The sequence below is a fragment of the Lates calcarifer genome, linkage group LG14 (genome assembly GCF_001640805.2).
Source record: "Lates calcarifer isolate ASB-BC8 linkage group LG14, TLL_Latcal_v3, whole genome shotgun sequence".
Lineage (NCBI taxonomy): Eukaryota > Metazoa > Chordata > Actinopteri > Centropomidae > Lates > Lates calcarifer.
The window spans coordinates 12,148,764-12,253,589 of NC_066846.1; the positions used below are offsets into that span (position 1 = coordinate 12,148,764).

At 42.0% G+C, this 104,826-nt stretch overlaps 3 protein-coding genes and 2 non-coding genes across 7 annotated transcripts; 3 read left to right on the top strand and 2 right to left on the bottom strand.

Annotated features, from left to right (window-relative positions):
* Positions 1 to 457: 457 nt before the first annotated feature.
* On the bottom strand, positions 458 to 29,339 carry clcn5b (chloride channel, voltage-sensitive 5b). 3 transcript variants are annotated; one of them, XM_018703814.2, is made up of 17 exons: positions 29,026 to 29,339; positions 28,273 to 28,422; positions 15,787 to 15,962; positions 15,298 to 15,397; positions 14,477 to 14,664; positions 13,867 to 13,989; positions 12,597 to 12,803; positions 11,771 to 11,851; positions 10,858 to 11,092; positions 10,592 to 10,767; positions 10,168 to 10,308; positions 9,545 to 9,731; positions 7,048 to 7,190; positions 6,799 to 6,948; positions 6,610 to 6,715; positions 6,301 to 6,517; positions 458 to 1,615 (listed from the first exon to the last, which is right to left on the bottom strand). In XM_018703814.2, exons 2-17 carry the CDS (start codon positions 28,409 to 28,411, stop codon positions 1,525 to 1,527), a joined length of 2,460 nt encoding a protein of 819 aa, XP_018559330.1. In that variant the 5' UTR covers positions 28,412 to 28,422; positions 29,026 to 29,339; the 3' UTR covers positions 458 to 1,524. The 3 variants fall into 3 exon arrangements, with proteins under 3 accessions (XP_018559330.1, XP_018559329.1, XP_018559331.1); XM_018703813.2 differs by lacking the exon at positions 29,026 to 29,339 and adding an exon at positions 28,521 to 28,975; XM_018703815.2 differs by lacking the exons at positions 28,273 to 28,422; positions 29,026 to 29,339 and adding an exon at positions 19,940 to 20,089.
* Positions 29,340 to 30,267: 928 nt separating this feature from the next.
* On the top strand, positions 30,268 to 30,349 carry trnas-gcu (transfer RNA serine (anticodon GCU)). Its single transcript has one exon. It is a non-coding gene; the product is annotated as a tRNA-Ser (tRNA).
* Positions 30,350 to 32,010: 1,661 nt separating this feature from the next.
* trnas-gcu (transfer RNA serine (anticodon GCU)) lies at positions 32,011 to 32,092 on the top strand. Its single transcript has one exon. It is a non-coding gene; the product is annotated as a tRNA-Ser (tRNA).
* A 743-nt stretch (positions 32,093 to 32,835) lies between these two features.
* shroom4 (shroom family member 4) lies at positions 32,836 to 96,834 on the bottom strand. Its single transcript, XM_018703792.2, is given in 13 exon segments — positions 32,836 to 35,747; positions 35,749 to 35,857; positions 36,161 to 36,303; positions 36,777 to 36,947; positions 37,576 to 37,677; positions 37,771 to 37,900; positions 38,777 to 39,442; positions 39,579 to 40,355; positions 41,634 to 41,695; positions 44,574 to 47,523; positions 53,443 to 53,664; positions 73,432 to 73,583; positions 96,203 to 96,834. Coding segments are annotated over 13 exon segments (5,670 nt in total). The 5' UTR covers positions 96,326 to 96,834; the 3' UTR covers positions 32,836 to 35,684.
* A 4,089-nt stretch (positions 96,835 to 100,923) lies between these two features.
* On the top strand, positions 100,924 to 104,365 carry bmp15 (bone morphogenetic protein 15). Its single transcript, XM_018703791.2, has 2 exons — positions 100,924 to 101,601; positions 102,318 to 104,365. Exons 1-2 carry the CDS (start codon positions 101,301 to 101,303, stop codon positions 103,313 to 103,315), a joined length of 1,299 nt encoding a protein of 432 aa, XP_018559307.1. The 5' UTR covers positions 100,924 to 101,300; the 3' UTR covers positions 103,316 to 104,365.
* The last annotated feature ends 461 nt before the right edge of the window (positions 104,366 to 104,826 follow it).

Here is a 104,826-nt window from a genome sequence, read left to right on the forward strand (position 1 = left end):
CTAATGTATTGACTACTTTCTTGATTCATTGTTTGTCATTTTGTCGGTCAGATATTAGTGGGACTCATTATGGCAAAGTGCTATAACAAGACGAGGCTAGCTGGTTAGCATGCTAACTTCAGTAGAAGAAAAGAAGTAGAAAAGAACTAGAAGCAAAACAAGAGTTAATAGTACTGTTGCTTTGCACAGGTGGAGACAGCTCTTGACAAGTGAAGGAATGAAGTTTGATGTTGAACGAACATTTCTTCTCGACTGTTTGGTAAACAGCTGTTAATGCTAACGTTAGCTATGTAGCGATAGCAAACATTTACATATAGCACCTTTAAGGATGTGTGAGAGGAAAAAAAGGAGATCAACTATTAATAAAACGAGGTATTGGAGCCAATAACCCAGCACCATAGATAAGTTCACATGATGTGTATTCAAGAAAAAGAAAAACAAAGACAAAATGCCGATGTAAGACAGTGAAATAATTTAGTTGGACAAACAATTTTACATTTACATAAATTAATTTATGTGTCATGATTCTCTCTTTTTTGTGTTTTGTAGCCCTTCCATGGAAGCCTAGAAGTACTTCGACTCTTCCATAAGGCATGACATGGTTTTTGCAGCATTGTCTATGTATGTATGTGTAAATTTTATGAGTATGATTGTCATGTTGCCAGTCTGAGAGTCTGTATGGCAAAACAACACTGCATAGTTCCCAGGCTGGAGTCTCACGCCGTATCACAAATCTCAAGCGTCTATGTGACCAAAAAGAAGACGTTTGTGGTGGGTTCCCAGGCTGTCATGGAGTCTTTATGGAGTGTGCGTATTAGATCCTCTTCTCACACTCCTGTATCCTTCACCCCGGGGCTACAGGAAACCTCGCAGAGGGAGGGAGGGAGGGAAGGAGGAGGGGAGGTGTCCGAGCATCCATCAGCTCCAGCTCAGAGTGCTCTGTCTGGGCTCGCTCTGACGGCCAGAGGGCAGGTACGAAGCTTCCCAAACATCTCTTTATCTTCCCCCGATGTCTTTATTCCCTCCTCCTCCTCTGCCTCGTCTCCACTTGAGACAGAGGATTATCTGTTCTCACCTCCCGCTAAATGTTTTTTTTTCTCTCTCAGGTGTAGCAGAGAAACATGATGGCCAATGGAGGAGAGGGGAGTCCATCTCTTTTTTGAAAAGAGAAGAATAGAAAAAGCCAAAAGGAGTGGATGTGAAATATTCCATTGACTTATTTCTCTTGTGAATCTGTCCTACATCCTTCTGGGTCAAACATGAAATTGGGGCCAGATGAATCATTGTTTCGGAGCGTCTTACAGAAAGCCAAAAACACCTCTGACTTACTAAAAGACAAAAAAAAAAAAAAAAAAAAAAATCGTATTCTCTCGTCATCTGTGCAAATGGAGCTGGACTTACTTGGCTTTCTCTAAACAGAGGTAAAGGTGCATTTTGTTCGACTGTACAAGCTGGTGTCTTCTTGTCTTATCCCCTGGTCTTCAGAGGAATGGATGGAAGCATGAGGAGGACGGATGAGGAGGTTCAGTTGAAGAGGATGGAGTCGGGGTCTCTGTTGGCGATCTGCGCCATGTGTTTCAGTATGTCCTTTTTAGTGATGATTCCCAGCAGCCTCCTAACGACACAGGGGGAGAAAAGAGAGCAAAAGTCAGGGAAAAGCAGATTACTTCATATCATACTTTGTTTGCTTCGTCATGGAAAGTGACAGAAAGCAGAAACACACACACACACGCATCAGGAGCTGAGGTCTGGACTCGTATCTTGACAATTTGGCTCTGCTCAGTTTTATTGCAGTCCCAGAAGGGGAACTGGCTCGCAGTGGGGGATCGGGGTTAACACAAAAACAAGGAGTTTGGAGAGCGAAGGAGGCAAGCCACAAAGGCCGTGATCCCGCCAGAGACGATTACAGCTGACATTTCAGCACTAAATACGTTCAGGTTCACAGACAGGATGGTTAGGAACAAGAGCAAAAACTACATGAGCTTAAATGAAGTCCAACGTATTCCCTTTTCACACGTGTAGAGAAACGGGAGGAGAGAGTGAGAGTTTGTGATGTGCAGTGATTAATTTCGCAACACTCCCCGGAACATTTTATTCCAATTCAAAACAGCGACATGGTTGGCAGCTTCTGGCTCAACGTGGTCAGACGTTGGAACACATTCCAAGAAATTCAGGGAGTAAATGTGGGGACATAAAAACAAAAGGGTTCTTATTTCGACACAGAGGATTCAGGCTGGGGGAACAGTTGCCTTAAACATTAAACACTGTGCTCTTAACATGACATTCATACATTATCCCGCTGTTCTCACGTGTGGCTACAGCGGCTGTAATTCAGAAAAAGTAGCATAGTCAGAAGTTACAGGCTATAAAAGAAGAATTTACCTGGACGGTAACAAATGATAGGTCTCCTGGGTAAAACTGTAGTTTTGTTACAGCTGCGAGATGAGAACTACAGAGACCATCATCCTTTGCACTCCGCTCGCTCCCTCTTCAAATCTACAGTGCAGATGGCGGACGCCGGTGTGGGAGGCGAGGGAGAACAGAGCAGGGGAGAGAGAGAGAGGAAGCCTTGTGGATTCCTCCAGCGTCTTTTAAATCTGACGTGAGGAAGGGTTTCAGTTTCCTCGTGTGTGTTCATTTGCCTTTTTTTTAAAGTAATATCATATTAAATATCTTATCGTGGGACAGTGCCCCCACCACACCACAAAAACTGCTCAGAAATGTCGTGAGGAACACGACAAAGAGCCAAAGCTGTTGACCAGTCTGATCCAGCATCTGTGGGACGATCCAGAACAACCCTGATGGGTTGACATACATGATATTAGCAGGTGGCTTTAATGTTGTGGCTGCTGTAAATAGTTCTAATACAGCCCCTGACAAATACAGCATTTACTTCTGTTTGAGTAAAGTTTACTAAAAACTAGTTTCCAGCTGATTTCGGAGAGGATTTACGGCCTCATACCGAGCCAATTCGCTTAAGGCTGTGGGTAAGTCAGAAACTACTGAAAGATGAACTGGCTCATTGTTGTCTTTTCACGGACTTGTTGACAAATAACAAAATGCAGAATGTCAACAGCCTGGTCCTTTAACAAAGACAAAAATGATAATAATTTTGCCCAGAGGACCTCCTGGAATCATTTGTTGGTGAAACAGAGAAAACTAATTATTCGTGCACGCGAGCCTGAAAATGTGGATTTGACAAGTGTGAACGGGATCGAAAAAGTCAGAGAAAACAAAAGGAAAAACAAACTTTCAAGGCTGGGAGGATGTTTTTATGATCTCTGTCATAACTCCTATGAATAAAACGCTCTTGTAACAAGTAAAACGAACTGTAACTTTAGCTCTCAGGATAAATGAGATACTAACTAAACTAAAGAGTGTCTGGGAAAATACCATTGTTGCCAGTCAGAGCGATGAAATTAACAGCATCTATCTTACAAGACGACCGCAGAGATCATACACTGCACTTCACATGGCCTCAAGGTCTTTTTTTTCCCCCTTAGTCTGTCAGGCTATCTTCATTCCCAGACAGCGAGTGATTCACTGGGTTTAAAGCTTCACGTGAAAACACAAATCCTGCCTGATCAAGCAGAACAGACAACAAACTGTATTTAGCCATATTTAATCCCTTCTTCCTTCCCATCCTTCCCTTCGCTGCACCCTTTCATGCGCCTCCTCTTGCTCCTATTTACCCTCTGTCCCATTACAAATACGTGTGAATGGCGATGCCTCTAAGAAAATGTCCCATTTTCCTGTCACATGTGGATCCACTCTGAGTAAATCGCAGCCATCTCTTGTGCGGCACATCTGAGGCAAACATGTGCAGAAGTCACTGTACCTGTCAACAGCCTGTCAGAGGCTGTGTGCGCTGTTTGAGGTGCCCATAGGCAAGGCAGCAAGCCGCCTGTAAATTGCTCATTTCTAATAAGATGTTCTGGTGGAGGGCCGCCGCTAAGTTCCCGAAAAGTAAACATGAAAGAGCTGAACTGAAGGGAAACGTCTGACAGAGGCTGATTTTCATTTGTTCTTCTCTCAGATTTGGTTTGAATTACTGCAGATACGCCAAGTCCACTTCACCTCAAGGCTGCGCACACACACACACACACACACACTTAAAGCCACACTACACATCAGTGCAGCAGCAGTTTGAAATGTGATCAGTTTGCAGGTTATGGGAGCATTAATCAGCCTGTGAAAACAGTCGTATAACGTCTTCTGTGGCTCTGGACTGAGTCTGAATAAATAACGCTGATGATGTCATAGTGATGTCATCAGGGAGTTACCTTGGCGTGGACCTTGAGGACGATAAATTTTTACTAGAAAGCTAGAGTTACAAACCAGTGGCTGGAGTTCAAAAGATTTGAGGAAGGGGAGGGGGGTGTGAAATGAAAGACACTATCAAGTTGCATTATGGGAATTGTAGGCTCCATCATTTTTGAAGCTTGATCCATTTACAGACTGAAAGTCAGTATATTTCTTTATAGTAGTGTAATACTGAACTGAACGAATTCCCCCTCAACCAACCTCATGTTTTTAAAAACTTCAGGAACTTGATTTTTCATTTCTTCATCACAAGGTGAAGAACACACATCTTAGCTAATACTGTATGTAGGTAAAAACAAGGAATAAAAAACACATTTGATGAAAAGCATGAATAAAAAATACCTCTCTTCCATTTTGACCAAACCAAGGGATTTAAACATTAACTAAATAAAGGTGAATTTCAGATTTCTGAATTAGTGAGGAGGAGTTGGTCTTCTCTGTTGTGGCTCTCTTTTCTGATTTTAGCTGTTAAAATGTTTTGATTTCTGTTTTTTCTTTATCCTGGCTGCAAAGTTCAAGACTTGAGACAAAAAGTGATTAGATCAAGACCAAAACCTCAAGGCCACAGCCTGAGTGTAGAGCAGCGTTCCTGCTGAAATATGAACAGAGTATGTACGAGGGAGAGAAAGTGACAGAGAGAAACCACAAGTTGTATCGTTGCGTGTGTGTGTGTGTAAACTCCTCTAACCCTGTGTTTGACAGTGTTGGTAACACACACTATTTCTGTACACTCGTGAAAATATACATAATTCCACTTCCAAATCCCTAAAAGACCTCAATCTAAACAACTGAACGCTGCGTGTGTGGTGTGTGTGTGTGTGTGTGTGTGTGTGTGTGTGTGAGTGCATATCAGACAGCAGGGGGAAAACTAAGTGGAAAAAATGAATTGAAACACGGATTAAGTTTACTCTCACTGGGAGTATCTTCTGTTCTGGTCGGTCTGAATTTAATTCAGCACACCAACGTCGTCCTTTTCTCATCACAGACACACATATAACAGCCTGACAGACGACTGGATCGTGTGTGAGATGTCGGCCTTGGTGGAGCTGGAGGTGGTTTTGTGGACGGAGCAGATTTCAAACAGAGGGGAAGAGGAAAGTTTTGGTGAATATAATTGAGAGGTTTCACCGTGTTTTGCTTTAGTCTCTCTGTCTCTGTTTTCATTCACTGTATTAACCTTTGTGGAGGCTGAAAGTTTATCAGAGGGAAATTTGATTATGCTCCAGGACGTCCTGTCAAACACACCTCTCGCCCCCGTTTTACTTATTCTCTAACTTCCTTTCTCCTTTAACAAATGCTCACAGGGGCTGAGAAATAATCATCACACACTCATCCTCTGCGCAGTTTCCTAAGCAGTCCATTAATCACATCCTGATCACAGGGATCACTTTGAAGCAGCAGAGTGGACTCTGAAGAATTCTGAGAAATACAAAAATAGCAGGAAACTGGTCTGATGCTCTTCCTCCTGTGTTTCCTAGTCTCTGAATCTGTAACGCCTCCATCACGACGTCAACATAGATGTTTTCCATTAAAACGACCGATATATGGAAACCCAAAAGCCATTATGTCAACAGAGAGATGAACCGAGTCTGAAAGGGGCTCTAAAAACAGTCCTCAGTGAAGCTAATGGGGTATGAGATATGGGAAACACACCTTGAGAATTTTCTGTACCATCTCCCTCCCTGCATTAAGGTCTGCATCTTCCTCCCTGACTCCTCTGCCTCCTTGCTTTTCTTTTGATGCATGACCTGACAGGGGAATGACCCAAGGCTCTCGCTCCTACACATCTATCTGTTACTCCTTTCCTGAAGCTATCTCGCTTTAATGTCTGCAGGAGTGGGAGTGTGGTCGGTTTATGTATCCGTCCATCTTTCCTACCGTCTATCGGCACCATCTGCCTTCTTTCAGGGGAATTTTTGAGGCACAAATGGCCAAAAATGAACATATGCTCTTCAGTGTATGTATGTTTGTTCTCACCCGTTATGTGTAACTAGACACTGGCGTAGCCCCAGTTTCCTGAAAATATCCACAGTGATATCCATGGGTGTGTGGTCTGTGACTGTGAAGGGGCTCAGGTCCATGATTCCTCTGAGGCGGAGTGGAGGTGGGGCATCGGCGGCCACGGAAGGAGCGTGCTCTGTGAAGACCACCTGGGAGGCGCTGACGACGCCCTCCTGACGCTTCCGGGCGTTGTCTGCGAGGAGAGGAGAGGTGGTTGACGTTTAGTCATTAGATTAGCAGTGTTTCCAGAATTGTAGCTATGTAGCATGAAAGCACAGTTCTGACCTATTGATATGAGCAGGTCTCGTCTGAGTACGAATCCCACGAGCCTCTGGGACTCCTGGGAGACGACCACAGGGAAGCCACTGTAGTGTGTGCTCTCCACCAAGGCCTGGGGACAAATAAACGTCTGTTATGTGTGCAAGTCCTCAGTGTGTTAGGATCTACCGTATGTGTGTGTGCATGTGTCCGTACCTCCACCTGCCCCACAGTCATGCCCTCCTGTGTGAGCACGGCCAGCGCTGGGTCCGACCTCTTGGGCCTCATCACGTCCACGGTCAGGCTGCTGTGCTCAAACTCCTCTTTGGGCTCCAGGAACGGGTACCCATTCAGCCGGATGTGAGCCTGCAGAGGACAGAAGGAGTAAATCTCAAACTTAAAACCTGGTAATCTAACAAAAAATAAAGCGTATGTGCGGAGGAACCCACGTCGCCTCCACCTCACCTCATAGATTCCCTCCCTCCCGAAAGCATCTGCCACCCATTTGCTGGTCATGGTGGCGGCCATGAGGGGGACGATGTACTCCAGCCCGCCAGTCAGCTCGAACATGATGACAACCAGCGACACCGTCATACGAGTCACTCCACCTGGAGGCGGAGACAGACGGAGGTCAGAGGTTAGAATATCCAAACACATCTGCAGGTGACTCAGGCATGACTCAAGACTGATTTATAAATAGAGTTTGAACTGATGAGTCAACTAAATGCTTCTAGGCACATTTGTTTATCTGAGGTTTGAGCTCTTAATTCTCCTTCATCTTTGTATGGAAACACTCGTTTAGGTGACTCTGAATCCACTCCTGATCATCTCTCTTCGCTGTTGCCAGAAACCCAGTCCACACTGTAAACCTGATGCCACAGTTCTCGTCTGTGACCTCCTTCCTCCAAACAAATGGTTTAAGAAAAGTGGACGTGCCAGAGATTCATTGTGAGCGTTATATATCCATTTTTGAGGAGGAGAAACACAAACTCTCTGTTGTTCATTTCTCTGAATTTCAAAAATGCAAAAATGGAGATGATTATTCTTTCACGGAAATTGTTCCCTGATGTTCGTTGTTGAAAAGCAAATAACAAGTACACATTTTATTCACATGTTTTTCACCACAAGAATTAAGATTATTCAGTAGATATTGTCAAACTGTGTCCAACAGTGCTATGTCTTATTTTAGAATTAATCTTTGTCATGCAAAAGAGGAAGCTCAATGTTCAATCAGCCTATTAAAGTGTTTGATTTAGCCATCGCCAAGTGTGTGTCCTAAAGTAAAAGTGAGATGAGTTAAACAGCTCTCATCACATGGTTGTGCAGTTCAACTCTTTGAGTGATTACACAGAAAGTTTGAAGTTAATAACTTCTGTGGTTTTTTCTGTTTCGAGTAGCTGAAAATCACAAGTCAGCTCTGTCTGAGAGAGATGGTTCACAGCAGCGAGGACATCATCGCTGTCAAAATGGTGTCCACTGAGCTCCTGTGTCTCGGGGAAGAGGCAATAGTCTGTTTAAGTCATCTCCTTCGACCTTAGGACACAGACTTAATGACTTATAATGACGACTACCTGCTTCAGAGGCTGGTAAACAAACAAGTTACAACATTCAACTGTGTCACAGCTGCAACAAAGTCCTGCATCTAAATCCTAAACCTTGAATATAACGTTTCTCTGGTCCCTCATCAGGCTAAAAATAATACTACCAGTCAACAACCAGGAACTGATTAAGTTAATCTCTGACTGGAATTCACTTTGGTGAGTTCACATAAAACCCAAACTTCAGGACATCACATGCAGGAACTACACGGAGTCGTAAAACATAATGACTACAGCCGATAATAAAACCTTTATGCATAGAAGAATTATACAATTAGGAGTAGGAAACGTTACCATGGAGATGCTGTCAGCACTACAAACCATACTATTACAGAGTCTTGTGGAGCACATAATTTAGTTAAGGACACAAGTGGCCTTTGGGTACGTGCTGTTGGACTTTGACGGCGTTTCTCAAAGAACCACTGTAATAAAGAGAAGAAGATCTTTGGCTTTGCTCAATCAGTCATTTGTGGAAGTGACTCCTGACAAGTTGCGATGAAATGTTATTCACAGAGGCTTCATAAAGCACAGCGTGTAGTTAAACTGGTACAAAGTCAGACAAATATATCACATGACCAAAAAATCCCACATCTACGAGTCGGATGAATCTGTCTCGTTACCCTGAATGCTCTGAGAAGTTTAAACCCTCTCCTCCTCATGGTAAGAATTTAGTGCCCATCTGTTTTTATACAAACATTTCCTGAGTGAGAGGCAGCACACCAGCTATCTGTTTTCTGTGCTGTGTTTACTCAGGCTCTCACAAAGGAATAAGGAGGTAAAAGGAGGTAAAACTAAACGCTTAATTCCTGCCAACTTTTGGGAATTTACTGCTCATAACAAGGATCGGTAACAGTTAACTCGGTTATGATTGGTGTGTTGTAATATTTAATTTAGCGCAGCCTTTCCAGTTGTATTTTATAGAGACAAAGTGATGCAGACCCTTTCTTTTGCTGATGTTGTTTTGTGTGTTTGTCTAATAAATTATTTTAAAATGCCAGCGCAGTGAGGATATGTCAAATCACACTTGAGTGACTATATCTTGCAACAGGAGAGAATAAAAAGGAAAAGAAAACCTGATTATATACTTAAAACTTGTTGATTTGCTTTGGAAACAGAACACAACATAATTCAAAGATAAAACTACTATAAGGTCTCCCTTTATCCATCTGCTCCCTTGGCATCCAAACACATTCCTCAGACTGAACACGTAATTTCAATCCCAGCTATGTACACACTCAGTGTACCACCACAGAGAGGCATGCACCAAACATCCTGCTTCCTTTCATCTATTCCAGCCTGCTTCTGATTATCTGCTCTCCTCACCCCAGCACTCGTCTTTCAAACAAATCAAGCCCCAACCTTACCTAAACACGCGGCGGCTCCGACCATGGCGTAGAGCCCCGGCGTGATGCAGTCTGCTCCCGGCGAGCACCACCCTTTAAAGATGAACGAGTCGTGGTTGTAGTAGGCCAGCTGCTCCATGCCGACACCCAGCAGTCTGCCAGCGATGGCTCCGACCGCCATGCTGGGGATGAAGAGACCGGAGGGAACCTGGAGGAGAAAGAACGTTTTCTGTCGATTTAATAACAGCTTCATCTGGAGAATAATCAGCATGTAAAGCCCACAGCCATCTTAACATGATCCTCCAGTGAGCCACAGGACAGTGAGTCATGTCGCTGAGACTCACAGGTTCGAGTACGCTACATCTGAACTACAAAACGGGCGAGATCAGTGAATGAAAGTAGGACACTGGTTCAAAATCTGGTTCCAGACATTATTTGAGACAGCTGCTCGTGAGGTTGTTTCACACGCTACGTTACACGGGGTCCACAGAGAGAATGGTGCGTTTGTAAGAAAATCTGCATCATCCAGAAGAGTTCAAAGGAGGGCGATGACACTTTAACAAGCGACTGATGTGAGTGTGCAGAGAGCGGCGTTCGTAACAAGTATGTGTAAAAGTGCAGAAGTGTTTGAGTGTGTGACCAACCTTCATGCCGAAGGTGATCACGGTGATCATCATCTTGAAGACTAAGGCGAGGGCCAGCTGCCACAGAGCGGTGTACAGGCCTGCTCCTGCTGGCCGGTCTGCTAGGCTGTTACCTACACCTGTTTCTGATGTATTTGCTGGCTGGACGTGTGCAGCATGAGAGAAAGACAAACAGAGAGATGATAGGATCAGACAAAGAGGAAACAGAAGGAACAGAGGAGGACAGGCACAGGAAGAAAGGCAGAGAGACAATAAACGAAACAGGCAGAAAATACATTGGAAGTTATTTTATATTAGGTGGAGTAAAGCTTGACATCTGCCTAATTTATGGGAATAAAAAACATTCTGTCTCTTTACACACAAACAAATCAGGCTGCTCCCTTACACCACACACAAACACAGTGGAGTGGAGTCGGCCGCTGACCTGTTTGTAACCGCAGAGTTGAGAGGAGTCGAGCAGGGAGCAGTCGTTAAACAGCTCGGAGATGAGCTCGGCTCCACTCATCCTGGTGTAACTGTTGGGGTAGGCGAGCAGGGCGGTCAGCGCGGCGACCACCAGCACCTCGATGACGGGGTAGTGACCGAGACGAGTGGTTTTACCTAAAGAGAGAGAGAGTCAGATTTATGGGTGAACTGGGAAAAAAGGAGCAGGAGATCTGACTGAGTCTTCACCATCACTTCACCACTCACGTCTCCTGCACCAGGCGATGTTGGCCCTGATGAACAGCGCCCCCCAGAGGCCTCCGAAAATCCCCAGCAGGACAAAAGGGGCCAGCTCCACAAGGTGCCACGGGGCGTGGAACTCCACGTAGAACAGCACCAGGCGGCTGTTTCCAAACGGGTTGATGGAGCGCAGGGTGAAGGCTGCGACCAAGGCGGCGAAGAACGAACGCCACAGGGTCTTCAGAGGGAAGTAATAACTCACCTGGAGGAGAGAGAGGACGAAGAGACGGAGAGGAGTACATCAAATCATATTTACCACATGATAACATCTGAGAGGGAGGCCAGAGCTCAGAACAAGTGCAATAAAAGCTGGTTGGACAATTAAATGTGCACAACTCTAGATATGATTAGGAGCACTCTGAGGGTTTTGGCCTCCTCAGTGGTTAAAACCACCAGCATCCTCATCCAAAATCTCCCAAAGACGGATTATGCTGCCAAGACACATTTGTTCCCCGAGCTATCGATGAAAACACTTGGTCACGGTTTATTATGTCCGAGTTTTTGCCAGCACTGTGCTCGCAGTCATGTGTTCATGAAAAATTAAACAAGAACTGGGAAGCAATTAAAAATCAGTTGAGATTAGTTTTGTTATCTGGTTGTCATAAAATAACTGGCACTGACAGCGCTGCTCTGACGCAAGAAAATCTGATTCTGTTTGATCCCGCTGGTTTGCGTGCCTCACTGTAATGAAATCAATTTTGCCTAAAGTGTGTGTTATATAATTGCGGTGGTGGTTTTAGGTCTCATGTGGCAGCAGACATCATCTGATGTTGTCTGAGATTTTAATACGAGGCTAAGTAGATGCAGACAGGGGATTACCAGACAGTGACTGAGAACTGGTTGATCAGCAGGAAAGTAATCAATAAATGACTGTACTCACTTCTTCCAGGCTGAACAAGACTCCTCCTATGGGAGCACCGAAAGCCACAGACACGCCGACTGCTGCTGCTGCTGATAGTACCTACAAGCAACAAAAATTAAGTTCATTCGATTTTAATCAACTGAGGATTTATGTAACCGCGCTGTTCATTAGAAAGAGCCATAACCTGTTTTCATTTTGTCTTGTTGAGTTATCAGTGTGGGAGTCACTGAGGCCCTGCGTTCTCTTTAGCGCTGACGAACGTTTCTTCTCTCAGACAGTAGATTTACAGCTGGATAGCAGCTGAGTCAGAACAGGCTGGTCTGATCAAAACAAGGCCAAATTTGACCACAGTGCATTAAAGCAATTAGGGCTACAACTGACTCATTATTTTCATTATAGATTGCTATGCTGATTATGTTTTCAATCAGCTGAGTGATCATTTAGTCTATGAAATGAAAACTGCCCATCCCAAGTTCTCACAAGCAAAGTTTAGGTCCAATCAACAACAATAAACCCAAAGATTCTTCAAGATGGAGCTGACTTTGTTCTTCATCTACTGTTGAATTCTCGACACGTCTGCCGTACGCCTGCAGGAGCGGCTGCATATCCTCTCCTTGTTGAATAATCTGAAAACAACTCCAGGATTTTTAATGACATCGAGCTTATCACAACATTTTCCTTTCAGGCAAACGACCAAAACTGCAAGTTGATCTACTGGCTGGAAATCTTTTAGCTTTCCGCCTTCATTTAGTCAGCGTCTGTTCTGCCAAGATGCCCAAAACTACGAAACCAAATCCACATCATATTTATCACCTCACCCAAAACTGCCTGGGAGCCTACCTACCTCTCGCCGCTTGGCTTCGTTCTTGCGGTATTTGGTGAACAGATGACACAGTATGTTAGCGCAGCAGCAGGCCACGTGCACCAGCGGACCCTCCTTTCCTAAACTGAGCCCAGAGGAGACGGCTAAAACCAGGGTGATGGTCTTGATGATGAGGGTCCACTTCCCCAGGTAGCCACGGATGATGAACCCGCTCAGGATGGTTTTAATCTTAAAGAGACGAAGAAGAAGCAGCAGCGGAGAAAGCGTTTGTATGTGCTCGGATTAGTTTGTGTGGAGAGAGGATCAGGATATGTTTGCACTTCTGTTTAGGCAAGGAAGGGATCGGTTTAGATATGCGTGTGTGAGCGTATAACCAAGAGAAAGAGAGCATAAACACTGAGGGAAGCGAAGGAGAGAGAATAAAGTTTGTGTTCTGAATAGTTTTCCGTTAAATAAGCGCATTAATCTTGTGTGCATGAGCCCTGCTGACCACTGTGTGACCTTACAGTGATGAGACTGTTAGAAGAAACAGGGCTCAAGTTCCACGAAAAACTGAGAAAGGTCTTCATTTGAGGGAGGAGGAGGAGAGCGTTTGTGTTTGCAGGGAAGGGTTTGTGTTTGTGTGTTCTGATCTGTATATACATATGAAATGGGTGAATCAGTTTGTGCTCAGTTAGGTTTTCCACTTGTATTTCCAGAGGGTAAGCAAACCTTCCAGCTTTTAACTTCCTCAGACACAGAGTCAAAGAAACGGAGCAGAGGGAAAAGTAAACAGTGACAGGAGGACAGGCAGGGAGCTGGATGCTGAGAAATCAACATAAATAGATGCTGTAAGGAAAAACTAAGGGACAGTAGGGACGGGGGGGGGGTGAGGGGCAGACAAGTAGTGGGACTGAAAATGTTTTTTAACAGAAAACAGAGCTTAAGAAAAAATGTAGACATTAAAGGCTATTGTCAGATTGATACAACTGAGTTGGAGCAGCATTATAAACACTCCACTTAGTAAAAGCAAACATCCACACACAGTTTACTCCTGCAGCTATGTCTGTGGCTTTTATTCAAAGAAAAAAAAATGTGAAAAAAATAAAACCTGAATTGGATAATCACATGCAATTTCATGCTGCTAAAAACCCTGGTCATCATCCTGTCCATGAACAAACACGCAATACTAAAGCAAACAATGTCATAAGTGAGGAATTAAATGTAGAATGAAGAAAAGCTGGAGAGAGAAATAACAGGAGGAGACATTCAGCAGGTCCGTGGGCTTTTTAACAGCACGTTATCTTTTTACCTCTGGTATTCCTGAGCCACATGCGTATGGAGCGAAGGCCCTGACCAGTGTGACGGCCAGGAAAGAGAAGAGCAGAGCCCAGAAGATGTACATCAGGTAGTTCACTATGTAAGCGAATGCACCCTGCGGGACACACACACAGGAACACACACACACACACAGTAAATATGCATGATTTCTAAACAGGCAAAAATGTTCTATATAATTCATATAGAAAACATCAGCTTTGTATCACTTCATTCACATCCTCACTGCTGTTATTTCCATGTCATGACAATTTACAACCAGTAGATGGAACCAAAGCACCTTTACAGCGACTATTAGTGGCATGAGAACTGAACGTATGTATAACCAGGGCTGCAAAATCTTAGAAGATGGAAACTTTCTATGTGAATTAATCATGTTAACAGTGATAAACTGGAACATCTGCAGTTTAACCTATGACAGGAACTTAAATGTAGTTGGAAAAAACATCTTGCAGAATAATTTTGGTTAAAACAACCAGTTTTCATACGTCAGTCACATGTTTGGAGCTGAGAAGTTTGCATTTTTCACTCTGGATTCACCTGCTTTTCCTGTTCTCTGACAAACATTCATAATATTCTCCTACCTCTGATGTTCCTGTTATGAGCTCGGCCCAGCTCTGCCACTGCGGACACCGGTCCCGGTCCTGGAACGTCGCCTCGTTGGACTTCCAGCAGCAGTGCTCGTGGTTGAACCAGAAGCCGATGAGACACACGCCGCCCTTCATGTCCGTCAGCCAGTGGGCTGCGATGTCGATGCCACCGGCCAGAGCACCTGGAGGACGGAGAGAGAGAGAGAGAGAGAGAGTCCAGGTCAGTTCTGTCTCTGTGGCTGAAGGTGTGATGATGTTTACTGAGCAAACATCCACATCAAATGTCATGTGCATCGTTATTTTGTGTCCCCAGTGTCTCAACTTTTTGGCTCCAGTGAGAGAAGAACAAAAAAGAAATCCAGTTTTCTTTATAAATATGTCACCCTGCCTATTTTCAGTGCTGGTGCTATTCTGTGACTCTACACCTGCCGACTGCCCCACATGGGAATTAACATTCAGCTGATTCAGGCTGCACAGAAACAAGATACAGAGGTATAAACAGCTGTGTTTAAGAAGCCATGTATATTAACTATACTGATTACTATCTTAGCATTACAGTGCAGTGTGTTTGAAGCACGAGGAGTCTGAATGTTACATGACAGATTAATTAGATGATTCTGATGTTGCAGAGTGCCACCCAGATACAGAGGAGATGAGGGCAATGTGGTTTGTGGTCTCTGAATCATCTAAAAACAACATACCTGTTTTTGCAGAAACGATGCCCCAGTTTCTCAGGCTGTACTGTCGCATGTGCATCAAATAAAATGAGTATTTGCCCAGAACATAAAGAAATAGAGAGGGTGTGTGAACGTTACCTGACATGAGTCCCACCAGCAGCATGAGCAGCCATCCAGAGAAGGCATCGCTGACGCTGTGCAGCAGAGCCACAGTCGACTGTCTGCTCTTATTGGTGATCTGGAGATGAAGAGATGATTTTAGGAGGTGATCATCACCCTTCATTATGTTCTGATTCATATCCTGCATTATATTACATCACCTGTGATACTTCAGGTTACGTTGCTGCCTCTGTGCTGGAAAACAATTTACTCTAAGTACTCTGATCTTTGCTTTGCTTCCTCGTGCTGCTGCGACACTTTATTTCCCACAACAGGATCAGTGAAGTGTCTCGTCTGACAGGGTGTGAAAGTGGACCACAAAGTCCAAAAACATCTAGTATCACCAGCTACTTCAGCTGCTTTGTGTACATTCACAGTTTCATACAATTAGCAGTTTCCTTCACCTTAATTAAAAACATATAATAAGTTTTCCTGCCTCTAAAAAACACACAACACCTTTAATCATACCTCTCTGTGTCTGTCGCGGTCCTTGCTCTTCTCTCGGACCCAGTCGATGGTGTTGAAGTCCTCGTAGGTGCCCACTCCGGGCAGCGGGTCCTCCAGCGGGTCCACAAGCTTACTGGGACCGTTACCGTTCATACCGGCTGCTCTGCTGCTGCTGCTGCTGTACTCCTCATAACCTCCTGGGAGAGAGGGAGGGACGAAGATGGAGTACGAGGGGAAGAGAGAGAGAGAGAGAGAGAGATTTTAGATGCACAATAACATCGTCACACACAAACACCAGCCTCGTTTGCCACCACACTGTTCTTCACTTGTCATTTAGCCATTGTTTTCTATTGTTTTCTCCCATTCCATTTAAATTTCATTATTCAAATCATTTGTTGTTTTTTTTTGTTTACTTATTTGTGTGGTCAGAGGGGGTCGGAGCTCTTTCACACAGAGAGGTATAAGAACAACACATATACTCTATCAAAGGCGTAATGTAATTCAGTGTAATGGCAGTTTGTATTTACATTTACTCATTTGGAAGATGTTTTTATCCAGAGCAACGTAGAAGTGAGACACAACACTAAAGCTTCAGAGCAGCAGGAGAACTTCAAGTAGGAACTAAATCTGTAAATACGACAAAGTTAAAGGAGATAAACTGAAGGAGTGCAGACGAAGTGTTAGTTCAGCGTGTTGGGGTGTTCGAGGTGTTGGGAGAGGAGGTGAGTCCTCAAGAGAGTCTTAAAGACAGAGAGAGACGCTCCTGCTCTAATTAGGGAGCTTGTTCCACCATCAGGGAACCACAAACCAGAACAGTCTGGACTGAGACTGAGATCCTCAGGAGGAAAGCAGTGGCAGAGAAGGAGCATAAGCCTGTATGAGTATGAACTCAAGTACATGGGTGCAGACTAGGGATGGACTTAAAAATCCCGGAGACCCAGACGTCTGTCTGCAGGCGAGCATTAGGTACTTGAATTTGCTTCGGTTGGCCATGGCTAACCAGTGGAGGTCTTGTTCCCTTTTAGGCTGATCAAAGACCAGTTGTGCTGCTGCATTTGGGACCATCTTAAAGGGTTTCGCTGGCTTTGCAGTAATCAAATCGAGAGATAACCACGGCCTGTACCAAGAGTCTGTACTGAGTCAGGTGCAGCCTGATTTATGTTGCAAGTTCAAACCGGCACGACCAGGTTCACAGATTGGATTTAGATCCTTCTTGTATACGTGGAAGCTTTCACACTAAAGGAAAGGTCACAGAAAACAATCGATAAATAACCTGGAGTTCACAGTTCAATGCATCTGAATTAAAAATAGATGTTCCCCTAAACGTTCCCCTGTGCCTTTCATCTTTTATTTGAGTTTGAGAGTGACAGAGAGAGCAGGTGCTGGCCTCAAAAAATGTGTATGTCAGCAGCAGAAATCTGGATGCCCTCTTCTCTCAGATACCCCATCTTAAAAACTGACTGACACACACACACACACACACACACACACACACACCAGCCTTGAGAAACTGCTAGCAGTAGCAGTCCCACTATTATTGCTGACCGTTGTTTTAGAACAGTGCACAAGCAGAAAACGAGCATTGTGACCTGCTGTAATATTGATAACACTCTTCTTCACAATAGTGTATTGATGAGCACTGGAGGCAAAGACACACAAAGAGCCGTGAGATCGACTGCAGCTGCATTCCCCACAACAAAAGGAGGCTCGAGTACGTGGCAGAGTCTGAGAGCTGCAGTCAGCAACAATTACCAGACGGCCAGCGACCAATCAAAACCAGCTCTCAACAGAAACAGGAAACGACAGCCGACAACAGAGTGGAGACTTTGAGAGGAGTCATTATGGGATTAAAACAATCGTCAGAACAGAAATAAAAATGTGCTTTCATTCGAGTATTAATGGGAGGCATAATATAAATGTAAATAAAGGTGGAGATGGTGCTTCCTGTCTGCGTGGACGAACAGAAGTTTACTGAGATTATTCTGAGGAAAGGGCAGATACTGATCTCAGAGCAGTTGTGGAGTAAATATAATTTGCTACAGGAGGCGATAAAGCAGTCACACATGACCAATAAATAACAGAAGCTGCTCTGAATCAGGATTCCTTCACATTTTCTATATTCAAAATGAAATCTAGATCATCTTCACAACAAACATCAGCCATGTTGTGAATGACGCTGAAGGAGGAGAGAGCTGCGGTGCATTACAGCAAAAGAAGCATTTACATGCGACCTGAGCCGACCAGTTGGACTGGTTTTAAACATGAATCAGCTCCAATAACGTCCTGGGTGAACGGATAAAAAGCTCCGTCTCTCTCGGTCACTGAGACACTGGCAAACAAGAAAACCTCATGTCACATTAAAGCAGCCTTTTTCTATTAACTAACTAACTTGAATAAAAGTTTGCTTGTGTTAAATGTACAGCATCTTTACAAGAAATTCACCAAAAATGCTTCAGCACTGGGAAGAAATGTGCATTTAATACTTAATAGTGCTTAAATATGATGTATGACGTCGACTTTTATAAGCGGCATGCTCTATGTGTGATCACAGACGAGCTCAAACAAACGTTTTTCACACCTCTGAGTAATTTCTAGAAATTAGAAGCAGACAGACAAAGTACACCAAAAACCAAAACCAAATGCACCACTTCCTCACTCCTGAGTTAAACTACTGTGTGTATTGATACATATAATCGTGTCCAGAGTTCCTCAGAGCAGCTGGAGGTTAAGGTGCCTCGCTCACTGCCGGCATCTCCTGTGACTCAAGGTGACAAAACATGTTTTCATCATCTCTTTCCCGGGTCATTCGGTCCTGAAGTTACAAAACTCTGTCTCTAGTTACATAACGCACATCGCTGCCTACAAGTTTATAAAGCAGGAGTCAGCTGATGGTAATGACACCCATCATGTAACACGACCCAGATCTTAACAAGGAGAGGAGGGAGGACGGGAGTGACAACAATCATCACACTTTGTTCGCACTTTAAAACACAAAGCACAACAGTTTGTTAGTGAGTGTAAAGAATGAATGGATGGAAAATGTTTAGCTTGTTAGCCACATCCTGCACATCAGCCGTTAAAGTCCCTGATTAATCCACCTCCACATAAACTATAGTATCTGCAAATCTCACATTTAAATGAATATGTTGACATATTACCCAGGCCTATTCAAAATGATCCACAGTGTAAGCCATATTATAATTCACAGAGTAAATAACTTAAAGCAGTTTAAACAGGAGGAATCAAACATATCTGGAGGCCCATTTCCACCAATGAGAGTCATTAAATTGAGAAACTTCCTCTGAATAGTTTCTCATTATAATGACTTACAGGATTTTTCTTTCATCACATTGGTGGAAATGAGCTTCCACAGAAATAAAGCTTTTAACTCAATCAGTGTCTCTGATCATTGATGTCTCCTAATGGAGACATTTAACAGCTCAGCGTAAACTCCATCTTGTAGCTTTGACTTTAAGTTTATGGTCTGTCAGAGAAATCTTTGTGTGTCCCTTTGCTTTACAATGGTTTTCACCCTATTAAAAACACAACAAAGACTGAGTTTTTTAGACTTTACAGGGTCACATTTGATGCAAGGACACACAAACTAGAACATATACAACAGATGTGAATATTCACTGGATAAACTGGAATAAAAAGCAAAGACAGTCTGAGTTTGAGCTCTGCTGTGACGTCACGACTGTTTAAAAAGACGACAGCGTCTGTGAGCCCTGACGTGCATGAAAAAGGAAATACACCAACACACACACACAGATAACAGTGTTTGGACTTCAGCGTGTATCTGTTGCTGTTGACCTCTGTGTCAAATACAGCAACTAAATCAGCTGTGAGAACACACACACACACACACACACACAGGCATACACAAGCAAGCAGCAACACTGACCGCATGACTCAGAGCTTGATGTGTCGTAAATGGTCTTAATGATTAAACTACACTGGTGTTAAAAGTTAAAGGGCATCAGCGAAAGCACAACAAAGCCACAGTCTGGTATGAAATTAAACACATTCAAACAAATGGAAAAAAGCAAGAAAAGGAGACGCAGGAAACGAGTGCAGGCAGCTGAAGTGAAATACAATCAGCTCAGGTGTGACCAGAGTACAGACTTTATCAGGCGGCGAAAAAGAAAAACCTGAGCTACAAACTCATCCTCACCATTTTCAACCAGCTCCTCCTCATCCAGCTGCTTAGTCCAGATCTCCCAGCCCATATCTCACTGCTGGACCCAAAACCCCTCAAACTCAGTATGCACAATCAGTGATCCAACTCAAACTGGGACTCTCTTCCCTCCTCTGGACTCCTCTAGGAAGTGGACTCTGACAGAGTGCTCCCTCATTGGCCACAGAGCTGTGAGGATGAGTAATGATTGGCTAATCTGTCTGGGAAGTAGGCGATGATTTGCTGAGCTGGTGGGACCTGTTTCTAACAGGCTGAGAGGGGTTGTGGGCTCTCTCTGATTGGCTGAGATGGGTCACTGCGTATTAAATGAGGTCACATGTTTTTAAGGTCTTTGACCTTTTGAATCCTGAGAGTTTGTCAGGAAGAGACTGTATGATACACGTAACAGGATCAGGACGTTCAACCCCTTTTCTTTCTATTCAGTCGATTCTGGGAATGAATGAAACACGTTTAAATATCAAATACTGAAAAGCTCATGTTCTGATAAGATTAGTATAAGTTCCACTATAAACTCAGGCGAATGGTGAAGTGAACATTTTAGGAATGAACCTAAAAGCTGCCCCTGCTGTGACCTCAGGAGAACTGTTACCTTACCTCCTCTAACACAAAAAGGTCTGAGTTAAAACTCCATGAGATATACAGCACTGTATATTTAAAGTAGATAGGGACAGACCACAGTCAAATTCTTTTCACAGCGTTGACCACGTACATTGAGAAACTGGAGCTTTCTGTCTCATGGATTCAGTTTCCTGGAAAAAACTGTCAAAAGCCAAAGCTACAGTTGTAATGCTTTACAGCAAGAAATGGTATTTGTGCAAAGACCAAATGATGTGATTTGACTTGTATGTAAAGATACAACTCTGCTTAATCCTTGAGACGTGTAAATTAATAAAAGAAGATCTTTCAGCTGACGGTACAAAGTACAAGAGGAGTTTCTAGCACCAGCAAGGAGCACAGAGAAAGTAAACAGTCATCAAGAGCCAAACTCCAGCAACACTTGTAGTACTGAGAATTATTTTATTGTGAGTTGTACCAGTCTGTGGTCTTGGCTGACCCTTAGGAAAGCCACATTAACAGCCAAACGAACAGGAAATAGAAGTGGTGCTACACAGAGTTTCCTTCAAAATTTCAGTAAAGCATGGGGGAAAAAATGTGTTATTTCCTTTTTTATTCCATCCACTTTTTATACTTTTGCAGGGAGTTGAGACAGCTACACTTGCATGCTAGTCGGAAATTGAGAGTCTAAAAAGACAAGGAAGTGTTAACTACTGAGTCACAGTGCTGCCACTTCAAAACCCACATAAAGAAAGTGTTAGCTGAAGATGTAGCAAGATAAAAACAGCGAACTGGTGGTCCTGTGAAACAACAATTACAACCAAACACACAAGAATCTACAACTTCAACTGCCAAAGGAAAAACATTCCCAGCTACATTTCACTGTGCGCTGTGGAAAACCGAGCGTTAGCACCTCTTATAAAATGGGTCAGGAACAGAGTCCCCGGAGCAGCACTGCTCGTTTCCAAGCAGGGGGATGTCATGCTGAGCTCAGCACTCGCTCTGCGTCTGTGTGTTGAAGTGTTTGTCCTGAGGAGCAGCACAGACTATAAACTTACATTTCCACAGGACACAAACACACACACCCATCCTTCATTCCTTACAGAAAAATTCAACACACTCTCCTCGTCATATGACCGCGTCGCTGTCTGCCAAAACTTACACAGTATGTTATCTGTTGCAGAATGATTTGCACACACATGCATTAAAAACAGTCAGACAGTCACAGACCGTCTCCAGCGAGCGTTTGAACTCTGAACTCCTGAAGTCTGGTTGCCATGGGGACTGGCATCTCATGTGACCCCGCGGCTACAAACAAGCATCTCTGGAACATGTTAATGTGGTGGACTGTGGTTACTCTGCCAAGCCGAAGGTTTTAAATCACATTTACTGGGTCAGAGGAAATTGAATAAAAAGACGGAATGTGGACGCAGCTGATTCAATTAATTTCCACGTCCACAAGATAAAAGTTTTCCACGTGCTGGAGAGGAACTATAAAATATGATGTGATGCAACTGTGCTGCTGGAAAACTAAAAGAGAAGAAACCTGGCTCAGAAGCTGGAGGAAAGGAAGCACTTCTGAGGAATTCTCTCACTGATGTTTTGTTGGACTGAACCGACAGAAGAGCCTGAACTAATGTGAAAAACTTCAATGGAGAAAAAAAAAAGAAAGTCGAGATTTAAATTTATAGTGATTCAACACTGGTGTCTGCTGTGTTTTGTACAGCCAGGAACTGAAAGTCTTCTTTTTTAAATCAGTACAAAACAGCTTTTAAAAACTGTTTCAGGAACATACTGTTACCATGACACTGGGTAACCTGAACCTTTTAGAGTACCAGCTGAAATGTGAGTCCAGCTTTAGTATCTTTTATCAGATATTTCCTTATCTACAAGGTTTCTAATTCAATTTGCTTTTAGGCAATGATCCTTATTAAAGGAGTAAGTAGTTTGCCAGGTATCAAAGACATTAGCTTTGGTAGAGTTGACAGATCTCTAGTACTGTTTGACTACTGATACTAATCATCTTCAACCTATGGCTGAATGGTTGATTAATCTATTAGAAAAGGACAAGTCAAGAAAACATCCTCTGGTTCCAGCTTCTCCAAAATGGATTTGCTACTTTTTTAAAATTTGGTTTCAGGACGGGAACTGTGGTCAGCATTTTTCATACTTTTCAAATATTTTACACACCAAATCAGAACTGTATCTGCTTCAGAATTTTGTAGGATGAACCAGATTCCACTGTTCAACACAAACTATTTTGTCCTTTTTTCCTCTCCATACAAACATAAAGTTGGAGTCTTTGTCACAGCTCGGTTATGAAATCCTACCACACTGTGGAGTGTCTTTCCTGCCGGGCTGCTGACAGCGTTAACTTGACGTAGACTCCGCTTTAGCTTTGTGTTTTCCTGCGACAGGCAGGCAGAGCTGAGAGCATCAGAGCCACCAGCAGAAACGAGCACAACATCTCCTGAGGGGATTTTTAGCTTCACAAGTGATGTATGATGTTTTACCTCAAACAAAACCATAAGCATAATGTAGGATTAAAGCAATCATGAGAGCTCCAGGCTCTTTTCAGCGGTGAGGACTGTGACTGGGCGTTTCAGTCGCACCCTTTAAAGGTTACGGGAGCAGTTTTTAAAGCTGTCACTCTGCATTAATGCTCTTTAAGAACATTAACCCCTAACTGAACCAGTGGAGCATCTTGGGGTTTTACCAGTAAGTCTGCGGTTGTGCTGGCAGCTCCCAAAGGTATGAATGTGAAGTACAAGGAAGATGAGACTATGTGAGTTCAGCAAATCCCTTCTTCCTCGCATGGATGACAGAGGAATTTTTACAACTACAGAGCCAAAGCTGTGACCGATTGACAGCTGTTATGAAATTCACGGCTTTAAAAAATGTCCCTGGATGACCTTTACTCGACCCACTTTTCTGGAGAAAGCAGTGCTGCGGGGCTGTGTTGAAATAACCCATAAGAAAAGAGCTGGCAAACATTTCATTTTACAGCTTGCTGGTCGTCTTTTAGAAACTGTTGTTCCTAGCATCAAAAACGGCTGCCTGTCACCTCCCCTTTGACCTGTGAAGCAAACACTGTGACACACTGTACCCAAGGCTGTGACTCATTCCCTGCCAATCATTATATCCTGTTGTCACCACCAGTTTAGCCTCACTAAAAAACTCTCCTGCAACAACAGCAGCACTGACAGGATGTAATGTCAGTATACCAAGCAATAAATATAGAACTGACAACAGCAATCATCTCTGTTTATACAACACCTGTGATAAACCAAAGGAACATATTTAAACACAGTAAAGACGCAGCAGTAAACTGGGCAATGTAATCAAATTAAAATATAAAAGTGCCACAGAGAACCACTAAAAACCAAATGAGCTTTAACATGGAAGCCACTGTTCAGATTTGAGTTAACACTGTAGTGAGAGAGAGCTATCTTTGCTTCATTTTGCTTTTCGCTTCGTCACCTTCGTAGGGAATTCCCTCTCCCAGAATTTCTTCCACTTGATGTGGTTTTTGGGTTTGAGGTTTCCGCCCTCCTCGAGGCTCAGCGAGGTCCAGTTGCATCTATAAACAACTTCTTCCCCTCTCGATAAAGATTCTGTGAGGGTTTTTAAAAAGTGGAATCTTCAGCCGTCTCTCCCTCTGTTTGCCCCTGTCAATAAAACGTAGCTCGAAAGACAAGGTGGTCAAGTGGTGTCAGCAGTTACCACTTGTAAATGTTGGCTGCTGGGATGTTTTCAGAAACTTAGGGTGCAGTATGAGGTTAAATATTTTGCATTTTAACACCAATAAATTACAGCGCCACTTATGGTGCATCAGTTAGCAGCTGTAAATACAAAATACAAGTTTGTTCCTGTGTCTGCACGCGGTCTTAAGTCCAAGTAGGATGTGTTTCTTCTGTTATCGATGCTGTTATCACCTTGTTTCTGTGTTTTTGATCTTCAGGGAGCAAAGTCAGACGGCAGGGACGAGCAGCAACATGCTCACGTTCTTTAGAGAGCAGAAGGGTTCATGGGGAAAGGTGGTCTTTCTTTTGATAATATGAGGAACGAGAAAGAAAAAATATAGAATTTCTGTTCTTCTGATCACTAAACATTAGCTGGAGTGATTGAAAAACATGTCATACTCTGCATCAGGGATCCCTGTTGTGGAGCCCAAGCCAGTATATGGACTCTGCTCTCTAAACAGTGGGAGCTAATGAGTCCCTGAGCAACAGGTCACGCAAGGCAAAACGATTACAGCTGCACTAAGAATGGCTTTTAAGAAGACCTGTTTGGTAACGAGTTCACACTAATGTGCACACTAATGAGTGGTGAGGGAACGTAACAGCACTCAACTCGAGGGGGAAAAGAAAAGGAGGAAGTGAGAGCTGAAATACTAAAAACGCAGGAAATAAAGAGACGATATTAATCTAAACTGTCACAAAAGGCTTTCTACTGGTAAAGACAAAATCTGGGTTGTCTGCGTGAACCGGCGTCTGCCATCAGAGATAAAACCGCTGCAGAGTATTTCCTGCTGTCACTCCCAAACTTTAATGATCAACTCTGCACCATGGAGGGTGAAATTAAGCAGCTCTCCGCTCATTCCTCGCATCCCAAAACCTCCTGATTTCCCCAGAGCCTGACACACATATAATCAGACCGAGGCCGCGGAGTGAAAAAGCACTAGGGTCTGACGGAAACCTTACAACTCGGGTTCTGCTGATTCTCCACTTTCTGCTTGAATTGCAGCAGACTCTCTGGCTTATGATTTTCTTTCACAACCCACTGTGTAATTTTAAAAATACATGGCTGACGGTTTGAAAACAAGGCTGCGTTTCTTCACTCCTAAAAAAGCTGACACAGTGAAAACCTCATGATTCAGCCCACCAACACCAACACCATCAACACCACCAACACCACCAACACCACCAACACCAACAGCAGCAGCAGCAGCAGCAGCAGCTACATCCACTGAGAGAACATCTCATCTCCAGACTTCCTTCCTGTCGGCACAGTCTCAGCTTCACCTCATGTGGAGGAGGAGGTGGTGTAGGTGAAGTCACGGTGACATCAGTAGTAACCAGGCAGCTGATATCAGCCGGCTGACAATCCCTCTCTCTGGGAAATATGAGTCGCTGATTGGTTGTTTTGGTGCAGAGCTGGGTGGGACTTTGAGCCACATCAGCGACATCAGCAGAACCTGGGCGCTACATTTTCCTTTGCACTTCTGAATGTTTGTCAAATTATTGTTAATGTGCTGGAGAAAATCAGGAACAGTCTTGAAGTTCCATTAGCAAGGAGGAAGTACTTCTCTGTTTATTAAAAACTCTATTTTTATGCTGCTTTATTATTGCATTTAGCTCTAGTTTTAGTTCTTTCTTTCTGTGGCATAAAAAACTCTGTGGCATAACAAAATCTGAAGGTCAGTCTTCTCTATCTGCTCCTCTGTGATTCAAGCGTATCATCTCCTCGCAAACTGACGGTTGTATTTGACTCAAACCTGTCATTTAACAAGGATCCAAGGTGCTACAATCATGCTTCAGCTGAGAGGAGTTAAAATTACTGCCTGAGTCAAACTGTCGTCCTCCAGCTCGTCGAAAACGCTACCACTGCTCTGAGGCCTTTAACAAACTCATCTGCACTGGCTCCCTGTGAGTTCACTGCTCATATGTTTCATGGTCAGGTCTGTAGTTACGATGCTGATATGAGCCTGAGATCCTTGGGCAGGGGTGACGGGGCCTTTTTGGTCTGGGTGTCTCAGATTAGCAAACTCATCTAAATCACTCACAGACAACCTCTTCTTACATTCCTACCACATCTGTTCTCCTGTTTTAGTCTCATATCTCTGTGCTCCTAATTGTTTTACTGTTGTTTCACTGTTTAACATGTTGTAACTGTTTGAGTAAGTGCTCTGCAAATAGAGTTATTATTGGCTAACTGCTGCAAGAACACGCTCTTCTCCCATCCTGTTTCTAAGGAATCAGAGGGGAACTAAAGTAAGATGTCAACTCCTCCACAGAACAAACTGACAATACTACATCTGCAGGTATGAGGAGGTTAATGGGGTTGTTAATCAATATCAGTGACTCAGCAGCAGCTTCGCCAAGAGCTGCAGGCTTTGAAATAAAAGGCTGAAAACATCTTTTCTCAGGCCAAAAATGCAAATTAGCAGACAGTGTTTATCCTTCAAGTTTACACGGTGATGGATCTCTATCTTCACGAGATGCTTCTGTCGGATTTCTGCTCTAATGAGACAACTTCAGGCGATATCCAACCCCTCTCTTACTGCTGTGTCACTGACATTAGTGGTGACATCATTAGTAACCGGGGAGATGAGTGGAAGTGACCCGGCGACGACCACAAACACTGCAGATGCTGTAACTCACTGAAACAGGCTGTTTTTACGTTCTGATGTGACTTCAAACTGAAATACAGTAAATCAGGCTCTTACAGTTTGTTTCTGTGTTTGAGAGAGAGAGCATGAAGCAGCTGATTACTCAGATGTATGGCCATGACTTACTAAAAGCATGTGACTCATACTCACACTCAAACAGTGCTCTGCAACAACAGATACATCTTATCAGCAGACGACTGTGCCTCAGTGCTAACAAACACTGAGCTCCTCTCTTCCTGTCACACCTCAGTTTTTAGCATTAATGCTTTAAGAACACATAATTAGAGATGATAATAACACGAGGCTGACGACCCTGCAGCTATGCTACAACTGTGCCACGGCTCCATATCTGAAATGATCAATTTAGCCACACTAGCATTTACAGAACAGCTTTATTTTGCTGTTGTTGTTAGAAAACAGTAAACAGCAACTTTGTAGAACTGTGGTTACTCATTAACAAAAAGCTTAACAGAGGAAGGAAGGTTGAGTTCAGACAGAGCACGTTCAGGTTCAGAGCTAAGTTTATTGCTACCTTGATTTTAATTGACAGATTTTTTTATTACCAAAGATAAGAATTATAATGGGTAATTAAAGACAGATAATAAAGTGAGATATGATGTGGTCTAATGTTTATGATTACACCTGATCAAACTGCTGTGACTGTGTATCGACCCTTCCTTCCTTCACAGGACTCTAGTTCAAGTTATTGTTTACACATTCTTAAGAGGATATACTGCACAGACAAACCTGCCACCGCAGATCAACCGTTACACTACTAGAAGCTGGATTTTACTTCCTCTGAGAGGACATTTAATGAGATTTTCAGACAGAGGATAGCTGGGAACTGACAGGAAATGAGGGGATAGAAAGATAAGGTCTCACCAGGGGTGTTCTGATTAAACACTCAGAACAGTCACAACAGATTTGATCTGCTTTACATCTACTTAAAGTGATCTTTTATTTTTTAATTCTGGCATTTGAATGAACTGGAGCGGCGAGCGTAACTTTTTTTTTGCAAAAAGGTCAAATATTTAGAGTTTCTAGCTTCTCAAATGTGAGGATTTGTCTTTTGTCAACATGATAGTTAACTGAATATATTGGGATTTGAAGTGCCTGCTCAGCTTTTATTCTGGCATTTTAAAGACAAACTATTCAGCAGATTAACAATAATGTAAATAATTGTTAGCTGCAGCCTTCAAAATGAACACTTCAACATTTCTACAAGGTCTTAAATCACGTTTTATAGCGTTTTTGAGTTTTTCTGCATCTGCTCAGGCCAGCAGCTTCATGCCTCTGAATGAAGTAGAGATCATTATCCAGCTGTAAACAGAGCTCTGCTGTAAACGCTGTCTGTTAAAGTTACCTGTGCTGAGAGGAGGGACGTCGTCCGTGGAGGAGAAGTCCAGTGTGGCTCCCGCAATGTCCACCATCTCATCATCATCATCGTCACTGGGGTGATGAAGGCCGTCGAAGCTCCCGGTGCAGTATCCGGGGTTTTCCATTCCTCCAAATCCTGTTTACAGCACAACGAGAGGAGAGACGGCATCCGTTTATAAAAACCCGGTCACAACCCCTAAAGCTGCAGGAACCATTATCAGCTTTAGCGTTTACCTCTGTCACTGTGCCTCCGAAACCAGCTCACCCTGAACTGAAACATTGTCACCGACCAGTCTTCGCCTTATTTACCCTGCATTTAATAAAAAACTAAATCTAGGACGTGTTTAGCTTGAACAGCGGCAGGCTTGGACACCCCACATACAGCTGCTGGTCCTATCGCCCCGGTTCATCATGGACAGTAAAAATGACAACACATCTCCAGTTACAGGGTAGTTTTCGCAACCGTTTCCGCTCCTTCTTTTGCAGTTGTACTCTTCCTAAAACGCTGCGGTCGGAGCCGAAAAACAAAGCAGAACAAACGCGACGGCCGACGGAGCGGCAGCAGATAATTAGCCTAGCGTCAGCGTTTAGCCGTTAACCGACCGTTGAAGACCAAGACCTGTCAAACAAACGGGCAAAATACAACCAGAAAGCTAACTTATTTAACAGTTACCGCGCTCAAACCCGCTTCCAATTCATACACAAAGCTGGCAAGCGCTAACTTGAGGCCTTACTTTACCTGGCTGTGGGGAAGAAAGTAGCCGTGCAGCTCCGGGAAGAAGAAGTCTTGTGACTCGGATTTGCCCCGCCGCCGTCTCCTACCGTGGGCTGCTTATGTCAACAGTAGCCAAGGTAAACTTAACGGCTGCTCCGAGTGGGGGGAAAAAAAATCCTGCGTCACTCTCCGTCTCGATAAACGACGGCTTCAAAACACTTAAGAAAGCAGCAATGTGCAATTATCTTATCTTGGAGGTGCCAAATTGGAGCAAATTACAGTAAAAACTGCCCACAGTTATGCGTTGAATTTGCCACTTAAAGAGGTGGACGCCAAGCTAGCGTCAAGCTAAAATTAGCAACAACTTCCGGTTGCGACTTTAATAAAGCTACTGTACAAAATCACTGCCCTGACACATTTTACAATTTTAAAGTCAGTGTTTAATCACATCCTCATTCCAATCAAGTCACATTTGTATTTTATTACATAGTATACAGTTTATCGTTCCTCTTTTTTATTACGTATCAAATTGCGTTGTTTTAATTTGAAGGCCAAAGCGCGTAACTTCCGGTTTAACTGCTTTGTCTCCGCTGTCTTGACAGGAGCATCTGCGAGCCAGGAAAATAAATCGATTCAAGAGCTATCGCTTCTCCAACTGGGTCAGTGGAGCAGTTCGATTAATCGGTTATCAACATTTGTCTCTGTCCATAAACTACTATAATAACTTTTATTATGAAGATTATTTGATGTTAATACAACTGTTTTTTACTATATTATCATTCGTTTATACAGCAGTCTCCACAGGAGGAGCTGTAGTTGTAAACAAACATTAACAAAGACGTACAACTACATTAAAGTTTATATGTTTTATATACAGCTTATAAATGCTAAACAGAAGGACTTAAATGTGTTACCCATTTAATAATAAAGCAAATAAGGTAGAATATAAGCCCGATAGGATTTACTTTATCTGGAAGCCATGTGTTTTGATGGAATTCATGTCTTACAAATTCAAAATTATAGCAAAATCTCATCATTTAGAGTTTATAAGACAGACTTTTGACATATATCTCATCATTTTTTACTTAGAGTCTTATAATTTAGATTTTTTAGGTGTAAGTCAAATCAGAAAATACACATTTTGGCTCATTATCTTACAATTTAAACATGAAATACACAAATTTGTATCTTTCATAATTTAAAGACTTTTTTTAATGACTTCTCTTAATTTTGCTCTCAGGCTTTATAAATCTTTACTTAATATATGACGAGGTGGCCGAGTGGTTAAGGCGATGGACTGCTAATCCATTGTGCTCTGCACGCGTGGGTTCGAATCCCATCCTCGTCGAAAACTCTGCTTTAATACTATGAATATTATTTTAAAAAAGACTGATCAAACTGTATGAAACCTGCTCTGAAATAACTTCTGATTCTGACTCTATCCTTAAACCTGTGGTTCACATAAGGAAAAATTTGAATTAGTAGGGTTAAAAAAGTGCATCCTGATTTAAATAGCTCCATGTGCTTTTTCAGAGATTTCCTCTGTTATGTACAAACATTTGGAAACAAGATGAAGCTTTTTTATATCAAGAAAGAAGCTTTTAAAAAGATGCATCCTGAGGTTTAAATAATGAAAGAACTTTATGAATTTTATGTTTTCTTCTGTATTCAGAGCATCTGAAGAGCTGGACGGTGTTTTGATTACAGGTTTTAAAGGACATAAGGAAGCTTTATTGTGAATTGTTGCTACTCTCCTGTAGCAGCAAAACTTAAAAATACAAACCAACACAAGATAAAAACAACATGCAAACAAAGTATTAACAGCCTATAAAACAATCAATAACCAGGAGGTAGAATAGTGACGAAATTGTGACGATATTTTTTAGGTGTTTCTACTGAGAAGTTTTATTTACTTACATTTAAGTATCATGTTTATTTTTTGAATATCAACAGCGGAAAAGTTAAAATCTCTTTAATGCTGCAGGAACAGCTAAATGTCGCCACCTGGTGGTCACCTGTGGGAATGACTGAGGGCTGTAATCACCGTGGTTACAGTTGATCAGTGTGTACAGACAGAGCTCTGATTGATTACACTCTCTTACTTCATCATTTCTGCCTTGATATCTTGTTTCTTTCTGTTCACCTCCCTCTCATTCATCTTTTCCTCCTCCTCCACCTCCACCTCTCCGCTCTCTGCAGCCCAACATAAACACTCCTCCACCCTGCCTCCCATGGCGAACGGCTCTGTTTCTCTTCACTTCCTGTCTTTCCCTGATATAAACTCATTCATTCAAGTTCTTTTTTGGTGTTGAAGTGATATTAAAACTTTCTTTTGACTCATTTATTCTGTTATTTTCATGCTTCTTTTTTTTTTATTTCTCTTCCTGTGGGTCACTCTGTCCTCTGCTCACGCCCCCATGTTTTATCCTCCATCTTTCTTTCTTACTTTCCCATCACTCCTCTGTTCTTCAATCTGGGTCAGGGCAGAAGAATGCACTCCCTCACTTCCCCCTCCCAAAAAAATGCAGATTCTTCACTTTTACGACAGCTGTTTTCTTTATTATTTCCACAGACCAGCACCGACTCCACCTCCCCACCATACACCACCACCTAAATCACTGTTCTCTCCATCCAGTTTTACAGTTTTATTAATGGCTCCGGCTCTAGTCTCCATTAAAAGTACCACTCTGTTGACAGATTCACATATGTTATCATCTGAAATAACATCATACAGCCGCCTGTGGAGGAGTATTAAGTTATTTTGGACCTGGATCAGGCTTATCATGTTTTATATCATGAATATTTGGAGTTCCTCGGTTCTTCCCAGTCATGAATTAATCACATTTAGCTGGTGTCAGATGAGAAAATAGAATAAAACAGAAGAAAAAGGGAGTAAAACTGAAGAGCCAAGTCATAATAATCACAGTTTGACTTATAATTTAAAAAGAAAAAAGCTGTTTGACACAGACCTACGTGTCTGAAAGCTTTATGATAACTGCTGCAAAACAAGACGAGGTGGCCGAGTGGTTAAGGCGATGGACTGCTAATCCATTGTGCTCTGCACGCGTGGGTTCGAATCCCATCCTCGTCGGAAACTCTGCTTTAATATATTTATATACCTAAATAAAGTTGACTCCATCCTGCATGCTTGAAAGTGTGAGAAGCCACTGAGCAGTTTAGCTTCTTCTGTTGTTACTGTCGCCACTTTTTACATATGAAATGTCAGGTTTCTGTTTATCATCTGCAGGTACAGAACTTGTTTAGAGGGAACTGCATGAAGCCCGAGCTGCACTGGTAAAGTCAAGGAGGAAAATTGAGAAAATTGGGATTTAGATGCACACTTAATAAAGTTATTTTAATTTTCTTTTAACAGAAACAATGAGCATGTGTGGAGGGTTCACAAACTGTCAAGCAGCACTGTATATAAAGAGTCTCTTCTCGTCAGACTCCTGTTTATTTAACGTACGTCTCAGCTTCTTTTTTACTCGCGCTGGTGCCGACTTTTACGCAAACACTTCAAACGTTCTGCACCGCTGCTGTTTTATTTAGTTGATTTCTTAATCTCTGGTTTGAGGTTTTAAACGTCGCCCCCACACCACAGGAACAACATGTTTTAATGCTCCCTGCCTTTACAGAACCATTTTATTATTAATGACATGAACATTAACTTCCCTTAAACTAACTTCTGCAGAGCTGCTGAAAGACTCTCAGCACTCCTCTCATCATCTGTCAACCTCCATTTACCCCCTCTGCCATATTTACTCAACTGCCCCACCACATCCAAACAACAGCCCCCCGGACACCGAAGATAAATCACACCAGAGGACAAAAAGCTAGTTTAAAATACTATTATTATTATTTATGGTACTTTTTCCTCACGAGTGTTTTTGCAGTTACAAAACAAAACGCATTTTGAAAAAAAAAAAGTTTGTAATAAACCAAAATTACACAGGAAAACATCAACAACAGAGACAAACTCTCTTCCTGGTCCAACAAACAACTTCTTCTCTCTCGTCAAGTCAATAAAAGTTTCCAGTTGGTTTAGAAAATGGCCGTTATAATACAAGAATACACGTAATATGTACAGAACAAAACAAAAATTAACAAGTATACATGGATGTCTGGGTTGTTTGGTTTTAGAACAGCAGGAAATGAACAAAAACTGAGTGTAAAACCAACTTTTAATAAACAGAAGTTAAACCAGTGATGAAAAGGGAAGTGATAACGATAAGTGTCTGTGTTTTTACTTAACTTCAGTCTGTTCAACTTTCAACAGCCAAAATATACACATTTCCTCCTCCATCTTGTTGAGCTGCTGTGTTTTTTTGTGGTTAAAAAAAAAGAAGACGACCTGTCCGGGGTTTAGGATGTCGGTTAAAGCTCGGGAGACTTTGGCAAGATCACAAATCACGAGACATGGAGGAGCAGGAGGCAGATAGGAGTTATCTGACGGTGAATAATTAACCTGAATCTGCCTTTGAGTTTAAACTCTGTGTTTCAGGAAAGTCAACGATTCACAAGTCGGGGAAAAACAGATTGAGTTCTTTTTCGTTTCTGTCATTTTGAACTACAACAAAAACTATTTTGCTCAAGTTTTAAATTTAGAGTTTGTCACTTTGAAGTCAGCAGAAATTTAGCTTAGCTTAGCATAAAGACTGGAGACAGAGGGAAACTGCTAGCCTGGTTCTGTAGGGATTAAACAAGCGAGACAGAGATGCAACAATTATTAACCTAACCTTACTTAATTGCCAACTTTTTAAAAAATAATTGATTATTTTCAAGCAAAAATTTTACAGTTCTGTGTCCTCAACTGTGAGAATTTTCAACTTTTCTTTGTCTTACATTTTGGTAATTTGAATATTTCTCACCTTTAAACTGTTGGTCAAACAAAACAAGACCTTTTTAAGAAGATTTAACGATGTCACCTTGTGCTTTTTCACTGTTTTCTGATATTTTATAGACCAAACGACACATAGATTATACTGGGAAAATAATCAGGAGATTAACTGATACTGAAAATAATCATTACTCACAGCCCTGACAAGAAATATCACATTATCAGTGAGCTTTAGAGGAAGATAGGCAGATTTTGTTACTTTAAACAGAACCAGGCTAGCTGTTTCCCCCTGCTTCCAGTCTTTATGCTAAGCTAAGCTAACTAGCTGCTGGATTGTAGCTTCTTATCTAACTCTCAGGAAGAAAGCAAATGAGAATATTTTCCAATATTTTCTTTAACACCAGTCTCTAGTAATTAGTTAACTGGATTTGGGGCAAAAAAAATGGCAGCTAAAAAACGAACAAGCTCAACAACAAAAACCAGCTTCTCCTCAGGATTCATCCTAAATATACAGTAAACTTTCCTCGGTCTTTACGTTCATCTTTTACAACCAATTCCAGTCATTAAAAAAAAAAATCACTATATACACATCGTATACATTATAAACACAAGTGTCTTCTGTACATAACAATCATGACGTGACAAAATAATGAGTCGGCAGAGTGTCAAACTCCACACAGTAAAACATGTTACAGCCGTAGACGTTACAGTAATGAGGAGTACAAGGTGATATGATGATACTATGCTGGATAATACAGTATATGTGTTTGTGAACGCAGGTTTAGCTAACTTCCCAGTGGCAGTTAATAAGGCTGCAAACGTCACAACATTGACTTTAGTGTTGTTAACGGAAACACAGTTTCTTAGTGTGAAGCACCAACAAAAATTCTCCTTCGATTCTCTGAACCGGGAGATTTAAATACAAAAGAAAAAATAAAAATAATAATAAGCAGCGTCTCAGTGACACATTCATCAAGCGAAAATGTCTTTGGCAACGTCGTGCGATAACGTTTAGACTAAAGTCGGGTTTACAGTACGTGTTTCAGGCACAAAACGTGAAGCAAAGGGTGAAGTGTAGTGTCTTGTTATTTTGGTGGAAATTTGGGGGGAATCGTCTTCGTCAGCTGTTTTACTCACAAACAAGGATCTGAGAAATCCGATCGTCACCTTTTCCATCTGTCAACGTGCTCTCAGCTCCAAAATCACAGCTCTGGAGAGAAGTTGTTGATTTGTTTCTGTCGTATTCGAAGATTTGTCTGATTTCTGAAGCCTCGAGTTAATGAAGACAACATGTTTTGCTGAGAGTGAACTGCACACGCTTCTGTGGATCCAACTTTCTTCTTCTTCTTAGTGTTCTGTCCAGTCTTTCCTCTTTCTGAATTCTTGAATTTACGCCTCTTTAGGTGTCTTTTGAATCTCGGTTTGGTGCTGAAACTTCTGCATCTATCTCTGCTAATCCTCAAAGGAACAGTTTGCTACAGCTACAGCTAGGAGACGGTTAGCTTAGCTTAGCTTAGCCTAGCATAAAGACCCCAGGATGTCACTGCACCTGGACGATGAATATCCCGGCACATAAATGAGAAATAACATGTTGAACATTTTTGGACTGAGCCAGGCTAGCTGTTTCAATGCTTTCCGCTAAACTAAGCTAAGCTAAGCTAAGCTAATCAGCTGCTAGCTCTCAGTGAGAATGCAAATGTCAAACTGTTCCTTTAAGAAACTCACATCAAACTTTTTATTCTCGTTTTAATTTCAAACTGGACTCAGTTCAGTTTGGTTTCAAGGGACTACAGCCCCTCTCCTTCCTCTTCTTCTTCATTTCTTCATATATATGTTCTTCTTCTTTTCAGTAATGTCCATATCCCATCGACATTCCCATGCCCATTCCCATGCCCATTCCCAGTCCCAGCCAGCCCCAGACTCTCCCTCAGCCCCCTCAGCTGCTCCTCTCCCAGCCGGATCTTGTCCTCCAGCTGCCTCTGCTCCACCAGCAGAGCAGCCTTCATCTTCACAAAGTGACTACGCAGGAAAAAAAAACACAGATAAACATTAGAAAACGTGCATCTCATGGAAATGTGCACAGTATGGACGTGATCCAACAAGTTTACAGTGTCAGACGGGGATTAATCAGTTTGAATTTATGGTGATTTAAGTTAAATTTAATGTTTTATTGATATTATAGATATATAAATGTGTGCCCAGTCACTTTTTCCCTTTAATGTAATCACAAATTTTACATATCAGCCCCAAAAATGAGGATAAAATGCTGCTGTAGACAAACGTCCAACTGCAACGGACGATGAAGAAGTGTTTGTGTTGTACCTGTAGTCTCTGTGCTGTTCGGGGGACAGGCAGCGGGCCAGCACCCGGCTGACGGCCTGCTCTCTGCGGTCGACGTGGTCCTTCAGGTCCTGGGCCTCGGACAGCTGCCTCATGAGCTGACGCTTCTTCTCCAGCAGGGGGAGCTAGAGGGCAGAGAGAAAGGGAGGTGACACATGAGTTAATGTGTTATTTATTCTTTTATCCTTCTCAAAATAACTTCTCTCTTGACTCTCCCTCCACTTATTTATCCTTTTCTACCATTCCTAGCGAGTTAAGATGGCGTCGCCTGAATGAAGCAACTTTGATGCTCGGTTAGCAACATAAATATTTCAGTCTGAGCTGATTTGGCAGCTGCAGTCTGCCATACAGAGGTCATTTCAGAGCATAAATACATTAAAAAGCTGTTGCTACAAAATACAAACCAGAAATATTGAAAGAAATCTAAAGGTTTATCATTTTAAATACGTTTTTCCCCCAAAATAGACCAAAACAAACACTCCTCCTCTACAGTGTGATGCAAAAGAGTATACTACACTTGACTAATCACTCCTAAACCTCACACTCCCTCTATCCTCCTCCTCCTCCTCCTCCTCCTCCTCCTCCTCCTCCTCCTCACCCTCTCGTGGTGCTCCGTCTCGGGGTCCAGTGTATCCAGCGTGGTCTCCACCCTCAGCAGCCTCCCGGACAGAGACAGCAGGAGGCTGACCACCTTGTCCAGGTCGCCGATGAACATGCGGAACTTGTCCACCTCGTTGGGCTTACACACCGACACCACCATGTTCTCCACCTGAGGACGGGAGGTGAACGTTGATTTGACAGTTTGATTTGGTGCATTAGTAAAACTATGAGGCAGTAACACACACGACTTCACCTTGACGGCTCTGTCTCTGAAATAATCACTTTATCAATCAATTAAAGGATAAAGAGAAGATTAATTATGATGTGTGCTTAACTGCTGAAGTAGTTTTTAGACCAAAATGCTGAAAATCACTGCTACCAGCTTCTAAAATGTGAATATTAAATATTTTTAGAAATTGGGACGCCTCATTTGTCACTATTTTTTGACATTTTAGAGCTTAAATCAAGAAAATAATCAATTTCTGCTGCTTAAAATGTGAATATTTGCTGCTTTTCTTACATTTATATCACTGGAAAAACATCACATTTTCTACAGTTTTCTGATATTTTATAGATTAAACGATGAATTTTAAAAATAGTTAAGGTGTTTACCTATAATAAAAACACTTATAAACTATATAAATATAGTTATAATAGTTGCAGCCCTAAAACACACTGTATTTGAGCAGGTTTCACTTTCATCATCATCATTTTCGGAGGTCGCTGTAAAATGGCACAAGTGAAACCCAGTGAGTGACAAACAGATGAATGAATAAGTGGACGAGGCGTCTCCCCACCTCCTCTCCCAGCTGTGCGTTGGCTCGGATGTCGTCCTGCAGCCCCCTCTGAGCTTCTCTCAGCACTCCCAGCTTCTTGCGGAGGCTCTCCATCAGCTGTTTCTGTGCGACAAGAAGGGAGGATTGTTTAAACTCCAGGAAATGAAAATAACAGACGAACACCACTAGCAGCGAGACAGTAGCCGCCGGCGTTACCTTGTACGTCAGCTCGTCGTCCTCGTATCTGTCTCTGTTATCGGTGAAGTCCTTCATCTGCGACAGGAGCTGAGCCTTGGCCGCCGACGTGCTGTAATAGGACGAACAGCTGGAGCTCGCACCGGACCGCCTGACGGAGGGGGAGAGGAGGAGAGTTTATTTTATTTACGCAGAGATAAACACAGAGGCAAAGCGGTAAAACAGACACACGGTCGTAAAATACAGTGATCACAAAAGTACATAAATAAAGAGATGCGATCAATTATCGGGGGCGAGCGAGAGGAGAAGAAAAACAAGGGGGCATATGGAAAACATCTCGACCCCAAACAGGCAAATAAATAAGCAGGAGATAGCAGAGGAGATGATCAACAGAAAAACAAAAACAACAGTAAAATAACAAAGAATATAAAGTGGGTTATATTTCTTCTTTCTTAGTATAAACTGCAACTGAACTATACAATTACAACCGAATGGAGTGAGTAGCAGAGTATTTATGGTATTTTAGTGGATGGAGTTTGTATTGTGGGTTGTTTGTGGCCTTGTTAGGTTGAAAGTGTTTGGTTCGTTCAGTTTAACCTGCAGGAGGATTTCTGAAGCTGCTGTAACTAAATAAATTCATAAGTTCACAACGTCTCTACGTCTTTACAGAAATCTTTATTTATTGATTTCGTATGGTGTTGATTTGATTTAGCAAAACAAGATAAATCAGTTTAGTGTTTGACACTCTGGGTCTTTTCTCTTTTGTCCTTTGTGGCTACAACTACATGTCTGACACCTGTTTCTAGAAAAAACAAAACACACATTTGTGAGCTCAGCTGAAGGAGAGAAACGAGAGCTGGCTGCAGTGAGGTGCTCTGGAAAGGTTGTGGGAAAGAGGGACTGAGCTTAGTGACAGGAACAGTTAGGTCTTGTACAAATCAAATGGTGTGTGTAATTAATACACAACACACACACACACACAGTCACATTCCTGCACTCAGATTTAAGCCTCCTTCTCTCTTGTTACCTATCCAAGCTGTCGGTGTTGTGCTCCGTGGTCTGGTAGGCTCCTCTCCAGCTCTCCGTGCCCGACTCTCCTTCGCTGCCGTGTGGGAACAGCTCCTCCAGGCTCAGCCTCTCTCTGCTGCTCTCGCCGGTCTCCAGCTCCTCCTCCAGGGATCCGCTCTCCGCCCTCATCCTGCCCGGCGGCGACGCCTCGGAGTCCGGCAGCGTGTCGATGTCCGTCTCCAGGACCGTCACGGGCAGCGCGAAGCACGGGAGCTCGCTGGTGATCGGCTCGACCTCCGCCGGGAGCTCCTCCTCCTGGAAGTCGTCGATGTCGGTCTCCATGGGGACGTCCAGGTCGGCCTCCAGGCTGTGCGCCGGACTCGGGCTGAGGGTGGTCTCAGATTCAGTTCCCGGTTCTGGGATCTTCTGCTGCTCTTCAATCTGGTAGCCTCTGTTCATGCGCAGCTGCTGCTCGTAGTCTATAGCGAAGTAGGACTCGGGAGGTAAAACCCCACCAACGCCTCCGTTCTCCACATCAGGAGGAGGAAGCGCTGTTTCGCTGTGAACTCTGGGAGATGAGGACCTGTCCCACTCGGCTCCAGGTCTCACGTTGTGCTGCTGTTTGTGAGGTTTCACAGTGACTCTGTCCTGGTCTGGACCGTGGCTGACGTACATCTCAGACAAACTGCAGAGGCACAGACGATCAAAATGATCAGATTTTAAATAAGAAAACATTTAAGTACAGAAGTTACTGATGTAACCGGTGAAGTTATTAGTTACTGACGGACCAAAATAATTTAATGATTTCCCTCTCGTCTCACCTGCTCATGTTAGTGTCTGTTGGAGGTGGAGGTGGAGGTAGAGAGGAAACAACCTCCACCCTCTCCTGCTGTCCTCCGTACGAGCTCCTCAGGCTCCCCTCCCTCTCTCTCTGGGGCGGGGCCACTGGTCTGAAGGCCCGTCTGGAGAACATAGGACTGGGCGGAGCGACAGCAAAGGGCCGCTCCTGAAACTGAGCCGGGCTCTGATTGGACGGTGGGTGGGGGAAGGCGTGGTCCTGGGTTTGGGTTTGGTTGCAGCTGCAGCGAGGGCAGCCCTCCGTCACCTCCTGCCTCTCTGGAGGAAGACTGTAGGACCTCTGCCTGGACGTTTCTGTGTCGCTGAAGGAGGGAGCGGAGGAATAAGGAGCAGTGGATGAAGAAGAGGAGGAGAACAGGGTGTGGTGAGACGCACGCCTGCGGTGGAACTGCTCCCACTTTGGGGGCGGCGGCCTCGGGGGAGGCGGCGTCTTCCTCCTGTTTTGCCTGGCACTGCTCGCTGCTTCCCCCCGCCTCACGCCGCCCGCTCCTTCCTCCACCTCGCTCAGGGTCTGACTGGTCGCCACAGAGATCGACGGCGACCAGCGGTGGCTGCTGTCGAAGCGGAGGTCGTTTTCGGACATGGCTCGTCCTCGCAGCCCGAGAGGAGCAGGCGGGGGGGCGTATGCGTATCCGTTGCGGTCGCTGCTGCTGTCGAGTTGTCTGGGGCCCCATCGACTCTGGTGGTACTGGTTGAGGCTCTCTGGAGGTCTGGACTCCCGTCTCCAGCTCGGGTAGTCCCTGTAATGAAGAGAAAGTGGGGTGAAAGAAGAAAAATATTATATTGTTATTGAACAAATAGTAAAGGAGCATGACAGTGCCTGAAAACAGCATCACAGTGAGGTTGCCAGGTTTGGTATATTGTGCCTGTTCAGAGACCAAAACTGCCATTTGTGACTGACTCAGGCTGAATCTGGCAACCCAAGCCTAAAATGTAGCTGTTAGATTTCTGTTTGTGTACTGGGCTGAGAATAACTCTTATTTTTATTACTGAGTAATCGTTTTGATCGTAAAATGCCAAAAATTATAGGAGAAAAAGTTTCCACAAAACCTGTTCTTCAAATGTGAAAAAAATACTCAGATTAGAAAAGCTAATATTTGGGCTTTTTTGCTTGATAAATAACATAAACGAGTAATTGATTGTTTATTATTTATTATGTATTGACTAATCAATTGTCAGCTCTAAAAGAGATGGTGTGTAACTTAGACATTCAGTGTCTGATGTATTTTTGAGTCAGGTTGACTGATTCCTTTTAACACTCATCAGTAAAATCTGTATTACTGCACCTTTAAGTATAAATTACCAAGACTATAACAATGAAAAATACTAAGTTTTTAAAGCCACAGCTGCTGTGAGTGTTATATTGCTGCTATGCCCACTTAAAACCAATGAGAAGAGCTCAGAAAAAGAACACAAATACCCACAATTCTCATGGAAAGTAAACAAAACTATTTTAAATTTGGAGGATCACGGAAAAACACTAGGTTTTCAAGGCCTAGATGGTAAAAATGGAAGGTGAATTTCTTTTAGAAAGAGAGAGAAAGTGGTTAAATTGCATCCCAGAATCACTCAACTGTTTCTGTCTCAGGTTAAATATGAGTATGGAGGCCCCTTTACGAACCATGCATGTCCTGAACGTCCACCCTCCACCCTCCTCCCTCCTCCGCCCTCGTACATGCCAACATACAGGAATCACCATCCAACCACATATCATTATGGTCACATTTTAAGCATGGATGATTGCTCTGCACACTTAGAGCTCATTACAGTCAAATCACAGCCAGGCATGACTGAGTGGGATTTCCGCCCGCCCGGTGCACAATGGGCCGACCCCACCTAACGTCTCCGGAGACTCACTCAGAGACAATCAGACAGAGATGGAGCGAGCGTGCCTTGTCAGAAAGGCATGGAGTCGCAGATATGGAGGATAGTCAAAGTCAGAAAAAGAAATATTACCTGTTTATATGAACTCATGTGTCAGTGTTTGTGCTCTATGGTTGTTAAGGGAAGTGGCTCACCTCTCAGTCAGGCTGTACTTCCTGTTGAGCTTGGTCGTTTCCTGTTGCCGGGTGGGATACGTCTGTGGAAGAGATTTAAAGCCGGGTTAATAACGGCAAAGGAATGAAGGAAGGCTTCAATCTGGTGCAAAGTGTTGGTCAGCACACGATCCCTCTGAAGGGAAGTGGCTGTGTTTGAAGCAGAGGTGATAAGGCTGATGGGGTGGGGGTAATTTCTGCTGAATTTTTATTTCAAAAACTTTCCTTTATCTTAATTTTACACACATTATTTTAAACTTTGTTCTCTCTAAAACTGCTTTATGTACAGTGTGTCGCTCTGCGGCTGCGACTAAGGATTATTTCTTCTAGTTTAAGTTCTTTTAAACCGATTTAGTTTTATTTTAAACATCTCAAACCTCAAAGAAAACACTAAAACCAGCAGCAATGATTCCAGAGCAGCATATATACTGCAGCATATACTTTTTTATAAAAGTATTAAAGAGATTTACTCATTATAGCTGCAGTACAGGATGTGTCTGTACACTGCGTTGGCTTATTACCCCCACTGGAGGAATGCTGAATGAACTCATTGCCCCCTCATCACTGCTGCAGTAGAAACACACACTCTCAAACCTGAACCTTGAGTTGGTATTTTCATTGGAAAAGTGGGATGAATTTAACATATTTGGCCATCAACTATTGTAAACTGTGCATAACTGGTAACAACTGATAACCCTGTGATAATAAACTATTACTCATAAGTACCTGGACGGTCCCTGTTGGGCTTTAAAGGAGCATTAAGTGATTTATTTCTTCTTCTTCTTTCTTCTACTAGAGCAAATGTTGGACTACTTTTTGGCCGAGAGCAGTGGTTTTCTTTACTCTGAAGTTGTCAATGTGCCCAACCAACGCTGTAGATTTTCTATTTTTCGCTGTTTTATGTCATTGGAACATAAATATTTTTGAGATTTGGAGTGTTGATCGCACAAAACAAGACATTTGAAGACGTCACTTTTCTCTCTGGTAGACTGTGATGGACATTCTCTGATGGTTTATATGCTTCTGTTGCTTTTTTTTTTGAGTAAAAAGGATGAAGCTATACCAGTTAGTTGTTGAATGGCTGTTCTCTCTTGAAAAACAGCTGAAAATGTGACCTAAATCATGAACAGACAACAGAAAAGTGAGGTCTAAATGTCTCCCTTTTACAATTCTTATCCATGCAGTTATACATTACATTTTTCAGGATTAAATGCTCCCATAAAACATACAGAGTAGAGTCTGGTTCAGCATTTCTTGTCCAAAAAAACGACCAAAATCTTAGAATAACTCTTTAACCAACAAGTTTTCCAGCTGACAAAACATTCACCATGAATTCAGTGTAATTGTGAATGTGTTTCATTTTAATATAATGAGCATTGTGCACGAAAATGTTTCTGCACTGACCTTTTTAAAATTAATGTCTTTTGGGAGAAGAGCAAATTGTATCAAAGTGTAGATTTAATGTTCATGTAATGAGGTGGGATGTAAAAAATAATCTAATGTGGGGGTTTAATTTTGCCAAAAACAATTCAACTGAACTATTTCCAAACATTTCTGCCGCTGGGTTTCTCAGCTGAGTGAATAAAAATAATAATAATAACAGCAGCCAGTTACATTTCTGTATTTTTAAAGTCTGTTTCCTTCTTTTTTCCAAAACACGCACATCTAAATGAATGAACCTGAATTCCCCATTTTGTTCAAAATGGGATCATGTGTGTGTGTCTGTGTTTACACTTTGAAATGTGTGTGTTTTCATGCATGTGTGTAGACGTCTTATCACAGCCTTGTAGTTCGTCCAGCACATCTGTTATTGTTAAAAATGTTGGACGTTGTCGGCGGCAGATATGAAACAAAGAATTCCACGCATGGGGTTATCGCTGTGGCATCTAACTAATAACCTTTGATTTGAAACGAAGCCCAATGTGGAGGAAGCTGGGGTTCAAGGTTACCCCCCCGACCCCCCGAGGATTCAGCTGAGCGAGAACCACACGAAAACAACAACACAGTGTCGGCTTGAACCAAGTATCTGCTGAACTGAAGATGCGTTTAGTCCAAAACAAATGTCATCTTGGCTTTGCTCAGCATTAAATGATAAGGTTGCTAATAGGCTGAAGTTCACGGGAGATTCACAAGTTCAGACGAGGGGCTGCACCCCCTGCCAAGTAACTCGAATCAATTTGTGGTAAAGATGTAACCCAACGCTGCTATTATCGCTTACACAAGTGTCCGCCGCTGTTGCCCAATCTCCCTCAGTTCCGTGAACTGTTTCAATGATCCGCTGGATTTTCAATGAGAATTTCAGACTCTGACCGCACGCAGGACGCGAGGTTCAACTTCAAACCAACCGTTCAACCGCAGAGTACTTGGACAGAGTGGCCACTTAGCTCCAACGTCCAAGTGCGGCCACTCGATCCCCCTTTTCTGGTGCTGGTTTAAAGCACCAAGATAGTTTTCAGTCTCCAGTGGTCGTTTCAGCTCGGTCCAAAACCACAGTCTGATTTTACTGAGCTGCAAAGTTTATCTTTCACTCTGAAAGGCGTTACTTAGTTTCCGTGCTGCTGGGACAGGGGCTGTTATTTAGCTTAGCATCACTGCTGCTGGACATCGGCTCTGAGGCCAACAGGCTTGTAAACATGCTTGTTAATGGATCCAGTTAAAACCCAAGACATGTTGATGTGGACAGATGCCTTGAAAAAAATCATGTCACTTTTTTAAGGTCTTCTGAATTTTACTTGAATACAGAAAGGAAGTTATCAGTAATGTTGATTACTGAGGCTCTACCGGAGAGCTAACCTGGCTAACCCCTGACTCCTTTATGAACATTGTAAATACAGTGTGTTTTTCACCATTAATGAAAAAGATGTATGCATGTGTTTGTGGATATGTTTTGATGTGGTGATGCATTTAGAGCAGCACTCTTACCTCTGTAGGTGTGTAGCTTCTTGCTGTGTATCCCTGGTACAGAGGTTGCTGGTTTTCCAGGTGCTGGGACATGACTGGATAAAAAGCTGAGCGTGGGACTTGATTCTGGGAGAACGCCTGAGGCTTGGCCTGGAAGCTGTGGAAGTTGTCCTTGTGCTGGAAGTCCTGATGATTTTCTTTGATGCCGGAATTGCCATAAAACTCCTGATGTGATGTGAGATGGGCAGCTTCTTCCCTTTCCTTTAGTCTTTCTCTCTCAAGCTCTTTCTCTCTTTCTTTTTTCAGTCGTTCCTTCTCTCTGGCCCTCTCCATCTCTTTTTCTCTCTCCAGCTCGAGCTCCCTCTCTCTTTCCCTTTCCCACTGTCGCACCCTCTCCTCTCGTTCCCTCTCTCGCTGAATCTCCCTCAGCCTCGCCCTCTCCATCTCTAATTCCCGCTCTTGTCTTTCCTTCTCCAGCTGCCGCTCCCTTTCTCTCAACCTCTCTTCCCGTTCTCGTTCCCTTGCCCTCTCCTCCCTCTCCCTCGCTTGTTCCCTCTCCTTCTCTTTCTGCCTCTCCCTGCTGGTACTCACAGACTGCCTTCTGGCCTCCATAGTGTCTGAGAGCAGGGAACTTTCCTGCTGAAGTCCCCCCTGATAGGAGTATCTCCTTTGGGTGGGCTGCAGACTGGGCTCCCCTCCCTGGTGCTCAGGATAGTTGGGGGGTTTCTTCTGCCTGCGACTCGACAAACTCGAAACATTTGATCCAGACAAGCCTTTGCTTGTCTCCTCGAAAAACTTCATTCTATCCGCAAACGGAAGGATATCAGACTCCTCCATCCGAGAACATGACGAGGAGCGACCATAGGAGGAGGTGGAGGAGGTGAAAGCGCAAACCCCATGCTGTGACCCTGTTACCCCTAATACCCTCTCACCCAAGACTCTACACCGTCGGTCTGGTTCTGGTTCTGGTTGGAGTTTGTGTTCGGGTGTCCAACGCCAGCGGCGGGCTTTGCCGGCAGGGGCTGGCTCTTCCACGACTCGGATGCCGACACCAAAACTGGGCACCCCTGGATCCAGAATCTGGACAGACCTGGACATGTTGTTGCTTTGAGTGTAGGTTGTTGACTGAGGCTGAGTTTGCAAGACATCAATGATTGATTCACTTGAGGATTTCTCGACTGGTGAGACTGCGACATCTTGGGGACCTACAGGTGGGGCAAATGCAACTTTGGTGCTTCTTTCCTGGGCAGGCACATCTGGGTCTGCCTCCTCTTCATGGAGGTCTGAACCCTCCTCCTCCTGGACAGTCTCCCCACTACAGAGCAACCCCCCTGGGCCACGGCTCCTCTGAAGCTGGGCCTTTTTCCTCTGGATCTCATTCCGGAGGTTGGTAGCAAATCGCTCGCTGCGGCGACGGTTCCGTCGATGGTTCCTCGACGAGTTTGATTTCTTCGTAGCTGCCTCTCCTTCTACATCCACCTCTTTTTTCCCTCCACTTCTTCCTTTGTCCACTGCTCTCTGCTCCTCCAGTAAGGTATCCATACTGGCAGCAGCACTAATGGGCTCAAAATCAGTCTCCAGTAACTGGTCGGAGCTCAACCTTCCCTGGGTTGACAATCCACTGGGGTCCCCTGGTACGCTCACAGAGCGGCCCCAAGGGTGATGATGCTGAACTGGGGAAAGGGACCCGCCATTTACACCCATCTCCTCCAGCCTCTCACTTGAATGGCCATCATCACCATCCCCATCCAAGAACACAGATCCTGGGGTTGAACATCGGCTGCCTCCCCACTTGTTGGATGGGGCATGGAGATGGTTCTGAGAGGCTTCTTGGTCTTCCTTCGAGGGCTGGAGTGAGGAATGGGACCACTGGCTGCTACAAGAGGACAAGGAGGGATCAGAAGGGTTTGATGGATTGTACGGCTCTAGTGAAGAGCTATCACTGTCGAACTGCAGTAGCTGAAGTTGTGTAGCGAGGAGCTTCTCGGGAGCACTGTGCCGGTGCAGATTGGTAGAGGAGTGCTTGGTCTGCGAGTGTGTGATATGAGACTGCCCTTGAACCTCCATAGAGGATTCTGAAGCTAAGGTGCCAGAAGGAGAGGAGGTGATTGGGACTAGGGAGGGTGTCACTTGGTCAGAAAGGTGATCTGAGTTGGTCTCTAGATTGAAGTCTTTATGAGCACTCGTGTCACATCTGATATGTCTAATGTCTTTAGTTTGTCTTTGGATATAATGCGAGTCTGTGGTATCCTCGTTGAAATTCACAGTTTTGTCACTTTCCTCTGGTGCAGAGAAGCCATTGTGAATTCCTGATTCAACGTTCAAAGAGGACTTGTTTTCATCATAGTACGAAGGAACACTGGAAATTTCAATAGGTGCAGAAGCACAACGTTTGTTGGCGACATTAGGGCGACTCCGTGTTGCCCTAAAACTGTCCTTCCTGGTTGGAGGCTGAGGAGGGTTCATCTTTCTCTCTGAACCTCCTTCTCCATTTCTTATAATCTCAAAGTCTCCTCCCCTCCGTTCCTCCTCATAACAGCAGGACGAAGGCCTCTCTTTCACCTCGACAGGCCTCGGTCTCGGCCTGGTCAGCGACCTGGATTTGAGTGCAATCAGCTGTGCCTCATCCGGGGCCTCGCCGGATGAACTCCCCAGGGTCGAGGTATTGCCGCCAGGGTAGCCTCGACAAGCCGGCCCCAGGCTCTGGAGGAGATTATCCATGGAGCAGGCTTCACCGGGCCTCAGCGGCACGGTCGCGTAGTCAGATGTGTTCGAGCTGGCGGAGAAGGAGCTGTAGGCAGAGTCTCTCTTGTTGTTGAAGAGGGTGGGGTCCACGGGTGAGTTATGGGAGTCGGAGTATGGCTGTGTGGTGGGCGTCGGCGTGTCCAAGCTCTCCATGGAGCCCAGGGAACTGCTTCGGTCGGTGGAGGAGTAAGGTCTGGACAGCTGACCCCACTGCATGGACAAGTCACTGCAGAGAGATGGAGACACACAAGATCAACTTAAGTGTTTCAAAAACAAGCATCAGCTGTCCCTCTGGGATGTTTAGCAGTTCTTCAGACAAACTGACGTCACCTCATTCCCTGGGAATTTAGAATGGGCATTAGTCATTATAAATGGGAAACATCTTATTGTCTATTAAATACTGAAAAATCAAAGCTATCCTAACAAGAAAGTATGCTGTTTTATCAAAGTCAGAGTAACTTTAAATGCCTTTAAGAGAAATTCATGTGGTTTCTCTCTAAGGAGTATTATCTTACTCCTTGATTGACAAAATGGTTAACGCATTTATAAACTACACACAATAAGTCATCTTTAATTTCCAAGTGGCAGGCTGCGATTTTCCCCCGAGACACATAAGGCGAATCCTTCTGGAATATGACGTTTGAACTGCACCGCTGGGGAATCTGTTTTCTATCAATCCTGAGCCGAAGATCCACGGCAGCCCCATGTGTTTTTAAAGACCCTCGGAGGAAGCCTCTTTAGGCGGAGAGGGATTTCCTCCTCATCAACTCCCACTGCCCGGAGTCAGAATCTGTAAGTCATCCCATGATTCCTCTCATCCTCTATTTTTTTTCTCCTTCCCTCTTTCATTCCTTTCTTCCTCTTGTGGATTCTTCCTGTCCCAGCTCCTTTACATCAAATGTAGATCTATTAAAAAAATGCAACCTACACATTTAAAGTGACTGACAGCCGAATTCTTCCTCGTTTACCTGGAAAGGTCAGTTGAGCTTTGTATTGATTACATGACAGGATGTTTACAGAAGAGCCGACTCATGTTTTTACTCACAACTAACAAGAAATAGAAAAATACAGCAATTCCTAAGTAAATTTAAGTCTGTTTAATCTATATAGCCAATACTCATAAATCACAAATTTACTTTAGAGGGCTTTACGATCTACACAACATACTGTATGTCAACCTTTGACCCCGATGCAGATAAGGAAAAACTCCCCAAAAAAACGTTTTAACAGGGAAAACAGGAGGGTTGTCTCTTCTAGGACGGACAGACGTAATAAATGTCGCATATATCAAATGTTGTGGTTGCTCAACAGGCTGAACCGCACGCCAACGCTAACCACAATGTCCTACTTTTGAATCAGACCTGTGACCTCTGCTGAACATCATCATCCGTCTTGTCTTCCTCTTTCTGTTCCCTTCTATTTCCACCTTTCTAATAATAAAATACCAGAAAGAAGAAGGATTTTAAAAAAGAATTTCCCAACAATCCTAACTTCTTTGAGAAAACCATGTAACAAAATGACAAGGAGTTCTTTTCAGCTAAACAGATAAACACATTTTACACATATTGGCTATCAATGTTAGCTCCAGGGGGGTAGAGGCACCCAGTGTTCTAGTCCCTGGTTTGAATCCAGCTCGTAAAGGGCTCAACAAAAATCTGCAGACATTTTTATTGCGGTTTTTCTTTTTTCTTGCAAAGAAGAGAGTGGTCACTCACCCTTTGTGTTTCTTTGCTGTCTTATTCAAACAATAGGGAAAGTTGCCAAGGAGACAGAAGGAGGGTGGTTACAGACGAGAAGGGCTTTGATCCCAAAACCAGTATGGGGAAACAACTGGCAGACCAGATCTCCAGGCTATTTCTGTGGTATTTATGGTTTACAATCCATGCAAAAATCTGAAAACTGATGGGTTTTCTTCTCTTTGTCAAGTATTCTGCCACTGCAAACTCCTATCAAAACATGATGGAGTGCTCATGAAGGCAAATGTTTTGGTGGTCTGCTGAATTTGTGTCTGTCATTTGTCTTTTCATACCCTTATTATTAGTCTATAAAAATAAAATCCATTAAATTCTTAAAGGAGCATGCCATGGTTTTGCAATTTTTGCAATGCTCCTGTTTTAGAAATGTATCTGCTTAACAGCCATTGGTTTATATTAGTTTCTATACAATAAGAGAATCTATTAGCTGACTTTTGTCATAATTGTAAAGAGGTAACGAAGAGCAGACTTTTCTAAATTTAAATCAACCTGCACTTTAACTGCACAATCAAACAACTTTAATGCAGAAATAAATACACAATAGATGTTCATTTTTTAGGTTAGATTACCAACCAACTGTCCCCAGATGACCCAGGAACACTGCATGTCTGGTGGTTTATCTAATGTGATTAATTAGAACTTGTTAGGGAAACTGCACCTACAAAGTAAATTATAAATTACAGTGGGTCCTTCATTATTAGCTAATCTTGTCGTCCTATATTGTAGAGGAGCCCTGTGTCAAAATATAGTTTTAAAACCTTTACATTGTCCATGACATGGTGAATATTCCTAAATACTGTGGGCTTTGTTTACTGAATTGACCAAAAACTACTTGTTGCACAGAAGACCCAGAGCCAGATACTCCTGTTCTAAGTCCTGGTACAAATGAAAATTTTTCCTGGTCCTACCTCATAGTAAATTGAATATTTGTGGGTTTTGGATTGTTCTTTGGACAAAACAAGACATTTAATGACCTCACCTGGTGTTGTCAACCATTTAAACCAGCATTTTTCACTGTTTTCTGATGTTTTACGGACTAAAATCAAGAAAATAATATGAAAATTATTAGTTGCAGCCCTACCCTGGATCATATGGAAACAGAAAACTGTAGCAGTTTCAAGAGCCAAGTGGTTTTCATACTGTGCGGAAATGACTGGAGATCAGCAAATGGTAGGAAAAACCCCATTCAAATATCACTGTAACTGTACAGCAGGTCTTGAAAAACAGACACCACTCTTCTAAAAACAAAGGAGGATTATAATCTGACTAGTGGGAAGAAGAGAAAAAAAAATGTTTCATTATCTGCATGGGAAAATTGTCTTTGAAGGAAGTGAGCCATGAATGAGAAAGCAGAGGCTGCTGTACAGATTTGACCTGGGTGACGGAGACAGGAAATGAGATGGGAGCTGGACAGGAAATGACAGTCACTCCTGACCAATCAAACGGCAATGTGGAACATGTGAGTGTGAGGGTTGACGAGGATAAACCAGCACGCACCGCACACGTACACAAACACACACACAACGGGGGCATGTGATTGGATTAATCCTCAGTGTGTAAATTAATACAGACACACATGCACAACGTTCCTGGTGTTTACACAAAAACACACACTTGCTTGGTGTTGAAATTAACACACACGCAGATGCAGACTGTACAAAATGTCCCTCACACAAACACAGTTTATTGAATGTCTTCCTCTCTTTGTCCACAAGTTCTGGGAGTCACATGCCATTGTCCAGAGTTATGCCGGGAGCTGCCTCCTCGTCAGTTGATGTGTGTGTTTGTGTGTGTGTGATGAGATCAGTCAGGAGAAACTGTGGGAATAAGAGACCTGCACACACACACACTGCTATCTAATCCATGTGGGACTATTAAATCTAATAGTGGTACATTATATCACTGATTCTTATCAAAAAGAGAACAGTACCATGAGGCTGACAAACAAAGGGGATGGCAGCTATTTTTATTGTGAGTCAATATACAGACTCTGGAAACTTCCTCTTTTCTTTTAAAGGATTACAGTTTAGCTTTGTGAGATCATACTGTGTAATACAAAGACTACTGTACCTACAATACTTCTCTGACTGCACAATCCAGGCTTTGTCCCCAGTCGTGTTACAGTTAATATAAAAACGGAATTAAAATAGATTAGGTTATCAATTGATCGGCCACAAGCATAATGAAAATGTAATTTCTCAGGTAAAAATGCCAAATACTACCAAGATCCAGCTTCTTGATTGTGATAATTTTGTGTTTTTCTTGGCCTCACTTCATTGTTAAATGAATATTTTTGGGTTTTGGTCTGTTGGTTGGAAAAAGGAAATAATCTAAAGACGTCATCTTGGGCTTTAGGAAATTGTGGTGCACATTTTTTTCTATGTTCCCACGTTCTATAGACCAAACGGTTAGATAGCTCTAAACATATCGCAGTCCATTAGTATATGATTCAACAGAGCACCATATGGTTTCTTTTGAGACAACGGTGACCAAGAAGTTGAATAAATATGCACAGTGCAGTACATTCATTGGTTTTGTGCTCTAGCCTCATTTAGTCTGGTATGACCAGTAGCTCGTGGTGGGGAATATTAGAAAACTTAATAAAGATATTGCTAGTTTATTAGCATTTTTCAGCCAGTTTACAGACTCTTTCTCTTTTCTCCTCTTGTGCTACTGATCCATTGTGTTGCAGAACTTATTATTAGTCTCACTTAAAACAAAAAGGGCAGAAACTTCCCTGAATCATTTGTCGAAGTCACTTCATTCAAAGGTTGAGCAGTAAAATGTCAACTGGTCTAGTGGACTACTTAAACCAAATCTGGTGTTCTGGGGCCTACATATGTAGGCTATAGCTCTGTCAAACTGATGTGTACTTCTCTTAAAATGTAACTACACATTGGGATACCACATGGGAATCACTAATCAACTATTTAGACCTTTTAGATGCAGCGGTTTTAAGGCTTTAATGGATCCACAAACACCCTGATCTGAGCCTGAAAGGCCAATAAACTGATCACAGGAAATCAATAATTAGCTCAGACAGCTACATTACACTTCTCCGGTGATGGCAGTGATCACCACTCCTGTCAGTTTGGTTGTTTAAACCTCAGAGAAGGTCGAATCAAACAGACTAACTTCAAAAACATCCACCTGGCCCCCAAAGACAGGCAGACACACAAACAGCAGGTCATCAGGGTGATCTGATTGGTTATCACTTCGGAATGTTGAAATAGAATCCAAGAATAGACCAATGGGCTTCCTGCGTGGGCAGTGTGTACATTAGAACACGATGATGTCACCTGTTTCCTGGCAAAATCCCCAGCCAACATCCTATGGAGTCATAGGATCACAGACTGTGATTCTAACTAGGGTATGACACAGTTACTGTCTGGTTAAAGCTGCACATTGGGCACATTTTACTTTTTTTTTTTTTTTTTTAACAAAACCAATCAGCTGAAATTAAGAGGCATTTCCACAAATTTATTTTAAGCTGTGGTTTACAATTACTGTAAAGCAGAGGAAGAGACAATTCAGCCATCTTTACTCCTGACCGGACACCATGGAGTAAACCATAATATCTCTCATCTTGTCTGTCTGAAGCTGAAAAACGTCCCTACATTAAATAAACAACTCAAATACTATCTACTATATATATAATAACACCTTATTGAACATAATCTGAAACATATTGATGCTGAAAAATTATTATTAATTGTCCAAACTGGGTTAAACACCACAACCTAATAGTACTTTACTAAAACACGTTGATAAGTGGAGAATACAGAACGGTCAAGACTATGTCATTAATTAACCTTCCTGAATGTTTATGCCTTTTGTCATCAACCGAAAAGATAAAGAACCCTCTAGTCTCAGCTTCTCAGACATAAGAATTTCCACTATTTTTCTTTACTGTAAATTAAATTCCTTTGGTTTTAGACAACTGGCCAGACACAGCAAGTTATTTGCAACGTTATAAATCATGCTGGCCTCCAGGAATTTGTTCATTCATTAAAAAATAGATGATTTATTGATCATTAGATGAAGCCCTGAGTCTGTTTGTGTGTCCATGCCTATTCATAAACATTTCTTTCAAAATAAAGAAGAATAAATAAGCCTCCCAACACACAAACAAACCATGATATGAGTTAGGAAGCCACAGAAATGTTGTGTGAGCGACTAGCCTCAACAGACCTCATGTACTGCTATTATTATTATGCTTTTTCTCTTGGATTATATGCTTGCATGCCTTCCATCCTGATGGCAAATGTTCTATGATCCATTAAAGATCTCTAAAGCATCTCTTTGGTTTGAAAGTGGCATTATTAGAAGTTATTAATTAAGTCATTATTATAATAACAGCCATGAAGAAATAGAAAGTCACGTTGTCTCACCTGTTGTCAGTTGTGTGCCAGGGTAGTGTGTAGGGGCCGGGGTGGAGCTGCATGGCAGACGGAGGCGGAGGAGGGGGGAGAGGAGGGGAGTCAGCGGAGGGGAGGCAGGGTGGAGGTGGAGGAGGAGGGGGTGGAGAGGGAGACGAAGGAAGGGGAGGGAGGGACGGCTCCGATAGCTTTGCCAGGTGCCAGGAGTGAGGCCTGATGAGAGGAACGTTTCGCCTGTGGGAGAGGAAGGGGGAGAAACTCAGGTGAGGAACAGTGACGGCAGAGAACCAACATGGTGGAGCCTGACCTGATATATTCAGCAAATTACAGCCATGAAAATGCAACTGATAAGTTTTCACATACACTCCTTATAATGGATCACATATTTGGGTTGTGTAAACGTCTGCTGGGGATTGTTTATGCTAACAATTCCTCCTAAAATGCACTTCAAGGGGCATCCTAGTGGAACATACACAGTATTATCTTCCTCTGTTTTAAATGAGTATGCACTTCTGGCATATAGACGGAAATCTTTTCTTATCCAAAATGGTTGGACATTACATATCCACTCTTAAAAATTCACAGTCAACTCTTTGATCACCACAAACAATTCATTTTTGAGAGTATCCACACTACCTGGTTTGACCTTTTCTTTAATGTTTGTTATTCCAGGGTCATAAAGAGGGATATATTCACAAAATGGCCACACAGATGAAGCTGATGTGGTGCTGTATCTCCTGTATGGAGCCAAATATGCAACAAAGACAAATGAGGGTTGTTATATAGGTTTTGATATGTTTAGTTTTTCCATTTAGAGTCCTTTTAACCTCTATTCAAAGGAAGCATCTAGTTCTTCTCTGTCTAAATATGATGATTTACCCAGGCAAGATGGTTAAAAGCAGACGTCCTTATTTGCAACCGCAGTTGTAAGTGTCTTGGAACATCAGGGCTAACATAAAACTTAGACCCTCTGCGGCGGTACCTTGCCAACCTAAATTCTGTGGAAACAGCTTCCTTAAAAGTTGTTTGGACTTCCATTGGGCTGCCATTAAAAACCCATCTAACATGTACAGTTAAGATCCCCAGTCTCATCTGAAGCCAGACATTCCAGTGTATCCCAAGATATTCACTAATTCCCTTATACAGACTTCCGACATCATATGCTAGCCAGATTCAACTCAACCCCCCGCAGACTGTGTGTGTGCGAGACAGAAAGAGAAACAAAAAGAGTGTCTAAGAGAAGGAAAAACAGCTTGAAACAAGGATAGAAAAGAAAGAAAGAACAGCCAGATGTACATTAAATATTCTTAGAATCTGAATATATTTCTATGTGGGTAATCGTATCTTTTATACACTCTGCTGGATGGAAATAACGTTGCACAGAGCATGAAAACTATCAGAGCTGTTGACTTGAGGTTTGAACTTGAAGACAGGTCACAAACATGAGACTTGTTATGAGACTTGCCAAGACCAGTACCTAACTAGTCAACTAACTAGAAGTTATTTCGAATTATTTGAGACTTGGTTTGACACAAACTTGCTTGGACTTTAACCTGACTTTGAATTGTCTGACTTCAGACTTGACTTGGATTTGTCTAGCATGACTCGAGGCTTGGACTTGGGACCCAAAACTTCTGAAAACAACAGGATAACAGCTGGTATGGCAGAACTGCAGCGAAAAGGTCCAAGGTTTCATTCCAAACAGCACCTCAAAGTGAGCACCATTAAGATTCTCAAACTGAAAGTACAAAAATGTAAAATGAGACTGTTCCGGGTTTTTCAGACAAAAACATTTGGAGGTACAATTTTGGGAAAAGAATGTGGATTCTGGCACCAAGGGGGAAAGGAAAGGACCATTTCTGAGTATTATTGTTTATGATAAAGCAGGAGCAGGAGAACCATTTCCAAAATAAACACTCTTGCTTCCTGGTTATGGCTCCTTAAGAGGGATTTCTATCTGAGCCCGCTGATTGTTCGACTCCGCTGACAATGTCCTTAAATTATCCCCTGAGAAAGTTTATGTAGAGCCTGTGTATGTGCGTCTATGGCCTGTATGTGTGCACGAATATGTGTGGGAACTATCCAAACTCAACCAGACAAAATACCATTATCGAACCTATCGCAAACATTAGCCAACCCCCCTGACTAGCACCCTCCTCTATTTCTCCAAGTTTAGCACTGAGAGATTGATGTCCGTGAAAGTCAAAACAAACAATGTGACGCCAAAGTTACTGTAGATCGAGATGGATTGTAAGATAAAGCAAGAAAAAAACTCATGACAAATGTGTCGTCTTGCAACCTAAGAATGTAATATAGAAAGCTACTGAAGTGTTTTGTAGTAATGCTGGGGAGGAGAGAAAAGTTCTTCCAAACCACATAACCAAACGCTGTTTTTCCAAAATTCTCAGAGCAGCGCCTGAGGAGGGGTCAGCGATCGTGTATCCCACAAGTCTGGGGATTTACAGTAAGAAGAAGTGTATCTTCTATGTGGGAACAAAACTGTGAAAATGGGAGGTTGGTTTGTCGTTGGTTGGTTGAAAATCTGACATATAAAAGCAAATAACTGCTCCCATGTTATTCTGGTCTTTGGATTCATTAACACCAGACGAAAGAAGCTTCTATTTATTTACCTGTAAAGTACACTTATATATGACATCAAACCTAAAGAAGAAAAACCTTTTGTTTCAACAATTCTTCAGTGAATACAGTACTGAATACAGTACTACTGAACTGCTGTTGAGTTTAAGTTCAAGTTTGTCAATCCAACCATAAAAAAATGAGTTTATATGATATTCTTTCAGGAATAAAGTGTAAAAACTAACAGAGCATCACACAAATCTAGAGTCAATATAAATGAAAAAAGCCCTTCACAAGTTCCCAGAAGTTTTAAGGTGACAACCAACCAACAGTCCAAAACCCAAAGATATTAAATTTTCATGTCCTTTACAAAGCAAATAAGACATATTTGTTATATTACACACTGTAATATAACAAATATGTAAGACGATACAGAAAATAGCGTAGCTCGGTTTGTCTTTTGACCTATAAATGACTAAAACAAATGCTTCCTCAAATGTTTTAGGCATTTTTTCATTTATAATAAATCAAGGATGTTGTCTAAAGAGGTCAAGATGTAACAGAGACTGTTGCTTCATTGGATTCAATCCCAAGTGTAGTGAAGCATCCAGCAGCTCTGTATCTTGTAGGTGAATTTAGTAAAACACAAACTCATGAAAGAAGTAAATGAATGGAAAATATTTCTTGAGGGGCCCTATAGCCTTTTCAAAGATGGTTTCAGAGACATCCACAGAGGCTCCATAAAGTCTGTCCTTTTCATTTACAGGACACGGGAAACAAACACTAAAACTCTCCTTTTGGCCACACTGACTGGAGTTAACACCTACCAAGGCCACTATGAACTGCACTTGTTTATAAAAACATAATCCACATGAGTCCTCCTTTCCTGTTTCTGACACTGTAACCTAGTTGGCTACCTGTTCTGTCAAAGCTGCCAACAACACGGGAGAAGAATCACATGAAACACATTTTTTTTTTTAATCGCTGGCGTACAAGAGATAACAACATGTCCCCTTGACGTGGAAACCGAGATAACGAGTTAATCGACCGCTGCCGTGGTGTTGCTGCGACCGCAACAAACCAGGAAATTCAATCAGGTTTGCAAGACATGGCAAGCGTCTATTTATAAATGGAAGAATCCTCAGTGTGTTGCACAGGTTTTAACTGAAGTTTTAGCCAAAAGAAGATGTGTAATGGTGGTAAATGCACCAAAAAAGGAGGGGTAGGAATGAGAGGATACCAGAAATGAATGATGAGAAAAAAGAAGAAGAGCTAGTTTTGACTTGACAGCAGTCAAAGGCCGAGAAATTATGAATTCTCCGTCTCGCAGCTCTGAATGCGCCTCTATGAACAGGATCTGCCTGGAATGTCCCAGTTAATGGTCAGAAACTGCAACAGCTGACTGATACCGCAAAGGTCAACGCGCATAATCTGAGTCACACACACAGTCTCAATACAGTACAGAACGAATGCCAGACGGCCGGCCAGACAAATAGATTTAGACTCTGCACAGCTTCGCAGATAAGGACAGAAAACTGTTGTAAGAGAACACAACATAGAGAGGAGAGGAAGGAAGGGAGAGGTGATTAAAAGATTCAAAATAAGACGACAAGAAGGTTAAATTGATTTGTGGAGTGTGCTCAATAACCCCCCTCTGGGAACCAACATGGATATAAACTTCACATTTTCCTTCGTAAAAGTTCAATAAATTGAGTATTTTAAGGAATCATTTAGAGGAGAAGGTGAGTTTTGTGTTCACAAGCCTGAAGGGGAAAACAAACAAACCTACCAGACTCCACAGGCTGAAGCATCCACAGTCAAACTGATCCCAAACCAGCTCCCAGCATCCCTGATACCCACAGTTGAAGTACGCTCTGACAACACCACAAACGTCTCTAAAAAAGTTTCCTAAAAGAATCACAACCGCGTAAAAACCTCTTCTATTTTGTCCTCAAGCCGGTTGAGGTCCGGTCGCGTCCATAAAGGTGCAAGATTTGGCAGAAAGAAAGCGGAGCTGGACTCCGAGAGCTGATGTCCATCTGAAGTAGCTGGCAGGTTCTGACCGAGAGGGAAAACAACCAAGCGATGATCCTCACATCCCCTCTCTCCCTCCTTTTCCTCTCCTCCTCCTCCTCCCTCGCTCCTCTCGCTGGAAGACAAAACATGGCTATTTCTCTCCCTCCTGCACTCTGCATTTCTCCCTCTCCCACCCCTCTCTCTCTCTCTCTCTCTCTCTCTCTCTCCTCATCTCATTCCTTCCCTGCCTCTCTCGCCCCCTCCCAGGCAGGATGTGTGAGTCAGTGAGAGAGGAAGTATTGTGGAGGGCAGATAAAGTGGTGGACGGCTGCTAAAATAATACCCAGAGTTCCACACTGTTATTGTTTGACGGTGGGGGGAAAAATGCAGAGGTACTTCCTCCTTGTACTTGTGCGCTAACACACACTCATGTGTTTGCAGAGTATGAAGAAAAAAAAAGAAATACAAAGAGCAAAGAAAGCAGAGACTGTTGGACAGACAAGGGGGCTTTTTCACTTTGGCAGAGAGACGAGAAAAACAAAATGTGGTGAAAGAAGAGGGAATGTAAGAGAGGATGGGAGGTCTGCAGGAGAATACAAGAGCCTGAGGAATAATCATAGACAGAACAATGAGTGGAGGTGATGGATGAACAGGAGGCAGAAAATATTTGACTCTTATCGCTCATCTTATCGCTGACATATGTTTCTTTTAACGCGCACTTCTGTTACAGGAATATTATCAAACAACTATGGCTTTGACCACTGTACTCTGAGCCATTGATAAGTACTAATGTTTCTCTTTTGTAGTTAAAAAATGTTAATGTACTTTATCGCTGACTTTATTTCACAAGTTTCCTGGAAGGAATCAGAGTTATTTTAGTTAGTTTGATTAGTTGTGTTGAGTTTATTGCTGAATTTTCATTATAAATAAATGACTCCATTTAGACTCCAGTAGATTTTAATTCATCGCTCATTTGTTTTATCCTGTATTTAAGCTGAACTGTGTGTTTGTTTGTGGCCAAATTTTACATTTTGCATGTTCAGCTCACGGCTTTATTGCAAGTGCACCAACTGATCACTCTCTGTGAGTTACTACCAAGTAACAAGCGAACAAATCATCTCATCCTGTAGCTGAAAATCTAAACTAATGATAAATGAATAAATTAAATTAAAATAAATCAGTCAAACAGTAATCACAGCATCCCTACTTCAGATCAGGCCAGAAACTTATGTTTCCCCTCATTTCCCATCAGCCCTCCACTGTATACTAACAAAAGCATAAATTAAAGAATTAAAAAAATAAATAAAATTATTCCAAAACGTTCAGAAATTAAATTCACAGCAGTATAAAACCAGAAAATGTGTGTCATTTTGGCTTGATAACTGGGTGTGGGTCATTTTTACTGAGTATAAATATGTTTTACATTCACCTAGATATTCATTCATTTCCATCTACTTTGCAATCTCCCACTTGATATTAGGATTTTGCTAAAGGAGACCGTCTTTGGCTGAACGATGATGCAAACTAATCCACACTAACACAACAGTGTTTAGGTTTGTAGTGTGACCGATGGGCTGGTTTAACCTTCATTAGCTGCAGCTGATAAAATCTACACGTGATTTTTTTCCTGTCAGACTCCAAACAGCGACAGTCGACGACTAAAAGTCTGAATCAGCGTCACTGCTCCCTCTTTATTTTGACCAGACTTGAACCTTGTAGAGCAAACACAACACTGAGAGGTGCGAGTGTCCGACATTAACGATGAAGTTTAAATAACCGCACGACGGCAGACACTTAATAACATCAGAGTCCCTCAGCAGGCTTCAAAGGATTTCCTGGAGACTTATATCTACTGCAGACTCCACAAACACATGTGTGTGTGTGAGTGTGTGTGTGTTATGTACATCCATGTGAGCAGATTCCTTACATTCTCTGTTGTCGTCCCCTCACTAGGGTGAAAGGTTAACTATGCAAGAAAGCCTAAACAACCTCACCTCCTCCCCTCTGTCCCTTTGTGTTCGCCTGCAATTAGGACGTATTTGTTTGCTTTATGGGTCTCCTGCACTATGTGTGTGTGTGTGTGTGTGTGTGTGTGTGTGTGCGCGCACGTTTGTTTGCCTTCCAGGCCGTCATCACTCTTGATTATGGATTTCTGAATGGCAAACACACTTGTAGACATGTGTTTACTGCTTAGACACATACAGGATGCACATACGTGAAGGCAACTGCTTAGGACACGGACACGGACACACACACACACACACACACACACACACAGTTTTTGCATACCAGGTAATCAGTACAGTGAGACTAGGCTCATACCAGAGGTCGACAGCAGGAAGGGTGAAGTCCACTTTAGCCTCAGCAGCACAATGCGGTGTTTGTTACTGCTCAATCCCCTGGATTGTGTGTGTGTGTGTGTGTGTGTGTGTTTGTCTATAATCAGTTCTCTACTGCCATTTACTCCATCCAACTGTCAAGAAACATTTTCTGTGAATTTTTAAAAAGTGAAACGCCAGAGAAAAGTTTTTCCATCAAGTCGAGTTTGGTCGTGTCGTTGTGGTTCGCTTCACTTAAACAAGAGGAGACAAAAAAGTTATGAAGAAAGTTAAAATGTCCTCCCTCCTACTGAAGCTGAGGCAGTGAAGGTCGTGGATGTCGCAGAGGAGCCCTCTGTCCAAGCTGGATTTATTCTTCTAAATGTAAATGGACTGAATTTATGTAACAGAGCTTTTCTAGTCTTTGCACTACAGCCACATTCACCTGTTCACTAGGGGTGTCACCACAATACGATATTATATCGATTCAGTGGACGACGAGTTGATATTTGCCGATATCTTAAAGCCTGCTGCGATACAATCTTGATTTGATTCAGGAGGCAGCGATCGACATGGAAGCCTGTCTGTAACGTCAGCTGAAAGAAAAAGTAGCTGAAAGTAAGTCGACTTTAAGTAGTGGCTAGCACAGAGAAAAAGTTCGTTATCACGCTTAACAAAAGTTGTGATGAAACCAGCTGACGTCTCTGCGCTTGCTTGGCGAGGGACGTTACAATATGTACGACGAGTGACCAATGTTTTCATTTTGGATCGATGCCCAAGGACACTGACCCTCTGATTATCTGTGTTAAATGGCTACATCGCAATCTCCGGTCGTGAATGAATGAAGGCAAACACCTGGGTAACTCCAGTTCAATGCAGAAGTGAAAGTAAATGAATGAAAGTAAACACAGTCATTCTGGGAAATATGAAGCCCTTGTGTTTACTGTAAATCCATCTTTGCAGAGTACACAGTGTGGTAATAGAGAAGAAGACAGCCGTTAGTCACCTCGAACTTTCTCTGTGATCCTTCATTTTAAATCCCAAATATCCAGCACAGTCATGAAATTGGATTTATGCTGGTTTTGTCAGATGCAGTTACGAGGATTAATTTCTCTGCGATCGATCATTTTAAACGTCAATATACTGTAGCTGAGTACAAGCAGAGAGACGCTGCTCTCGAGTGAAAACACTTAAAGAAATCAGAGTCAGCTGATGCATCAGTTACAAGCAAAGAACAACGACTGGAATGAAAAAAACAAAGGTCACAAAACAACCATGTGACTTCTTCGTCTTCAAATATTGATTAGCTGTGACAGGTTATTAAAATCCTTCTCTGTCAGCGACTGAGCACGTGGTTTACAGTTCAAAGACTTCTATTAAATTTACTTCCATCACTGATGTTTCTTCAAAGACACAGAGAAACTTTAAACGACAACGTCCAACTAAAAAAAAAAGGCACAGCCCTCGAGTGCTGGACATGGGAAATATTAATCAGACTTGAATCTTAGTGAAGCCTTTGGGTGGATTTCAGATTTCAAAATAAAACGCAGGGAGATAAACTTATTTAAAAGACCTGGTTTGTTTCAAATCTGTCAGCATTTGTCGTTGACATCTTCCAGCAAACTCTCACAGTCTGAGCAGAGCCTGAGAACATGATCTTCAAACTGTTAAAACAGCTGCGATGTGACCTGAGGTTGTTTCTAATCTGTTATTTCATCATTTGTACAGCTGTAATTTCTCTTATCTGACAGTTTATCCAGTCTCCTAGCATCTTTTAACGCCATTTCCTTGGTTGTTGATTGATTAAACAGAATTAGATGAGGTTAGATTATTGACAGATTAGTTTGATAATCAATTATTAAACATTACCTGTTTCCAGCCTCTAAAAGGTGAAGATTTACTTGTTTCCTATCATGGTCAGGTGAGTTTATGCTAACTTTTGGTCAGATAAAATAAAAGGATATTGGGGTTTGTGTTATTTTTAGACATTTTATATACTAAATAATCAATAACTCCAGAAAACTGATCATCAATAAGGAGCCCCAGTTGCAGAGGGAGGCTTAAAGTCAAATATTTTCTGTTCTAAGTTTGAGAAACATTTGAAGAAGCAGGGTTAATCCTCCCTCTATCTAACACCCACTGATTTAGTATGATGACACTTCATGTCCTGGTTCTTTAACACTAAAACATCTTTTTAACATGTGTGTGTGTCCAAGCCGGCCTCTTGGAATGTGTGTGTATCTGAGACGACCAGTGTGTGTGTGTGTGTGTGTGTGTGTTTGGTGTTTGAGGGGGGTGGGTTAGTCGGACAAGAGTCATGTATCATGGAGTTGCAGTTTAATGGGCCAGTTAATAAAAACCAGGCCAGAGGAGACAGATAAACTGTAGCAGACCACACGCGTAGAGGACAAATCCACACAGATACTCATGTTCACACACCACACCAGAGCTACAAATAACTACTACTTTCATTATCCATCAGTCTGTTGACGACTTTGCTGATTAAACTGATTAATCTTAAAATAAAATGTCTATAAATGACCGTCAAAGGTTCCCACAGTCCAAGGCAACGTCTTTAAAATGATTTGTTTCATTTTAACAACAGTTGAAATGAATGGGAATGGGAATCGTCACATCTAAGAGGCTGGAAACAGCAACTTTTAGTCATCAATCACTTAATAAATTTGTTGCTGATTTATCCTCTGACAACTGTTTCAGCTAAAGTTCACTAAAAAAGTTGGTATATGCCATCTGTCATGTGAAGAATAAAAACAAAAACTGCGTATTTCTGGGTAATAATTTTCCCAGGAGTTGGTGGAGACCAAAACAAAGCTAAAGGAGAGTGAATATTACATTTATCAGACTCATCAGGTGGACACAAACAAAACCTCAAATGAATAAGTTTACTATATCACCATTAAAGATGCTATATGTGAGTTTTTGGCTATTGCTACATCGCTAACATTAGCATTAACATCTGTTTACTTGCCAAGAGCTTCAGTGATTGTTGCATTTACAAAACAAGAGGTGAGAATATGCCTTCTGGGCAGCGCTACCTCTGGTGTTACGAGTTGGTTAGCTAGCTGATTAGCATGCTAACTTCAGTAGAAGAAAAGAAGTGAAAGAAATAGAAGCAAAACAAGAGTTAACAATGGAGACCGCTGGAGACAGGTCTTGGCGAGTAAAGATGCTAAACTCACAATGTCTCTTCTAGACTGTGCAGTGAGAAGCAACAGCAATGCTAATGCCTGTTTTGCTTCTATCGCTTCTTTTTTTGTATTGAAGTTAGCATGCTAACCAGCTAGCCCTGGCCTTTTCTAACTTGTAACAACAGACGTAGCGCAGCCCAAAAGGCATATTCTCACCTCTTGTCCTGTAAACACAACACTGGCTGAAACTCTTGATAAGTTAACAACTGTTAAAGCTGACATTAGGCTATGTAGCAATAGCAAAAACTTATGTATAGCACCTTTAACAAAGGATAATATGTTGGTGGTCAAGGTTTTGAGCTTGTTCTGCTACAGCTAACTGGTCAAAAGAGTAAAAAAAGAGACATTTCTGACTGTAAACGCCACTTTTCTCTGCTTCTTGTATACAGTATGTTCCAGTCAGACGAGGACACCACTTAGCTTAACTGCCAGTTTTGTTGCACACTGTCTGACTCGTTAAGCTCCTTCCACCCCTGGAGTTTATTAAATCCAAAATTGTTTGCCTTTAATTGAAGATCAAACTAATTTCTCCTCATCTGAAGTAAGTGACTACTCAACTGTTTTTATTGTTTGACAGCAAACACACAAGAATCAACTCGCTTCTTACATGAGTTGACTTTTTTCCCACCCTAATGAACTACCACCGTCGCATCTCATAAACTCACTTCCCTACGCCTTAGGGCGACCGCTGCCCCCGTTTCTGTTCATCCTGTTGTTTAATATGTTACAGCAGACGAGTAACCCACTGACTGAAACACACAATAAATCCACAATGTCGAGAATTCAGCCTAAACAACATCACAACCAAAATTGTTTACAGCCAGGGCTCTAATCAGACCCAGAGCGGCGTATGGATGTGTGTGTTTATGTATGTGTGTGTGTGAGGAAGAGGTCTTAAGGAATGCCAGGAATGTCTATTGTTCAGTTTGGGAAGCAGTGATGGGGGGCAGACTATTGTGTTTCATGGTTCTTGGCACCGCAGACCTCAGTCTTGCCCCGGTCTCCAGGGACCCTGTGGTACAAAAATCTAAACAACGGGATGTGTGTGTGTGTGTGTGTATGTGTCCGTGTGCGTCCATGTGCACATTTCGCCCATCCATCTGTCTGCAGTAAAAACAACCAGATGAATGTGTGTATGCTGTGCGTGCCCGAGCCCACAGACCTCCTTCTGACAGTCTGAAACAAGCATCTACTAACAAGAAAAACAAAAAAAACCAAAACAAAAAAGGGCGAGTCAGCATGTAGACGGAGAAGAGCTGGACTGTCGGAGGCCGAATTCTTCCAGGAATGAGATGAAAACAAATGTTTCAAATGAGCAAGAACAAACAAACTGTGAAATAGAGCGGCGCTGCTGAAGCAGCCGACGCTCACCGGTCACCACCGTGGACTGAACCAGAGACCGATTACAGACGAGCAGGAGGAGAATATTTGAGAGGAAGACGAGTATTTAAATCTAGAAAACATCCAGACATGATTGGAATCAAATGAGCTGTAACTGTAGGTGTTCCCCCAGGAAACTGGCTTGTTTGTTTTCTCGCACATCAGCATCTAAATACGACTTATTGGGCTGTTTGTCTCAACTTTTCCGAAACTTTGTGACGTGCGCTCACTGATTTACAGCAAAGCAGAGCAGCAACAAACAGTTACTTTTAATATGAAATAATCTGCTGATTATTTTTTGAATTAATAGATTAATTGAAAAAAGGTGATGCTTTTAAAAGTTAGTTTCGTTTGAGCAGCAGATTAAATCCTCATATTTGAGAAGCTACAAACAGACCAAAACAACAAACAACTTGCTAATTAATTTTCTGTTGATTGATTAAGTGGTGCTGCAAAGTTGAACCTACAGTGTATTTGCATTGGGCTAGCTGTTTAGCATGCTAACTTTAGTAGAAGAAGCGATAGAGGTAGAAGCAAAACGCTGGCGTTGCTTCCCACAGCTGGAGACATCTTTTGGTGAGTGAAGGAATTATGATGAATGATGATGATTATGATGATGAACAGCTGTTAGTGCTAACAGTAGCTGTTTCCTGCCTGAAACTTCTGAGAGGTTCAGTAAAAACATACCGAACAGACGCCATCTTTTTACCAGCTGGATAACAGGAGGACCATGACACCAGCTCACTCCTGTCACATGCCATAGATTTTCAATGTACATGCTGTTTGTACTCTGTACAGTGTTTACACGGCTTATTAAATCAGAATCAGAGAAGGGGCTCATTGTTTAAGTCTGAGTCAGAGAACATGTCAAAACATGTCAAAATGTTATTTCACCTAAATACCTAAAAATAAAACCACCACAAACCCCAACTCTTTTCTCTTTCACCCACTTTCCCTGTTCCCATTCTTTCATCTCCGCTTCCTCCTGCCCATCCAGCCTTCAGCGAAAAATAAATGTTTAGTTAATGTGTTACAGAGATGAAAGAGTGAGCTGCGATGAAAGAGCTTTGTCCTGTTTACCCTGTCAAAACATCAGACATGGTATCAGCCTCTCCTGTAATTATCATTTTAATTTCCTTACGTTCACTCCTCCGTGCACCGTGCTGCCACGTAACTGCACATGACGGAGTCTGTGGGATATTTCCTGCTTCGCTGCCCTGCAATCTGACGGTTTGTTTTGATTTGCTACTGAATTTGAGGAAGATTTCAATCCAAAGTGAGACTTTCTCTGTTTGTAGAAAGTGACAAGAAGTGATTTCTATCAGAAAAATAAAACAAACAGCTGCAGTTTTTCAGTAGGTAGATGGTGAGCTGAGATCGTGGTTGGCGAATTCATAACAGGCCACACAAATGCAGAAAAATAAAACTGAATTGACAGAGAGTTCTGATGGGGCTCTAAAACTGAGACCCAAACCCAGCAGCTGAACCCGCCCACATTAAGGACAAAAACCTCATCCATGATTCTATTTATTCCCCTATTCCTACTGCTGCTTGTACATGTTTCATGAATGATTTTCAAAAATTGCAGATGCATTTTTGAGCCCAACACGGCTCTGTGGCTCATGAAGTTTGCTTTAATTAGTTAAATGTGTCAAAATTAAAGCAAAAGGAAGTGATTTTATTATGTAAATTTGGTCAAACAGTCCCCTGAATCATCTGCATTATGCTACATTCTATACACTGGTGGGAATAAAGGCTGGTTTGCTAGATAGGATCAAGGTTTTCACAAATCCTGAACAGAACCAGGTTAAAAAAGTAAATTTGGTGGGAAAGAGTTAAATGAAAAAAAGAATATCATCCTCAATAACTGAGACGATTAACTGGAGATATCTGGGCTCTTTTTGTCTGTTCAGCTTCTTTCAGTGTGACACCAGACAAGTAAAATAAACATGACCATGCTACAGTATGTGTAGTTTGCTGACGCCACCTTACAGGGCTTCTGGGTATTGAAGTTTTTCCACTGCCGACATATGATGTGTCAAATTAAATAGACATAAATATATCTCTGCCAGTTAAGGCTGTTACTACAAATGCACTGTGCACACAATATAAACATGAGCACCTGCATCTGAAGAGCAGTTTCCTATTCCATCAGCGGTTGTAAATAAATGCGTTTGGTCTTTGTTCGCCTCCCCATTAAAACCGCTTCTTTTCACGCACACAACACAATTTTTTGCCAACGCATTAAGTCCAAGCTGGACAGGAAGTGGGGAGGGGAAACTTTGGGAAGAACAGGAAATGATGCAAAAGTTGAAGAATGTCCTCCGGCCTCGGCCACGACTGCCCCGCTGAGAAAATCTGACACAGAGTACAGTTGGATCTAACAAAAGGTCTGTGAAAACAGGAAGTTGTATAGAAGGAACATTTCCAGGTCGAGCCGACAAAACATCCCCACGCATTCTTTCCTTTCCAGAAATATATTGGAAAAAATCATCAGTCAACGATAACCCCCCCCAAAAAAAAGGATGTAAAGAGACAGAAATACTCCTGCTGTTTAACTGGCAGTTACCAAATCTGAGCGAGGAGGCGAGAGGTCACATGGGCAGCAAACATGAAAGGGAAAACGAGGTTAGAAAAGCTAAAAAACACTCTTTTGTTTCAAGGTTGTGGGAAAAGAAATGTGTGAATGAGTTCCCCATTCAATATCTATAGAAGATTCAACAATAAAGCAAGGTATTATGTTAATAAAGCTGCGTTAGGGAGGGATTTTAAAACAAAATACACCAATTTTATGAGGGAAGAAGCTGCAGAGGAGAGAAGAGTCCTATGTCCAAAGTAAACTGTAGAGTCAGGTGTGGAAACAGGACATCAAAACTTAAGATGTTATGGTGAAATAATGCTAATACTTTCAAACAGCTTTCACACATAATTGACTGTGTGTTTTATATTAAAGTTTCGTGCTCCATTTGTTTGTATAGTCATAAAATATTGTTCTGTTTTTGTTAACATGTTCCAGGAGATGTTAATCCAGCTTTATGTTTATTATTTAAGTGGTAGTTGTAGGTGGTGTTGCACTGGACTGAATTATTTTGAAATGTTCTCATGTTTGTAAATGTGGTGGGCAGAATATTAGGAACACCTCCTGATATAATCGAGTCCAGTTCAGCTGCAAACTTACAGGCCTCAATAATGAACACAGAAACCTGAACATTATTCTCTCTCTAAAGGTTGAATTTATGGCTGAGCTGTTGTACTGCAGGTGTACATGATGAAGTGCTCAGGGAGTTTACAGTGTGTGTGGTTTTAACCTGCCATAAAAAATGTGGTTGAGATTTATAGTTCATTATTTACCTTGGAAACAGCAGCTGTCCACTTAGTAACCAGTAATTCTGGCGCTTTAGACCGTATCACATGTAATTCCTCAGCAGACGCCCACTTCACCTGGAGCCATAATACTCGTAAAACAATTAAACATTATTAGAAAATGACTCAACAACAAATATACAGATAATTTAATAACTGTTTCGTCATTTTTAAAGCATTAATCAAGCAAAAGTGTCGCTCTGAGCTTCAGAAATGTGAGGATGAGGAAATATTTTATGGGTTTCAACTGTTTTGTGGACTTTATCTTGGATCATGTGAAACTATATGAGCAGTTTTTCAACTTTTCATCACCTATCACAGACTAAACAATCAATCAGTCAAGAAAATATATTACAGATGATTTGATAATTGAAATAGTGAGTAATCATAGCCCTAAAAGTCATATTAAGTAAATTACCTTTAGTTTAATTTTTTTGTTACAGTTCAGTGCATTCTTTATGATAGAGAACATCTTTATTAAGAGAAAAATACAACACCAGCTAACAGCAGTGTGGGTCCTTCTCACCATCAGTTGGCTTGTTAAAATGCCTATAAAGCATCACCACTGAAATAAAAACTAAAATGGACCCAAACACTCTGCTGTCTTGTGCCTCCACGAAACTGCTGGGCAGGCCAGTAAATTCCTGTGGTTTGCCAAATTTAGCCTGCAGGCCTTCCTCCTGGCCTGCTCCTCTTTCAATGCAGCGAGTCTCAATTGAATATATCTCACTTAAAGAATGAACAATGATGCGAAGGACGGAGTGAAAGGCTAAAACAATTACTGATAAACTTAAGATAAACAGAACAAAAAGCAGAGTTATTCAAAGTGTGTGGACAAGATGAATGAATGAATGACAGAGAGGGGTTTTAACACCATTCTCTGAGTTAAAAAAACATAAGAATCAAGTGTAGTAATGTGATGGAAACCTTTTAAATACAATACACCCTTTTATAAATCCATTACAGGGTTTCCTATCAAAGTTTTCTCAGTCTGAGTTTAGCAAAAAGCTGCACAAAAACACCATTTTCCACCTCCTTATTCAAGTCGAACAAATCATCGTCTCTCCTCGCCAACTCCACGTTTCCTTCCTCTGTATTTACATCATATAATTAAATCCAATATGTACATTTTTCCTTGCCTGCTCCTTCAGTAAAAAGCCTTTTATTCTCCAATGCTCCTACAGTAAAATACTGTACAGGGAGTCATTTCCTGACGTTTCCAACACAAATGTATAGGGTATAAGAAATCCATGTAGCTACTCTCCATCTCAGTTTAGGTTAAGTGGGTTTTAATTGAGCTTGGAATAACACAAAAAGCACAGAGGGAAATTTCTCACACTCTCTAAAATACATGTACACACACACACAAGCATGCACATATAAAAACATACGAGGTGGAGTCGCTAAAGTTTGGCAGAAATGTTTGGAAAGATGCCATCTTGGAAGACCAGGGAGTCGTGGTGAAGAAGGAGAGGACCAAGGAAAAGGAGAAGTGTGTGAACAGACTGGAGTTTTTGTTATATGTTTATATGCAGATATATAAAGTTTATTACACAATATAATCATTTGAGGTAAATTTGAATTGTTAGAGAAAGAAAGAAATGCAGTTTTTCTCTTTAGGTGTCTTTAAACTAAAGCTCAGAAAAGACAAAAACTGAAAGGGAAGGGTGTTAAATCTGCTGGAAGACTGAAAAGTTTCTCTTCTCACAGTGGTTTTTAGGAGCTAATGCTAACACTAACTAACTCTGACACTCAACATAGTTGTAGACAGATTTATATCGCCCCCTACAGGCAAAGGAAGTAAGAGCTGCTGCAATTTGTTCACTTGCGCCACCTGCTGACAATTAGTTTTACAGCCACAAGTCACTTTTTTATTTGTTTATTTATATTATGAGGAGAAGGAGAAGTTTTTCGTACCGCTACGTAGCCAATGTTAGCTATCACCAACCTAGCAATAGCTTCAGCCATCTTTGTGTTTACAAGACAAGAGGTTAGAATACGTCGTCTGGGCAGCGCTACCTCTTCATCCTCTTGAGACTGGACGCTACATTGCCTCACTATCGCAAAGTGGTATTACGAGGCACTACGTTGGGGCTAGCTGGTTAGCATGCTAACTTCAGTAGAAGAAAAAAAGTGATAGAAATAGAAGCAAAACAGTTCTGTTGCCTTCTGCAGCTGGAAACATCTCGTGGCATGTAAGGGAATTAAGTTTGATGCTGAACTCGCTATGTTTGGTAAGTAAACAGCTGTTCCTGCTAACATAGCGATAGCAAAAACTTATATATAACTTACATATAGCACCTTTAAAGGACATCCCTCTGGGTAATCCCACACAGTATAGACTTATAATGTTTTCACTCAGTAATGTAATGTTAAGAATCTTTTAAACAATAACTGAAAACCTACCATCGAGTCAAATCTGCCTGCTGACCATCCAAGATGGTGCCTGTTTGTTTTCTTTTTTGATTCGCTAACCTGCTCTGTACACGCTGAGGTTTGAGCTGAAAAAGGTTAATTCCGCCTTCAAGAAATGTTTGTGCAGCTCAAACTTTTATCACACACATTTTTCTTTTTACATTCCCAATAATGACCTTCTGAGTCAGAAATAGAAACGGAGACGTCCATCCATTCACATGCCATCTCCGTACCAACAGTCCCCTTGTGTTATTAAACGAGGTGGTAACGAGGGTTGGCTTTTAACTAAGGGCCCTTTTCCACTGTTAAAACTACACAAGTAGAGCCAAGTGTGCAAATGTGAGCATGTCATCATCTGTGTGTGAGTGTGTGTTGTCTGGCAGCAGAAAGCTACAGCTCCTTCCAGAGGGTTCCTTGTTCCTATAAGTAATGAGTGAAACGAGGCTGGCGAACGCTGTGACGTTACTGGCACAGAGTCGGGCTCAAAGTGCAACAGAGTCCCGCCCAATACCGAAGCTGAGATTAGTGATTAGTGTCAGAAACCTGTCAGTCAAGGTGAGTTTAATTCAAGAGTGGGTGGCCGTGTTCAGGCTGCTCCTGACAAAATACAAATAACAGCTCCGTGTTGGCTTAGAGAGAGTAAACCACTTAAAAACACTCAGGTTCATTACAGAAACCTACACAGATTTAAGGTAGTTATGACTGAGAGTGGCATTTTCACAAGCTCTTATTCTGGCAGGTGTTTTATTTACAGTTTAATGGTTTAGTTGAAGGATCCCATGATTTATATAAATGCTGAGAAACTTTCCTAACCTCTTAAGCTTTTCCCTGTCAGCAAAAGTAAAAAATGTGATGTTATCAGGCTGAAAAGATTTAAAACATTTTAGAGCTGGCATGATAAGTTGAATAATTGAGCAGGAATTTAATATGTAAGCAAAAAATAACTGCTTCCAGCTTCTAAAATTAAAGTATTAGCTGGTTTTTCTCTGTTTGCAAAACAAACAGCTTTGGGTTTAGCAATCTAAATAAGTCCACATGGACTCTAATAGAGCTCTAAATTGATTAATCTAGAAAACAATTTGAAGAATAATTAATGTTGAACATGAAGGTTAGTTGCAGCCCTTACCTTTTTATCACTCCTGAAAAGCTGACATGGCTGATTTTAGACACACAAGAACAACTCTCTCTAAAGAAAGGAGACGCTACTTTTTAAAAAACGTTCAAAATGATGACAAACTACAGGGAAATGTGTTTCTGAAACATCTGTTACATGTGCTAATGTATTAATAATGCACAAATGTCTTTACACAAACACACAAAGTGTTGGGAAAGTCCCTAAAGAGTCAGACACTCAGTGCATACCAGACACTGACACACACAGTGGATTTAACTGGGTGGGATTCTCATAACCAGCAGCATTCCTAAAACAATCTATGTTTGTCTGTTTGAGTCTGTGCGTGTGTGTGCATTCACACTGTACATGTGTGTAAATGCTGCTCTGTATGTGTGTCTAACGCCATTAGACAGGGGCTCTCGCTCGCCGCAGGAGAACAGGAGCAGAAAAACGCAGTAAATGACTGCTGGAACGGCCGATCTGGTTTCAAAGCCAGAACGAGATGCGCTGCTGCCAAACAGCTGTCTGAGCCCGTCCGAGAGGACAAAGTGATGGTTGTAACACCAGCAAAATCTCCCACACTGGTTTAAAGTGTGAGTCCAGTTGAGTGGGATGGAAAGTATCAACGTCAAGGTGAGAGAAAAGTTGAGAAAACTAACAAAGTGCATGGATAAAGTGAAAAGTTTTCTCTCTATCTATGAGGTGAAACACTATTAAAACATAATCTGTGAGGACGTTTGTTGCATTTCCATTTATTTCCACTAAGTGGCAACATAAAGGTGGGTTGCTATAGTATTTAAAGTCTTTATACATTAAGATGTACTCAAAACAGTCCCGTTTACAGCTGGAGCTGAGGGTGTGTTACTGTAATGTGATGAATACAACGTAAAAATATGCAAAGATTCAGCAGATACAGTTCTTTCAAATCAAGCTGACTCTAATGTGTCAGAAGTTTCTCAATTTTCAAAGTCTCTAAGTCAGAATCTCAGGACGTTGTTCAAGATTTTGTGATTTACGATCCTGTATCTTACAAATAATCAAAAACATTTCAGATTTCCTAATTTACACGATTCTGTAAGAAGCTACAGTCCTGATTTTGGACACAGTCTTTTAGTTTACTTGTAGCTTTATTCTTTTTTATTTGTTTATAGTGATGTTTTTTGTCAGAGTGGCTGCTGCTGGAAATTTTGCACAGGAAACTGGAAACTTTAATTTATCGTCTCATTCACCTGTTTCCTTTGAGATTCTTTTCTAAACGATTACAAACACACACGAACAGACGTCGACTCCTCCGTGCTCATCAGAGATTATCAGCTTCCGTCTGACACCCTGAGGGTCAAAGGTCACGTCCTTTTTAAAAAAAAAAAAAATCAGAGAACGCTGCTCTCTCGTGTGTGTGTTGAGTAGCAGATTCCTAACAGATGCTTCCTTTACCTTCCTTCCCATTTCGGTGAGTCAACGTCAAGACGGCATTAAGCGTCGGCCAAGGAGAAGGAGAACAAACACACATCTGTTCTTGGAAGACAAATGCTCGAATATTCCCTTTGAAGTCATGAACTATTCATGTGCGTGCAGATATTTCACATTGTCGTCGAGTGTTTTATTTTACCTCCTGACTGTGAGCTTCAGTATCCGGTACGATCCCTTGATGAGGATGAGGGCCTCCTGCCTGCTGCCGTAGAGGGCAGACCCGTTGATGTTGATGAGCTCGTCGCCGACTTTCAGCTTCTTGCACTGGGCTGCCTTCCCTCCGTCCTCGATCTGCGGAGACAAAGACGTGAATTGGTTGGAGATGAAAGAGAAAAAAGAAAAAAAAAGTTGGAAGGCGAACAGAGGCACATTCAGATTAAGAAAAGGAAGAGAAGAAATAATCGTAAGGATAAAAAAAAAAAAAGTCACTCAAGGATACGTCCTTCGCTGCCAAGACAACTCCTTTAAAACCCATTTTTGGAGACATTTTTCTTAAACTGTCTGCGTCCCCATGGCAACGGCGCCCTAAAGAGCATCTCCAAAACAGCCCGGACCAAACATCCCACAGAAACCCATCACATTCCTGTGTAATAGACTCTCTGTGTGTTTGCCACAGCGCTGACTGCGGGTCACACGGTGGTGAAGCCTGTGTTGTTTAAACGCATTTCTGGGATGTTTCAGAGACGGCGGGCGAAATGTCGATAAATCACATCGGCAGAAACGTGAGGAAAGACGGGATGGAAGAAAGAGTGAAAAAGAGAAAGACAGGAACACATACACACACACACACACACAGAGGAATGGCCTGGACTGACCGATTATTGACTGGACCACCAACGGGAAAAGACGTGGGCCAACAATGACGGCACAAAAATTAGTGGTAGATGTGATTTAGCAACACGTCACTTCATAGACGTAAAAAACACTAAAGAACATATAAATGGAGAGCAGGAATTATTTAGTTTCATGCAGCTATCAGCCCATTTCTTCATTGCCTGTACAGATGACGAACCACTTCCTGGTTGTGGACACACCTGGCGCTAGACTGCGTCTCCAAATCTGTCTCCAGTGACCACATGTGATCAGATCTTCCCTGCTCGCTCTATCACGTAATGAGTTGGGAAATTGATTCCCATCCTGCGGGAAACCCACTGGAGTCACGAAAAATGTCAGCCTCTAGTGGCCATATGTGGTCCAATGTGGTCTGAGCGATCACATCTCAAACTCATCCTCAGTGCACCTTTACTTGGGATTGGATGACCCGAGACGCATGTTATCACAGAGTCTGGAGCAGAGGATATAAAACTTTTCACGGCCTTAAATTGAATGCATGGTACTGGTTTTATAATATTCAACTTACTGCACTGTAATGAGGCAATGTCAAATGTTTTTTAAATGTGTTTTAAATCTTTATCTCATATTTTGTATTTTAGATTTTTTTTATTTTTGCATACCAGCTTGTCTCTGGTTGCCCCCTGAAGGAAGATAAGAAGCATTTTGAAATTAATTTAACTAAATCAAAATTGAAAGCAGCAACTAATTTCCATGCTCCTGCAAAAATAAAACTGATATCTTAAAAACTGGCAAAGGTTTGATGCAGGTTTTTCTAATCCAGTTTACTTGCATCTGCCAAAACTGGGTCACTGAAAAGGTTAGGAATGTAAACCTTTGATTACAGTGCCTTAGACTAAATTGTGTATTTTTTAAATGGAGTTTGGTGTGAGGCAAAAGTACATAAGGGTTTATTTTATGGATGACTGAGCAGGCTGAATTAGATGTTTACAGTGAGTTTTACACGGGTATTACTCACATTTTACAGTCAACAAAAAGCAGCTTTTTCATGGGTCACTATGCAGGTTAGATTTTTAAGATATCAAACTCAGGTGAATTCAACCATTAACCTGACATAAATGCTTCAGGGACGTATATAAAGGAACAAAATCCTGATTACACAGTGTGAAAATGGAGAGCAGACTCGTCCCTCCCTCTTTCCATCATTCATTCATCCATTCTCTCACTGCTGCAGAAAAAAAATCAAAGGAATGCATGTCATGGAAACACGGGTCTTATTTTACGGTTTAAGTATTTTACAGACGCGCAGCAGGGAGCTCAGTCTCGTGAGCCAACTCAAACATAAGTCCAGATCTTTCATATATTAACTCGCGCTCTCGGCCCGTGTCCTCCCGGGGCCTGATGCTGTCACGAATTCAGACTTCAAAGGTTGATATTTTAAAATCCGATCCTGCTGTAATGCCACTCCAAACACGGAAAACCCCCGAAGCAGACGATCACTTTTGAACTGGGCAGCTTTATCACGACATTTTTGGTTTTGATGATTGTGGAAGCCAAACAGCATCATATTTTGGGTTTTGTTGAGATTTTTATAAACCACTTCAGGTGGAGTGGGATCGAGTTCAAGACTGGTCTGAGCCTGGTCAAGATTAAGACCCATTTAATCCTTATTTTTTCTTATTTGATCAGTTTTTAATTTGCATTTACACAAATCGGTCTCAGAGGACCAACAGACGTATAAAGTCATCATGTAAAGAAAAGTCAGGGAGCAACAGGTAGATAAAGTGAGCACAGCATATTTTATTTTCTATATCGTAACCTCTCAAAGTCACGGTTGTTACGAGATTTGATGAATATTTCCACCAAATTCAGCATGACATATTTGGGATTTGGAAACTTTGGGATCTGCACTAGAAGTTAAAATAAGGTTATGTGGGTTTGAAAGATGTTTGGCAGAGTGTGGGTCTCACACACCTCTGTTTTGGTTGTTATTGTTTCATGCACTGTGAAAATTAAGGTATTTCCACACACATTCCTAAATCACGAAGATTACACACACACAGTGTTTCCAAAACACAACATGCATGGTTGAGAAACTCAAATACACAGCGATAATATGACCTCTCATTATTCTGCAATGTAATAAATGTTGGACTCTGCTGAAATAAACAGTGCTGGGGTAACAGCTCAGTTCAGTCCTTGGCTCTGTTAAAACTATCAATGTACCGTTAAGTTCGGAGAAGTAATCTGTCATTTTCCCATGGATAACAGAAGGAAAGGAGGCAGGATAGGCAGGTGAGGAAAAGCAGAGGGAAAGAATGAGGAGGGAGGAAGGATGGGAGGAGAGCACGAGTGGATGAAGGGTGGAGGTAAAAAATAAAAGAGACAGTGTGGAGGGAGGAGAGGCGAAAGAAAAATAGACAGAGGAAGTGAAGGTGATGAAGATGAGGAGAGACAAGATGGCCGCCGAGGAAGACAAAGATGGCGACAGCTGTTTAAAAGATTCAAAAATGTAAAATATATGACATAAATTTGATTAAAATGTTGCAGGGTTTTTTGGTTTCTGTTGACTAAAAGCTGAATAAAACTAACAAAATAAAGTGACTAAAATTTGATTAAAGCTAAATCAGGTGCTAAAACAAAACACTGTTGTGAGTGAGGAGGGAGGAGAGAAGTGAGGGAGGAGACGACCTCAGGAGAGCAGTCCTGTAATCTACAACACACTCACACACCTGTGGGTTTTATACAGTCAACCCAGCGAGCAGGTATGTGGGACATAATTAAAGAGTGGTAATGAGGGAGTTTATTATGGGCAGGGCACGCAGTGTGTGTGTGTGTGTGTGTGTGTGTGTGTGTGTTGACACAGGAAGGTTTGGGCGCTGGCAGTCGCTGCCGGTCTGGTTGACATCATATCTTTCCAGACAGAGACGGAAATCAGAGGATGATATTACATGGTCATTAAACGGCTGAGTGACTGATATCCCTCAATATTAATACTTTATATCGCAGCACTCTTACTGCTTTCTCACTGTTACAAGTCACGTCACTTTTTAAAATAATATTTATTCCATAATCTTAAACCGGATGAAGGAATTTTGTCACCGGACGTCTGGATCTTCAGTAATCACAGAAACAAGCTGTTTGTTTGTTTGTTTTTGGTTTTTGTTGTTACTTGTTACTTGTTTTGTTTCTTTCCAGTAAAAACCTTCTGAATAATAATGAGGGAATCCCACAATAAAAACAAGCTACGCTAACGTTAACGTTTACTGACGTCCTGTGTTCGCTGTAGAGCGTCTGAAAAACACTGATTTTTTAATGTGACGCTACTTTATTCAGTGTTTTTTTACAGTGTTAATTTTCAGATCTGTTTCTTTGTTTTCTGAGTTTACTACAGTTTAAAGCATATTTTCATGATCATCGCAATAATATTGTTGCAATTATTTTTGGCCAGGATAATCGTGACAAGACATTTCCAATGCCGAATCAAATTAGAGCTGGAATGATTAGTAATTTAATTAGCCAATTTAAATAAAATTAAAAGCTGTAGAAGTCACGTTTGATGTTTTAAAAAAAAGACTCCTCGTGCTCATATATTTAGTCAGAGATCATAATGAACAAACTCTGCAACTCTCTTCTAAATAACCTGCAAAAAGACATGTGATCGACCCTGGCGACAGTCGTGAGGATGCTAACGATGAGCTTTTAAACAGGTAATAACTGACTGTAGTTACTGCTGCGTTAATGTGTGAAGACTTTTAACAAACTGGACTCAGTGTTGAGAAACATGAACCAGTTCTCAGCTGTTTCTGAGCTCGGTTTCACTTCAGTCTGACCTACATGCCTGTGCAGAGAGAGTGAGTGTGTGTGTGTGTGTGTGTGTGTGTGCGCCATGCTGCTGTGGGATGTCCAGACAGGGTGAGGTCACCCCAAGGCGCAGGGCAGACGGAGAAGAATACCCTCTCTGTGTGCCGAAACACACACACACATCAGTCAGACACACCCTTTTATTTTTAGATTCAAGGGGTGACTTCATGGTTTCGAGTGTGTGTGTGTGTGTGCAGTGGCATGGTGCCCGTTATTGTGCCCCTGGAAAAAAAAAACAAAACGGGAATCCCCATGCTGGTCACAGGTTGTCATCACTCAGCCATCACCTGACACACACACACACACACACACACACTGCATCAAACAACAGCGTCTTTATCAAAAACTGAAACAATCGTCAGCTCCAGTCTGAAGATCATTAACAGTGGGGGGACAGAATGATCCTGCAGCAGTGTGTGTGTGTGTGTGTGTGTGTGTGTGTGTGTGTGTGTGTGTAGCTACCAGTGCAAGGCGGTGCCTAAACATGTGCATCTAAAACCTCACATTACTGAAAGATCCAGACAGAGAAAATGAGTAGTTCTCTGGATAACGCAGCTTTGAGAAAGTCTGTGAGCACAACAACACAACTGTGTGTGTGCACACATGTAAACACACACACACACACGAAAAGATGCTCAAAAACTCTGGCTTTCTTGCCAGCGCTTGTGCGTTTGTACGACGCACAATAACGCACAAGCGCTGGCAAGAAATAAGGAGAGGGGGAAACAGCTTCTCAAAGGCATTTACAGATCAGAATCAGAGTGTCATATGTTTGAATCAAATGAGGTTACAGGAGGATTTAGTCGACGTGACGTACACAAAAACACACACATGTAGGTACAGTGTGTGTCTTTAAAAAGTAACTTATTCATTCATTTGAATGGCACAAACAAGAGGCAAAACAATCGTTCTAAAAGTGCTGTAAACTGTTTGGAGATTCTCCGTCACCTCCAGGGTGTGAAAGTTTAGAAAAGTTCTTCACTTGCTTCATGTGTGGGTTTTTTTTGCAGCTGTCATGGTAAATAAACATCATTCTAGCCTCTTCCAGTCTCAGGAGGGAAAGCTTTGGTTTTGTTTATAAAATTGCTCAGTGTGATGGTTAAATGTTCATTTTGTGCCACGTTGCTTCTTGTTTGAATACTTTTTAAAGAGATTATAAACTGGTGAGGGTTTTTTTTGGTAAACTGACTCATTAAAATAACTTTATCCAGCAGGATTTATTACTATATCCACTTGTAGTGTTTTAAAACATACTCAAGAGTAGAGATACACAATCAGTGCAGTCACAGGTACTAAACATGTAAAAAACCTATTTTCCGTACTTGGAAACAGTTGATTTGATAGATTTCTCCTGGAGAACGACACTTGTTTGTCCATGTGTACATGCAGCCAGGTTTCAGTTCAGTTTTTAACTCGTGCTGCATCATGAGTCCTTGTATTCGAAAGTAAAGTCTGACTAAAAACAAAACTAATACAAAGATCTCTACACATCTGACTGTTTGCAAAATCCTGATATAAAAAGTTGCAAAGTGGGAGAAAATATTTCAGCTGCTACTGGTGCCAGAAACAAAAGTCCTTGGCTTAGAGGGATATAAAACTCTTCCAGCTGAATCTTCAGCACAAAAGACAAACAACAGCTTCAGAAAATATCAGAGTCTTTGATAAAAACTTAAAAGTAAAAGCCTGAATATATTAAATAAATAGAAATGTGAGACATTAACTACAACTGCAAGCTGCGTCTTTGATTTCAACCTATTCAGTTGCCATTCTACTGCTTTCCTTATGACAAGAAAGAAAAGACAAACAAAACAACAAAATTTGACGCCAGCAGGTGCTAACGTTAGCCAGCTAACCTAGCTAACATTAGCACCCAAAAAATAGCTAAATATTTTCATCTTAGCTGGGCAAAGATAGCTAGCTAAGACTAGCTTTATTCGCCTTGGCTGGGTAGCACAAAAAATGACAATGCCAATAATCACCCTATTTGGCTTCTACTCCACAGCAATGGCAGACGAGGCTCATGGGTATTGTAGTTTGTACTGTAAACTCATCTGCCTTCTGACAAACTGTGATGATTTCCTAGAGTTAAAAAGAATTAAATCAGTGGCTAGAGCATAAACTTCAGTCTGAGAGATCGTGTGTTTCTTAAATAGAGCCATCAACCTGACAGGTCAACACATGCTTTAAGAACCCCCCCTCCCTTCATTGCTTTGTTTGGCCCCCCAGGACAAAGACCCTCGGTGTAGGGAGGGAGGAGGACGGACCCCCTGCTGCTTCACTCTCCTGCTATTGTCTGCACCACCAACCATTCAGCAAGCCAAGAACCGAGAAATACATTTGGAAACAGTGGTTTTTGCGACATGGAAATATGGCGGAGGAGGTTGGGGGTTGATTCTGCCAGGTCTTTTTTTGCAGCCTAGTTTCTCCCACATTTCCTGTTTGGACAGTGTTTGAATGCACCTTAATTTCCACTGCTGGTTACAGCCACAAGAGTGAGTCACTCAGTGTTTGACCTACTCTCCAGAACAAGGTCAAGGACTGTGAATGCAACAAGTACTACATCTGCTCAAGATCTTTAAGACTTTAATCATAAGATCCATTTAGTCTTATTCAGGAGCTTTTGATCACATACAAGACTTGAGTTGTCTCATACAAAAGCAGAAACATCATGGTAACAACTGTTGCACAATCTGAGGTCGACTTAACTCATCTAATCCCCTGCCCATTATTTCTAAATTCCTTTATTACGCTGGGACTAATGCTCTAACTGGCCAGTGTGCAAGTAATTTTTCAACCAAATCCGCATCGCGATGTATCGTAGAAACAATTATTTTCAACACCCCTAGCATTAGATAACGATGGCTAACGATAGCTAGTGCTGCGTTCAGGTACAAAACTAGAGCTTTGCTGAAAACAGACAACTGTTCCACTGGATTTTTGTCTTGTAAAACATATAAACTCTTGAATTAACTGTTCAAATGTTTGAGACCAAGTTGAGAATAAATTTCTTATAAAATTTAAGCTGCAAGTGCATCTGTAGCTTTTTACATTATGTCCCTGATGCCTGCTGGTGTGCAGTTGTCTTGTTTTTGTGTTTTCCTCAGATTAAATCCCCCGTGTGGATGCACAGGTAAAGCAGGCACCTTTAATTTTATAAATAAATCCACACTCAGAGTCGCTATATCCGTGATTTGGGAAAACAGGAATGTGAACATATGCACACACGACAAATAAGCTCTCTTTCTCATTCGACTGCCCACATACACACAGAGAAACACACACCCTTCATCAACCTCTGCCCTCCAGTCTGAGCCTTGTGAGGCTCTCCTCCCTTCCTCACACCCACGCTCACACAAGGCCTTCTTTATCAGGAGGAGGGGAGGAGGGGGGGAGGAGGAGGGGAGGAGGGGAGCGGCAGAGATGGAAAAAGGAAAAAAAAAAAAAAAAGCTCCCACGCTTGCACCAAAAAGCACCAGCAGTGTGTTTGCATGTATACCGCTGGCGTTGAGCTCCATTGATCCCTGATGTTGCAAGTGGGGTGTGTTGTCCTTAAACGGCCTTTCCATGGAAACTTTAAAGGGAGCAAATGAGACAATGATGCCCCAGACAGAGAGGCCTTTTCTGGGTGAAGATGCAGTGATGCAGCCCCTCAGAGGAGCAGAGACCCCAGGTCACTGACACAGTTGGAGTAAATTCAATACTGGAGTGAGAGAAGGAGAGAAGAGGAGGAGAAGAGAGGAGAGGAGAGGAGGAGAGAGGAGGAGAGAAGAAGGAGAGGAGACAGAGGAGAGGAGACGAGGAAGAGATAAGGAGAGGAGAGAAGAGGGAAAAGGGAGGAAGGGAAGAGGAAAGGAGGAAAACAAAGGAAAGGAGAAGAAAAGAAAAAGGGAAAAGAGGAAAGAGGAGGAAAGGAAAATAAAGGAAAGGAAAGGAAAAAAGGATGGTGGGAAGGAGAAGAGAGGAGGAAGGGAACGAAAGGAAAGGAAAGAAGGGGAAAGTAAAGGAATCAGAGGAGATGAAAGCCAAGAGGAGGAGAGCAAAGGAAATGAAAAATAAAGCAAAAGACGACGAGAGGATCAATAAAATCGACTTATCTATCACTGATTAATCACATCCTGAGTTCAGACTGGAAACACAGAAAGCCTGTGAGCTCAGTCACATGGACGAACACCAACATGTGAGTAAACCCTCACTCGCCTGTGAACATAAGTCATCTCTCCCCCTCTCTCTCTCTCTCTTCGTTAACAGTGTGTGTTTTGTTTTAGCTTTTCCACGTTTTTACATTTCCTCCGACCTGTGGCTCCGACCCGACCACAACTTCGGACAGACAGGTTCCTTCATGTTTCCTCCACACATCTTTATATTTTTCTTTTTCAATCACTTTGATCCCAAACTGACTCCTCTAATAATAATTCTGAATTAAGTCCAAAGATGTTTAAGCATTCCTCCTCTTATACACAAACCTATATATCTAAACACTTGGTGGTTTCTCATGTTTGTTTTCGATCCTGAATATTCTCAGTAATTATTTAAAATGTGCTGTGGACACTTTCTGGTGGGTCTCCTTCACTTGTATATTTTTATTAGCAGCACTCACCCAGGATGAGACTAAACATTTTAAATTATCATTTTAAAAACCTCCTCTTCCTCCTCCTCTTGCTTGAAAACATGTTTACATATGCAGACAAAAAATTCCCAACTCAGGTGGCATTTAAGTCCAAGAGGACACGACAGTGGCTTCAGTATATGAAATAAAATGTACAAATAATAAGAACCATGCTGGATCCATCATTTGTTTGAGTGCTATGATAATCTCCCACTGCTACAGCCTTTCATCTTGAGTTAAACTCAAATAAAAAGAGCAAAGTGAGGACAAACAGATAATCTTTGGCTTGTAAAACATGCATACTTGTACATTTTATGAGCTTATATAACAGTTTCATCACTGTTTGTTTTAGGTCAACAGATAAAATTTAAAGGATAACTCCAGGGCCTTATTTTCCCATGATTTTAGGTGTAAATGACTGATAGTGATAAAAGTATTTGCAATCGGAGCAGTATTGGAGGAGATCCTTTTTGTTTACGTGGATCAATACCAGACTCCATTGACAAAAAATGTAATTTTACCAAGCAGAACACCGGAGTTGCTGGTCTACTGCGACACAAACAAACTAACCAATCGAGGCAGCAGAAGATTAGCATCTCCTATTTTCTGCAAGGTGAAATTACTGTTTTTGCCAATGGAGTCTGGTGGCTTTAAACAGAGAGAGAAATGGGCTCTAGCAGTTCTTTTCCAGCAAGAAAACACTACGAAAGCGAGTGAAGATGAAGTATAACCAGTCATAACCAGTATTAAGCTGTAAAGATGAAGAGAAGAAACTGTATTAGCAGAAAATTCAAAGAAAACAGACGTCATTGTGCCGCCCACAGCGTTTGATTGACAGGTGATCTTTGGGAAATCCAGCGCAGAAACCCCAAAGATGTTCTTACCACCTTAAGCTCCAGTTAATACCATTAAAATCCTCACTTAATCTGTGAAAACAAGCCCCTCATCACAGACTCTGAGCGGCCGGCACACATCAAAGCTCCGCTACCCAGAATCCTCAGCAACAGGAGCACAGCAGCGCCGCCCTAACCCCCCGACCCTGAAGAAACGCCAGCCTGTCGAACCTTTAACCCGCAGCCATCACCTAGATCTATACATCATAAAACACACCAGGCCTCCAACTCCCATGATCCCCCACAACAACCCCCCCTCCGACCCCCAACTAATCCACCATGAGCCTGACACTCAGACGCTGACACTTCACCTTAACACACACAGGTTTGTGTATATGAACACACCAAAGCACCAAGGAGGAAAAAGTCTATTTTGGGGATGGACTGTTGCTCTTTGACGTTGATATGGGGACGACTCAAGTACACAAATAAAAACTTTGAGAGGTTTTATAAGGACAACCTCACAAAAACACACACACACACACACACACACACACATACAAAGCAAACAGTGTTCCCTGGCTGTTTAACTGCTCTTGTGATATTTGCGAAACGTAATCTGGGAAAATATTACATGCACAGAAACAAGATAACAATCCTTTAAGTGATTTTTTTAAGGTACACGCAGGTACAACAACTAGTTAATTAATGAACAGAAAAATCATTGTTTCAGTTACTTTTAAAGCAAAAACATGTTTCCTTGTTCCAGCTCATCATTTATGAGGGTTTGCTGTTAGCTCTCAGTCTTATGTGACAGTAAATCTGTTTTTTCACAGTAGACACTTCCAGGTTAGCTGTTTTACACAGTTTACACAGATTGATATCAACAGCATTAGCATTAGCAGCATTAGCATTAACAGCTGTTTACTTACTCAAACCCTCAGGCATTGTTGTATTTACAAGACAGGAGATTAGAATACCTGGACTGAGGGACGACTGGATGCTACAGTGACTCACGCAGGGCTAGCTGGTTAGCATGCTAACTTAAGTCGAAGCAAAAATAGAAGCAAGGCTAGAGTTAACACTGGTGTTGCTTTCCACTGCTTAAGGCTGCTCTTGGTGAGTAAAAGAATAAAGTTTGATGCTAAACTAGCAACTTGTCATCTCGACTTGTAAGTAAACAGCTGTTAATGCTAACGTTAGCTATGTAGCAATAGCAAAAATATACGTATAGCACCTTTAAACGCACCGACCTAAAATGCTGAACTATTTCTGTGACTGGTCTTGTCATAAAAAGTCAGACAAGTCAGCTTTTAAACAAGCTTTAACCTCTACACTAACACTCGAAAACACACACTCACACACACCCCTGGCTGTGTGTTTCTGGTGGAGTATGGAAGCCATTAGATCCGGTGACCCGCACTGACAATAGCAAAGGTGAAAAGGTCAGCGGCCTGGTAGGACCAGGTTGATCCATCAATGTCAAAAAGAAAAAGACTTTGTGTTAGTGTGTGTGCATGTGTGTATCCCCTTTATCTCTCTCGCACACACACTTAAATGCGGGTGAAATATTAACTTCTTAATCTGCACTAAATGACCTTGCCCTCTCGACTTCAAATCCGCCTCTCCCCGACTGCTCCTCCGTCTCTGGTGTGGTTTCATGACTGGATGTGTTTTGTGTTTCTGAGAGTACATTGTGTTACATTTTTACTTCTGTCAGATCAAAGCTGCTTTGTCAGCTCTTCCCTCCATCATGGGTTTTTTTTTTATTCCTGGGCTTCCATTCAAGTATTTTTATGAGAGTTGTTAAGTATCACATCAGAAAAGCTGAGGCCAAATTTCAGTAACAATTAGATTAAAATCACAAAAAGTTCCTTTAGGCAGAAGCTGTGATCGTAGATAGAGAAAGTTTCCAAAATGGTTGAGACTGAGCTTAATTTAGCTTCTCTGGATGAATTTATTTCCCACAATTACTTGCCACAAAATCCTATGTACCTGCTGTCAGTCGCAGCTGTAAGGTTTAATAAGGGGTTTTTCCTTCAGATGAAAATAATAATTAGTCAACAATAACTTTTTCAACTGTTGTATGATGAGTGCGCAGCAAAACTGTCAACAGTATTGCACTTAATTTAACAGCTGTAGACAGATCTGAGCTGCTACTGCAGAGAGATCATTATATTTACGAGTGTATTTATGTCTCCCATTAAGAGACGACCCTTTTATGACAATCCAAGACTCTGAAAACCTGCTCCATTAATTTACTTTAATGTGAGCGGTGCTGTTTGTTCTGTCTCTGGTTTTAACGGTGCGTTAAATCAACATTTAGTGATTTCTGAATCAAAATGTGATGACAGTTGTGTGTTGTTTGTTTAAATGTCTGTCACTCCAGTGTATTCACAGCACATCCACACAGTTTGAGTAAAGCAAAAAAAGGAAAAAATAAACAGAAGTAAATACGACGACTGCAAACAGACACTGAAAATGAGGCTTTCCTCAAATGTTAATGAAGTTTGTGAACTTTACCCAAACTTTTGCACACAACTTTAACAAAATTTCCATACAGCTGGTGGTGCTAATTCTTCAGCCATTAAAACAACTGCAGAAGATGACAACACGACAAAATGACGCGATTAAAATGTAATTAAATGATCAAAAAAGATGGTCACATGCTTCCTCTGTTCATCAAGTCTGTTTCCATTACACTTTGTTCACTTTTTCACCACAATTTATCACCTTTCGCTTAAATTTATAGCATTTCCACTCAGGTGTTTTATATGAATATTAAAAACATGAATAAAAACAGGTGGAAATGTTACTTAGGGGCAATAATACACCAAAGAATAATAATTCAGCAACAAAAGCCAGGACATAGGAACATGGCTAGCTAAAGAAACGAAAACTCCATAGAATACCATTAACTTTCATTTTTGCTTATTTAATCAGAATATTTGCAGTGGTTAGTTTTAGATTTTGAGATCCAGAATTTCAAATTCAGTCCGCACCAGAGGGAAAAACAGAGGTCACGATGCGTTCGAGGACTCAGGAAAGCATCAATCTGGCAGAAATCTGAAACCATGAACTCTTCCCTGGCTGTGTTTTTTCCACCTCCTCTATCTTTTGATCTATTATCTATTATCCATCTATCAGCCTGCAGCCAGAAACAACCCCCGCTCCCCTTTAATCAAACCGTTTTCACCACTGTCTGTTCACCATATTTCTGCTCATGACACATCCTGTCTTAGTCTTTTCTTCTCATTCACCTTTTTATCCTCCTTAATCCACCTGCTTCCGCCGTCCTCCTTACATTTCTTTCCCTCCATCTGTCCCAGTTCATCCATCTTTCCCTACATTTTCACTCTACCAACCGTTCCTATCCAGCCTTAAACAAACTCTGCATGTTTCCATCAAAGATTTATGTTCACTTAGTGGTTCAGTCAGGTTTGTTTAAACTTCAGCTGTTTTTCATGATCGAAACGGATCAATCAAACCCGATCAGATCAGTTTCCTGGGGCACTGTCTTCCTATTAAGGATTTGAGTTTTTGACAGAGCAGGAAATATAAAAATAAGGTGACTGATGCATGTGGATGGCAATTTTATTAAAAACTGCACATCTGATTCCTCCCATGCTACAGCTATCGAAATGAAAAGTGACTCTCTTTACGATTATTTACCACATTTTCTATCATTTTATTTTCATTTCAAAATCATTTTAAAGGATATTTTTCAACCTGGGCCTTATGTACCAGACTCCATTGACAAAAACTGTAATTTTACTGAGCAGGACACAGGAGTTGCTGGATTACCACTGCAGTGATCTGTTCGTTTCTTTGTGTTATTGTGTGACTTTCAGTGTTGGAAGAAGTATTCAGATCCTTTACATAAGCAGGCCTACCACACAATGACACAAACAAACAAACCGCTCGAGGCAGCAGCAGATTAGCAACTCCTGTGCTCTGCGCAGTAAAATCACTGTTTTTGTCAATGGAGTCTGGTACTGATATAAAGAGATGTTTCTGTTTAGACAAAAAGGATCTTCCTCTTCAATAAAAAGGTCTGAATCCTCTCCATAATGTCGTCAGACACGTATAATAACAATCTGAGTGGATGTACTTTGATGCTGAAAATTGCCCATTTGAGGAAAGAGAAAAACTATCCAGCCATAATAAACAGTTCATGTTAATAGTATTTAATTAGTGTGGATTTCAGTGCAGTATTTGTGGCTCACAGTGGTTTGAATGGTATTTCAAAGGGGATTTTTCTCTCTGAAAAGAATTAAATTAAGGCTAAGACTCTATATCTGTCTAATTTGTGGGAAGAGAGACATTGAATATTGATTATCAGCAGCTTTAATCAGCTCTCAAAAACCCCAGAATTCAGCTAAAATCACTCAAACCCCAAGAGATGAATAAACAATTTAGGAAAACTCCTCATAAATTACAAACCAAGAAGAATGCAACACCACCCACTTTGTTGCACCCACAAATTTTGGTTCCCCCCCGATTCATGAAGTTCCACTCGTGACAAATATGGAGTAACCCCGGCGTCGCCTGGCGAGGACGGGCGGAGAAAGACGGGAGGGGATGAAAGGCTGTTTCTGTCAGACGCCACCCAGGACAGACGACACGACAAGATCCAGTAAACAAAGAGAGTTTTATGTCACGTTAGACCTCGAGCTGGAGTCGACTTGCCAGGAGAGTGGACCACATTGCATGGAGGAATGTGTGTGTCTGTGTGTGTCTGTGTGTGTGTGTGGGGTACATTCTTTGGTTTGAGGCCTGGCTGCGTCGCAATAAACTGTAAACACATAAACACAGATGCACAGAAACGCACACAAATTATTGCTTCTAACAGCACTCCCACCCACCCCTCTCTTAATCCAACATAATGGCTCGGAAACTGCCTCTAATGTCGAAGCGTTAAACGTAATGGCTGCAGTGCGGTTGGTGGAAAATGTTAGAAAGAGAAACTGAAACCAGGAACAAGGTGGGATTAAAGAGACCGAATAAACAGAGTCGTATATATTATTCCAGCATTCCCCCAGCTGCCAGGCGGGGCAGGACTACAACTAACGATTATTTCTCAGATTAATCGATTAATCTTAAACTTATCAGTGAATTATGAAGATGAAAAACGACTGAAACAACAATCAAAACACCTGCAGATTACTTCTCGCCTTCCCTCTGCAGCGTTTTCTAGGTTTTGCTTCAAAAATGAGCGAGAAAATCCACAAGAAAGTGTCCAAGCCTGAATCTTTAGTTATTTGCATGTTAATTATGTTAATGGGATTTTGTATGATATTTTGTCTCTTTATGAAACATTTTTCTATATATTTTATACTCAACATCTGTACAAGCAAAGAAGAAAGAGCCAGGACAAACATGTTCTGAAGCATACAGAGGAGTTAATACTGTACATACATCTTTGAATGCTGCACTGATTTTTCAGAGGCTTGGAGTCAAAAGTAAACCTGCTACATCCTGATCATCTTACATTAACTTTAAGTACCTGCTCTCAGTCTCATTTAATCAGCTCATTTAACTTGCCTCCGTGGAGAACCTCCTCAAAGCCGGAGCTGTGGGTCAGAACTTGCAAATCAGCAGAACAGAAAACCCTCAACAGGGGTTTTAACGAGCTGCTCTCCGTCACATGAAGATGCAGTTTTGGCGTAATGTGAGTAAAGCAAACATGGCTGAGGTGTGTGTGCATGCGAGTGTGTGTTGCCCCCCCCCCCCTCCTAGTGAGAGGGTAAAGAGGGGGGAGGGAGGCAAATGCAGAACATCGGTCAAAAACAATAATAACTGCAGCAGCCTCGGGTTTTATATCACACTCACACACACTGCTACTGCAATTATACCCATGTTGTGTATATATGCGTGTGTGTGTGTGTCACTATGCTGATGTAGTTACACAAATAAAGGTTGTTATTATAGTGTGTGTGTGCCTCCAGACGTAGCCTAAAAGAAACAGCTAAAGGCTCCACAGATCAGAGATAGGGACATTCCTGCCCCACCCCAACACACACACACACACACACACACACACACACACACACACACACACACTGTATCTTCACCTATTCATGAGCAACAGCTGATCCACCCACCATTACTTATCTGAGAAATGCTGCACACCAGCTCTGTGTGATAACTCATTTTAATCTCTCCCTCCTTCATTCACTCTGAATAACTTTATTTCATTTCATTTATTCTCAGTGTGTAGCTCCAGCCCAACATGAGACGACTTCTTAACAATCTGGATGCTTTTACATCAGTATCTTGACATTTGTCTCATCAGAAGAACCAGAAGCAGAGGACTGAGAACTGGTCTTCAAGAGTTGACCAGATTTCAGTCGACCAGCCTCTCATTGGGCCCAGTGCTATGGGCTGGTTAGCCAGTTTTAAGGGTTCAAGGTACTCATTTTTCAGCTCTTTTACTTCAACTAGTTGTGGCAGCATCAAAATGAATCTGGTTCCAGCTGCTTCAATGTGAAGATTTGCTGTTTTTCCTTTTATTTTATATGCCTGTGCACAGCGAATCGAAGGTTTTGACTGTTTTTAAGACGTCACCTTGCGTTCTAGGAGCTTATTTAATTGAAAACATGTAAAATCATCCTTAATTTCAGCTCTTGTATTCAATCTGAAAGCAGAAGCAGCTTTTCTGCTTTTAGTCAGATCCCTATACTTAAAAACAGTCAACAAAATGTACGTCATTATCCTGCACTATGAAATACAGCTCATTTTCCACTGCTAAATCTGTATTATTTTCCTCCTCCACTGATCTTTTCTCTTTTCCAGCAGCTAAAAATTCAAAGATATTCATTTTTCTGTTCCAGGAGTTTCAGAAAAACATTAAATATTCATGTTTTTTGGCATTTTTTCTTCATAAATGACTTGATATGATTAAATGACTAGAAAAAAATGAGCTGAATTTTCCTTTTCCCTTCTGTTTTACATGCAAAACTCAATATACAGTCTTGGAAACATGAATACACTCACTCCCTCTGTCTCTGCCCTCATCAATATGCTCTATTGTGTACTACGCTGCTGTACGACATATGTTTTTGGTTAGTTAGGACAGTCAGGAGAGCAAGTCAGGGCAGAGGACATGGAAACACACAAACACACACACACACAGGAGGGACAATAGCATCTCTATCTGATGGCATCCTCATCTACCCCCCGCAGAGCAGACTGCTACTGGAGGCTACCTTTACAGGAATGTAGGGAGTAACACACACACACACAGACACACACACAGAGCTGTTTACCAACCCAGGACATTTTGGTTGCATACCTCCGACCACATGTCAAAACATTCTTCTGTAAAATCCCGGGATTTCTGTTACCGTCAACAACAGCGGGAAGAAAGAGAGAGAGAAAGAGGAAGAGGAAGGTTATCGTCTTCATCTTTGTTGCCCGTTCGCCCGACTCCTCGCAGCGTTTTTCAAACACACTCTGCAGGAATGTGCGCCACAAAAAACACGGCCCGATGTCCGACAGAAGAAGAAGAGGAAGAAAAATACGACCACAAACAGAAAAACGAATGTTTTAGGAGACTCGTCCCAAGCTTGTGTCTTGAGACTTGAGATTTTAAGCCAAGATCACAAGAGTCTCTAATTATTCCACTTGTTAACACACTAAAGGTTTTGTTGTGATCTACAGTATTTGTCTGGGGGCTTGAAAATCCTGATTAATTCTGTTTAGGTTTCTCCAGTTTGATTTCACACTAACACATTTAAATATGCAACATATACATACAAGATAATGTTTTATTTGTGTCACATACGCAGCAAGATGCAGTTTAGGACGTCTGTCATTTTATCTTTGAAATGTAGAGCTGATATGAGACGACTTCTTCACCAAAACACATCTGAATCTGATAAAACAGTCACAAATTCTGATTCAAATTCTGTGTGAAATTCAGCAGAAATCAACATGGCCGTCACACACAACTCGCTGCTACTATATAAAGATGCAGCGTGCTAATGCTAAGGCTATCGCTGAGGCTATGAGCTGTTTTATTCATGTGGAAATGCCCCTAAAAAAATATTAGATTCACACTGATTCAGTAGCTGAGATTAATAAAAACAAGTCAGCCACATTTGACTGAAAAATCAACTGTCGCAAACACGAAAGAGAACGAGGAGAAGTTTGGTGAGGAATCATTTCAAGCCAAGTTATGACGAAATTCATTGTAAACTTCACAACATTGGTGATAACTTTTTTGTTTTGAGTCCAAAAGACTCTCAGTTGCGGTGATGATGAGCTTTGGTTTGTTAACAGATCTTTGTTGTTTTGCTTTCTGTTTCAACTTTAAAGGTTTGTTTAAGACGACTGTTGTTTCTTCTTGGAATTAAGATTTCATTGAATTCTCAGTATAAGAAATAATAATGAATCAATAATTGATCAACCCGAGTTACAACAACTCCCCTCATCTCTATAACACACACACGCACGCAAACACTCACTAACAGTGAAAATAATGGTGATAATGAAGGTTCATCTGCTTCAGTCCACTCAGACCCTCGTACAACATGAAGTCTGATGTTCATTTAGATAACAGACGTGTCTGGTCTGCAGAGGTCTGGTGGGGAAAACCAGTCCAGTCCAGACACATGAGCAACTGGGATCCATCAAATAAAAACTCTTTAGTCGACTGATTCATCATTACGTAAAGGACATCACCTCACACATTTCTTCCAGCCACTGTGATTTAACGACACCATCCCGGAGGAGGTTTAAAGGGCTGATTCTCGATTTTTTTGGATGCCAGAGTGTCCCATGGGAGCACCGGCCTTAACCGTCAGATACCACAGCACAGCCAAAAACTCAAAGAAACATGACCTTCCTCCCCCACCCCGACACAAATCAGCAGAGAGCCTCGCACAGTAGATCATAAAACCACATATGAAAGTGAGCTGGCAGCTCAGCAGCAGCTGCTCTGTCAAACACAACAATGGAGGGAACTCACCACTTAGTCATGTCAACCGCATCTGACGACACGCAGGACATAAAAGATGTCACAATACACATGTGACCCACAGCTGGTGTTTTAAATGATAAATTACCCTCAAATATACCTGGACGTCTTTAACATACTTAGTTAATATTTGTTTTTTTCTGCTCTTATTCACTGAGCTATCTTCAGATTGTTTTTGTAAATTGTTACAATACAGCAAAGTGACATTAATACTTGGCATTTTGAGACTTCGGGGTTTTTGTGTGTCATGTTACTCCCAAAATAATCAGTTTCTCTTCGTCCTCAAAGCTTCAAATACAACGCTGTCTGAAAATATTTAGCATACCTGTGCTGTTTGTCCAACAAACTTATGATGTATTCCTATTGTAAATATGTAAAAGTCGTCATGTTTGTCTGATACCACATTTTTTTATTATTATACTTCACGATAACACTGGGGCTAACAAGCTAACAGTAGCACTTTCATCATGGCGAGGAAGCTGAGTTTTCAGGGGACATGAAAAGCCTGCTTTCATCTCCTTCTGTCTTGAAATTATGGATTCGTTTTTGCAAAAGTTACTGCACATTTCAAGTGGAAAATGTTCTGTGACAACACTAAGAGGCAGCGTTGCAGTTATCAAACCAGAATATATGGGAAACAAAAGAAGCTAAGATGGAAAATTTATCTAAAAATGCCAGAAAACACACAGAATATTTAAGATATAAATGGAAAATAAATAATTAGACAGTTTGTAGTCGCTTCTCAGTCCACAAGCATCTTCACCAGAGCATGTTTAAGCCTTGACTGACTGGCTAATAACCAACAGGCTGACAGACTGACCCACTAAACGGCCGACTGAGTACCAAGATCATGCAGCTGATCACTGGCTGCAAAAGGAGAGCGAGTACTCAGTTTTCGGGGACTACACACACACATGTATACATGCACACAATATCCACACCCATTCACACACACACACACACACCCCACAGTAGTAATTTGTTATGCTCCTGGAGGAATGTTGACCAAATGGCTTATATCCCTGTGCTGTCTCAGGCTGAGAGAGTCACCCTTCCCCCTCCTCCAGCAGCACACACACTCCCCAAAACATGAACATCCTCAGAGGGCAACTGGCACATTTATACCCTCTACATATTTACCCACAACTGCCCCAAAGACTGGTGATTGTATGCACATAAACGTGTAGGGATGAAGGATAAAAACATTCTCTTAAACCCGACAGAAGTGATTATATCAAACAAGGCTGCGAGCAACAATCGGCCTGTGGATATAAAGGAGGTATTGTGACTGAGAGGAGACCCTGGGGCAGACCCAGAACATGCTGCATGCTGGAGGGATTGTATATCTCATCTGGCCTGGGAATTCCTCAGGATCCCCTGTGAGGAGTCGGAGGTAGCAGCTAGAGGAGGAAGGGGAGGAATGGGGTTTGATTTTCTTGTCAGATGGATGAACAGAGTCAGAAACCTGCCCCCCCCCCCCCCCGACACCTAAACCAACAATCTGACATTCACTCCCACGTCACGCCACAACTAGCAGCTCCTCTCCTAACTGTAGTATCTTATAATCATTTGACACCTCGATCACAGACCTCCCCACCTCCACTTGTAGCTGAATGTCTTCCTCCCTGTATTGAAACGATATTGTGTCTCCGGCTTTCACTCCGCCCTCCGCTGTGGTTGTTCAGAACGAATACGAACAAGCTCAGACATCTTAGAAACTAGTTCTAGTAGAGTTTTACCCAGCCTTTAGCCCACTATCACCTAGACCTGGACCTAGGTAAGTCCTCAAAACCTCCAGAAGTCCAAGCAGACGTCCTCAGGTGGCTTGTTTTGTCCGATTAACAATCCTACACTTGCAGATGCTTCAATGTAGAATCATATTAATGAGAGAAAAACAGCAAATTCTCAGATTTGAGAGGCAAATCTTGCTGCTTATTCGTTTTCTCTCCAGTGACAAACCATCTGACAAATCTGAGCATGTTAAAATCAACATGTGCTCATCCCTCTCTCTTAGAAGTGAGAGGATTATTGAGCTGTGGTCTACACAGACACTGTAAACCTCAGTTTAGAGGCTGATGGAAACTCTCTCTCACCCTGAACCTAAAACACATCATACACTCATTCATACACAAACCTCAACTTTATCTCCTCCCCACGCTCCCGTCTTCCTCCTCTTCCCCTTCAGGGTCTTAACACTTAATCATTAAACACTTTTCTGCGCCTCAGCTGCTTTATTGTGTGTGTTTCTGTGTGAGTTTTAACTAGCCACTGGACACAAAACAGCCATAGACCACATTTTGATTTTTATCTCCTTCAGCAGTCCCAGTCACATTTTCCCAGGGGCTGCGTTAACTGTGTGTGACTTAGTGTGAGTGTGTGTTTCCAGATGACTGAGCCAGGCTTTTCCATTCCCCCCGCTGTGGCGCTGTGGCGAATATGGGACGCACACTGAGGGCCAACATTTACACCACCGCTGCCGCCGCCGCTGCTGCTGCTGAGACTTTTTTCAACAGAGAGAGCAGAGGCTGCATGTCAGGCAGCCTACTTATGCACTGGACTGAACACACACACACAGAGAGAGAGAGAGAGAGAGAGAGAGAGACCACCCCCAGCAGAACACACACCAATAATTACTTGCAGTAATTCAAAAGACACCCTCCTTTATTTCCAGCAGCTCGCCGCCCGCAGTGTGAAACCATGAGAAGGGGAGCCGGGAGGAAACGTCGGCCCTCGTGACTTTATCGCACAAGAAGAGGTCACGTCAGAATCTATAACCATGCACTAAATCTCCTACAACTTCCCCCAGCACACACACACCTGAAAGTAAAACTACCCTCGACTACATGTCCTCCTGCACATCTACCACCTCCTGAGGATGCTGCGAGTGCAAGCTGCTGCAAAAAGGGTGAATAATATTTAAGATATGTGGCAAACAAGCGCAGAGAAATTATAACAATCTTTCATTTCAAGGATCCCCACGTCCCACGGACACTCCCAGACTGGGCTTAGTCGTCTGTCAACACTCGAGTCCAGTGAATGAAGTAACAGGAAGATGAACAGAGCCCCCCGGGAACCCCTTTTAGCACCCCCTGTGGGAACCTTTTGACCTCCAAGTTTGAGGACCCGGACCACTGCATTAGATTATACAGAGCTTTTTATTCTCAGACAGTGACAGCTGACAAACATCAACCAACGCCGGATATTTGCTTTAGCTTTGGGCAATAACTTTTCATTCTCTGCAGAGGAGGAGGAGGAAGAGGAAGACTGAAGCCTCAAATCTAAAGTCTAAATGCAGAATCCGGGCTGCAGGGGAGAGCGGTTTGCACAGACTTTCTGAGTTGAAAAGGTTAAACTCAGTGGCCAGGAAGCAGACTGAAAAGCACGTATGAATGAAGGAGCAGTCTTACAAAGCTACAAAATTTAACCACAATTGCTGTTTTGGTGGAGATAGAGTGTTGCAACAACCACATCCTTATGATACACAATTCCTATCAATAATTTAAGAGAGATAGTATGCAAATATGAGGCCAAAACTGTAAATATGTGCAGAAAAATTAAGAAAATACTCACTCAAACTCACTCATACACACTATATCATTCATGCCATCACGTGTCAGCACCATTTTACTGGAGAAAACTTATGCACAACTCACATTTTTTAAAGTAACTTGTAATAAAAGCAGATAAATGAAAGTAATGGAGTAAAAAGTGCAGTATTTCCCTCTGAAAAGTAACAGAGTAGAAGTAGAAAGTGTCATAAAATAGATAGTATTTGCACACGCAAACTGAGATTTGTTTTACATGTAAACAGTGATCATCGTTATGGTCAACTCACTTTAGTGATGATGAGCGGCTCGCCGTGCTCCAGTCCTCCTTTCAGCGTGAACCCCCAAGGCGCGCCCCCGCTCAGCTGGACCTGAATGTGGTGGAAAGAGACGAGCTGCTCAACCGTTTCCATCCTCTTCCACCTCTCCGCTATCCGTTATTTTGTCTTCTTCTTCCCCCACCTCTCTCACTTTCTTCTCTCTGTGTCCTTCTCTTTCTCTCTCGCTCACGGTGTACTAGCCGGGGCTGAGTCCTAGCTAGCTTAGCGGCGCCGGTAGCGGTCCCTCGGCTTCTCCATCACCGCTGTAGCGACAACAACGAACGGATGGATGGAAGTGTGGAAGGACGGAGGGAGTGAGTGGAAGAGGGGGGAGGGCAGAAAGTTTTTAGCCTGCATGAAGCTCGGAAAAGTTACGGCTAACTTGTCCGTTGCAACTTCCGGTCAAGATATTTTACCGTTACCGAAAAGTGGACGTTAGCATGTTTTACGGCGTTAATTTCGCTGTTTATTTTATCATATTCTCCCACTTGTTGTTTTGTGTCGTATCTTAAGCTAATGACCCGTTTATTCCGCTCAAAAAAGAAAGTTTAACGCTTTTGTTTTGACTCCTAAATAAGGTGTTTCCGGTGTTCCTGTTGCTAGTTTGACGCAGCTGCAAACTTTGGGAAAACTTTTCCCAAAGCGAGGCAGGCAGGCCCCGCCCACTATTCGAACGGCGGGATGTGATTGACGGAGAGCTCCGCCAATAGGAGAGAGGTTCTGACTGCAATTATCCAATAAGAAACGTCGAGGGCGGGGGCTACCAGGGGAACAGCAGCTGTATTGTAATAACATCAGGCCGACTCACGGCGGCAAATAGAGCCAAATAACAGCATCACTTCATTGCAACTCAAAATTATAGGTTAGCTTTCATCTTCATGTTTAATTGCTTGTATTTATACATAGATGTAACTTAAGAAATTTTGTAATAATTTTAAAGAAAACAAATATCAAAGCAAAACTAGTCCCCCAATAAAAGCTACATTATAGCCATAATAATGGATGACAAATACTTTTAATACCCACAAGTATTAAACCCTATTAGCTAATGGGGCAGAAAGGTAGCACTTTAAGTAAAGATCACTGATTATTATCCATATCCCTTTACATATCTGCACTTTTTACACCCAAATAAGGTTTTTAAAAATATCTACTGAAAAACACTCTTTTAAGCCTGCCATTTTTTTTAGCAATAGCTGTGCAGTGCTATTCTGTGTTGCCAGATTGAATGTTTTTCTACCCACTTTGGCTACTTTTGGTACTATTTAAGTGGTTTCCATTGACAAAAAGTTTATATTCCAATAAATCAACTCCTCTTTTTATCTGATTAGTATGATTGAGACTGAGCTCAGCAGGCTCAGCTGGAGATGCAATGACTGATAATATATTGATAAATACTAATAAAAAATGAGCGCGTGGGCTAGTTCTTGTCAGCCCAGTCTTGCAACACTAATGCTATGGACCACAGCAAGTAAACAACAGGGTAAAATGAGACATACTGTATATTTATAATCACTGCTAGTGAGTTAATCATGTATGTCCAGTAGGAACTGACTCCGGGACAATGCCACAGCATGACAGTGGGCAAGTACCAACTTGTCCACAAGCATGCCATCAGAGATCAGAGGAGCTTGACACTCCCGATATTATATTCTTAATTGTATAACTCAGAAGCCTCTGACTTAAATCCTGATTCCATTGAATTTGAACTTTGAAACAAACGCACTCTTAAAACCAAGTTATCCCATGTGTTTCTGCTGATGCAGACAATGAACGTGCTCTCGGGATACAGATATGTTCGCATTACAACCCTGGTCATTCTCAGTCGATCTTTCGAAGCCGCCAAACACCTGGATCATGACTTTATCATCCTGTCCACAAACTGCTCTCATTTTGAGAGTGAAAGCAAAGATCGTCAAAGCCGTCATCCGTCCACGCTGAGGTTTTGCAGACCTGCAGTGTGAGCACCTACAGCACACGGACCCACAGGCCAACAACAACATTTGGTACCACGTCCCACACATTTCTAAAGCCTTACCAGTCTGCTCGTCTAACCGCCATATTAAGACACATTTAAAACAAGCAATTACAACCTCCCAAAAGTGTTACACAAGACACACCTGCTGCCATTTTTGTCAATTTTCCAATCCAGTGATAATCAGCTTTACCTAAGCTCTCTTGCATCATTATTATCAATAATTGTGTTTTAAAAGGTTATTGCATAAACGTTACTTGGTCCATAAAGGAGCAATGTATCACAGTTTTGTTCTTTAGCTGATAAATTGAGACTGTGGAGAAAGAAAATTTACCTTTTATAACATATGAGTACAATAAATACTATAGAAGATGTGAAGAAAACATGAAGTAATTGGCTGCAATGACAGACTGGGGTTAGGGTGTCACTATGTAACTGACTCATAACCCAGCACTCTGCAAGTTTGACTTGAAATCCAGAATCAACATTGTGTTACAAGCCAGAATGAATTCATCTGTATCTTTACATATTCATCTGTTGCTTCTATTAATAAGTTAATAATTAGTAAAAGGTGTAAAATGTATTTAAAATTAACTCAATGAACCACACCACATATTGTGAAAAAGCTAATTTAGACTATTTTTGAATGGTGTGACTACAAGGCCAGCAGGGATGTAACCATTGTAATGTTGCATGAAGACTCTTCGTGTCATTCCGACATTGCCCGACTGCAGCATTTACGAACAGACATGAGGGATATTGACCTTCGAATTAAAGGCTGCTTTTACCTATAAATGAATAAACTGAATCCTCAAAAATGTTTCTGTTTTGTAAATAAACCTCCCCGGATATATATATAATATATATGATACGTAGAGAATACACACAGTTATCCAGTCCAAATCTCAAAATGTCAACTTTTCAGTAGAATTTCTGGCTTTTAAAGTTCACGCTGAGGCTGTTTCCTTTGCCTTTAGTGGTAAATATCAACATGGAATAAACATTTAAAATGTGTCTCTGCCTCAGCAGCTCTTATGGCCATTCTCTGTCAGTCTCCTGTAGTTTTTAGTTTTCCCACACTCTCTCTGCAGACTGAAATGATCGGGATTGTAGATAATCACTGTTATGGAATGCCACCACAATGCAGTGCCACTAAACTGATTGTGTGTGTGCATGTATGTGAACGAGGGACTACACTGTGTGTGTTCGAGAAAAAGAACCAAGCAAAGACGGGACAGATAGAGGGAATCAAAGGGAGACAGATGTGAACATGCCCAGACATCTCACTTTTCATCCAGACCACGAGGAGTTTGTTTTGGTCAGATCAGACGACCTTTTTTTTGTCCTCCCTCTTCTCAACCCAGTTATGTTCTCAGAAACTCTGAACTGTAATATTTGGTTTGGTGGTGAGTGCTGCTTTCATGTGAGATCAAGTTTAAAAGACAAAAAAAAAGTTTCTCCAGCACGTGGTTCTTTCATTTCTTTTCATTTTAGCAGGTTTTACATTTCAGCTTGTTCATCTGACTCCTCCCTGTTGAGAACTGATTCATTTACCAGAAGCTATGAAGAAGAGTGATCCCAAAGGCTTCAAATTATCTGAGTACAAACAAACAAATCAAAAAAAAAAAAAAAAAAAAAAAAAACTGCAACCAGACTTTTTAAAAATAGTCTGGGAGTTGTCTAAATACTAAACTACACCACAGTGAAAACCAAGATGCAAGATGTTACCAAAGACCAAGACAGCAAGTAACAGATTACTCTTGGTACTGAAACTGATACTAATATCAAGTTTTTTTTTTCCACTTAAGATTTTCCCTCAAAGTCCACTATGCATATTGTATGTGTGATAATAGCATATTTAAAATGAATTCTGATGGAATGAGTCTTTGTTTATAGAAAAATCAAACAAACCTGATGGAAACCGATGCAGTGGTGTCATTCTACCACTTGATGGCGCCATTGTGACCAACATAAAGTGTGTGTGTTTTATTGAACAATAAAACAATAAGGCATGTCGACCATAGTATTAAAAGTCCATAAAGACTTTACATTGATAGATGACAGATGTTTTTATGTTCCTGGTCGTGTTAAATTGTGGTGCTCTGTTTGTCCTCTTACTCTCTGCACTGTGAGGATGGAAGTCTTGGGTCTCTGATATTTAAACCAGTTTTTTAATGTTTGATGTAGGTCGTGGTTTTCTTATACCATGCAGACACATTTAGCTTAACTGAAAATAATGCACAGAAATTGCCCAGGTGAGGTACTTGGATCTGTGCGACTAAAGCATTATCTCAAACATACCTCCAAATATTTATTTAGCAATCAGCAATTTAAACAGTCTAAAATAAGTGTTAACTTATTATTATTATTATTAAAGGCAACAACTCAAAGAACAAAATGATATAAAGCAATCAAAAACACTGACATCAACTAATTTGTTTTAATATACTTAAATTAAGCAGGTTATGCAGGTTATCTGCAGCAACTTGACTCCTTTGATTGAAGTCAAAAAGTTCAGATGTGATGTTCTCTTCCAGCTGAACTCCAGCTACAGTCAGAATATCATTTTGGAGATTTTTGGTTATTGTTCTTTGGTACAATTTGCTTTTCTTGAATAAAATGTGGGTTTGTATTAATTGTGGGAGATTTCACCTCTTGAAATTACCTTTAAAAAGTTGCGGATGGACACAGTAAAGAACATATTCGTCACAACATTTCATTGCAGTTTAGGTCTGTTGTGACATTTGGGTGTCCAGATTTTAAAATGCGTTGTTCCACCAAAGAATAAGTGCAGAACAAAACAAGGTAAATGCAAACAAATAATGAACACAAGTAAATTAGTTAATAACTGATGATAATGTCTTGCCACCTTTACGCACCAATCACGTGGCTTCCTCGCGCTCCTGTGGGCGGCTCACGCACACCCGAAGGGTTAATTGGGGGTCACCGTCAATTCCAGGAAGTTGATCGTCACCTCTAAAATGGCCAGTGATCAGGTGAGCCTGTAAATCGCGCCCTCGGCCGTGCTCAGGATGGTTGCCAGTTATAGCCTTGTCGGTGGAGTTCGCTAGCACCAGAGGTTTTCTAACCAACATGACCCTACTGCGGCTCTACATCCTGTCCTGTTTTATCTTATCGCTGTGCTCCACCTGCACCGGAGTCATACCTGGGCGAAAAATGGCCTCCCACCAGAGCGCGAAGCACACGGGCGCGCACCACCGGCCGCTGACGGACGAGCAGAGAGCGGACCAGAACGTACAGTTCATGCTCAATTTGTACAGGAGCGCGGCCGAACCGGACGGCAGACCCAAACAGTACCGAAAGTTCGGCTCCAACACGGTCCGCCTGCTGAGACCCTCGGCGTCGTCGGTGCACTACCTTCCAGCGTCCAGAGGTGAAGGAGCCAGTTTACTAATCTCCCTAAATATCTGCGTGTAATCTGTTTTCCAGTAGCAGCTACAGAACAGCCAGTTCCTGCATCAAGTGGATAAGGGTTTTATGACCGGAAAGGTTTTATTTGAGCTCTGGGATCACTTTATATGTACGTCAGTTAACTGCCGATGCCCCATTAACTTATTATGTTTCATACATCGACTCCAAACACATTTCCGGAGTCTTTTGAATTCCCAATGCTCCTTATTATAACGTTTAAAACCCCCCAAATAAATCATGGAAGTCATACACCCAGCAGATCAGCCTTTTAAACATTAGGACTATTGATTGTTTAAGCTTTCTGGTAGCTGGTATGACTGAAAAGGAAGTAGTCTAATGATGTACATGATTCTTTGTCATAAACTCCCCTTTAACCGGATCCACACGAAACTATAATGGGTTCGCCACTGCCCCATGTCCCAGCCCTCCACCAAGTTTGGTGCAAATCGGTTCAGTAGTTTTTGCATAATACTTCTGACAAATAAGCAAACAAACGCACAAAGAAACGGACAGGGGATAAAACATAACTTCCTTGGCAGAGTTAGCGATTACTCATGTGAAAACTGAGATTAATTTGGGCTGATATTGAAATAATAGTAATCTTAAGAAGTTCAGAAAGGGACTGAGTGTATCAATAGACTGTAAATAATGGTCATGTTGTGTTCTATTTTTCTTCAGACCACCACTACACCTTCACAGTACAGTACAACCTTGACATTCTTCCCTCGGAGCAGCTGATCAGAGTATCTTTCATCCACCTCCGCTCTTCATCCACTCCCTCTTCCTCCTCCACAACTCCAAGCACCACCCAGGCCCTCGAGCCGCTCCGCTGCAGAGCCCAGATCACCTCGCTGGGCCCAGACAGTCTGGTCACTCTGGAGCCCCACGAGCAGTGGACGGAGACGGACATTACGGGACACGTCCTTCAGGGGAAGGACCGGGGTGAGGGGGGACACTTGACCCTCACAGCCCAGTATTGGTGCAAAGAGCCGGGGCTCACTGAAGAGGACAGCAGCCTGTTGTGGTGGTGGATTCGTTTTTGGGGGAGACAGCGGGAGGAACCTCACCTTGAAGTCCCATCTCTTCTTTTGTACTTGGAGGAGGAGAGGGAGGTGAAGGACTGGATGGCGGAGTTGTTGGGGGCTGAAGGGGAGAACATCATGAGACGGATGGGGCAGTGGCATCCCTTGGTTCGTCGCCGCCGTCACTCCAAAGACTCCTCATCTTCAGAGCCGAAAGATCCTTTGCTGGACGCTCTGAAAAATGTCCCCACTTCCTCTTCCTCCTCCTCTTTCTCCACCTCCCCCTCTGCCTCCATCATCTCTGACATCCCCATCTACAAACGCAAAACCAGCGCGCCCAAGAACCGCTGCAAACTCCACTCGTTCCGCCTCTCCTTCGACGAGCTCGGCTGGGGTCACTACTTCATCGCCCCGCCAGTGTACAACCCTCGGTTCTGTCAAGGTGACTGCCCGAGGGTGCTCCACTATGGCTACCATTCCCCCAACCACGCCATCATCCAGACGGTCATCAACGACCTGGGTGTCGGGGACGTCCCTCCTCCATCCTGCGTGCCTTACAAGTACATGCCCATGAGCGTGCTGGTCGTGCACAAGAAGAAGGTGGAATACAGGGAGCTGGAGGACATGGTGGCCGAGTCGTGCACATGTCGCTAAAGACTCGGGAGCAGGCTCGAATACACTTACCACTGAGGAAAGAGACTTAAAGGGGGAAGATTTGATGATTGTTTGATCCACAGCTCGGTGGCTAACCATAACGAGCTCGAGACTGGAAAAGGAGGAAGTAGTTGTGGTTTCAGATCTTCATCATCCCTGTTAAAGCACTTTAAGAGGCAGCTGTTGAATGTGAACTATGGGCTGTCCAGACAAGAGCGAGTCCCGACTTTCTGATTTAATTATTGTGGAATGATTCTGCTGTGATTCTAACGTGGCAGAAAGCACTGTGCAGGTGAATATGCTGATTGCTAAATTCCTAGTCAATATAATGTTATTTTTCTACTGGGATTTGCCTTTTAAGCCACTTGAGAGTAATTTAACTAACTTGATTTAAGTGGTATTATGACTAAATTAAGCTCCAGGGTAACTTCACAAATTAAAACTTAACTTAATGCTGCAACTTAATGAACATGACTAAACATCAAAGGCACCTTTTAAGAAAACTAACTTACTTTAAGGAGTAACCACTGGTTTTGTTTCAACTAAGTTGAAATGGCACTTTTGAAGACAAACACATGTAGAATACATCTTCAACTTTCAGCCTCAAACCACAGTCATCTAATGAATATTTTCTTTCTTCTGCCTGTCTGTGTATTCATTCTTTTTTTTCTGTATCGTTCTCTTTTAAAACCTGATCTGTTTCACATCAGGGCTTTCTTTCTGGATAATATGTTGCCACTGTGTGACGCCATGTTCCTCTGTGAGAAATTAGATACTGCTTAAACAAAAACAGAAGTATTTTATTGGACAAAAGGGGTCGGCCATGCTGTATGTAACTGTAAAGGCCTTTCTGATGTCACATTTTTGATGTATACAGTCTGAACTTTTGCATTTTGTACATATTTAAAAAGGGAGGGGTCTTGAAAAACTTGAAAAAAAGTGCTGCTACTGACCTGAAAAAGGAACTAAAAATGTTGGATCAGGAAGAGGTGTAACAGTGTTCATTGTTAAAGACAATAAAAAGTGTTGTAAAAGAAAAGAATGCAATTTTTATTATGAACTAAAATGACTAATAAAATAAAATGCATGTTTTCTAAAACCTAATTAGTTGTCTTTTTTGATGATGTTTGAACTAGGCAAGTAATAGTTTAGGTAGAAAGATTTAAAGGAAGAGTACCACATTTTGAGAAATAGGCTTGTTTGGTGCAAGCAAGCATTTTGTAAGAGAACTTTTTACAAATTGTAAAACAAATCCTTTGGAGGGTGCAGTAATGCAAAACATCCAGGAGATGGCACTATTCACTAAGATGATTAATAAGGTTTCCATCACCAGACAATGGAATTTGGTTCGTTTTCTCACCAGTTTTGTTCTTCACCGAGAATAAAGAATATATTTGCACAATTAAAACACTGCATTCAATTTAAGTTGAAGTTTTCCAATATATTTTGTGTATTTATCTTGTAGTCTATGTCTGGTTGACATTTAGTGATGTGTCTGAACTCTGCATTTC

What these genes read in the sequence shown, in the direction of transcription:
- clcn5b (XM_018703813.2), bottom strand. Translation starts at nt 28,566, where the DNA reads ATGTTTCAGTTCAGGGTGAGCTGGTTTCGGAGGCACAGTGACAGAG. An exon ending in TCTTGTTCAGCCTGGAAGAA is followed by an intron (nt 11,093 to 11,770) that starts GTGAGTACAGTC and finishes TCTCTCCTCCAG; the next exon opens with GTGAGTTATTACTTCCCTCT. An exon ending in TGACTGTGGGGCAGGTGGAG is followed by an intron (nt 6,716 to 6,798) that starts GTACGGACACAT and finishes ATTTGTCCCCAG; the next exon opens with GCCTTGGTGGAGAGCACACA.
- bmp15 (XM_018703791.2), top strand. Translation starts at nt 101,301, where the DNA reads ATGACCCTACTGCGGCTCTACATCCTGTCCTGTTTTATCTTATCGCTG. An exon ending in CTACCTTCCAGCGTCCAGAG is followed by an intron (nt 101,602 to 102,317) that starts GTGAAGGAGCCA and finishes ATTTTTCTTCAG; the next exon opens with ACCACCACTACACCTTCACA.